The sequence below is a fragment of the Psittacula echo genome (assembly GCF_963264785.1).
Source record: "Psittacula echo genome assembly, chromosome: 7".
Taxonomy (NCBI): domain Eukaryota; kingdom Metazoa; phylum Chordata; class Aves; order Psittaciformes; family Psittacidae; genus Psittacula; species Psittacula echo.
This window is the reverse complement of record NC_137740.1, coordinates 40,860,930-41,005,108: the sequence shown is the minus strand read 5'-3', so window position 1 is coordinate 41,005,108 and position 144,179 is coordinate 40,860,930. Positions and strand designations below refer to the sequence as shown.

The 144,179-nt window shown below is 41.7% G+C and overlaps 1 protein-coding gene across 7 annotated transcripts; it reads right to left on the bottom strand.

The window, feature by feature from the left end:
* Positions 1 to 54,962: 54,962 nt before the first annotated feature.
* On the bottom strand, positions 54,963 to 115,766 carry OPA1 (OPA1 mitochondrial dynamin like GTPase). 7 transcript variants are annotated; one of them, XM_080624194.1, is made up of 31 exons: positions 115,577 to 115,766; positions 111,552 to 111,870; positions 111,118 to 111,214; positions 109,858 to 109,965; positions 108,696 to 108,749; positions 107,996 to 108,063; positions 102,988 to 103,098; positions 98,082 to 98,135; positions 96,498 to 96,602; positions 95,526 to 95,612; positions 94,520 to 94,633; positions 94,107 to 94,187; positions 93,626 to 93,700; positions 93,238 to 93,309; positions 93,002 to 93,101; positions 92,345 to 92,475; positions 91,724 to 91,796; positions 91,560 to 91,632; positions 90,163 to 90,278; positions 89,543 to 89,607; positions 88,888 to 88,964; positions 83,981 to 84,146; positions 83,287 to 83,439; positions 82,562 to 82,670; positions 81,935 to 82,014; positions 80,670 to 80,810; positions 79,653 to 79,769; positions 78,227 to 78,320; positions 76,972 to 77,082; positions 58,180 to 58,257; positions 54,963 to 57,654 (listed from the first exon to the last, which is right to left on the bottom strand). In XM_080624194.1, the coding sequence occupies exons 1-30, from the start codon at positions 115,603 to 115,605 to the stop codon at positions 58,193 to 58,195; spliced, it is 3,045 nt and encodes a 1,014-aa protein (XP_080480320.1). In that variant the 5' UTR covers positions 115,606 to 115,766; the 3' UTR covers positions 54,963 to 57,654; positions 58,180 to 58,192. The 7 variants fall into 7 exon arrangements, with proteins under 7 accessions (XP_080480320.1, XP_080480324.1, XP_080480322.1 ...); XM_080624198.1 differs by lacking the exon at positions 79,653 to 79,769; XM_080624196.1 differs by lacking the exon at positions 95,526 to 95,612.
* Between the last annotated feature and the right edge of the window lie 28,413 nt (positions 115,767 to 144,179).

Below are 144,179 nucleotides of genomic sequence, written 5' to 3'. Positions count from 1 at the left end.
GCTGCTTCCACAGCCATTTGCAACCTCACAAAGGACCTGGATGGGCCCCACTTAGTCTTTGGGACTTCATTTCATACTGCACAGGAGGAGGGAAGGATAGCTTTTATTCAGGCAGCTGGGCTGGCCAGGGATGCGGGTTTCATTGTGAGAACAATGGGTTGCTATGCCCACCCAGGTACCAGTCACCTCTCCCACATCAGCCTCCTTGCCACCTATGCAAAAAAAATAATCCACACGTAAAGAACATCATTTGCTACTTTAACAAGGCTATTACAGAATAGTTTACTCCATTACGCACTACTTGCCTTCTCCTTTGCTTTTGGGCTGCATTAGTAATTCTCTGAATTAAAAAGATTTTTTCTGGTAGATGCAGAAAAAAAAACACCTCATTTCCCTCCCAGTTCTATTATCTGGGCTTCCCATTTGCCATTAAGACTCTTTATCACTTTTAATGGCTATTCCTTTCTCTCTACAAAACAGAACAGATGAGGAGTGCTGCCATATCCTCAGCAATTCTGAAGACCAGCAGAGATCCTTCTCTCAGAGCTGCTCCCAGGCCAGATCTCATAAATAGCTGCCATACTGTGACTGCCGCTCTCTGTCAGCTCATTTACCCCCTCTTGTGTGCTCGGCCCCTTTCCTACAGCACAGCAGTGCCCTTGGCATTGCTCTCTAATAATATAACCGGGGCTAAAAATGTTGGTTTTTTTTTTTTTTTGCCTCAAACTGGTATTACACAAAGCTGATTTCATGTTCAAAGGCAAAACTTATATTCTTCTCCTCGTATTTAAGCTCAGCTGTGAGAAAAGCCCCATAGAAGATGAATGGAAAAATGTGACAACAGTCAGAGTTGCATCCTGGAAAACCTGGCTCCAGTGGGGTCTTAAGCAGGACTCAGTCCCCTGCAGCGAGTTGCTCTGCCAGGGCTGGCTTAAAGGATAGACCAAGCAGGCGTCTACCCACCCCCAGGAAAAGCCTGGACTGCTAAAAAGCAAGCTTGCTGAAGTAAAATATTTATTCTCAATTTCCTGTTAAATTTGGCAGAAACAATGAATTTTTTCTTGTAGTATTTTATTAGGAGATAGGGATTTAATGGGAAAACCCAGCAAAGCATAAATTGCTTCCCCTGGCAAACAGGGTAAGCCCAGGGCCATGTTTCCCTCTCCAAACTTTAGTAAAGACATAGCCATGGGCTTTACCCTTGGATAACACAGAGAAACCTCTGACCCAGTGGCTGGAGGCAAGACTTCCAGCCAGCAGGTCGTTAGCAACAAGCCCCTCAAAAATACCTTGAGGAATAGCATTTATAGAAATTAACTGCTTCTGGCAACAGCAGCACAGCCCTAAGGTCACCACACAAGCCAGCTTCCCTGGCACTGCTCTAGCCTTTGCCAAGCAAGCCAGACTCACAGCCAAGCTTTTTGACAGCAGTGTAAATGCAGTCCTGAAACAGCCTCTGGCAGCAGGCGAAGAGGGTAAAACACAGCAGCTTATTTTCTAGTTGTATAAAAGCTAAAGAGTAAAATATGTTTGTGCTGCTTTGACACAAGTGGTAAGTTACTTCTTTTTCCTACTCTCCTTTAAAGCACCAGGATCAAGTTAAAATAGGAATGCGCATCAGTGACCTGAGTGCAACAACAGACACTATGGACCTCTCCACTTAGGCTTGATTGTAAACCTAGTGCTTTGTATGAAATATTACAGTGATTCATCACAGGGTAATTAGGCTTTAATCCAACTGCAGATCTATCTACTCAATGATTAAACCTGTTCTGGTTGCTAAAGACCTTCTAATAACAGAGGCAATGGTATTTTCTTCTAATGTAGAACATTAAGTCCCACACCAAGCTATTAACATAAATATTGCTTTCCTATTTTTATAACATAAGAAAGCAATATAAGGCTATCAGCATTCATTTTGCATTGGGCAGCATGGAAACTATCACATTTCTCATACTACCATTTTGTAGGATAGATCCGATGAGCACAGAAACTGTGTGCACCCAGTAGAACACAGTTCATCACAAGGAAGCTCTTTATAACTCACTGCCTCTTTTCTTCTAAGCACATCCCCTTCCCCAAGCCTTTCTCCTCAGAGCCTTTTCTCTAGGAGCACAAGATGATTTGCAGTAGGGGAGGGCAGCAAGATAGAAGCTCTGCATCTCCAGAGATACCTATGAGTCAGTCCTAGGCCAGGTGCCACCCACGTAGGCTTATCTCTATATACTATTTGGAACCTCTCATTAGAGTCCATCATCTTTCTGCTACCCTAAATCTAATCTCAGAGACCATCTTCTCACCTTCCTTTCATCTCATCTCTAACACAGAAGCTCCTGGACGGCTACTAAAAACAGCAACCCCACCCTCCAAAACAACTTACCTCAGAACACCCCACATCTCTTTTGTAGCCAGGCTGCCCCCTGTTAGCTTTTATAGCCAGAACACCCGTGTGCCTCACCCATCTCAGGTGAGATCAATTACCCTTAACATACCACACCAACAGCCCTAATTTTCCAGGGCTGCAATCCCTCCTCTTGGTTTGAACATAGCCTTTCACATCAGGCACAGCCAAAAGCTAGCAAGATCCACACATCCTGTGCTTTCTCAACACTAAGGGAACAGAGAGCACGAGCAGCCTTCCAGTATCTGAAGGGGGGCTATAGGGATGCTGGGGAAGGACTATTTGTTAGGGACTGTAGTGATAAGACAAGGGGTAACAGGTTAAAACTTAAACAGGGGAGGTTAAGATTGGATATAAGGAAGAAATTCTTTACTGAGAGGGTGGTGAGGCACTGGAATGGGTTGCCCAGGGAGGTTGTGAGTGCTCCATCCTTGGCAGTGTTCAAGGCCAGGTTGGACAGAGCCTTGGGTTACATGGTTTAGTGTGAGGTGTCCCTGCCCATGGCAGGGGGGTTGGAACTAGATAATCTTAAGGTCTTTTCCAACCCTAACTATTCTGTGATTCTATGTCACCCTGCTTACACCATGCAAACACTTTTTCTGCATTAATGTAAGTTTGTTATTGCTTTCCTTGAAAGTTCCCACTTTTTAGTTAAGCATGCAGAGGTTAAATACAGTGAATACAGAGCCCTTTTAGGAAGCAGCCTTATGAATATTGTGGATCCTGCAGAAAAATTTGGGAAGCACTGGCAGAAGGGGGAGCTAAGAGACAGCATGGGGGAGAAAAGAGACTTGTGAGGAATCCGGATTCACTTGGGAAATAAGCACCCATCCCTCTGGCAACTCAAGGGTTGCCAAATACAAGCTCCCTCCATTACCAGGAACACAGCTGGCTTGTGCACAAAGTAGGAAAATCCTGCTACCTGTGAGCTTCCCCCTCCCTGCTGGGGAAAGCAGCCAGGGCTTTGCTCTCAGCAGGCCAGACCATCACTGGGCTCTCTCCTGAATTTGCAGTTGGCATGACCTGAGCCAACATAACCCTGCTCCTCAGAGCAGCTTGGCTCCCTGGGCATATTTGCAACGCTGGGCTTTCCCACCCCTTCCTGGCAGCACTCCTGCCCTGGAGCCTTGCTCTAGGGAGGGGTTGGGTTGGCTGTGAAGGGTGCCAGTGCCTGTGGACAGGACTTTTTCACCTTGAATTAGTTTGCCAAAACTGACTGTGAATACAATGGAAAGTTTCATGCCGTGCAAAAAGCTCCTTCCCATAAAGCAAACATCTACAGATGGAAAGTTTTCATCCCTGGGAAAGCAGGGCTGCACAGCTACACCAGGAAAGAAAACCCTGAAAGTTGCTGTGCCCAGAATTCAAGGGAGAGAAGGAGACAGTTATATTGGAAGCAAACAAGTGTGGTGGGCAGAGATCACCCTGCAGAAGTCTTATTCACAGCTGTGGGCCAGTACACGGTCCAAAGTGCAGGTCTTGGTCTGTGTAACCTGCATAGGGTGATAACATGCCTCCATTTGAAAGGATCCCCGTCCTTTTCAACTCCATTGATTTTGTGTATTTAATGGCTTCAAAGACGCTTGTGCTAATGGGGTTAATCTTACCTTGTGAACAAGATAACCATCGCTGTGCTCCAGAGCCTGCAGCAAAGTCAATATTGACAGAGCAGCCCTGGCTGCATCCTGCCTGGCTGGGGATCTCAGGTGTGCAGCGAGGTTCTCCCCAGGAACTGCTCAGGTGGGGACCAGCAGAGATTAAAACCAGGACCCACAGAAGGTGTCAGGCAGGAACAGTGACTGTAACATGGGGTTTTGCAGGTCCTCAGACACAAGTTCTGTTGGCTACCGATATATAGGAAAAGTTGTACGTGTAAATCACTGTCAGGCCAATGTATGCATTATTTGGCTTAATAATGAGATGCAAATGGAAAAAGCCATCCAGTAATTATTGCCATGTTATAAAAAACACACACAAGCCATAGGACATGAGCCCTCCGCTGATGGAAACAGGTTCATCCTCCCAAGTGCTCTGAGGCTTTCTTTGCACAACTCCCAGGCAGAAAGGGCAGTCCCCAGGAGCACAGATAGTCCCACTGGAGCTGGGATCAGCCCCTAACCTGAAAATCACACCTGGCTGTGGTTCATCTCCCACTTCTCATTCAGACTTTGCTTATGGTTTTGTGGTCCTGCGGCACACTGGAAATACTCACCCAGGATAGACATGAAACAAGAGGCAGGAGGTCTGGGGTCAGCCCCAGCTCTCCCAGAAGCATGTTGAGCAGTGCAGGAGTCTTGTGCCCAGTCAGAGAGGGAATGTCAGGCAGTTTAAGTGAGGGATCATACGCTGCAAATAGCAAACTTCCAAAAAAGCAGCTGCTACAAATAGTTTGTGAGCAGGTTCTGCACTGAAACAGCACTTGAGCAGTCCAGAATGATGAATGTTGAAAGGAAAAGTCATTTCAAAGAGAAACACTGATCCTCCCACAGGAAAAAAACCCTGGGGGGAAACAGAGATAAAGATCAGAAACAATTAAAGAGCAATGGTTATTGAATATACTACCTGTGTGATTAGGGCTTCTGAATCTGTTTATCAGGAGTAGAATGGGTGCAATGAATACTGCATAGCCAGAAGCACCCAAATTGTTGATGAATTTTGAAGGGCTGTGTCAAACCAGAGCTTGTCTACGAATGGAAATCCTGGCTGCTCCAAACAGGAAACCTTTAGTGTTAATTTCATAGTAAACATCTATCTCCAGCATTCAGTTCTGCCCTTCAGAGTTAAAACAGACGAGATTTTGTTCAGCCAGAGCCTTTTCCAAGTCCACCATGGAGAACAGGATTTGTGATGAGATCTGTTTTCAGGCTGGACTCAATGGTTAACCAGTCAGATTAATAAATGCCAGGAGGAGGAAATAGCAGGCAAGTTAAACAGAGGAGAAAAATGTCTCCCCACCTGGTTAGATAGCAAAAGTTTACAACAATTCTGTGCCTTGTGGATAATTCTCCCCATATCTTCTTTAATGTTTTAGAAGAGGTGATTGCAGCATCTTCCCAGTACAAAGGTGGTGGGGTTTTCAATGTCAACCAGTTCCTGGAGGACTCCATTTGAATGGACTCAAAGGAAGGAGTCATTTCCTTCTCTCTCCCTACTTACTGGTGGAAATGAAAGATGGTACACATGACAGCTGGCATGAGTTCTTACGTCAGTAGTATTATCTGATGAAGGATGGTTGGTTAGAAAACATTTCTTCTGTTTCGTTAGAAAGTACTATATTTGTATCCATTTATTATTAATATTTTTTAAATTATTTCACAACTTCTAATGGGAAGTGCCTGCCATTTTCCCAGCTGTTGTGGAACAGAGGTACCCAAGAACTCATCTGGGTTTGTAAGGAGCTGGAGAGCTGTGCACTGCAGAAAGGAGAGATGATTCTAGGTACATGCAAGTAAACCAGTGGAACATCCAGCAGATGGAGGTTTTGGGGAAGCTTTTCATTCCTGTGATCCACACTAGCCTGGCTGCTGTCCTTATGTGAGATCTATTTGAGTTTTTAGATAATAACACCTCTGTTCTTCATGCTTGGGAATGGTGTTCAAAATACTTACAAGGAATGTGTCTATAGTGAAGCTGACTACCATATGGAGATACAGGGGCATTCACAATGCTGTCAAACTCTCTAGCTCAGATATCATCAGGGACAGAGGAAGGTCCTCCTGGGCCATCTGACCTGGTAATGGCTTTGCATTTCGGGAGCACTGTGCTGTGCTCTGTACCACAGTGACAAGCCTACTGCCAACAGTTCCCAATTTCAAGCTGTTCAGTGTATCTACACACGCTGCCATCACAACACCGCCTACGATACAGAGCATAAAGATTTAGTGACACTGTTAATCAGGTTAAAGTCATATAGGTAAATAGCGATTTAGTTCTTATATATATATATGCCATCTTTCACTACTGTTGCAAGGGTTTCTGATAAAAAGCTGGAAAAGCAAGAGACTAATATAACTGAGCCTGTTCCTGCTAAAATTCCTGGTGAGTTTAGACTAGTGGAAATGTGAAAATATGCTCCATAAAAATAAAAAAAAAACCAACCAAAAAAAAAAAAAAAAACCAACACAAAAAACCCCTGCTAGTTTCTAGAAATTTTTCTCCCCATACTGACTACTAAATATTTCAATTTCCTTTCCCAGGCCAGACTAACAGATGGCTTCTAAGGCATGTTGCTGACTCTACACATTGAGATACTGAAACTGATGAACCAAAGGAAAGCCAGTGGGAAGTAATTCTGGGACTCTGTGGGCTATTTCTACTACACAATACCCTATTGCTCCAGCTCTGTCCTTAACACAAACTCAGCATGGCCCATCCCTGCATCCAGAAGCTGCCACGTGCTGTCCCCACACAGAGGATGATGGCTTGTGTCCGACAGGCACGGGGGGAACAGGCTCCTGGATGGGACAGGCTCAGTAATGCTCGTCTGATTCAGGCTTGTGCTTAATTGCATTCTGGAGCCCTCTGTCCATCCTGACACAAACCTGGGAATGAAAAAGATGACAAAAGGAAATTCTTCTGTATGAGCATAGAGGGTGTGGGGATTATACTGTGCCCGTCCAGCTCAGAGAAAGCTGCCAGAAAGGAAAGGATAGGAACTGTTTAATAACTGTTGTTTACTGAGCCCCCAAGTATCTAACAATAAACTTCACAGTAAAGTCAAAAAGGCAAAACTCAAGCTATTTTACCTCTTCTGCCAGCTGCTGCAGCACATGGAGAGACAAAGCTGGGTGTTTAATGGCGAAGATGGTGCTGACCTTTAATGCTGCTGAAGAAAGTGATAAATAAGTAAGCCCCTGAATGATATACTCACTGATTTTTTTTCTTCAGGTATGTGAACAGCTTTTGATTTTTCTTTTATTTTTTTATTTTTTTTAATCTATTTGAAATATTTCTGTAGTCTGACTGAGCCTTGGTTTGGAAACAGTTTTCCAAGTTCAGTGCAAACACTTGATATTCAAAATTGTAGCAGCCTGGTTATGTTGGAGTTGACACATAATTCAGGTGTCATGATTTCTTTGGCCAAATGAATCTTGGAAACACTTCAAATGGTCCTTTTTATAGGTTTCAAACTCACTTTAGGTAAACATTTGTTAATGACTTGAAATTGATGATGTCAGTAAGCTCATTTCCTAAAACTGCAGCAGAAAATGAATATAAAAGGGTTGCAAGTACTGAAATGCAGACCTGAGCAGACTTTGACACTGTGGAGAACCCTGTCTGGCTGCACAAATATTCAGAGTGTCCTTACAACAGCACTCATCATTTCCTTAGCCTGTCATTGCTACAGTGTGCTGGTATCTGCTGCACGTCTTCGAGTCACACAGCTCTGAGCACTGTGCAGCTCTATTATCACATACTGTTATCACATTGGATATATCAAGTAACAGTGAAAATGCATAGGGTCTGCAACAGGAAGGCAGTCCTGCATCAGAGCATGCTCATGAAGTCATCTGTTCTTTCAAAAAAATTAATCCAAAGTATTAGTCATTCTCACCAAAGGATTGGTCTGCCCTGCTACTGGTGACACACATGCTTGGGAAGTGGGAACTCCAGTTCTGCAGTAGTGCCTGGATGTCGCCTTGCAGGCTGCAGCTCTTCCATGTCATCCAGAAGTTCTGCTGACGGTAGCTATAGCCACCTTGCCTGCCTTTCACTGCACAGCACCCACCTCACTAATGCTCCACATTGCTATACTCTCGCCCCTGAGTTGTACGGCTGAACAGGACCTACATCAGAAATGAACCAGGTGAGCCAGGGGTTTCAGAGATACATATGCACTGAGTGAATACACATTTTACATTTTCAGTCTAAAAATATATTAGTGCCAAAGTCCTTTCGAGGTTTTTTCCATAAGCAGTGTTTGCTCCTAATTGCCTGGCTGCAAGGGAGGTGGGGAAGCTCACACAAACATGAGATGACAGGATCTATGATGCACTTAACAGTGCTGCAGCTCTTTCCATAAGCACCAAAACACCCACAAACGATCTATGTTCCAAAGACAGGAACTTTCCAGTGACAGAAAATAAAGGAGCAAAGCAACAAGAGCAATGAAAAGGTGTAAGATCTCTGAAGGAAAAAAGCCTGTCTTCCTCAGAGCCTCCATCCTAAACCGCCCATGCCCTCTGCACCCCCTCAGTCCTAGTCCCCAGCAGCTGAGCACATCACTGCAAGGGAGGACAGTCCTGCATAAGAACGGGGCTGTAGCCTGGCCCCTGGCTATCACCCGTCATCCAGAAAGGTGATGCTCAAAGCCCATATGTCTCCATTCATACAGCCTCTGGCTCACCCTTAGTGACACAGCGGGCCAGATGCATCAGGCAGAGGAGCTGTAGGTGCGGTAAAGGCCACGTTTGCAATAAAATCTTCCAAGCACACATTTTATCTCTCAGTCATAACAACAAGCTCCTTTCCTTTGATGCCTATATTTTTCTTCAGTCTATCTGTAAAACATGAAGTCTTTTTTGTGACATAGTGAAAACAAAAGCACACAGAGCCTGATATTTAAAGCTTAAGATATATTGGATTAATCCTGTCAGAACTTTAATGTAGATTATATAGGGACAGGCAATGACCAGCGGGAGGGAGAGAGGTGTAAATAATCCAGAGGAGTGTGGACTTGTTGGCAGGGTGGATTTATGCCCTGTCTTAATAAAGTGCCCTTTCATCTCTGTGACCTGGGCTCAGAAGCCAGTCTAGACAGGAATTAATGGGGCTCCTTCTCCACTTACAGTTCTCAAGGTTTCCCAGCACCCAGTGTTCTCAAATACAGCAGGGAAGTGCAGATTTACAGGATACACCATGAGCTCAATCAGCCATGGATAGTACTTTTTGCAGTGAGCTTTTAAATACAAGCTCTGACCATTCACCCAAGAAAATCTGCTGCTAGGCCGGGAGGCAAATTAAATCCATTTACTACAGCCTTTTTATGTTATTGCCACCCTAAGGTGAAGCTGAGCAATTGGGAGCCTGTTGTAAAGAGATGGACTAGGGCATGCCAGGAAAATACTGATGTGCATTGCTTTGGGCCAGGACTTGGTTTTGGCTGGACACCATGCGTAGGAACATGAGTTACTCAAGGCAATACAGCACTAGGGCCTGCAGATGCTGAATTCCATTGAGGTCTTCTGTGGTGAAGGAAAATTGCTGATTGCTTGCAGTGGACCTTCCCTTCTGTTTGCTTGTCGCCCTTAGGGGTCCAAAAGTATAGGTGGGGATGGAACATTCAAAAGCATTTCTCAGTGAAGGACCTGGAATTACACTGGAGTGTGCAGTCAAGAGAAGCAAAGAAAACTATGAGCAAAAATGAACACATCCCGTGTGATTTAAAGTATTTAAGCAAGATTCTTTGGAGAAAGATTTGTTAGGAATTGTCATTTCTTGCACTCTTAAATTGCTATTCCTGGGAAAAGGGCACATCTTAAAATCTCATCTTTAACTACGCACAAGGCCCCCAGATGCAGAGACATTCAGCTCCTAATTTTACATCTCTTTAATTTTCAGCAACAGGAGACAGGGAGAAGCTGCATGCTGCTGGCTATAAGGAATCTCTTTTATTATGCCAAGTATGTATCTTGTCTAAGTACAAGGGCTCCAATAAGTAAAGACAGACGCAGTTAAAGAAAAGGAATTGGAGAACAAAGTGGTTGCTAAAGGCACAGCAAGCGGTAAGAGCCCTGCATTCAGTGATGGACAGTGTGACAGGTTCTGCTCCCAGGGTATTTCTTCTAAAGACCTTTGGACAGTACAGATGCAGGTGGCCAAAGAACTTCCTTCTGGGAATTCAGTAGCTGTCCGCTTGGCGGAAAGGTTAGCCCAGGACTATGCAATTTGTAAACTCTAAATTTAAGACATGCAAAAGTCACAGGCCATATGTTAGCAGCCCTCTGCATGACATTTTATTCTGTCTATAAAGCCTAGCACTCAGAACAAGAAAACACTGACTTCTCATATAATAGGTGCCCTGGGCTGCCCAGCGTCATGCCCAGGGCACTAGGAGCCCTTTCCTTCTTCTCTTCTTCCCTACAGAGTCAGTTCTGTGCAAAAGCTCATGGGAGTGCTCCATGAGGCTCCTGTGCTGAGGGATGGAAGAGTGGCAGAAGCTTTGTGTTTGATGAATGATGGCTGTGGGAGCTTAAGTGATATGCACAGCTCCGCCAGTTAGATAGCAATTGCCTCTTGCCTAAACCCAGGAATCTCCTGGGGCTGCCTTGCAAAGAAGGGAGCTGCTACTAGGGAATATGGTTTAAATGAAAAATTTTAGGCCAAAATGCAAGCTAGCTCCTGGCATGGTAAAGAACAGTGTTTCCTCCCCATGCAAGAACCAACAGTGAGATCCTGGGAGAGGGTCTCACTTCAGGAGTATATCACAATTAGCTCACTTCAGGAGTATACACCTTTTGCCATCTGCCGAGTTGTGCTGTCTATCCCAGGCAGGACTACACGGCTACAGCAGGAAGTGTTACAGGGGTTAGAAGAAAGGGAGGGTGTGGAAGAAGAACGAGGGCTTCTTTGTCATGCTGGGTTTTGCGCATTAGTAGAATTCATTAGTGGAGCCTGGTAATAAAGAGCAGTAATAAAGTGCATTAGGCCACCTCTGTGTCTGTCTCCAGAGCCATGCAAAGCCAGCCAGCTGCACGGTGCAGCTTTAGGCTCGCTTAGCTCATATCTCAATCTGCAGTCAGATGACAGTGTTTGCCTGGTAGCAGGGGAGGCCCAGAGCAGAGGAAGCCTTTCTGCCCTAATCAGAGTTAATGTCAACCAGCACAACTCTGTTCTCCCAAGCCTGGGTCAGCCCTGGCTAAGCTGTAGCATAAAGTGCAGGCAATAATGCATGTGCAGGATGAACTTTACCTCTCACTGCTTCAGTTCCAAACCTTTGCCACTTCCATGGAGTCAGGCTGTGCTTTCTCCTGCCAGGTCCCACTCCACAGATCATTTATAAGCTGTCACATGCTCTTCTGAGATCATACCATGGATGCCCTGCTGTGTTTCGGGATCTGTGCTGGCCTGCTTTTGGTTCTCAGCTTCCTATTACACACCTTCTCCCCGCTGTGCTTACATGGCAATTTAAATCTTCTCATTCCCTGTAAGGCAAGGAAGATGCAGAGAAATGGATGGGAGGTGGATGGTGTTTCATGTAGTGGGACAGTAGGGAAAGCCAAAGGGCTGGACCTGGCCCAGCACTGCATGGGTGGTACAACCAACCATGCCTTGTGCAGCTGATGAGGGTCTTGCTGTTACTCCCACAATGCCTCACTGCTCTGCACGCATCATCCACCCAGGAAGACTCGATGCTGTTTTGGGGATATTTTAGTAAAGGACCAGCCTGCAAGGTCCCTATTTATAACCCTTTTGGCACCTGAAGCTTTTCTCTGCTGGGCAAGTGAAGGTACCAGGGACAAGACCTATGGCACTTTTTCACACCACCATCTCTGCAGTATTTGAGCCCAGGTGGCTGCCATTAGCATGTGCACACAAGGCAGCCTTTGCCCTGTCACTGCCGATGGGAAGCTGTCACCTGGTACTCAGCACCGCTGACACGGTGTTCCCATCTACCCTGTTCCTTGCAGCTCTGCCACCTGCTGGGCACAGGGCTGAGGGGTTGTGCTAGAGGGGGCAGAAGGGTCTGGACTTTCTAAGGAGCAATTTGGGCTTACGGCCACCGAGAGCTCAGGAGCAATTTGCACAACTGAGCAAGACTGTGTGGCAGAAGGGACTGGCTTGAGCTCTTCCTCCCACCTGCACTATCTCCTCCAACACCTTGCAGATGCAAATCAGCTGTGGGGGAGGCTGCCTCCAGACCCAGAGATGTGCTGCAGTGAATTTTCCTGGCTCCCTCAGCTCCAGAAAGCATCTATCAAGACTCAGGGATATGTGCCCCCAGCGATTGCAGGTGATTGGACCCCAGCTCCTCTGTTGGACCCAGTGCTGCTGGGTGCTTGGTATACTTGTAGGTAGGACAAGGGGAAGATGTGGAGTGAGGAAATGTGAAGATATCTAAAAAGTGTGATAAACCTGGGGCTGGATGGGATGGAACCTTCATCATAATAAGACAAATATGGCCTGTGTCCTGGTAGCAAACCCAGACCAGCAGAGGTGGCTGCTCTTCTCTGGACTGGCCAGGAGCAGAAGTGAGAGGTGCAGCAAAAGCCACAATGCTCTACAAATGCTGTACACAGCCCTCTACCCCATCAGACCGATGTAAAGGGACTTGGGAGCAGAGAAGTCCTATGTCAACTTTATGTACAACCCCTTAACAGCACTTCAGTCCTGCTGCTAACTGCCCATTTGTCTTTGATATCAGTGATCACTGACTCCCATTTCAAATCAAATGAAAGGTGTCAGAGTGTGCTAGGGAGGGGTGGGTGCTCTCTAGGGGGGTCTTTCAGGCTTCACAAGGTGCCATTCCAGTGCTGGCGTATTGCCTTGAGCACAGCATAATGGCAAAGCAGGATCCGAGCTCAGGGGAGGGTACCTGGGTTATATGGGGAGGGAGAGACATGGTTAATACCAGGGTTTGAAAAAGAAGCATGGAGTGAGGCATGCCAGGGCAGCAGCGGGGTCTCACCAGAGGGACCTGCCTTCAGCCAGTCGTCCCTTTGGTCCCAAAGGAACAACTGTTTCAGGAGCTCAAACCAACGTGAGTTAAAAATTGGTGTTAATCACTGACCCCTGTAATGCTGAAAGTGGTGCATAATGGAGGAGGTATGTGCATGAAACAAAACCCTACAATTAGATTCCAACAGTGATTAAATTGTCGGAGTTTGTGTCCTGTAATGCAGCATTATGGAGGACAAGGCAAACAAGATTAGCCCACATTGACAAGGTATTTATCCACAGCTAAGAAGAGACCCATGCCACAGCACCTCTGTACCACAAGTTTACACCAGCCCACAAGAGTCTAATCCCTCATGGCCCGTCAAGCTATTAGGCAAATCTCTGGCTCTCATTTGCCTAATCCAATAGCCCCTAGCTTCATAAGAAAGACCTCCCAGGGGGCCCTAACAACCATGTTTGTTAGGCCTTTTATGAGTAAACAAAGCTCTGAAAGCCAAACAACTTCTTCTTCCATCTGGGACATGAACATCCTCTTAACCTGGAGATAAAACCAACCACACTCAGGAAAAGAGGATGTGTTTATAACAGGTTGAGTTCTGCCCCCACAGTAAGCAGCATCTGAAGGATTTTGCCATTGCTGCAGAGGTACCAGGTGCCTGATTTCTTTCCAGAGCCTTCGTATAATCAGGGATTTATTGCACAGCTGATGGGATCATATTGCTCATTCCTCCTTCTGCCAGCTTCAGAGGAGGAATAAGCAGTGTTAAAGCATCCTTTCAAGACCAAGATGCTTTGTGCTGCATGTGTGAGCATTGCCAGGAGACCACTTTCACAGGCTTGTACACCCAGATCTACAAATGCTTTCTTGGAAGCACTCTAAATATTTTTTTGAATCTCACTACTGGCAGTGAAACCTCTGACATTAAGCAGAGTGCAGGTGTTTTCTAGTCCTTGCATTTTAGGGCACCGCCACCGCTGCTCTAGAGATATACACCTCTGGTGCTTTGGCCAAGGATCCGAACTGTCTCAAGGCTCTCTGGATCTCCCGGGGCTGAGAGCTACTCTTATCTCTGACACACCAATAACAATGCCCTTGAAAATGTGGTTTGTTCCACAGACAGGCAAATCTTCAGGGAGGGTTCAGGCAGATGAATAGTCACTCAAGGCTTGGCTGCCTCACAGTCTTAGCCAGGCCTCTGGGGATTTGGAAACTAAGCTGAAAATATCACAAAAAAGGGTTTTCTAAGAGGTCTTCCCATATAGCTCAAGGGAGGCTGGGGTTAGGACGTCATCATCCCGTTTTCTCCCACTTCCTCCACACAGTATATTTGCAAATGCAGCACAGATAAGAGCACACTTTAAGGAGAAACACATGACCAACAGCACAGAGAGGCACAGTGAACAGGAACACAAGGACAACCACTTTGATGGAAAATGACTCATGAACAGATGCAGGCAGGCACTGGAGTGACAGAAACCCCCCAGGCTCTCCTGGCTTCAAGCTGCCTCCCCCCAACCCTAGGCAATTTGGAGATGAGCAGGTTGTGGAGGTAGCAGAAAAACTCTCTGAGATGGCCCAGGCAACACCTTAAGATGCAGAATGAGCCTCTGCTATGCTGTCAGTGCTATCACTATGCGCTATCTCTGTCTGTGCAACCATCTTGGCACTGTACAGGCATAGAGGGTATGCACATACTGCCAGAGCCGTGTGTGGGCTGACAAATCCAAAGAGCCACAGAGTACTGGCAGTCAAAGCCTGGCTGCCCTGGTCTGGCGTCCTTACCTTTGTAGCTCGTATTTTACAAATAGGCACACACACAAGACTGTGCCACACATGGAGAATAAAAAAGCACTTCACTTTTCCACCATACAGAAGACAATTTTAAGGGAGAGGGCAAGTCTGAAAAGTGAGCATTTTAACTTTAAAATGTAAAATGGCTTCAAAACATTTTTGGCCATCTGAACCCCCAACCTCTGTCCCTGCCTAAGCTCCAGGTATGTAGGTATGAAAACATTACATGCTTTCCAGCAGCCTGGAGCAGAGTTCCATTGGAGACTGGTGGCAAACAGAGACCTGATCCAGAACTGTAAATCCTTCCTATCCACCAGTTGAGCAGCTGTTTAGGTTAGGTCTCATTTATATGCAAAGCAGTTCAGCCGTCAGCAAGGATCTCCAATGATGCAAATCAGTCGTGTGTCACCCTAGCAATGAAAGTCAAGGGAGCTGTTACTTGCCTGAATCCAGCACAAAAGTGCCATTTAGTAAAAGAAAGGGGATTTTTACAATGGAATATGGCCCACCACCCTCAGTCACTTTCCATCTGAGATCACAGCTAAATCGCTTATCTTTACATTTTCATACAAATCTGATTATCCTTGAACAGTTAATTGTTTCATAAGTGTCACTTGGAAGCTATCCATTTCCAGCACGAGTAAAGAAATTGCACTATAAAACTGTCTACCTTCGCCATGAGTCACTTTAGCACATAGGATGAATATTTGGCACTCTTCACTTTTTCAGATTAACTTGCATATTTATTTTGGAAGAAAAAAATAGATGGCTTTAATTCCTTCCCATCAGAATTCCTCATATTTGCTTAGCTTATTGAAACTTTTTAAATAGACCTTACAGTATGTATGTTATATAGTGACTGCTGATGAAGGAGACATTCACATCTTCTTTCATTTACAGAAAAAAAAGTAAGAAAAATATCAATGAAAGCATTTGATACTTTGCTAGAAGAGTGGGTAAACCCTACAGATTATGTCACTGGCTATGAAGAAAGGTTTCATCCCTTTGGCTGAGGCCATGGAAACATCAAGAGAGGACTTAAATTCAGTGTTCCCTGGATGGAGTGTGTGTTTCTCTTCCAAAGAGAAATTCTAACATCTTGCTATTAAGTTTCTTAAAGACCTGTTCTAGTCCCAGCCAGGCTGGGGAAACCCCTGATTAAAAAGAAATAAAAAGGTGGTTTTGATCTTCAGAAAGCAAGTCAGTTTTCCAAGGGCAGGAGACAGTAATAAAATTCTCGTAAATTACAATCAAAATGATCATTTCTATATTCCTCTATTACCACAAAATGTTTTTCCCTGTATAAAGCTGATATTTCTTCAGCTGTTCACTCAGTCTGATGAGAAAGGAGTTATACACCTTTGCAAAACGATATTGCTTAGCCTGTGGAAAAAAATTCTATGTATTCTCTCATGTGATCACGTACATTAGCTAAAGTCTAAAGAAACAACTGAGTTTAGTTTAGCATCAGTTAGAGTTTGGTAACATCTTTGGAGTGCTATCTAGAACAATAATATTATTCTAGGTGGGCCTGATCTAAATGTCATACCCAGGAGCTGAAACCAAGAGCTCTGATTTTAATTTCGATGTTTTCTAACTAAAATCCTGCAGGGTGGAGGGATTGCAGGAAGAAGAAACAACAAAAGTTGCAGCATCTCCAAATTGCGTTGGAGATCCAGATGAGAAACGTGACTTTTTCCTTTGTGCTAAGTATGCTTGGTCAAGTCACTTGTCCCTGTCTGCAAAATGTGGCATTAATTAATGAATGACCAGTGAAGAAATTGCAGAGCAATATAAGCAAGTGGTGTATCATTATGAGAAAGGCTTATATCAAAATTTAATGTTTTTGTAAATGTGGGCAAAATGGATCTATCCAGTGACCTAAGCTTGAAAGCTATAGCAAATGAGAGTGAGGATTCATCCGTGCTGAAAGACTTTGCCTCTGTAAGGAGCTATGTGCTTTCCATTCCTATCAGCCAAAATTAGGGCTGTGGGTACTCCTCCCTCTCTAAATCAAAGCCTAGAATTGTCAATTAGGAAAACAAATGTAGGTACTAGACATCCTTTTGTGAGCGTCAGTTCAGCAATCACTGTATTACATGTAATTTTAGTATTGAATGCAGTGCAATTTCAGTAATTTAGCAAAGTACAATGATGGATTAAAGTGCCTGGTGATAGACGCTTATTTCACCTCCTGAAACAGAATTATTACGCACTTTACTCAATAATAGTATCTTGTTCCAACTAAAATACACATTGTGTAATACTTTGAGCTGTAGAATCAAGCCAATTAGAAAGGGAAATGGCTGATTAAGTCACTGATTCCAGCCTGTTGCCAGCCCACAATTGCTCCCTGCCCCTTATCACAGAATCACAGAACATTAGGAATTGGAAGGGACCTCAAAAGATCATCTAGTCCAATCCCCCTGCCAGAGCAGGAACACCTAGATGAGGTTACACAGGAAGGCGTCCAGGCAAGTTTTGAATGTCTTCAGAGAAGGAGACTCCACAACCCCCCTGGGCAGCCCGTTCCAGTGTTCCGTCACCCTCACTGAGAAGAAGTTTCTTCTAAAGTTTAAGTGGAACCTCTTGTGTTCCAGTTTGAGCCCATTACCCCTTGTCTTACCATTGGTTGTCACCGAGAAGAGCCTGGCTCCATCCTCGTGACACTCCCCCTTTATATATTTATATACACTAATAAGGTCACCCCTCAGTCTCCTCTTCTCCAAACTAAAGAGACCCAGCTCCCTCAGCCTTTCCTCATAAGGGAGATGCTCCACTCCCTTAATCATCTTTGTCGCCCTGCGCTGGACTCTCTCCCTAGAGTTTCACCCAAAACTCTTCGTGTTTACATGTTTCACTGATGGGGATATCCATAAAAGAACCAGCAAAACAAAACAAAGGCTTCAACCACAGGTGAAAGATCCAGCCTTTTACTGCAGAAAATCCAGCATATTCACAGTGGGAAGGATCTGAGGGTTTTTCACCTCCTCCTTAAGGCAGATGGCTGAAATACTTTCTTTACTTTCCTTAACAACTTTTTTCCATGAAAGTAGTTTTGATGAAAAAATTTCCCAGTTTCCCTTCTAAATGAAAAATCCAAGTCCTGCTTTTCAGTCTGAAATTCCTCTTGCTACTTTTGACAAATAGCAGCTCAATATTTAGCGTTTTCTAGAACAGATATGAAAAGAAAATTAAGCTGACTGAAATTTACTCAAGAAACGGAACAGCTCCTGACCTGTGCTGGAAGAGGGATGATTGGGATGTGGTTTCAACTGCTCTTTTTTAAGGAGCTCAGCTGCCTAAGCTGTTTCACTGCTCCGGAGACCTGTTTGCTGCCAGATGCTGGGTGCTCCTCACCACATCCCAGAGCAGAGGAACAGAACAGACACCCAGAGCCCAGCATCTTATTATATGTACAGATATACCTGCCTGCATTTCCCATGGAAACTGCACTTGTGATGCTGGCTTTGTGCCTTCTCCATGTTTACCCTTGGGTGGTATCCTTGAGAGCAGATGCAACCTATGGAAACAGCACATTTTAAACAAATAGAAGCGAATGTCTTGAGAACGCAAGCTTTCAACATGAACTTATGCAAACAACAAGCCAGAAACATCTGCACTGTGGAGTTGCACTCAACCGAACATTGCGAAGACAGACCAGCAGGGAGCTGCACGCAGCTGACACCACAATGGTGTAGCCATCCCGTACGAGTATTGCTCTGCTGTGGACACACCAGCGAGGCACAGCCCAGGCTTGACAGTCCCAGCAGTGTGTTCAGGGTTTGTCACACAGCCAGCACTGGCAGCAGACATGATGTTCAGACATAGACTATGACAATCTCTCCTGTCATATTAATTGAGATAACCTCAATTAATGGAATTAAAGAAGAAAGAAATGTGTGATTCCACCAGACAACTCTAACAAGCAAGCAATGCCAAAGCATGTCATCCATCCATAAGCTCAGTCCCCACTCCATTGTCAAGATCAGGAAGCAGCTTATTACATGCTGTTGGAGTCAACAGCCTGCTCCTGGTATAAAATACTCTTCTGTGCTATCTGTTATTAAGCTCAGCCCTATGATGTGCTTTTCACCTGTATCTCACCAGCTCCCTCAGCCCTCCTGCCTGATTATCCTCCTCATTAAGGCTACCCTGCAACTGAGCCGCACACAGCAACAGGAATACAAAGACACATTGGTACTACAGGCTCAAAACTAAGCTCCTGTTGAATTTCAGAGGTTCTGAGGCTTTAGCCACAGTGCGAGCACTTGTGAATCTGGAGTCAGGGGAAAAAATTCCCCTGGTGCAACTGCTGGGTGCCATTGAGCTCCAGCCATGAAATCACAACATTTACTTTGCTGGGCTTTGCCTGTGTCTTGTCAGATGCACAGCCTCTCACAGCACAGGAACAGGCTCTGTTCCCAGCTCTACCACAGACTTCCCACGTGTGTCAGGAAAGAAATCACCAAGAAGCACATCTGAAAAAATGTTACACGCCTGGCTCCAGACATTTGATCTCACACCTGGCCCAGCTCTCAGCGGCACTGGACACTGCAAACACTGTTGGCTTCGACTGGGTCACTTCTGAAATCCAGACCTGATGGGCAACACGGATGGAAGGAACATCTGCTTCTTCACTGCGCTACACAGGCTGCACACTAAGGTACCTTTTCAACGGAGCTGTGTACAAGTCAAACCAGTTAAACCAGTGAACAGTTGCTCTTTGTTCTGCACACATGCCAGAGTGTAAAAAACTCTCACAGTTTGGCACCAAAAAGACAGAGACTCAGAGCTAGCGACTGCTTTTGAAAACAGAAAACTCTTTTACTTCTGTTTTCCCACGTGTAAACAATTCCTGCCTGCTACTTAGGACTCCCAAGCATTTGTAGAGCACTGAGAGCATCCCATAGATGACATAAAAGCAGCTTGCAGTACTTCTTGCTTCCTCTGCTTTTAGAAAGTTAGTAAGGTGCTGGCTGGACATTAGTAATATTTGCTATGTCAAGCACAAAATAAGATACTGTTGCGCATGCTGTGAAATAAATTACTGTTGAGCATGCCGAATACAGTGGCTGCTTTTTGACATTTCCTCCAGTGCATTATACTCTATCCTAGACAAGTAGTAAGTGTGTGGAAATAGTTGAACATCGGAGATAGCTTTAAAAGAAGAGAAATCCAAAGTTTCAAAAGTGTTTCTCTGCCTTGCCAGACTTTTTTGAGCATAGCTTTCCCTGTAGAAATTTTAAGGAGGAATTCGCCTGTGGTAGCATTTGCATTTGACAGGTGCCTTGGTGGAGCAGCATACCTGCGTTTCATGCACTGCTATACACAGCAGAGCTGAGCATGCTCTGTAAGAAATAAGCACCAGACCTTATGCTTCAGCCCGTATCAGTGGTCTGGATGTGTCGTCTTAGCCAAGTAGGCAGAAACATGCTGGTTATTCACTGCTGATCAGTTGTGATGCTGTGGTTTTGACGGCTTCCAAGTAGCCATATTTTCCCCTACAAGAAACCTGGGAATGGCCTTGATGAGTGATATCTGCTGCCATGGGGGGAAGAGCTATCTTGGAGTTCCTCCTGCACCAGAATGATTGCAGGCAGCAAGGATGTGGTAAGCAAGAGTGCCTGTTGCTCCCCACCTCCCCAGATGTGAGTCAGGCAGCACACGTCCTCAGTGTCGCGCTCTGGCGAGTCTGCTGGGACATGCCATGGGCAGGGATCACTCCTCACTGGGGCTTTTTCAAATTAGCGAAAAAAACCCAAACAGTGAAATGTCAAATAAAACAGAGTAAGAAAAGTGGCATCTTGTGTTCTTCTGTCTCCTTTATTCCCAGAAGCCTCTGATGCCTCAAAAGAGTGGCGGTATTTCTGAAAGCAAATTTTTTTGATAAATGATGCAGTTATTTATTTTGCAGAAAGCTGAGATTTGTCACCATGCTGCTTTCAAAGTAACACAGCATCTAACAATGAGAATCATAGGCAATTTAGTGCATGACACTCCATTTGTCTCAGAGGAAAAGACCTTGTTTGACCCTCTCAGGATCTGAACCTGTAATTCCACTGAACCAAGGGCTTTGAAACCTGAAGCTCAGCAGTTTTCTCCCTGAAGATAAGGCTAGGTTTTCCTGTTCCCCATGAATCACCACAGCCCTGCAGACTGCTTGGAACATGAATTCTCCATTACACAGGAAACACCAGCATCTGTATATCCCATCAGCAAAAGGTGATGAACATGGTTGTGCAGCCATCCGTGACACCATCCCCTCCTGCCATGCTACAAAGTTAGGTGCTGAGGATGGTGGGATGAGGTCTTGTGCATGGCATGCATGTTGTCTTCTCAGACACTTGCAAGCTGCTCCACTATTCATGTCCACTTCAGCTTCCCCTGAAGCATCTGACAGGCAAACAGAGGTTTTTGCCTTGCCCCAAAAACCCTAGCTTTGCCCCATGTGACCTGTGCTAGTGTGTGCTTTACTGATATACCAGGAGCAATGTGTGTGCATCCTGAAGCGAGTGCAGGGGTCGCCAGTGCCATCCCAGATTCGCTTTTTTTTAAATAGAAGATGACAAACTTGGAGCTGATCTGGGAGCCCTTCTCAGCTTAAATCCCCTCTGTCCACCCCAGAACCCTGGCACTTCTCCTCCGGCTGAAAATGCAAATGCAAACGGAGACAAATGCAAACTTTACAGCTTGTATCAGCACCTTGCCTCCTCCAGGGAGCATTACTCCATCAGTCTGAATGTTCTGATGTAACAGGCATTGCACCAGTGAGGACCTAAGAGACAAGCCCCAAGGCTACACTATCATTGTGAAATAAACACACTGAATTGCTCAAGAGATCCTATGATGGTCTGAAGGTGGAAGGACCTTGCTTTCGTCTGCTGCTCTGCTGAGCATCACACCTCAGACCAGCAAACACATGCTGATGTGGAAGGGTTGTAGCTGCTCAGGGCATGGTGGCCATCCTTGGAGGGAGCAACCCTGAGCCAATCTGTGTGCAGGCATCCCCATGCTGCAAGGGAGGGTTGGCTCTAGAAACCCAGCTACTCCCTCAGCCGCTGGCAGGGCTGAATTGTGGCAGGCAGCTGAGCCCAGAAAAGCACTCCAGGGTTTCCAAGGAGAGAAGCATGCAGTCATTGACAGCATTTCCCCCAAGGGTTACCCAAATCTCCAGCAAGTCAAAACAGGCTTGCAATAAATTTGCCCTATCAAACCCTCCCTGGAAGAGTCTCTCCCAACACTCAGGAGGGCAAACCTCCTGCCTTAGAGAGGAGGGAAGGAGGAGGCTGAGGTGGGTAACCAGACACTTCTTCACTGTCTCTTTCCTCTGCAGCGTGTTCAAAGCAGCCTGCCACAGGCATGTCCTCGGAGGTCGGACACCTTAGGAGGATGGCTGCTAGCCAGGCCAGCTGTGGGAGCTGGGCTCTCTGCCCGAGACAAGGCCATGGGGAAGGAGAGGCTGTCTCCTGCCCCGGGTGCTGAACCCCCCCAGCTCCCTTGGCCAGCAGCAGCCTTACCACCCCTGCTGTGATTCACAGGCCTCCTCTGCAGGCCCAGAGGCAGCAAATCCATTTTCCACACCCAGGGGGAAGCACTGCTATCTCACAGATCTGGGAGAGCAACTGTCTTTGTCCTGCCTGCAGGTTGTTTTAAAACCCCATGATCACACCAAACAGCCTTGGAAGTGGGGAAGGGAGACCTGGCAGGTTGTGTCATGCTTTACTCTGCAAGAGAAAGAGGGGGCTGCAGTTAGAGCACAGGACAGAGAATTAGGACATCCAAGGTGGCATCTCTGCTGACAGACCAGACAGCCCAGCAAGCATGGTGGCAACCCATGTCTTTGGGAACCTGATACTGTGTAGTTCAAAGCCTCTCTAGGTCTCCCATGCTGTGCAGATGTTATCACACTGGCACAATGTGTTCATGGGGGACGTGCAAAGGAGCTCTGAGAAAGACTCCTTTTCCCCACCAACCACCCTACTTTTTACAGCTAAGCAGAAATAAAATGTTTCCTGATGTTCTGTTGGGGGACAAATGATGTTCCCCTTCCCATTTTGGGGGTCAAAAGCAATGGAAAACAGAGGTAGCTCCCAGGAGATTTTCAGCTGGAGAAGTGGCAAGGTCCTGGGGCAAGCCAAGCAGGGCTCCCATTAGCTCCGTGTACTCCAGAGAAGAGCATCCAAACCAGACCTGAACTACAGTGTGAAAGCAAATTGCAAAACACAGAGACTAACTTCAGCATAGAGGTACCCAAGCACACAACCTCCCACGCGGGTGCAGGCAGCATCATCCCTCCTCTGTCCCTTTCCTCCCTCCATTAGCATCATCTCCTGCTCAAGCAGGTGAGCAAGAGCAGGGTGAATGCCTACACCTGCCAGCCTCTGAGCTGCTGTGAGATACCTGTCCTGCCCTGCCCCAGACTCCCAGCACTGCTGCCCAGAGCAGAGCCAAACCAGGGCACTCTGGATACAGCTTTAGCAGAGAATTTTTCATGGCATTGGATTTTAACAAGACTCATTTCCAAAAAGGTCCAGAGTCTCATCACAGTTCCCAAGCAGAAAGGGATCACCTGAGGATTTTGAAAGGGAAAGAAGAGGCACTTCATTAACACTACAAGAGCAGAACTCAGCAGGAAGGGAGAGCAGTGACTTGAGGCCAGGCCACGCACATGGCAGGCAGCTGCTCCATCAGTAGTATGGGCGTTCAAATATGCTGGGTTCCAGGTTAAAGGAATACGTACTTGTGCATATTATTCTATAAGCAAGTGAGATGTCACTTAAAGGCCACACTGAAATTGGTCTCTCTGTGAATCCTAGGAGTAAAATAGGATTTGTGGCTATAGGAATTCAAGAAAAAAAAACCAGAATTGTTGTTTTGGCTGCACATAGCCAAGGATCTGGTTTCAAGGGCTTTGCAAGGACATTCCATGCTACTTCCAAGGACTTGTTAAAAAATATTTCATACCAGCAGAGTTCTGTGGTATTTTTTTCCTGCTAGTCCTGCAGGCTACCAGGGGGAAAATCACTAGCAGGGTTTCTGTAGGACTCTGACTCACACAGGAACTTTTATTACTGCTTTTAAATATTTGACTGCCTTTTGGCTGCTGGCAGAAAAGTTATTAAATGTTTTACCAGACATGGCCAGAAATTCTTTATAAAAACATCTTGGCCTGGCATAAAGCATATGTCTCTACTTATCTCCATAGCATGTGCTTAAAGATTTCACATGTCCCCTGCCAGTGAAAGAAACTTGGGACCTGCACATTTGTAGGCTGTGGATAAACAGATCGTTCAATGTCTTGTGCTCACGTGAGTAAATCTTCTGGTATGCAAATAGTCCTGCTGCAATAATCAAGATATATCACATTTGCATGATTGAAGAGACCAGGGCCCTAGTACAAACTCTAGGTTATCGTTCATATCCACAGCTCTTCGGCTGATCCTGCCAGGTTCCATCTACTCAGCCACTCAACCTTTACTCAAAGGATTAAACTGAGTGAGGAGCTCTTTTTCTTGCATGTAGTCCTGTTAATGTCACCACATTGGGTGACATTTTCAGTACTGCATGACACATTGTTTCTTTGCTCACAGCCCTTTCCCTTCCATCATTGTTTTTTTTCCCTTCATCTTTCTCACACAAAGTAAGATGAAACAAAGAAAACACATCCCACAAACCAGAGCAGAGATGAACTCCATCCCAGCGCTGCATGGAAGAAAGCAGGAATAAAATCACAGGCTGTTTCCACTTTCACAACAGCAGTAAATCAACACATTCTGCTAAAGGGGCTGCTCATCAGAAGTGCTTGGGCCTGTATTTTGTTATTCTATCCCCTGATTATTTTGCTGTATGATACAGTGATCAAAAGCAGTAGGTTATCACTGAAAGTGCCTGCTGCTTACCTGCTTACCTTAGCTGTGCTTCAGGAAAGTAGCAAATACAGCTTCAAATTCTCTGCATCCCTCCACCAGCATCCTGGAGATGAATGCACCTGCAGGTTTTATCACTGCAGTTTAGTGATAAACTTAAGTGGGTAAGGGGAAGGAGTAAGGATCTGTACATCAGGGGCAAAGTAGACTGGAAGCAGCCCTGTTACTATTGCATGGAGCAGGTGTATGCCCAGACTGCTCCTCACTTTACAGGGGTTCCCTCTAAAAGTACCAGCTCTGGTACTGCGAACTACATAACCTCAGCACCTCAGATTTGCTGGAGATTTCATGCTCAAGCAGCCTGCCTGCTCTAAGCTACTTCCTACTCTGGCATCAGTGCTGAAGTGAAGCAGCTTGGAGCTGGCTCGGGGCTGTCCCCGTGGGCTTCACTGTAGGCAAATCTTGTGTGTTACACAGCTGTCAGTAAGGCTGAACTCTGGTGTAATACAGGCAAGATTGAGGCCCAGCCTCTGATATGCACCATTTAATTGCAGATTTACATAAAATTCCCACATTTCAGTGGCTTCTGCTTGGGTGCAGATTAACCACCTGAGGTCTCAGAAAGGCTCAGAGGTGCCCTCCTGAGTGCGAGCCCTCCCTGCTCCAAGCCACGTGTGTGCAGCGTGCGCACTGTGCCGACACACACCATCCATCACCAGCAGCTGCACTTGCTCGTTATTACTGACTCCAGCGCAGGCCCCGAGGAAGCCCCGCCGCATCCACCTACTGAAACCTGAGGAGCAGGATGCGTTTGGTTTGCAAGCTGCTTCCTCCCACAGGTCCGACGGGGCTCCGAGCAGCTCTGCATGTTCCGAGGAGCCAGGCAGGGCAGAGCGCGGTATTAGCAAGGGCCGCTGGTGCCCTCTGTTGTCACGAATACATATAGGAGCTGCCGAGAGCACGAGTGGGACATGCCACCCAGGATGGGCTGCAGCCCACACAGGGCAAGAACGGCTGCTTCTCACTCAACTCCATCTCCTAAGGGATCTGCTGCATCAGCCAGGGATTCTCAGAGCACCCTAGGAGATTGTTTCTACCTTCTCAAATAATTACTGGGATGCATTTGAAACACTCCATGGAAATCACATCCAGGTTTCCCAAATAACAGCAAATGTGCAAAAGTATCCACTTTTTCTTTGAAAAAACAAAGGAGTATAGCATTGTAGTGGGTGAGGGCTGATGCCTCAGTACATGCAGTGGGCCTGAGTAATCTCTGCTGAGAACAGGGTTCAGCCCTGGCTTCCCGGCTCAATGAAAAGCTGCCAGTTCACACATTGTTTTTCACAATGCAAAATACTGGCATGTTCCAGCACCATCTGCTCAGTATTTCCCTGCGCTGGGCCCAGGATCACGCAGAGTACTTGCAGAGCTGTAAGTGCTGCTAGCAAGGAGCCTCACCCACAGCCCTGGTGCTGCTCTGCTCCCTCCCACCTTCACCCACCAAGCCAAGCCACCAGCTATAGGGACAGACAGCACTTTCTTGGGCTAGCTGTGGCATTTCAGAGTGCCTTCATGATCACCCACATCTCAGTGAACTTGTTCACCATCAGCTGAAGCTGGTCCTTTGCTGGGTGAGGCTGCAGTAGGGAGAGGACTGGCAGGCAAATCAGGTTTGACTTAGGGTGATGGGGCCAAGTCTGAGTCCAGCTACTAAAAGAGCAGAGCCTATTTTTGTTAAAGGTATTGAAATCTCCAGCATAGGGTGTACAAGGTTGAGAACATGCTTGGAAAACCTCATCCTAAATCCATGGCTTGTGATTTTCTCACGGTCCTGGCCCCAGAGACCCACAGTTTGGGCTCTGCAGCCTGTGGCTCTAAAAGGCACATCTGACAATCCAGTTTTCAGAACAACTTCCCTCATCCTCTTGAGAGGGCACCAGTCTTCGAGCAACAGCAGAGCCCTGGACATCACTCAAGCACAACGCTTTGGGCTCCATGAAGCTGGGTTGCAGCCTCTCACCCCATTCCCAGGTACAGCAGGGAGTTTGTGTTTCCTACTCATCTACTGACTGGAGCCCAGCCCTGCTGAGCAGACACCCATGTGTCTCGGAGAGTCCTCAGGGTCAGATGCATTTCAAGGCTTTCACACAATGTGATGATACCATCATCACCTTAAAAACTGATACACAAAACTGGGGTTTTAATGGAAGTAGATACATCTGACTCTGTCCAGAGCAGAACAGATATCAGTAAGAAGCAGCTGGTTTCCACCTCCACAGCAATGGTCAGCTGCAATTTGTGTATGCATTGCAAGGCAGCATCAGTTATTTATTATTCTAATGCTAATTTATTTAGCACATATCACAAAAAACCTCCGTATGATCTATAAGTGTTTGTGTAATTAAGGCTTAACATTAATTATTGTTGGAGATGAAAAAAAAATTCTACCTTGTCAACTCAATGTACATTTTATTCTTTGTGAATTATCTCTGGAAAGATGCAATTTCTCCATCTTGGTAATTAAAAATAGCTGTAACAATTGTGACCTCTGACTGCTTGTTAACATCTTGCTAATAATGCAGCTCAGGAGTTTCAGATGCAGCAATTATATCTCATATTTCTGCAGCTTGGGAATATCATTAACAACATACAGGAAATCTCTCTTAAAAATTGCCCTGATTCCTTCAAACACCACAAAGCCCAGAGACCTCATCCGGAATATCTGTGGGAATTCCAGTCTAGGGAGCAGCAGACACAGCTGGCACAACTCACCAAGCCCTGAGAATGACTATCAATCAAATAGTGCACTGTGCTGTGCCTTGAGCACAGATGATCCCCCCTAGAAGTCAGAGTTTTATCTGAGAGGGCAGCAGGACTCAGTTTTTCACCAAATGCAAGGTTTTCACACAGGCCGTCTTGAACTTCAGCCCAGGAAGCCACCCCTATCCTGGGCTGCATCAAAAGGAGCGTGACCAGCAGGTCGAAGGAGGTGATCTTGCCCCTCTACTCTGCTCTTGTGAGAGCTCACTTGGAGTATTGTGTGCAGTTCTGGTGTCCTCAACATAAAAAGGACATGGAACTGTTGGAACAAGTCCAGAGGAGGGCCACGAGGATGATCAGGGGACTGGAGCACCTCCCGTATGAAGACAGGACGAGAAAGTTGGGGCTGTTCAGCCTGGAGAAGAGAAGGCTGAGCAGTGACCTCATAGCAGCCTTCCAGTATCTGAAGGGGGCCTATAAGGATGCTGGGGAGGGACTCTTCATTAGGGACTGTAGTGATAGGACAGGGGGTAATGGGTTAAAACTTAAACAGGGGAAGTTTAGATTGGATATAAAGAAGAAGTTCTTTACTGTGAGGGTGGTGAGGCACTGGAATGGGTTGCCCAGGGAGGTTGTGAATGCTCCATCCCTGGCAGTGCTCAAGGCCAGGCTGGACAGAGCTTTGGGCAACATGGTTTAGTGTGAGGTGTCCCTGCCCATGGCAGGGGGGCTGGAACTTGATGATCTTAGGGTCCTTTCCACCCCTAACTATTCTGTGATTCAATGATCATTGCTTGAGCATTCAGTTGTGAAGTGGAAATGCAAGGTAATACAGTGATCTGGCCTGTTCTCCGAGTTCTCCCAGGAATAACCAAAAGCAGACCTTACACTTGTCATGCCAGCTGCTTGATTGGACCCTAGTCCTACAAGGTGCTCCCTGCAGACAGAGCCTCTCTGCGTGGGGGACATTGCTCACAGTGGAGACAAGCACTGTGAGCCTGTACAGTCTGCCCTAGGAACTCCTAGATCAGCACAGTCTATTTGATTTAACAATCCCATTTCCTTTTCCTGAATTTCCGGAAAGAGCCTGGCATGGCTCCAGATTTTTCTCTCTAAAGCACAGCCTACACATGGAAATGAAAACATTTAGAAAGGGATTTGCCATGCTAATTGGCCAAACACCTTCAGCAGCCCTGAGACACTCAAGGAGTGGAAAGAGGTGTGGAGCTTCACACCTTCTCCTGTAACTGCAATACAGTGTGTTACCAGTGCAAGGTATGTTTGCTTGTGTGTTGTCTCCCCCAAATGCCTCTATGGGTCTACATTGATCCCATGTGGGGCTACCTGAGCTCCTAGGCCAGAAAAAGCTGCACTTATACAAAGGGATAATGAGGTTTAGGAAGGATCGATTTCATGACAAACCCTGTGTAGGGGCACAGCACGTGCAGTGCTCTTCCAGCTGTAGACCACACAGATATGCAGAACTCCTTGCAGTGGGCCCAATATCATTTAGATCAAATAAAAGCTAATATAAATAACAAGTAGCTTAGATGCATTGTGGAAATGGGGGGCCCGATATTGTAACAAAATCCCTGGGGCAGCCCCAAGCCACAGGCATTTACCCCTGTGTAAATCAGGCAGGACCAGGCAAATTCTACAAGGATCCTGTTGTAGTGTTACAATAACATCTTCAAGATGTTTGTGGCTCCTTCTGGGTCCATGTTCTCCAAAAATGCATTGGAAATGTCACCTACAAAGGGCTCATCCATTGCAATAATTTACAGAGGGAAGATGACAGAGAAAGGCAAAACCCTGGTTAGAACAATGCAAAGAATGACCCAGTCTTACTCTCTATGATTCATTTGAATGTTCAGGGTCTGAGGGAGTTGGGACTGCTCAGCCTGGAACAGGCAAGACTCAGGGGGATCTTATTGATGGGTACAGATATCTGCTGTGAGGGTGTAAAGATGATGGAGCCAGGCTCTTCTCAGTGATGCCCAGTGAAAGGACAAGAGGCAATTGCACAAACTGAAATATAGGTTCCACTTAAACATAAGAAAATATGTTTTACTGTGAGGCTGGCCAGACACTGGAAGAGGTTGCCCAGAGAGGTTGTGGAGTCTCCATCCTTGGAGATATTAAAAACCCAGCTGGACACAGTACTGGACTACCTGCCTTAGCTGGCCGAGCTTTGATCAGGGTGTTGGAATAGGCAATCCCCAGAACTATCTCCAATCTCAACTATTCCATGATTCCATGTGTAGAGATTAAAATTAGAATAAAAAATAAAAAAATCACAAAAATTTGGAAGAAGCTTTTGAACAAGGCATTCCACAGATACTTCAAAGGATGCTTATGTGGAATGTTCTTGACTTACAGGTGCTACAAGATAACTGTGCTATGTTTTTCTGTGTCCCAAAATCCTGAGGGACCAAAGGAAAGCCAAAACCAGGAGGCCGGTAGTTACCAAGCAGAGCGCTTTCACCTCTCAGACTGCTTTCCTTCTGAAGTGGCCAGTCAAGCCAAGCTATCACTAAACATCTATTTTTAGGATGATGATCCTGAAAATTTTATTTTTCAAAATAAAATTTCATTTTACCAGAACTATTATTTGTGTGCTTCTTTCAAAGTAATATGCTAAATGCAGCCTTCAGTCAGTGCAGTTTGTTCTGTGCTTCTGTTGGAAAGTAGGATTTACACCCAAACTCACTGGTTTTTGTGGGCTTCTGGATCCACAGGTTAAACACACAGTAAAGCCAGATATTTCCCCATTGCAGGTAGAGAAAAGCACAGAATTCTTGGTGTTTTAATCACCCCATGAATATCAGTGGATGATTTTAGGCTTTTTTGTAGAAGGACAGGACAGGTTAAAAAATCACATATATTGATTCCTAGGCATCAGTGAAATGAATAATAGGGTGAAATGTCCTACGTAAGTTCTTTGCAGGTCCTGTGAAAGCTGCTTGCCAAGGAAATGTAGCTGCACATGTAGGTTGTGATTATGCTAAAGAAGCACTAAATTAGTACATTACATGCCCCATTTAGCACTACTGTGCAAAATCTGAGAGTGCTAATACATTTTGTTTCTAGGGTCAAGAATCATTAAAGAATGGATCCATGGTCATTCATTAGCCAGGAAATTAAAGTGTGACAGCTGCTCTTCAGTTCTGATTTCTCTTAAATGGCAGTATTATATTAGAAGGATTTTTTTTTTATTTTTTTTTTTTTTTTTTTTAAATCTTGCAGACTGTAAAATGGTGTCATCCCTGAAGCACAGTACCCCCGAGCCATCCAGTCAGACTTATTTCATAAGAGTGCTGTGTGGCTTTGGGGATTATTTACAGGGGTAAAAAAATATTGCTAAGTGCTACTGAGAGCAGTTTCTTGCTTAGCTGTATGGTTGTAAATGATCTGGATTTGGAGCTGTAACTCTGCTTCTGCTAGGTTTGCATCACAAAGGAATCATACATTGTGCAAGCAAAAACAAGGTCTCCCCATCATCTGTGGGCCACCAGTCCCAGGAGAGCAAACAGCGAGTGATGTGTGTATATTTGGAGAGAATGAACCCTTTCATTAAAACAAAAGGAGCAAGCAAACCAACATTTCTTTCAATTCTCAGTGGAATCAAGGTAGGAGAAACGCTACTTGCCCACTAAGGTAGGCACGTAACATGGGACTCAGGGGAAGTCCTTAGTAACCCCAACAAAATTCCTTGGATTAGGGTCTCCATTCCACAAAAGCCTCTGCATGTGAAAAGTCTTGCTGAGGTCAGTGGTACAACTCATGTGAATACATGCCACATCACAGACACAAGTGTTTGTCAAACCACTGTCCGGCTGACAAAAACCATAATCCAAGAAAGAGATTAGCTGACACTTGAGATGGCTTTGTTCCCCACTCTGTGTCAGCAGGCACTGCAAAACATAAGCAGAGGCATTCCTCTTTTCTGTTTTCCAGTTTGCTTCTACTACATTTGTATCAACAATAGGGTCTTGCTTGTCCCACACATCATCATTCCTAATGATAGCCATGTTTTATACCTCTATAGCATTGTTATTCCTGGCATACCTCAAAGCATTTCATGCACTATAGCAAATGTCTGAACATCCTAACTGTCCTATGAAGTGTCGTGGTTTAAGCCCAGGCTGTAAATCAGAACCATGCAGTCCACTACCCCCCCCACCTTTCTTCCCTCCGCTTCTGGAGGGACGGGGAGGAGAATTAAAAGAATGCAACTCCCACGGGTTGAGATAAGAACAGTTTAATAACTAAGGTATAACACAAATCACTACTGCTACCACTAATAGTAATAATGATAAAGGAAATAACAAGGAAGAGAATACAACCGCTCACCAACCGGTACCTCACCCCCACCCTGCAGTGATCTAGCCCTTCCGGGAACTCTCAGTTCTACATCCTGGGCATGACGTGCTGTGGTATGGAATACCTCTTTGGCTAGTTTGGGTCAGGTGTCCTGTCCCTGCTTCCTCCCGGCCCCTCCTCCTCCCTGGCAGAGCATGAGACTCACAAAGTCCTTGGTCAGTCTAAACATCAGTGTTATCAGCTCTTCCCAGGCCAAAAGTCAAAAACACAGTGCTGCAACAGCTACTAAGAAGGAGAAAAACTGACTGCTACTGCTGAACCCAGGACAGAAGCTAACCCTGATTTCCTGTATGAATATGACTAGTTACATGCTGATCTCTCTGAAGAACTGCTACTTCTGTCTGTAAAAGAGCAGCACTGGAACGGCAGCTTTGCATGGAAGAAAAGGAGAAGAAAGGGAGAGGAGGAAAAAGCAGAGGAGGGAGAAAAGAGGGAAAGGATAGAGGAAAAGAAAAAGAAGAAGAAATAAAAAAAGAGAAAGCCCAGCAGCCTGGAGCCTTCTATTGATCAAGGCCCATGGGCTGCCTTTGATTAATAATCTCTGCCTCAATACCACAACTGATGTAATACCCAAATATGTTGCATTAAAAATGCCAACATCCGACTGGATTGATCTGATTATTTGTACTGCAAGAGACACTCAGTCCCAGTCAGAACAGTGATACGACTGACTATTGTTAAATAGAAAAAAGTTACTTCACATTCCAGTCACCACAAAACACTGTCCCTCCCAGGCAGGCTAGCAAATAGCCCACGAAACTTACAAAGTACACCTAAAAAACCTAGGATGTTTACAGACCAGAAACAAATTAAATCTAATAATTGATTCATTAGAAATTATTTCCTCTCTTATAAATCTGTAGAATTGAAAGGCCATATTTTTAGTGATAAAGCATTGCTCAGTTCTAAAGATCCTGTGCTGTTTGATAAATTTGTGCTGAAATAATTTCCCTTTTTCTGTAATATTGCTGTCCCCAGAAAGTAGAGCATCAGATATGGAGCACTACGAACCCGACTTCAGGTTTAAATGATTTACTCAGTCTTGTCTTGCTCAGTCAGGTCTTCTGCATCAGAACAACCTGGCTCTGCCCTCAAGGATTTTTCTGCTGCCCTGAAAGACCTTTGCTGTTCCTGTGCTCACAGCCCCAAGGGTGATGAGATGCAGAAGCTGGGCCTTGAGCATGGTGTGGTTAGAAGGAGCTTAGTGAGGATCCTGCTCCTCTGTGATGTCATCCCAGGGTACCTTCAGTGGGCACCTTCATGGTGTTTGGTTTCTTGGACCACATTTCTTGGACCCCATGAATAAATATGTTTCCACAAATGCCGCAGATGGTCTGTCTTAACCAAGTGACTCCAGGAGCTGCAGCCCTCCTGAGAGTACCCACAAAACACATAAATATCCAGAATCTCAAACAAAACCTTAGAGAGCTGCTGACATGCAGCCTTGGTGCTGTCTTTTCAGTTCCTGCTCAACTCCCAGTTGTACTTGCTGGTAAAATCGTAACTGAGCAGACAGCCCTGCTGTGCTGGGATGAGTTTGCACAGCCCCACAGTCAGGTACAAGCATGTTGTGTCCTCTTCTGTTGCTACTTTCTGCTGCTAGCTCCATCACAGCCATCCCTCTCTGACAGCATCACTGGACCATGCCTCACAATGCCGGCAATTACTCTCTTGCCAGGCTGTGAAATAAACAACTATAATTAATGTCTTCTGGAGAAATCCCATCCCTGCCACCCTGGAAAAGATGCTGTAAGAGGCAGGTGTGCAAGCCCAAGGCAGAGGGGCAGACCAGAGGGTGCTTGAAAATGCTGTATGTGTCTCCTGGGCTGAGTGTTATCTCCCATTTCCTTTGAGAGTCCACAAGAGACGGCCTTCCCAAAGCAACCTCTGAGGTGGCCCGTTCGGCTTTTGTCTCCCTCAGCAAAAAAAATTTCTGCCCCAGCGGCTCTGAACAAGGCTTCCATTAACTCCTTCCCCGCGAGGGCAGCACGTGGGACAAAAAGCCCAACACTGCGTCCCAGCCCTCAGACAAGCCTGGAAACAAATGTTGCAGGAATTTGTTAGAATAAAATCACCCGCTTGGTGTCACCGCATAAATTTACCTACCTCAGCGCCTATTCAGGGCCCTTCCAAAAGGGCAATATTAACAGAAAGAGATAGAACACTATCTCTATAGCAACATCACCTCAGAAAAATTATGGTTGCGTCTGCAAGGGGAATCCCTGTATTAGGAGCCTCACCAACTCTAGGGGTTAGTCCTGATTTTAAAAATAATTCCCCTTTGACTTACTTTTGTTCCTTGTGATAAAAACGTTTAAGAAACAAGAAAGCAGCAACCTGAGTGGAAGGAGGGTGATGGGAGGATGCCTGGTGTGGAAGGGATGTAACAGAGCTATGGAGTGCAGTGCTGTAGCACTCACGCCTGTCAACAAAGTAAATCACCAGCCCGCTTCTGCAGCGACCTTGCAGACAGGCAGAGCTTTTTTTATCTGCTATTAGACTCGCAGACCAGGGCACAAAAGTTGTCTGAATGCCACACCTGAAAAATAGGATTAAAAGCATAGGTAAGAGCTCCAGTTTTCACTGAATCAATAATCACGTCTTACCCCTCAAAAAAAAAAAAAAAAAAAAAAAAAAAAAAAAAAAATTGAAATTAAATAAGGAGCCTTTAAATCTTGGGGTAAAGAAAGGCAAGAAGAGCAAAGAAAGCTGTTAGAGAGCATGAACTGCGAGAGGAAAGTGGGACTTACTGAAATGAGATCTTGATACTGCAGAGGTTATTAAAGCCAATTTAGCCAAAGATCCTTTCGTTCTTTTAATCAAGGAGGCAGATGTACTGTATATGGGGTAGAAATGAATGACAGTTTAATTATGCCCCAAACCAGATGAATACAATGCCCCACTTTGTGCATAGAGATGTGAGCCTGAGAGCAGTGACTGGGTGACTAATGGGAACAGACATGAGAAACACTGTTACTCCGGAAATCAGCAGACGCAGCTTGCATGCAGGGTTTATACATTGCAAAGTCAGCAGCAACTCCATCTGTATTCTTTTGATGCTAGTGTCATGATCCAAACTTTATCCTCTGCTTTAAGTGTTGGAAAGCATTCCAAACACCTGGAATATTGAGTCTCAGATGATGAATTTCTAAATTTAGTATGCAACAAGCAGTTCTGGAAGACAGGTGGCCCAGCAGCCTCACAGACACTTTCACTTCATGATTCTTGACAATTTATGACACTGATCTGCATTAAAACCAAACGAGAAAGCTTGAAATAACTCCATAATTATGCTACAGAGAAGCCTTAGATGACCTTCCATTAACACCCGCTCTGCACTAAATGCTGAGCATCATTTCACACTAAGATGAAAACTGTTCTTGTAGCCGTGTTTAATGTGCCATAGTGCTCAGCACCCCACTGCTACCCTGGCTGCAGATTTGACCACCTGCACACCAATATCCTAGTGAAGGTATCCTGAATAATGGGAAAGCCTCAACAAGCTCTGCTAGAAGGGTGTTAGGGTGGATGTCCAGAGGAAAGACCCTGAAGTACGTATCTGAGCTGTGGCTTCACACAATGACTTTCTCCCACTGAAGAGAAGACTTTCAGATCTGGAACTATCATAACCTACCTGGGGATAATGTGCCTGTCAAAGCTGCAGCTGGAAAGTGAACTCGTTCAGCTGAAATACTACTGGAAAGATTAGTGCTTAGCAAATCTGTTTAAGTCCTCCCTCTGCTTCCTCATCCACCTTTCCACCACAGAGCTCCATAGCATTGTGCCCAGTTCTGTGCTTGGAGCTCTGGGATCCCCACAGGAGAGAGAATGGAACAGGTGGAAAACCACTCCAGTAGAAAACCTCACTGCATGGCTCATAAGACCTCATATCCATGGCCAATGCACAATCAAAATTCATAACAGCAAACAGCACCCTCCAGATACCTGCCAAAAGTTTTTAGAGACCAGTACGATCCTAAGACATGTTCCCTTCTGGATGTTTGTTTCTGCCAAGCCAGATTTACTGAATAACCTTCTCTGCAAAGTGATTCTCTCAGTCCCAATGGTAGGAAATATTTAGAGGCTGATGCTGCGTGTGATAAACAGCAAAACCCTTGGCAGCAGTAAGTCAGACCCCTCCTCTCAGCTGCAACCACAGCTTCTCCTTATTAAGCTCTTTATGTCATTAAGTGGCCCCACTGGGAACAGCAGAAAGCACAACTGGGAACATTAATGAAGATCTACAGCATTACAAGAAAAAGCTCAATGAATCAATGCCTCATGCCTTATTCCCATTACTGTGACCTGTCCCCATTAGTAACAGGAGAGGGTTTGAAATGGGAGAGACGTCCCCTTCTCATCTTTCTTTTTGAGAGGTCTGTACTGCTCAGGACCAGTAGCTGCTTGCAGGCAACAAGGGTGACTCTGCCTGACTTGTTGCCCTCAAGTATCCCTCATGTCAGTCCTAACCCAGACGGTGCAGACACCAACAGCTGGGACCAATGCTGGTTTTCACACATCTCTCCTTTCAGCTGTCAGCAGCTACGTTCACTATAAAAGCAAACACCCACCTTTTCCTGAGACAAAAATGAGCCATCATTGGGCATCAGGACCCATTAGTGTGACCAGCAGGAAATATGAGGTAGAAAGGGAGGATTAGGAAATTTTAAGCTGCTTTAGGAAAACTCAAAAGACATATGTAAGATACCAGCTTGCACACATGAGAAGCAGCTCTTACCTCCTGAAATGAAGATCTGAGGCACATGTTCGAAGTGTACCATAGGAACCAAGGTGCATGACCGGGGGATTAGGAAAGGGCTTTACACCTGCCCACATTCACTCACAGCTGGGTTCATGCCCCGATCAAATAGCTCATAGCAGCAGGAGGGATTGGGTGAAGAAAGGGGTCAGAAGGATGAAGCTTTGTGACCATTGCAAAGTGGAAGACCCACATTGGACACAGTCACAAGCAGTCGTGCTTTACAGCTGCCAACAGCAGCACTCATCCAAGTCTCCTGTTCTGCTGCATAGCCCTGGGAAATGAGGACTACTTGAGAATATTCTTACCACTACTCTGGGATGAGGACTACACCAATACCCTGAAGAAAAGGACTGTTTATGGAAACAGAACTATGCTTTTCTGCACTGGGTCACACCATAGGGACGTATTGGTTTCTACCTGCAGGAATATAAAGATCAGCGAGAAGCTTGAAACTTTAATCACCTTTTGCAGATATTTCACATACATGGTTAGCAAATAAACCAGCAACCCTCAATTGCTCAATTAAGTTAAATTCTATACTTAGGGTCATTCAGCCACAGGGTAGGGAGGTACATTCATGTGCCTATCCATGGCACAAAAGCAGCTCCAAGGCTGACTACAGGGACTTACTCTGCTACACAGGCCCTGTTTTCCCCTTGTTTGTCTTTGTACCTAGTACCATATTTTTTTCCCTGAGAGTAGAGGTAAAGACTACATGAAATGAAATAATTCTGTGTTTCTTTGCAAGGGATTCTTCTGTAGGGGTAAGAGTCCCCTCTCCAGCAGTGGTGAGAGCTCAGTGTTCATGCAGAACAGCACTGAGGAGACACAGCAGTAATGAGGCTTATACAGAGGGTAGATCAAAGGGGTTGTGGACCTTTAGAGATTTCTAGTAGGCTTGGCAGGAATTTTTATGGCACACTTGACAAAAATGCTAAGACACTGATAATGACGCTCACACTGGTACCAATTAATCCTATCCAGCTATCCCCAAGATCCTGCTTTCTTGCAAAAAAGGATTACCAATAACAGTTGCTGTGGCAAGGAAGAAACAAAAGTTACGGATTTTCCTGAGCTTCCTGTGAATGTATGTCAGGCAGTCTCAGCCATTCCCTCCTAGGCCTGCTATGCTTTCTATAGCAGAAAAAAAGGGGAGTTGGGCTACGTGGCTGCCTTGTGAACCTGCTCACCCCTCCCACTCCCCCCCAGTACTCTGTGGCTCTCCAAATCCATCTCCTCCTTACCAGCGCATCAGTATCTCTTAGTCCTCCAGGCTTCTCCTCCTTGCCCCTATGGGTGACCAGCACCATGGAGTAAGCCTTGATGTGGGCAGGATGTGCTCCTGCCACTTGACACAATGTTACTGACATGTTGGCTATGTCTGTTCCTCACAAGAGAGCTTTCCCCAGGTAACCTCGCTGGTGACTTGCACAGCCAATATCAGGGACCTGCAGCTAGAGACTGTTTAGTACCACACAAGCATTTATCCAAGTGTCTGTGGTGGGCTTGTCCTGGCCTTGCCACCAGGCAATTTAACCTCAGGGATTTAAAACCTTAGAGAATGTTGGCCTGACAGTACTTTCCCCTCAGGTAGAAAACAAGACAGTGCAAAGCAACCTCCTTTGGCAGCCAACGGCTCCCAGCCCAGGAGAGCCACAAATCTCCCTTGAAGGAGAGGACATAGCAGGGACTTAATCTGTTTCGGCTTCTCTGATGAAAAGCACAATGAAAGAGCCCATTAGCAATAGCTCGTGCCAAAATCTGCCTTTTACAGCATTACAGTGACCAGAGCTGTTAACAGTAGTTCCCCTGCCCCTTCACAAACACCTCAAGAACAAAGTGCAATGCCAGGTCCAGGAGCACAGCTCCAGCTCATGCTGCCTCATTATCTTCTCAGCCTTGTTTAGCCTTTGTCTCCAATGTAGATGGTAAACTCTCAGTGGCAGTGACCATGAATTAGTTCACTGAATGCCAGACAACTGCTGGAGCTCAGTTAATGATGAGACAACTCCCATAGGCCCATTGTCTTAAGTGGGAGTTTTGGCTAAGTGAAGACTTCAGGGATTTGCCCAATAAGTCAGTAATTCAAGATGCACTTAAAGACACATTCAATGTCCCTTTACAGCAACATCCTTGGGAAGTGAGCATTTGTACTCCACAGCACAACTGCAAGGAAGTCTAATATTAATTAGGAAGCAAACTCAAGGGCCCTGAATAAGCCCTTATAACAAAAGATCTTTTATTGAATAACTGTAGAGGAGTGCAATGCCAAAGTTGTCATGCCAGAGTAACAATAAACTAACTGCAATTAATGCCTTTAAGACCAGTCTGTAAATTTAATCTTAGCTTAAACAAAACAAGGAGCTCCTAAAAACATCTCCTAGAAACTTTAAGAAGAAAAGAGAGTGAATATAAACTTAAATAAAATACACAGGTCGATTCAACCTGTTTCAGCTGATAAACGGCATGGTACTTGTTCTGTGCCAAAGTGACACTTGACCTCTATATATCTTCTTAATGAAGTCAGCAGAGAAAGACACCCAGTGAGCCTTTGTAACACTGCAAGCGAGTTGCAAGCTGGGCTTCACTAATGGGAGCTGTCACTTGGTTTTTTCCAGGTCACAAACTAAGAAAAGCAATTAAATCAAATTGGAGGCTGTACAGATTGGAGCAAGTCTCAATAGGCCAGGTACCTAAATCATTAAAGACATAGTTCTTTTCCATGATAAATTGTTGAGGAGAGTGAAACATGCTTCTGGTCATTAATCTAGGCTAATCAGCTTGAAAGCTGGGTTGTTTTATTTAGTAATTAACTGGTTATTTGAAAAAAAAAAAAAAAAAAAGATACATGGCCTATAGAGCTGCCATCCAGCAGATAATAATGCAGAACAGTGGGGAATCTCTTGAGGGCAATTCATGCCTTTTCAATTATAGCCATTGGCAAACTCTGAAAAATGGCTCTAGGTTTGCATTGACATGTAGTAAAGAAACACACGCCAATGAACATAGCAGGCATCTTGTTGCATGCTGGTAATTGCTCTGGCCTGCCCCTTACGTAAACTGCACTAGAGCAAACCAAACACTTTGGAGGCATACTTATTCCCATCTCCTGGATTTAGAGTTAGTGTTTGTCAGACCCTTCTTTTGGAATTGAGTGAAAAGAGCTGCTGTGTGCCAATGGTGAGGTCTGCAACAAGAGGGGCTCCAGCATACCCCTTCACAGGTAGGGATTGCATCTTCCCACACTGATGCCCAGTAACCAGTCTGGACTTCTCCAGACGTGTTCAGTGGGATTCCCAACGGGCTGAGACCAAATGCAGTGACCAAAGAAGCTGAAGCCTATTTCCTGGGGAACTGACTGAGCCAGTCTATCAATCCCTGCTGTCCTACATGTTTATTGATGGCCAAAATACACAGAACTGACTGTCTATCTTTGTGCTGCAGCAAAGTCAGAGTGAGAAAGTCTCTTTGCAAGAACATACCGTAGGAACAGTGTGGTAATTTTCTGGTAATTTTCTAGCCAGTACTACTTGCCATGTCAGAGAAAGGTCAGTGTCTCCCACACCCAGCCATAGCTATGACAGGCTTTTTTCACACTCAGCCCTTCCAGTCACATTGCACAGGAGCATCTAACTCCTTTGCTCTAGACATAAACAGGTAGCTTTCCTTTGGTGGCTGAGACAGATCTTTTAGCATCACTAAAAATTGCTTCCAGGTGTCCACAAAAAGCCTCTCAAATGTAGAGATCATTTAAGTGAACCACATGTCCCCAGAATGGACTTTTGTCATTTGTTAAATACAAAGGACAGGAGCAAGCTTAAAATTCTGCTGGAAAAAGGCCTCTGGACATGGAAGAGAACTCCATATTGAATATAGAGACTACAGCTCTGACTCAAAAAGCTCCCAAACCATGAGCTGCTGGCAGACCACAGAGGATCATGCGAACTTGTCCTGTTTTTCAGCCTACGCTATGCATGTGCCACTAGCAAATGTTGGAGACAGGATACTGGGCTGCCAGGACCAGGAGTATGATACAGCATGACTGCTCTTTTGTTAGGTATGTCCTCTCTCTTAAGGTTCAGAGGAAAAGAAATCTACAGCTGACACAGCAGCGACAGGAATCCAGGCTGGAGGGAAGGGCAGTGCCATTAGCAGGCAGGTAAGCACTGTGAAGATGGATGAGCTTGTTGCTCAGTCACTGTATTTAGCCAACTGTACTTCAAAAAACATTCCCTCTTTTAAAAACCTTTGATGGAGATTTTGAAGGCAGGAGGAGAAAAGAGTGAGCCTGTTCAATGGGGCAGGAAGCATCCACCATGCAGAAGCAGCATCCACCGTGCAAACAAAGCTTCCAAATACAGCCCGTGCAGGTTTAATAAAACCTGTTCACAGGGGTTAGGAGAGCTCCAGAGCCAGCAGCATCTCACAGAGCCTAGCAAAGCAAACTCCAGCCAGCTTAAAAAAAGCACCCATTAATGAAAAACTTTACCAAGAAAGCAGATCACATCAAGGCCACACAGAAGCCTCAGATCCTTTAAGCTGCACTTTGAAGACCAGTGGTGACAGACTGACAGATAAAGGCAAGGTCACAGGCCATCAAGACCCCTCCAACATACTGTGCAGCTGAGTTGAAAAAAAGAGAAAAATCATTGTTGCTATTTGATTAAACATTATAAACTAAAAATAGCTGAATATCTCTGATTAGGAGAATTCCAAGGGCTTACAATCCTTGCCACTTGGGGTCCAATTTTTCTCTCTTTTATTATGGGCATTACATTTTGGACAATATCAGGGCTACAGAGGGCATATGTTAAGTTAGTCTAAGCCTGCACTGTGCGAACCTTTGCACCCCATAGGCTACTTTGTTGAATATTTCTGTCTCCAAATGAGCTGTAAAGGTTGCAGTTTTTCTGGCAGCAGCCAGCACAGTTCCCATTAGCACACATTTCATGAGTATAATTTTCAACAGTATTAATAACTGTCCTCATAAAAGTCCATGAGAGGAACTTAATGGACTAGATTGGTTTTATTTCCATGAAATTCCTCCTCTTTTAAAAGCTCTCCATGCCTGGATTTAATATTTTCTACTTTCAGACTCTGACCAACTGTTTCCAGGCATAAACTTTCTTACTTCATGTGTGCTAATGCCAAATGAAAAGTAAAATGATCTAAAGTTCTGCCAGACCCCGCAAGCTGGGTTGAAAAAGTCAGAGATGAAATGAGCGCACCTGATAGTCACCCTCAGGTGACCATGGTGGGACTCTGGGGAATCATTAGCTCTAAGCAAGGATTTCTTGACTGCACAAAGAACTCACCAGCCTTCAGGAATGCCTGCCACAAGGTCTATCCCACAAGGGATGGCAACCAGCAGGATATCGCCACAACAGATGGAAACCCAGGATCCAGTTTCAGATCAGGATTTTGGGCCTGGGGTCAGGCAGTGAAGGGGCAGCAGCCGGTATGGCTGAGCTGCATTCAGCCAGCCTTAGTTTCCATCAGCAAAGTGGGCACAGAAAAATCTATCACTGAAAAGCAAGAGCATGAAGTGTTCTGGCTGAAGCTGGGAGAGTGACCTTAGAAACCCAGATTCAATAGGCAAGGAGGGAACAGAATTACTGAACTCCAAGTTCAACATTTAATCATAATTAATACTTTGGGGAAAAAACATCCATTTCAAGACAGCTCCTGATTCAGCAGATACAAGGCAATATGAGATCTCACTGCTACAGCACAAACTTAGTCAAAGTAGGGTGGTAATGTTTGCCAGTCATAGCAGTAAGCTTAGCAAACTTACCTGGTGAAAGAATCCACCACAGAGAACTGTTAAAGTAGCCCTCAATGTTTCTTTATTGCAGATCTCTTTTAGGCCACCCAGCAGTTAGAAGTTTGGTCCAGGTGATCACAGTGACCCATTCTGGTCTTACTACCTAGAAATACAAATCAGCAGGGACAGAAGCACTTGCAAAGGGCTTACAAGCAGTTAATAGATTTTTATTTGTTCTCTGATATCTCTAGGTTCCCCAAGAAAATAACGAAGACTAAGATGTAAATACTTTTCTTTATGAAGTGCTCATACTGCATTGGAAATTGACCTTGAAAACACAATCAAACAAGACAAAGCACATAATCTGAGACTGGCTCAAAAACTTCACAAGGATCACTGAACTCCTTTGATTTCCAGCATCAGTGGAAACAAAAAGCTAGAAAAACACCATTTAAGTCAGAGCACCCCCACCCAAGCAATATCAACCTTGAAAATCCAAAATTAATGTTGATAAAACACCCAAGATGATAATTTGTATGCATTATATCGCAGAATCTCTCTCCTGCTGGCCAAGCAAACACTTCATCTCAGGTGTATCTTAGGATAAGATACAGGTCTGTTTTCAGCTTATTATATATGATACCAACATGTGTTATCTTGAAAATGTTTGCTTGCAAAGTCATACAGCTAGCTGGCCAAGCCTTTTCTCTTTATTATCAGCTAAACCCCTTAGTTTTGCACATGGGTGTTTGACTGGCACAATATTTTCCAAGTTAACTCTGCCCTTGTTTTCCATTAGAGTAGCTGCAAGCAAACTTCACAGCACTGTCACACTGATAACCAAGTGAAACATACCTGACAGGAACGACATTCTGAGGGACATGAAAATCCGAATACTGGCAAAGCTACTGAAAAGAAGAGGAATTTTATAAACACTTGGGAATTTATCCCATAGTTCTGCCAAAAGGCTTTTGACTTAGATTTTGCACACCCCCTCAGTCCTCTAACATCACGCAATTTCAAGGGGATCCTTTTGTCTCTTGACTCTAAATTAAGCCTTACATACAGGAAAGCTATTTCCAGAAGGTCTCAGAGAAAGGGGATTTCAAACACAGCATATTTCAACAGTAAGGCATTTCCAGAGAAACAGGCCATACCAAAACACTGGTTTTAGAATTCCAATAAGCAAAAAAGCCACCCTTGTATTTCTCCTCAGCCACATGGGTTTGCACAATTAAAACACAACAGTTTCTTCCAGGGCTTTGTTGAGGTCCAAAATAGCCCTCTGTAAGTGTGCAGCGTGGCATACCATGCCTATTCTCTTTGCAGATCGGTCTGCCCAGAGCAGCTCCTCTGCTCCACACAAACCTGTTTCTCCTTGGCTGTTGGAAAGGAGCTATGGTTTTACTTTGCTGCGCTTGAGCAGTGTTTCCGATAATGTCTAGGATCAGGTGTTGGTAAACTCCAGGAAATACTTACTTCAGGTCACACTGAACGTTTTGTTCAGTGGCTGCTTCTGTAAAGCAGAAGGCAATTTTCACATTAGCACTTACTGTAAAATTATCAGGCCTAAGGAACCTGGCAAATTCTGGAAAAACCCTCCTGCCGTATATTTTGGAGGTACATGAATGAACATCTTTAATAGAGAAAAGGTCTTATTTCTAGCTACTTCTCATCCTAAAAATCAACTGTGCAGGTAAAAACCGGTGCAGCCAACAGTTCCAAGCTGAATGCTTACCATACACTCTGAATACGGCTTAATGTACATACCCACTTTCTCTGAGGTAGAACTGACGGAAGCTATTTAAAGACTACTTGATTCTTTTCCATTATATCTCCATGTATCTCCTGATTACCAGTGGCTGAAAAATCATTACCAACATAATAAAATTCCTTATGCTAGTTGGCTGACCTCAGATGACTTCATTGCTGCTGCTGAATACAGAGTGAAAATGCCAAATCTCTAGAGCTTCTTTACTTATGAACTGGACTTCAGATTTATCAGGAGAAAAGTCTAGTTCTCAAGTATATTCTTAGCAAAAAAATTGGCTTTTTTGGGGCTAAGATTCAGTTTTGTATTATTTTGAAGAATACACTTGAAGCCAACAGTTTCTGAAGGACCAGATATAATGAACTGATGCTAGTCAATACAGGTATCACAAGTTGTCATATACATTTCTGCAATGCCCAGGGGCCACACAACAAACCTTTTAAATAAATAGACTAGTATTTTAAATGGCAATATACAATGTTCTTGACTGTTTTTACAACAGCCAGCGTTCCATCTGTATAGTAGTTTGTTACCATGCAAAAAGTCCGACTCCAAAGCCTCAATAGGGTGCAGGGGTGCTGCCAGCTATGTTTGGCCTCATGAGCTCCTGCTAGCAGGGAAGCTAGAAGATGCTGCCTCACATGAAGTCTAACTTGTTCATTAGGAGGCAGTTATTCCCTAGCCCATAGGAACTCGCTGCTGTCTTCTACTGAAGCGCCAGACTGTCATTTCCCCCTCTGCTTCCTTCACCTGAATAGCCCACAAGCTCTGGCTAAGCCTTTCTACAAACTGCTTCCTTCAGAAGGGAAGCCAGGATACGTAAGTTACTTGCAAGCCTCATATGCACAGACTGCATAGGGATGTATGTTACCTGAAAGCAAAACATCAGATGACCTAAGCCTATTGTATAAAAAGGGATAGCATCAGCTTTGAACATGTGAAAAAACCAGACACCTGAACTGGGTAGTGGCCAGGAAATCAGCTTCTGCTGTACACAACTTCGGCTCGGCCAGAACAACAGCCACTTCTGCCATCTACATTTGCAGGTGGATGCAAAAATACTACAGCTTTACAGGACAGACAGGCTCTTCTCTAAGGGCTGGTGGCTGCTAATTTTGTCTATTTCACAGCTATCGCTAAGGAAATAACAAAACAAAATGAAAAACACCTGCTGTTGCAAAAGTAAGAAACAGGTCTGACTTCCTCCTGGCTGGCATCTCAGTCAAGACCAGCACAGTGAAGGCCTTGTTCTCCCCTGGAAGCTCAAGACAGTTTTGTTTAGGGGAAACAGAGGCTTCAGCAGCTGCTTTTTAGTAAAAGGAACCTTACAGACAATAGGTGAATCATCCCCAAAAGCAGTGACTTGACATCTGCTACAAAGGGTTCCAGCCTCGTGATCAATGAGTCCCTCTGAACTAATATAGGAAGAATTATGGTAGTATTTTCCTGACGCATGGAGCTTCGCCGCCTCCTCTTTGCTGGGAGCACAATTACAACCCACTCCCCTCAGCTTTGAATTACCCAAGACATGTCTGCAAGGTGGCAAAATGTGAACAGTGTATCATAGGACTTGTCCCATTTCAGCACCTGGTGGTGAAATCCATGCTGGCCTCTTCCTTCTTCTTTGAACTTAGACTTCTTTTTAGCATGTGACTGCATTAACCCCAAAGGCAAAGCTGTTTTGGTTTCGTTGTTTTTCTTCTCTGAGGCACTAAGGAAACACCATTAGCTCAATCCGAAAAGGCCATAAATGGCACATGCTATACCTATTTGTGTGTTCACAGAAATTAATCCACTGTGTATAAAAAGCTGTGGATTAATTTCTGAATACATGTGTGGAGAGTACCAATCCTGCAACTGATGGGCACCAGTCTAGAGAAGCAGGGTCCAGCTGTCTGTAAAAGCTCTTTCTTGCAGATTCACCTCCTAACAGCATTTGGGTTAACATTTCACATGTAATACTGTAACTGCAAATGTGTAGTTAGACACTTTTCAAACAGATTCACTGTGATTTAGGTTCTCTAACATTTTAACTGCAAACTGGCCTAAATAAAGATTCCTTGCAGTTCACATGCAAGATGAACCATAGAAGAAAGCAGAGATGTGAAGCAAAGGAAAGGCAGATCTGCTTGCATCTTCACCCTTGACCTAAATATGAAATAAATGACAAAGTGAACAAAGACCAAATGTAGCATGGAAAAAAAATCTTTGTTAATGACACCATTCTTCTGGGGCATGTCACTACTGAATCGCACAAGGCTGAATTACTCCAGTCTGACTCAGGGTAATGGCTCACATTAGCAAACGAGCAAGCAAGAGATGCTAGGGAAACAGAAGGGAGAGACTATGAACTGAAACTATGGAGGCTGGGACTGAAGTGACCCTGGAACTCACATAAGTCGTGGGGATGTTTCATTTTGGAGAGGACAAGGAAGAGGTCAGGAGCAGTGCTCTGTTCAGGTAACAGGACGCGTGCAGTAGAACTGTCAGTTGTGTTTTGGCTCACAGCCATTTTGTCTCTTCTTACATGCTGTCGTAGAAAAGAAAGAACCGATAGGCTTGCAACATAGCATTTCCTTTCCAGAGGGACTAGCGTTAACTGCAGTAATCCACAGTGATTTTTTTTCTTCCAAGTATTATTCTTCACTTTCAGTCTCTTGAAGCCTCATCTGGACTCCTCAACATAGACTGACAGCATAATAAAGGAGGGTGGTAGAGATAGATTTCAAAAAGAGAAAAGAGCTCCTTTAACAGCAGCTATGCCATTGCACTCCAGTGTTTTCAGGAAGAGCGTGGCTTGTTTCAATATCAGTTTGAAGTAACCATGGCAGAGACAGGATGTTTGGTTTCAGAGAGCAGGCAGTAAGTTTATACTGTCAAAGCAAACACTTGGGACTCCAGATCACAACATCCCTTGTTGTTTACAGAGTGTGTTATGCCAGAATCGGACTCAAAGATGCACTTCATGGTAACAAAAGAGGACAATGCCATTATCCTGCAATTGTCAACAGTGTTACAGTGCTGAAGACTTTAGTTCAATATTTGCCAAGCAGTAAAATGAGCAGCGCCTGTCAGTTTGTTGACCTCGATGCATCAGTTACTAGAAAAACTGTATTGAGCAGACAGCAGTTCAGTTTCAATTGTTGGGGACGAAATTCCAGCCACAGAACTAAGTGCTGTCGAGTCGCTGAAATCAAACTGTTGAAATCTTGTTTGGATGCTGCCACCAGGATACAACAAACAAGCATCCCTATGTTGAGACACTTTCAAACCAAGTGTAGCAACAGTTTTGTAGGATCCAGGCACTATAACTCTTGCAGACTGAAATTCCAAGGGGGATTTAAAATGCTGTAAACATTCCTCCTCGAAAGGCTGAAAACATTAAATAAAAAAGGTTACCTTCATTTAACTCAGAATGACTGCTGTGTCTTAATTAAAAGATGTTCTGCAAGCTTCAGACTACAGCAAATTTTGGCGAAGTGGTACATTTGTACCAAAACACACTTTTGTTCAGTCACCTGTGTCTCAGTGCAGGCAGAAAGGCTTCAGCTGGCTATCTCTGCTGGGAACCCTGATGGAGCTGGGGAAGCACCCATCCTTGCCTTACACCAGAACAGATACAGGGAGGATTAGTGCTCCAGTTGCACCCAGCCCTGGGTAAGTGGCACAAGCTGTGGACTGAGAGCAGCCTAAATGCCCTTCGCTTGCATTCATTGTGACACCTCCCACTGACAATTTTATTACTGATCTGCAGCTGCAATTCATATACAGGAGAATGACAAACCAGTAGAATGGACTTGTGCTAGATCATATGACAGAGCCCGGAGTACTAACATATTTCTGCAGAGAAAAAGCATACAACAACACTGAGTTAAAGCAAAAATCAAGTATGTCCTCTTCTCTTCTGTTTACTGCAGGCACTGTTTCAGGCCCCAAAGAGCTACCACCACTCAGGCTTCACTGAAAGAGCTAACCATTGTTCCTACTCCATGACACTGAGCATACAACTTCATGCCTGCAGGTAAAGTCTGTCAGTCAGGACAGCAGCAGCATTGATCAGAATCCCTCGCTGCCCATACTACAGTGAAAGAGTGAGACAGTTTTGCAAAAGCTTGACTGGTGAAACCTGCTATAGACCATGCCTTTGCTCTTCACTTGGGAAAAGCTGACAAAATACTCTTTACCCACCCCCTGCCACTCACTCTCCTGTAACAGTGTCCTGTAGCAGTCACATACTGCAACTGCTTCTAACTGCATGGACTCTACATACTGGGTGTTTACTAAATAGCAAGCACACCGAAACAGGCATGACAAATGCCTAGTATATTAAACTAGAGGCCCACCACTTAGCTTCAACCCATGCTTTCCTAAGACAATGCACATATGTCACTGAGATTCCTCTCCAGCTTATCTAAGCTCTCAGAAAGGCTTTTCTTAACATTTTAAAAGAGGCCTTGGATGCTAAGATACCATTCTACTTTCTTAAGTTATGTCACAAGACTTCTGGTTCGGCCACACAGTTGCTCTTTAGAAATGAAAAACGGAGTCCGTGCTTCTGCTTGGGACAAGTGGCAGAAACACTGCAATCCTTTTTATAAAGAATGGAGGGGGAAAAAAGAGGAGAAAAAAAAAGATCAGGAACTGAGTTCAGTCACTCTGGGAACCCAGCCTTTATGAACTGTTTACCAAAAGGATGAGCTGGGGAAAGTGGGGAGGAGCAAATGTGTGCATTATGTCTCACCTGCTGATTCTCGGGAGTCATGAATATTCTTATAATCCCTGTCTCTTGGCCCAACAGGCTACAAGCCTTTTCAGCACAAAGCTTGATTTCAGTGAGGACCCGGGAGCTGCTCTAAGCTTCAGCAAGTGGTATAATATTCCCTTGTTTCCACATCAAAATACCCTCTAGCCACAAACCACTCTCCAATGTTTCTTCTCTGTTACCTATCTCTTAATAAATAGCATTTTCTCTCAGACCAGATACTTAAATAAATTCTATTTTGGGCTATGCAGAAACCAGTCAGCAAGTCACGATTTCTGAAGTAGTATGTTTTTTCATTTGCATACATAGTATGTATGTTGAGATAAAACGTGCTACACACTTGTAGCTAAAACCAAGACACCGAGAACTAAACTGAAAAGGGATGTGAACTGTAGTGTGAATTACACTATATATCTTTCAAGCCAGACAGCACCATAATAAAGCACCTAATCTGAACTTCAGCACAGCACAGGCCAGAGAATGTCACCTGGTGTGTGTGTAATTTGCATGCCACCAGGGCAGGGACAGGGAAGGAGGTTGTCCTGACAGGAAAAGCAAAGGACAAGCAAACAGGGTGTGTAAAAACATGCAACAAAGCAGTGTACAGAGATAAACCTTCATGAGATAACCTATGGCTAGCTGTACTTCCATAAGCCTTGTTGAATCCTAACTTTCAGACACTAGGCAATGGAAAATTATTTTCTTTTACTGAAAAAGGAAGCGTTATCCCCTCCAGCTGAAGGGACGAACTATGCAGAAATTGACAGGAGGCAAAAAGGCCTTTTTAAAAAAGAAACTATTTTAATTATGGCAACAATATCCAGTGGCAACCAACCTTAAGCCATAAAATAAACATTTAATAGCTTAAAAAAAAGCTTCCTTGCAAAAAGATCTAATTGATTGAAGCTGGCAGATAAAAGCCGTGATAAAAAAATGAATCTTTTGTCTGCTGCTTAAAACAGAAGTGCTACATGATAATAACAAAAGGGACAGCATTACCTTTCAGGTTATTGGTGGAGGAATTTTTAATTTTTTAGTTACTTATGTATTCTTTAAAGGGCCTTGTACAGTTAATATTCATGCTGGTCTTGCTTGTGAGAAAGTAGGCAAGGCCTCACACAAGGCTATACGTATATCAGTACTGGAACCTTGTGAAACTGTCAAGTGTCTTAGCAGGAAACCGGGGTGGTTTGGGCACAGAAGCTATTCTATCTGGATAAAATATTTAGTCCATAATTAGTCCTAAACTACAAAATAATTTGCACACGTAAATAGTTTTCAGATTAGGTGAGCTTGAGATTACAACTGTTGATGAACTCACCTCCCACCTGAGATATACACATACTACAGAGGAATCACAAATGAAGCATGATCAGAGTTTGTTTTGGGATGCCCTGAACCTGTGCAGGATGTGGAAGTTTGCTTTTTAAGCTTAATACTACTTATCATTTCATAAAATTAAAATGTATCTCTATACACCTATGCAGAAAATACGTTAGTATGCATAGGCATAAATATGAGACAATATCCCTTATGTCTGCACATTTAAGCTACAGTCCCACAACATAAAGTCATAAATGTATCTACATTTTTTTAAGGCAACACCCTTACCTGTGGCATGACCATTCTCTTTTCATCCCCTTTATATCTGTGTCTTTCATATCAGTTGAAGCCTGATGGTCTTGCAGATTCATCCCAGTGTCTGCTTTAGCTTATGGAAGTCTTCTGTGAAGTGTACACGCAACACAAAGCAATGAGCTCAAACAATAAACAGGCCTCTCACTACATTTCTACTGGGCTAAGTAGGTGGAGATTGTTGTACATCTCCCGTCTTCCTACAAGATGTATGCTGCTGTGCAGTTCAAGCTACCCAGAACATTTCAGCAGAACACCTTCATGAATACTGAGAGTGAAATAATGTTTAGTTCCTGTTGTGGTTTACTTATGACTTTACACTTTGGATACTGCAAACTTACTGTTATGTACAATTAAAACCTGGAAGAAGTAGTATTTCTCTGTTTTCTCTATTACTCAGGAGGTAAGAACAACCTACCAAACATCATGGCATTGACAGCACAGAGAGCAAATGCAGAGTATGACTATATACCTGCAGGGTATGACTATGGAGGGTAGCTATGGTGGTATTATACACCTCACATTTTGCTACTGGTCACATGCCTCCAGTCTTCCTTCTGCAAAAGTATCTTCAAGGATGCACAGCTCTGGAAACTAGTCTGAAAGATCTCATTGCTCCAAAGATTCAGTCCTGGTATATGAGAAACCATTGCTTTCCTTCCCATTAAACACATGATCCAAGATCAATTAATCCCTAACAAACAAGACTCAACTTTCTTTAAACCTAAGAAGTGCTCTGACAATTTCAGACATAGGTCTGAAATACCACTTTGCAATCCACTGGTTTTTAGCCTATGCTGTACTCGGCTTCAGCCTCAACTGAAAAACTAACACTGAGCTGTTCAAAGGTTGTTCTTTCTTTGCTTCTTGTCTGCTCTTAAGACAGATGTTACAAGGCATGAGGGAGGATACAAACACATGCACATGGGGGAAAAAAAAGTACCCAGTTGTTCAAGGAATGCCAAATGTGAAAGAATTCCAATTCACTGCTTTCTCCTTTAATCTGGCAATTCCAAGGGACCAAGCATGTCATGACTTGTACCCAGAACAGTTTCCGCTTGGGTGAGTTCAGACAAGGTCTGCATTAACTTCCCAACCTGCAAGAAAATTATTTGAAACAAAAGGTTCAGATACGTCCTTTCCCTCCAACAAGCCTGGAAACAAATGGTACAGGAATGAGGTCAGAAAGGAATCATCTGCCTACCATACCACTGAATCCATTTACCTACCTCAGAGCCCATTCAAGGAAAGGGGTGGGATGGAGAACAAGGGATGATATAAAGCAGAATGAAGCTCTGGGGTCGCTCGCTACATTAAAAGATTTGACAGGCCTTTGCCAGCCTTCAGCTTCTTTGTGTCTTTCACATAATAGAGAAACATAAACTGAGCAGCCTGTGATCTGGGGGTTGCACTATCAGACAGAGCAAACTCTTTGCAAATGCTAATAGTATTGTAGCATCCTGTCAGGCAGCAACACAAAAAAGGATGTGGATTTTCACATGATCCAGAACAGACTCATTGTAAGAAAGGTTGCAATGAATGTTCCATCTCTAAACATCAAAACCCACAGGCAATTGGCTTGTGGAGGTAAGGCAAAATAGTGTTTCAAATGTTATCATAGCATAGGGGGCATACTGTTACCTTAACACTTATTTCATGAGGCTAGATGGCAAGGCTGACTGTAATAGAGCACAACCAGAATGTGCTTGTCCCTTGCAGTTCTAAAGACATGGCAGCTGCCAGTCTTGCCCAGTGATGCTCAGCTGTTTCCTGGAAAAAAAAAAAAAGTCTCTAAAATGTTAAAAAGGATAGAACACTTATGTTATTTCTGTTACAAAACTTATTATAAAATACCCTTTAAATTCAAACTTCACATTTTCCCCTATATTAGAAATGTTATAATTCAAGATGTTAATAAATATACCACTGATTAACCTTCAAAGAGCTCATTGCTGTCCTTTAGGTGAAAAACTTGAACAAAGCTCATCTTGTGGGCTGCCACTGATTAAAGATAGTTCAGAAATAATTTTTGAAGTCAGAATGTGCAATCACCACACAGATTAGGACGCACTGCTCTGGAAGTGCTCTTAGACCCTATGGACTTCCAACAGCAGCAAATAAACACCTTTTTTATCAGTTCCATACAAACAAACATACAACCAGTTCTAGCCATGCGCAGTAATCAGCTTTTCAAGAGAAATGGCTAGAAATACTTCTGGAATTGCCTTTAGAACAGCACCTACAGCCAATTCCAGAAATCAGTCCCACAGTCAATGTCAGCTTTATTTCTGGATTCATCTCCAGAACCACGCCTAGAACCCAACTGAGAGTCAATGTGAGAATCACTACAATAGCTGCTAAACTAAGCACTCTGCTTTATTGCCACAATCACTTCTACAGCCACTTCTGGAAGAATTTCCCCACTGAGTGACAGCACCAACCCAGGAAACTTACCTAGATTCAATTTCAGAAATGTTTTAGAACAGTTCCCGAGGTCAGCTCTAGAGTTCTTTCACAAGCCATTCCAGCAGCACTTTCAGGACTATTTCCTGAATCACTCCTACAGTCAAAACTAGAATCATGTCTGTGATTTTTAGCATTTCTTACAGAACAAGTTTTGATAATTTCACCTTCTGATGTGCTAGAGCACTGAGGCGACAGCAGATGCAAGATTTGTGTACACAGAAATCTGCACAAGTTTTTCATTCCAGCACTGCAGCATGAAGAATCATTACAATCTCTATATCCTTTCAAGTTCTTCCCTTCCTGTGTAGTATTTTATACTGAAAAATCCTTGGTAACAGCCTTGTTCTGTAAAAAGTCTGCGATCACAGCCATACAGAACATACAGCAGTTTTGACAAACCTCAGCTTTCAGAGTTACATGACTACATATGACTTGTCTTGCAAAGGCTTTACAATGTATTTTACCTTACTGAATGAAAAGGAAGATGGCTTACTGAACTAATTAAAAAATAGGAGAGGATAAAATAGCTCTAAACTGACATAAACTAAACTAAACTAACATAAACAAGTAACTTGGAGACTGCAAGTCACTGCAAGGGCATCCTATGTAGTGAGGAAGTATGACTGGAACATTTTCCGAAATACCTCAAGACCTAGAATCACATTGCAAATAGTCAAAGAAAACTCATTCTGCAACTCCACAAAAACAGAGATATCATCACAGACTGAGTTCATATAGCAACACCTTACCTGACATAAAAATATCCTATAGACATCTCCAGGACCAAACTCCCACAAGAACAGAGCTCCTTAAGAAGCCCTAGGTCAGACCTAGACATGCCGTATTTCAGTGTTTCTCAACTGAAGTGATGAAACCTCTTGCATATTTTTTAATATGACTGTTCGGAGTTACTAAATTACATTTAAGGTATAAGAAAATTAAATTCACTAAACTTTAGCTTTGGAAATACATCATAACTCAGTTTAGATTCAAAACATACTCACTCAAAAAACCTGATTTATATATACTTGATGGTGAAATAGTGCATACCAGCACGTTTGGAATGACTAAGAATTTCACATTTTCACCCTCTAATTTAACTATGCTTGCTTTTGACACTTTTACAGATTTCCAAGTTTTTCATCTCTCTTCTGGTCTGATAACTTAGATAAACTTAACTGTTTACTAGTAGCTACTCATAAAGGATAATTTTCAACATTTGAAAAAGCACCACTTGTACCTTCTTCATGGAGAAGGGACAGAAAAATCCTTGGCCATTAATAATTAAACTTTGGCTCATTCACAACTCATTTCATGGACTCATTCACAACTCATTTCATTCCATATTGATTTTCACATGGATCATGTGAAAATCAACATCCTTTTTTGTGTTACTGCATGACAGGATGCTACAATACTATTACCATTTGCAAATACCATACCTACATGATAGTAAAGAACATGCTTTGGAAATGAAATATCCACTTATGGAATAATTACATTTGCATTTGCCGATCCCCTCCCTAATCTCAAAAAGCCACAGAAGTTATGGATTGGTCTTTGTTCCTTACAATAAATTGCTTAAGGCAGAATCTGAAGGTAGTATATGTAACGCAGAAAAATTATGCAAACTTATGCAAACCAGTTTGAAATGACATACTTTTCAGTATCACATAAATTTTAGAGACAGTTCAAGTAACTTTTTACCATCTAAAAATTACTGTAATAGTCAGCACATTCTTCTTATGCTGCTTAACCTAACTATATCTAACTAGTGAGAAACTCCTTACAATGACCAATTCTGAAGCTATCAGCTAATAGCACGCATTAAGCTCATTTTTACTTTTCTTAAGTGATGCTAACTTACTAGTGAGATAAGCACAGCTTCCTGTAACTCTTTCTTGTTCTAAGCTCAACATAAAATCCTGTAAAAAAAAAAAAAAAAAAGCATGAAATTACCTTACTTATTTGTCAAGACCATTTCTGGTTAGTTTAATCATGTTTAATGAAGTTAAAGTCGTTACAGCCCTTCACTGATTCTAACACATCCATGTCTGCATTTTAAGCTTTGTGGCGCACATATGCAGCATCTTCAACACCAGAGCTTTACAGAGAATTTTTTTTTAACTAATTTCGTAAAATTTTTCTTCAACTAAAAGAAAAGAAAAAGATACACTGAATTCATGTGTTGGTAAGCTGATTGCTCTATAGTTCTCAAACCCATGGTCCCAGTAAGCATCACAGTATGCTACAGATTGGAAGGGACCTCAAAAGATCATCTAGTCCAATTCCCCTGCCGGACCAGGAACACAGCATGTTTGTTTTAAATGCATCTGAAACTAACACTCCATAACCAGCCTTCATTTATACTTTTAATTCATTGTCTAAACTTCCAGAGACATGTCTGAACTTCCAGAGACATAGCTTTCAACATACTGATTTCCCTAAGACCCCTTTGCCTAAATGTATTACACAAATGGTAAGGCAATCATTAATTTATATAGTAAAAGATAACAGCAAAGTTACCACTAACTTGGTGCTGACACAGCATTTCTGAATCAGGCATTTTAATATCACTAATAGCATATTTTGTCACAATTTAACAAATGAGAAAAAGGCCAAAGTAATTTCTGAATCTGGTGCAATATCATTGTGTTCAAATCCCACATTTTTATTATTCCTTCAGTTACACTTTTATTTAATAAATACCTAGTTTTCATGGAATACATCATGCTAAGTCTTAGATGAGCAGCACAGAGAAGTCAGACGTAAAACTGTAGGAACATCACACTAAAAGAGATGAACAATGGGCCACTGTATGAGATATTCTGCAATATTTACATTACACAAGTTTCAAACAGTGATCTTTAGGCAAATACAATAGTTCTTCTTTGTTGGTTTTGGGTTGGGTGGCTTTTTGTTTTTGTTGGGTTGTGGGGTTTTTTTTGTATGTTTGGTTTTTTGGGGTTTTTTTTGGGTTTTTGTTTTCTTTTTTTTTAAACAAAGAATGATTTAACAGAAGTACAGATTTTTCCATTTGCTATATAACCTAAGAAGTCTGCCTTCATAATTATGCAAACTTACATTTCTGAAGTTATCTTCAGAGAATGATGATAATACAAGCCATTTTTTCATTTTTCTGTTCTCAAGCACTCATTTTCAGGAAGTAATTTTAAACAGAAAATCCCAAACGTTGTTAGATCACCTTGAAATATTTAACCTTTCAACAGCATTTTATGAATAGCTCTACACTGAATTTTTGTTCACTTGACTAAAGATTTTATTTCTGAACATTTGGGGAACATCTCACCAAATTTTGTATTGTCCCTTCTGAGAGCAAACGGAAAGAGGATCTGTTGGAAAATGTTCAGATTTCTCTCTTTTAATTGCACACATCAGAATCAATAGCTTTTTAAAAGAGAAAAAAACAACTAGGTACATTTTCTTATGTATATAATCAGACAACTGCAAAACAAACTGTTTCAGGCCTAGTATCTTCTTCCTCAGAAGTGTATCCAGATCATTTGTGGCAAAGTGTGGACAGAAAAAAAATGGTGCTGATTAATCATCACGCACCTATGATACAGAGCCTGTATCATGCTAAATTTGTCAGGAGTGACATTTCTACAGCAAAACTGAAAGGCAGTAAAAGGAAGCCTACTTACTGTTTTTTCTACATTGAATGATAGAAATCAAATTGGTGTGGAAGGACCTTGTGCGTAACATTCTTACAGAAGTGATTTTGGTCTTAGAGTAGCTATTACAAAAATGAGATTAACTGCATTCTTCCTTTTTGAGTTAAGAAGGTTGAATGACTTGGAATTCCACAGAGTATCTTTCTACATTTAACATGTACTCAATCAGGGTACTTTCTATCTATGGTGAAGGGAGGAGTTAACAAGGAAATTAGAGTCTACAATCCCAGAAATGAAATGTAATCAGCTATGATTCTAGAGTAACAACATAGATTGGGAAGGAAAGGGTAAAAGAAGCAGCTATTGACATTGTTTCCTGAGCCAAACCTTTTAAGGTGTCAGTGAAGAGCAGTCTGTACTTTCACTTGTAAGCACAAGTATTCCTTGGATGATGTGTCCCTCTCAAGAGTTTAGGAGTTCAACAAAATTCACAACTTCCTCTCAAGATTTCTATTTCATGCTTTTAAATCTGTACCAGGGTGATCAGCGAATGCTTCAACACAGAGCATACAACAAATACAAATGGCATTACTTAGAAGGGTGTTTTAATGTACATACAAATACTAAAACTTTATGTCAAACTCCCAGGATCATTTGCAGGCAAGAAAATGAAAACAGGTAAAATAATTTTATGAATCTGATCCACCTCAACCATACAAGACAGATGTCAAAAAGAAAAGCTTTTTTTCCTTTCAGGTCAAAACCCCCCTTCATTATACAACTTCAGCAAGCTCCCAAGCGATCTCATTGACACACAAGTCAGATTCCTCTGTCATGTGCACACAGCTTCAAAAATTAAAAGAGCGGGTGGATTTTCACTGAACTTCTCAATCCCATGAGACATTATTTTCTTTTTCCTTCAACATCTCATGATGCTCCCCAAAAGACAGGAAAGAGAATGGGACACAAAAGCCATTTCTATTCAGTCTTCTTTGTGCAAGATAACCTGGAAAAGGCTGCGTTCCTGTGTAAAGTGGCTGTTGAAACAGAAAGGAGATTATTTTAAAATGTGTGCAAATGTATGACAGCATTTAGGCTTATGTTTTGAAGAATTAATATAGAAGAAAGGGTGGGAAATAATGTACATATTTTTGCTAGTAATACACACTGCCTTTAAGGGAAAAAAAAAATCAAAACACTTTTACTGACAAGTGTTCCCTAATTTTTGATTCCAGCTAGTTATGCCTCTTTCTCTTAACACATTTAAAAATAATGAACTGAGAGTAATCAAATAGCTTATGGTGTTTCGCAATATCTGAATAACTAGACAGTATTTGTACTTCTATTAAGTGTAGAAAATCTGCTTATAGTGTATAAAAGATGAAAGTACAGATCTGCAGATAAAAAGTGAGAAGCAGCAGCAGTCAGGCACTGGAATAAGAAAAAATGAAATTTTCACGAAGTCTGTATGAAAACATGTTCACCTAACAGAAATGGATAATCATTTTATACTGAGCAATGAGAAAATTGTGGCAATCTTTTTATGATCAACACAGAATTACCTGCTTGAACAATCTACTTTTCTTGATGGAGGGCTTCTATGAAGGCTTCAAGCTTTTCCTGGATTTCCCGAACTTTTTCTGAAGGAATTAAAAAGGTCCTTTTTCAAATACCTATTACTTAATTGAGGACACGCCCAGAAAGAAAACCAAAACCAAACCAACCCAACCCCAAACAAAAATCCTCTAACAAACCAATACCCCCCCCCCAATAAAAACCCCTCAAACTTGCAAACATGAACAAACCTCAATGCTGTTTTCAATATTACCCTACGTATTTAGTTTCTGAATTACTAAGATTTAGAACATTTTTCTATACTAGAATGAAAAAAAAATCTTGTCCTGTTTGAAAAACATGATTACCACGCTAATTCAATAAATCAAAATTTACCAAAGCAATCCAATGCTAGAGACGTTCTATTTTGTAAACCTGTAATTTTCATTAGATCATGCACAGCAGAACTACTGTACACCTGCTACATGTAAGGAGTCGGTATCTTTTGAATAACGCCTAATAATCCCTTTCTCTTCTAACCAAATATCCTTATTCTCCACAGCAAGCATCACAAACACCACTAACCAATCTAAAAAGAGCTGAAAGCTAGTTCCCTTTGAGCAGAGAATTTCAGGGAACCAAATGTCATTATTCAAAAGACACCTATTCAAAAGGGCATGCACAACGTTAAGAATGTTTAAAACTTCCATTTTATTTTCTTGCATTTCAGTGGTAACCAGATAGATGTGGGCAGAATCTTATTTTATATAAATACTACAGCTGGGAGCTTATTTCTCTGCAAAAATACAATCTGAACACAATTACAAATAGTTATTAAGACTGAAAAGGCAACATTGACTGGGAAAACTTCAGAGGCTTAGGCATTTTTTCCACTCTTTTCTCAATTCCATGTAACACTTGTCATCATACAACCTATTTGATTTATTAAATTGCTTATGAAGCAAAATTTAGAACATAGCTGGAATCCAATGCCTGCAAGATTTCCTGCTTCTCTCTCACCACATCCTCATTTGAAGCTTCTTCTGCGTGTGGTTATAGCCATGGAAAACACACTTCAGAAATATGAAGGAACAGGGGGAGAGCAGCAGGACAGACAAAAATAAGCTAGATGAACATAAACACAGGTAATTTTTTTTCCCTCAGTTAAAAATACTATTGGATTAATGCCGTATGTTCCCTTGCATGCTATACAAGGTTTGAGGGGTTTTTTTTGTCTTTTATTAACGGTTTCTTCTCTTTAGAAATACCATGTGTTATAAACATGCTGTACTGAGCTGAAACAAGAGTAAAGCAGAAAGAAAAATAAAATAGCCTTAAATAGGATACATAAGCATGAGTGGAACAAAAAAATTACCTCCAAAGAGAATGCTAGCTAAGGGAACTAAAATCCATCTAGTAAAAAATTACTATCCCACAGTTTATGAAATCCTTCTATGAAATCATTTTAGAATAATTACAATAGTAATGATGATAATAATAATAACTCAACAAAACTCTGTAGCCCTGTTCTAACAAAAGTAGAGAATTTTAGCTAGCATGTGAAATAAAATATGGAAAACAGCCTGCATGAGGATGAAGAAATCTCAAGCTTCTTTATCATGCAATTCTCAGATGATGAAGGGCAAGCCCACTTATCCTTTCAACACTTCAGAGTCCCCTGAACAAACATAGACATACAGTGAGGTTGAATCACACTCTGGGTCCTAAAGAAAGCACCGAGGAACTTCCTTGAATTCCAGCTGATTTTGTGGGGTTTTCTTTAAGTACTTGGATATTCAATTACGATTACAGTCAGTGTGAGCACAAAAGCAGTATCTTGGAAGTTCAGAAACAGCAGTAGTTGCTCTTTACCAGAAAAAAATATTAAAATAGAAAGTCCTTGATTCAGTTGAGCAGACAGAATATTTGAAAGCTGCCAATGAAAAAAAAGTAGCCCCATGATCACTTCTCCTTACTAAGCACAATCAAAGTGTTTTCATTACTTTTTAAATGAATAAAAAAAAAGTATTGTTTGTGTGTCAGTACATAATTATCTTATGTAATGAAAACATTAATTACATGGCATTTATTTAGGCAACTACTTAGCTTGGCTTCCAATACCGATGCTCTATTTATGTTTACAAAATTAGCCTTTGAAATAACATCCTTGTATCTTAGAGAAACTTGACATTATTTTTGGAAATTATTAATCCTGGTCCTTGCTCTCCAAAATTGCCAGTAGTAACTGGCCAGTAGTAACTAGAGATTAGATCTCACGACCCAAAAGATCTCTTTATGTTGTCCTTTCAATAGCTTTATTTTTTACTTTCTTTTTTTTTGTAATTGCTACATGCTTTTCCCAAGTATGTTCTTTGTATTGATCAAGCCATTACTCAGTGAAAGCAGACAGCTTTAGCAGTGTTAAATGCAAATATTTTCCCTTCTCAACCTCTTGCTAATGAAATAATCCAGCCCTGAAAATTAAGAGCAAAAATCTGTAATTATTATTTCACCCTTAAAAAAAAAAAAGGGTCTGTGCCAACAAAATCTATTTTAATTTTCTGATTAGGGCATATTAAAATAACAGGATATCAAATATGTATTCCACCAGAATATACTGAATCAGCTGTGTTTGCTCAGAGAACAGACATACTAAAATTGACTCAATATTATGAGCATTTTATTAGTTTTTATACTTGGACTGAATGGAAATGAATGCTTAATTGTAATAATGAGATCTTGAGGTAATTTAATGCTTTGAAAAAACATGCTGGCTATTCTTAAAAAAGAAAAGTTACAATGACTGCCAAGTAGCTGCAATTATTCATGCTATGCCTTGTAGTCTTAGCAGGAGTAAAGCCTTTTGCAGCAGCAGACCCCAGTCAACCTGTTACATTTTCCTACAAGTCCATTCTGTAGCACAGACAAGTCTGATAAATTGGGTTTACTTTTTCAATAAGCTAATGGCAGAGTTATGCATTTACACAACACTAATCTTAATAAACCAGTAAATACAAATGTTTGTGCAGAACTTTTCTAATGAGTGGAAGTGCAGGGTCTGCAAATCTAGGATAACTGCTCATAGTTTCATTAGCATCGTGTGACACTGGATTTGGAACAACAATTGATTGTTACAATTGAAGAGTAAGATGTTACCCATCTTTATTTAGGCAAGTTCTCTGTGAAATGCATAAGCTGTGTCCCCGTATTTGCAGGGTTCTGCTTGACACCTAGACCAAAATATTAGTGACTTACACTTGTAAATTATAGCACCTTTTGTTTTGAGGAAGATTATCAACATGCCAAACCCAGAACATTATTTAGGTTTCAGATAATATACTTACATAGTAAGTATTCTTAAGGGATAGACAATGGTGACCTGTTGCTCTAAGTTTTGTGGTACTGTGTTTTCCCATGAATAAGCCAGCCACGGAATAAAAGCATTTAGCTTGCTGGCAAATTATTTTTGTAACAGGCTGAACTACCGCAGCACCATTCTACAATGTTCCAGTATCAAGGAAGGCTGTTGAAGTACTACGCTCTTTTTATACGGCACTGCATAAGTTTAAATATATACTCTGGCTTAACACACTGGATTCTAGAAAGATGATATGGTCTTTGGTAGTTTTAATGCAGACCTGAAGTCACAAATACGTAATTCTTCCAGCACCAGTTAGAACGTGATCAAAAATCAAATTAAATCAATGAAGAATAACTGTAACTAACCCCTTGTTTCCATCTTTAGAAGAGTAAAATTCACAGGCCTAGGGGCAATGAATGGCTATTCTACTTTCCATTTACCCCTTGTTTACCTAAGAGATAAGCTGGTTCATACATCAACTCATTATGCCTCTTGATCTGGTCATGAATATTCCTATAATCCTCCTTCCATATCCCCAGAAACTTCACTGACAGAACAAGAAAATTCTTTACTCAGATGTCTTGAGATCCTCATTCATGCTCAGTCTCTCTTTATCTCCATATGAAATGATATTGCTACCTGCTCATTTTCTTTTCATTAGTCCTATGGTCCTAAATCCAAAAGGCTCAAACCCAAACTAATTGATCTGTAATGAGAATTTTGATACAGTGTGAACACAGACAGATGCAGCTACAGATAAAATTCATTTTTCCTCATATCACAAGATGATCAGAAGGGAAATCCCGTAAATATTCAGTCTTACAATTGCTTAGGTTGTTGAGCTTATTTACTAACGAACAATGCAGAAGCTAGGGAATCACTGCTAAAACAAAACAGCTCAAGTAAGTTATCAAATGAACCTCCTGAGGTAAGGCCAAATAATCTTGAAACAGTACTGAACACAAAATAAATAATAATAAAAAAAACCCAACCAAACCCAAAAAACCCCAAAACAACCATGCTCTAAGTAGCAACAAAATATTGATAGATGTTTTCCAATTGCATTAATTGGTTTAATAAAAGGGGTGGTCCCTCCCCACAAACCCTGTCTTGCTTATGCTTCTGAAGGTAAGTGAATTTTGACACATTGAAATCATACATACTTACCTGTAAAAACCCAGTGGTTTTAGCACAGGATTTTAAAGATGTTCATGTCTATCTGTGCCAGAATAGGAAGAAAACTACATGGGTACTGTAAGCAAATGAAAAAGCTCTCCCTTTCCCTGCTTACAAGTTTGCCCATATGAAATCAAATTTCAGTTGCAGCATCAAGAAAAAATTAAGTCAAATCTTTCTGAACACAGATCTTCATTTTGTACTCTGATGAAACTTATAGCATAAAACCATCATTATAAGAATGTGTTAATACCTCATTATATATTCTCTTGTTCTATGTTAAAGTGATTTCTACCTCCAACTAATATTTACACAGCTTTGAAAGCTCATGGTTGTTACTTCTTTTAGTCTGGATTGTGTTTAGACTTTAGTCGTGGCCCCTTCCCGCCACCCCCCCCCCTTTTTTTTTTTTTTTTTGAGTCTTCCTTCCTTTCTTTAATCCCTTCTTTGCCTATAAACATTCTCACTGCTTGCTGTGCTATATCTATACTATGGTTAAGTAACCATAGAAGCAGAAATGCTGAATTTACTGCTCTGAATGCACCACCTTTCCCCTAGTAAAAAGAAAAGCCCGGTCTGTAGACAGATTTCATCAGAATGCCCAGAAGTAATTCATTAAAATGGGAAATGTTGATCCAAAGTTTCCTACAGGAAGTCGAATTTTAGCTTAGGGCTACCTAAGACACAAACTCTCCAGCTGTACACAACGCCTGTGAATAGCCAGGTGGAGATGGGAAGGAGGGGGAAATCATCTCTTCAGAGTTCAGCCTTTTGTACCACATTCCTGGATTTTCTAAGGGCCATGTAAAAGCCTTACCTCTTGTTGAAATAGTACACAGCAGCATGTTCACAGCTACTTCCAAATAACACCCCAGAAAGCAGACTTTCCACCCACAGTTACATGACCTGCATCAACATGCTTCCTCATGTCTCGCTCAACCACAGCCTCACAGCTACTATAATTTACTGATCATTGCAAGGCCATGTCCTGCTGAATTTTAGAAAATCCTTTGAAACTATCCATCACATTTTTTGTCAGTTTCCTCTTGTTCACATGCCATACTTTCCTCTGGATGAGGCAAAGAGGAAAGCTAAAGTTTTAAGGAGGGGTAGGAGGGTGCGCTGTGGCAAAACCACCCAGGTTGCCTTAAAGAGACAGAACATCATTTATCAGCTGCAAAGACAGATTTATAAGTAGAGGGCCCTTCTGTTCCTTTAAGACTGCAAAACAGATGGGAAGTGAATGGACAGTCAAAGGGTCAAGAAAACACATGGGAGGTGCTGCCTGTCTGCTGTATGTATGTTCCCAGCATAAGAAAGAGGTCAAGATTGTAACTGCATGGCTGGGTGCTGGAAAGGCCTTTTCTTTAAGCTTTTACAAAGACAAACGCTGTTCCTCATCCTGCTGTCAAATGGCTATAAATATTGGTTTGTCAAGAGAGTTTCAGCAGCTAAAAGTTTTTTAAAAAGGCTGAGCAGGAGGATGAATCATGTGAATGGTTCTTAATTAGCTCATTAGTGTAATAAAAGCACTGCAGAACCCTGAAAAGTTTAAATGGAATTTATAATAGTCCATGTAGTAAATCCATGAATCATTAAAAATATACAGCCTTTCAAATGCAAGCTTGCAGAAAACAGCTAGCACGCTCTGTAGTTACTACTAGTTAAGAATGAATGAAGATGCTAACTGAAGCTACATAGTAGTAGCTTTCCTGTATTGTTACAAAATGTTTCTTCTATGTACAGCAATCTGCAATTAGATTTGAATTTGCAGCCATTTAATGGAGTTGTTTCTATAAATCCTGGCTTCAAAGTATGTTCACTGGAATCCGATAATGATGATACAAAAATACTGTAAACAGACTTACAGGCTTCCCCTGTCTGACAGACAAAGCTAGACATCCACCATTAAATTACTGACTATTCTACTTGCTTTAAATCCCTTTGCCATCCTGAGATAAAAGGTATTTTAAACTGAGCAACATCTAGAATACCTGTACTCCAGTTGCCAGCTCCAAAAAGACAGTGAGAAGGGCAGGGACATGCTCTAACTATCCAAGTGCATCAGGTGAGATGCTTTCATTATTAAACAGATGGAGATAAGATTTCAGTGGCTTTTCAAAAATATTTTTTAAACCCTAGAACAAGACCTAGTGCTAAACATAGTATTTTAATATCACTATTAACATTTCCAAGAGCAGCCAACATACTGATTTCATGGACGTGAATATATCAACAACTGCCTGCTGGAGCTGGTGACCTGGTTGAAAAATCTCATTTTGCATGGCATTAACAGGAGACAAAAAACAAGGAGCCTGTTTTGTACAAAGACAGATACATAGCATACATTTCTCCTTTTTCCTGTTGTCGGTAAATCCACCACTAAAATAGGAAAATATGACCCCCAGATTCTATATTTAACCTGTCATAGAAAAATGTCAGTCTTCAGAAGTCATTTTAGACAAGGGGTATGGGGGGGAATATTACAGTTGACATCACTTTCATTGCAAGTATCAATATCATATTACTTAATCCCTGCATATCATATTTGAGCAAAGCTATCAGCCGCCTGTGCAAAACAGTACCACCTTTATTTCAGACTAAAGATAACTGAGCAGCAGAAGAGAGCTTGTTTGAAAGCACTTCAGCTATTTTTACAAGGTATTGAGCACCGGAATGTTATTCAGAATTATAATATGCTTTTTAGCACCAGAAATGGGAATTGGACATTGGGCTGATGAACCCGTAAATTAATAATCAATCAGTATATTAATCTATAGCTGCCCCAGATTCACAAGCAAGACCTCTGCATCTTAAGGAAAGGGCTTCCACAACACACTTCCCCCCTCCTCAGCCTAACAGAACAGAAGTGTTTATTGGAGCAGTCCTCAGGGCTCCTCAGGCTGGCAAGCATGAAGTCTTTCTGTCTCTGATCTATACTAAGATGAGAGTCATGATGAGAGTTTATGAGAGTCTCGATGTCTGCAATAGCAAGGCAGAACTTGGGCACCTTTCAGTCTTCTGTCTCTACCTTAGATTTTTAATTGAAACTGTTCTAATAACTCAATCTTTCAACAGAATTTAGCTGTGCTGTTTACTGGACAGCTAGAAGAAGCTTAGTAGTAGAATGACAAGGCAACCAATAATAAAACACACTCGCATCCTGAATCAGACTTATGGACACAGAAAGACTGAATTTCAAAACCAAAACTGTTAAGCTAGAATGAATCAGAACATGATGATGCTTGTTTTTTTGGGTGGAAGTAGTTAAAAGTATAAAAAACACACTAGAAATACTACCCAATGATTCATCCAGTGATTTAAAAAAAAAAAAAAAAAAAAAAAAGCAAACAAAACCCCCTAACTTTTTCTTATGCAGAAGGAACGTATACAGCTATAAAGGCAAATTACTTATGTAAAGGCCACTGTAACCTTAAGGCTATAAAATTGTAAACAGACTTTAACATAAGAAGTAACTGATATTTGTTGGTTCTCAACCCAAAATAAATCATACCTTTTTGGTTAACCAGATAATAAAATATTGGGACTATTTACATGAAAGTCTCTCTAAAATATGATGTTGGAAAATGAAATGGTGATAAGAAATTTTTGGATCATAATAATAAACTTAATTTTTCAGCAGTCAGAAACTTAAGCCATCATGCCCTGAAGAAAAACAGGTTGCTCTATGTTTTCTTTTCTTATTTGTAGCTAGTACTGATAATAAACTATTCCCTTCCCTTTCCCTTTTATATTGATTTCCAAATTACAAGCAAAGTGGGCTCCACTACAACGTTAATAACTGACTTCTCCAGCTTTTGGAAATGGGAAAGTTAAAACTCCACAGTTCCATATTAGCTCAAAACAAATACATACACTGGTCAGTTTAACAGTTTGTATTTATACAAACAGTAATCTCTCCATGATAAGTACATATTTAAATTTTGATTAACAGGTACTCTCATAAGCAACCAGTACTCAAAGGAAAATAGCATCCACCTAGATGTTTTGACCCTTGCATCATACAGGAAATTTTTGAACCCTTAAGTACAAGAGACATGGGTAAGATTAGCAGGCATTAAATACGTCATTACTCATGTAACAGTTTATCACTATTTTTCAATGTCAGCTTTAAGTGATAGGCTTCACTTAGACAGTGACAAATGTGCTGAACTTTGGAAGGATCCATTTTAGAACCTGCACATCACTGCCTAACTCTTCATCAATAACTTTAAGAAATCACAGCAGACAGACTTTGGTCATCTGGGATTCTTAAGTTAAGTAAACCATCACTCCATCACAGGAGGTTTACAAGTGATCTATGTTCTCCCTTGAGGATTACTTCCCTCTCTGAGAAGATGCAGCTTTTTAAAACACTTTCTGCCATGACACAAAGCAGGAACTACCCTATCTGCACTCTGACACAGACCGTCTTACACATTCTTCTGGTTTTAATTCATTAGTTTTTGCAGCTGCCCCAAAACTCAAAGGAGAAAAAGAAAAAAACCAAACCAAACCAAAAAACCAATGAGCTTAAACATTCAACCAGTATCCTTCATGTCATAGCACAGTTGCTTGGGTTAATTTAATAAATTATCTACATGGAATTAAAAATACAATAATCATGAAAAAACCCCTATTAATTTGCACTCTAACAGAGTACCAGAAAGTTAGCAAATAACTACAAATAATGGGATGCACTGCTGACTTGCTTATGCTCAAAGGCAGGGAAAACTGAAGACACAACTGCACAGACTGATTCCAAGCACATTGCCCCCTGACTTCGTGAACCACAGAGTACCAGGACATCTAGAGAGCTCAAAGGGAGCACAGGAGCCATATTGTCACCAGCACATTGTTGACACCAGCATAAGCTTGAACTCTTAGGCACAGACAGCCCACACTTTATTTGACTGGTTGTGATTTTCTCAAAAATCATAGAATCACAGAATGGTTTGAGTTGGAAGGGACATTAAAGCTCATCTAGTTCTAACCTTGTGCTATGGGCAGGGACACCTTCCACTAGACCAGGTTGCTCAAAGCCCCATCCAACCTGGCCTTGAATGCTGCCAGGGATGGGGCAGCCACAGCTTCTCTGGGCAACCTGTGCCAGCACCTCACCACCCTCATAGTGAAGGAGTTTTTTTCTGTATGAAAAATGAATGTGCTGTAACTGACAACCAGCCTCTGATAAGATGCAGGCCATATTAACATCCTGGGGGAAGCTGAGGGCAGAGGACTGTGAAGATAGTCACTGCCCTGCACATGCTTATCAGAAGTTAGATATCTGTTTGGTGATTCCCAGAGAGAAAAGGCCACTATGCATATGCCTGGTTAGAAGGCCACAACATCTCCTGGTGTAATGTTCTGCAGCTCAGGATCTGACTATAACTGAGTGCTCCTTACTGCTATGATCAGCTGAAAGGAGCAAAGCAAGACTGCTGCCACTTCTGCAAGGTGTCTCACAAATATGAAGTGACCATGTTTTTACCTATGTAGCTTCTGAAACTCCCAATATTTTGGCACTGTGAAAGAAATGAAAGCACAAAATAACTGTAGTTTTGCAGATTCTAATAAAATTACTCCTCCATTTGGATTTCTAGGATGCTTTCCTCTTTCCTGTGTCTGTTTTTGAGCACTGGGGGCAAAATCTAGGCTCTACATGAAAATATCTTCAAAATTATACCTTTTTTTTTTTCCTACATCTTGTAAACACTGATGCTCATGTTGGTTCTGTAAGGATTGATTTAAGGACTACTAACCACTGCCTTTCGAGCTGTTTTGTCTGCCTCTGGTTTCTAAGGGAAAATGACCCAAGATCTGCTTATTTGAGAAAGAATCTTTCCCCTTACAGCTGAGCTTTGCCCCCTATGAAATGCTGTGACCTTTCAAAAAAGTTGAAGCTCATAATACAAAATGGAAGCAAAGGCTTTACAAAGCCAATTCAGAGCATAATTTTAAGTAGCACATGTAATCAACAATGTCATGTAGGACAGAGGTCAAATCAAAATATTGCTCATCTCAAGGGACTGAAATTTAATGAGGCTACAGCAATGTATACTACACATAGGGTTAATTTCACACAACATTTTTATTCTGCAGCTAACAGTAATGAAAGAAAAAAATAACATAACCACAGAGCAAATCATTATCTGCAAAGTACTGCTCATAAATTTCATCCCCAACTTTGCACAAATGCATAACAAAAAAGGAGACTTGCTTGGATTTGTATCTATTTGTTACATACAACAGACACACTCAGCTTAGTCAAATACATCACAAGAATTCCAGATCCTGAGTCAGCAACTTGCATATATAAGTACCAACCTCATCTAACATTAGCTTTCTAACTCCATTAAAATGGCAAGTTTATTATATGCATATATGGGTATTAAATCATTCATGCTCAAAGTTTGCAAAAGGTTTACATTCACAATATCACAGTATGTTAGAGATTGGAAGGGACCTCAAAAGATCATCTAGTCCAATCCCCCTGCCAGAGCAGGAACACCTAGATAAGGTCACACAGGAATGTGTCCAGGCGGGCCTTGAATGTCTCCAGAGAAGGAGACTCCACAACCTCCCTGGGCAGCCTGTTCCAGTGTTCCGTCACCCTCACTGAGAAGAAGTTTCTTCTCAAGTTTAAGTGGAACCTCTTGTGTTCCAGTTTGTACCCATTACCCCTTGTCCTATCATTGTTTGCTACTGAGAAGAGCCTGGCTCCATCCTCGTGACACTCCCCCTTTATATATTTATATACACTAATAAGGTCACCCCTCAGTCTCCTCTTCTCCAAACTATAGAGACCCAGCTCCCTCAGCCTTTCCTCATAAGGGAGATGCTCCACTCCCTTAATCATCTTAGTTGCCCTGTGCTGGACTCTCTCCAGCAGGTCCCTGTCCTTCTTGAACTGAGGGGCCCAGAACTGGACACAATGTTCCAGATGCGGTCTCACCAGGGCAGAGTAGAGGGGAAGGAGGACCTCTCTCGACCTGCTGACCACCCCCCTTCTAATACACCCCAGGATGCCATTGGCCTTCTTGGCCACAAGGGCACAGTGTTGGCTCATGGTCATCCTGCCGTCCACTAGGACCCCCAGGTCCCTCTCCCCTACACTACTCTCTAACAGGTCGTTCCCCAACCTATATTGGAACCTGGGGTTGTTCCTGCCCAGATGCAGGACTCTACACTTTCCCTTGTTATATTTCATCAAGTTTCTCCCTGCCCAACTCTCCAGCCTGTCCAGGTCTTGCTGGATGGCAGCACAGCCTTCTGGCGTGTCAGCCACTCCTCCCAGCTTAGTGTCATCAGCAAACTTGCTCATAGTACACTCAATTCCCTCATCTAAATCGTTGATGAATATATTAAATAATACTGGTCCCAATACTGACCCTTGAGGCACTCCACTAGATACAGGCCTCCAACTAGACTCCGCCCCATAGACTACAACTCTCTGGCTTCTGTCCTTCAGCCAGTTCGCAGTCCACCTCACCACCTGATCATCCAGACCACACTTCCTCAGTTTAGCTATGAGGATGCTGTGGGAGACTGTGTCAAATGCTTTGCTGAAGTCAAGGTAGACCACATCCACCGCTCTGCCATCATCCATCCACCGTGTTATTTCCTCATAAAAGGCTATGAGATTGGTCAAGCATGACTTCCCCTTGGTAAAGCCATGTTGGCTGCCCCTCATAACCCTCTTATCCTTGACATGCCTTAAGATGGCATCAAGGATAAGGTGCTCCATCACTTTCCCAGGGATGGAGGTGAGGCTGACCGGTCTATAGTTACCCGGGTCCTCCTTCTTGCCCCTTTTGAAGACTGGAGTGACATTTGCTTTCCTCCAGTCCTCAGGCACCTCTCCCGTTTCCCAAGACTTGGTAAAGATGATGGAGAGTGGTCTAGCAATGACTTCCGCCAGTTCCCTCAGCACCCGCGGGTGCATCCCATCTGGACCCACGGATTTATGGATGTCCAGATTGCTCAACTGGTCTCTAACCCATTCCTCATCGACTAAGGCAAACTGCTCCAGTGACCTGGCTTCATCTGAGGTCTCAGGAGTACAGGGCTCTTCAGGACTGCCTCCGGCAGAGTAGACAGAGACAAAGAAGGCATTCAATAACTCTGCCATCTCTGTATCCTCTGTCACCAGGGCACCCATGCCGTTCACCAGTGGGCCAACCTTGCCTCTGGTGTTAGTTTTATCAGCTATGTATTTGAAAAAGCTCTTTCTGCTGTCCTTGACCCCTCTTGCCAGATTTAATTCTAAGGAGGCCTTAGCCATCCTAGCTGCCTTCCTACATCCTCTAGCAGCAGCCTTATATTCCTCCCGAGTGGCCAGCCCCTCCTTCCATGACCTGTAAACTCTGCTCTTCCACTTGAGCATACCCAGCAGTTCCTTATTTAGCCACATTCAACACTAATGGATTCAACACAAGAGAACAGTTAGGAATTTAATGCAGTGACTTGAAAGCAATGACTTTGGATATAAAACTTGAGAGTATTTTACTCTAACACTGGTTAAATTTTTATATGTTTTAGTCTTTACCAGAAAAAAAATAAAGTTCTGCTGTTACATTTCATACCTTACAAATGTATGATACGATTCAAAAAATGCCCCTAAGCTATCTTTTCTCCATGTGAGGGTTCACTTCTCAAAAGTTTCAAACAGCTTTTGTGCAGAATGAAGTCTCAGCTAGCCAATGACATCTGTACAGGTGTCAATATTCCTGACAGACAAATTTGGAGGCTGACCCCTTCACATTCATACCCAGTAATTTCAGGATCAAGTTTCCAAAAGCACCCTGCAAGTCCTTTCCCACTTCTTGCCAATGACTGTCCCTGCGTAAATGCACATTATTTTACTTACCATTTGGTGACGTTTTAGGTTTTCTTTTCCTTTTTTAACTTGTGAGGAAACAGCGTATTGTAGTAGTATGTTGACCTAAGAAAGATGCTTTGTATGTACTATCCTTATATGTGTTCTATGCGTTTATCATGTGCATATAAAAGATAACTTTGCAAAATTCATAGTTTAGCTGTTTAAAAGGAAGAAATGAGAAGAAACAACTGAAGATATAGCATGTGCATTTCTTTGGGGTCTGTGAAATTTCATCTCTAGTAAAGTCAATGGCAAAACTGTTGACTGCTGATTCCTCTTAGGTATTCAATGTACATGTGCACCACCTACCATGTTTTAAATGCTATTGCAATATGAATATATGTAGCCCAGGTTTAGGATATGACAATGGAAGAAACGATTAAAGCATTCAGTTCGTAACAGTTTTTGGTAACAAAGCTTAGTAAACTACTACTTTTCCTGTAGTTGCTAATGAGAAATGTGTAACAGGAAAAATGACCATACCTTGCTATCTTCATGAACTGTGTGCCATACAAACATCCCCAAAAAGTGGAAAACAAGAGTGACAAGATTCGGCAAGTGCGTCTTTCTCTCAGATAAAAAAACTTAACATCCAAGAAACCAATGCCAACTGCCTAAGCCATGGTCATGCTTCAAAATGCAACAAAAAATAACCAGAGATGGAAGGCTTGGCATCAGCTCTGCTGCATACTCATCCTCCCTCCTCCTCCTATAAAGGCCATTCATTGCCATCTTGTGTTGGAAAGTTGTACAGCAACTATTAAGTTCACACTATTACGGAAGTTTGCCCTTTATATAGAACAAGAAAGTCCAGCAGAGTGGAATTCTGGAAACAATTCAGTAGTTCCAGGAATCCTTTCACTGGGAGCTCAACATCCAACATTAAAAAGCCATGTTAAAAAATAGTCCACAGAAAGTTATCTGTAATGCTACCAATTTTGCATAGAACTATAGAGTAGCAATTTCAGCAGAAATACTCTATCATTTGTGTTAAAAATAAACCAGCAGAAAAAATATATTATTTATCTCAAAAACCACATTTTTTCACTTATGTTGTCATTTTTTCCCCCAGAAAAATATATTTATTACCCAATACTGAAAAATGTAACTAAAAATATTTAGTTCTAGGGAAGGTGTGATTTCAAAGAATTATCTTTTGCAAATAACCAACCCACTTCAGCAATGCCATCAAAAAGATCCTGAAACTAAGCAAATGCCAGAAGTTTTAATATTTTAACAAATTCTGCAGAAAAAAGTTCTGAAGTACATTTACAATTTAAACACTTTCATTAGCTTCAGAGGCAGCCCACATGAATGTTCTACATCAGTCACTTCAGAAAAGTTAAATACCGAATACAGGATAAACTAGTATGACTTAGTAAATACTATAAAAGATTACTGACAGAATTAAAGGATATGTTCTGACTAATCCATCTTCTAAGGTATCCTGGGCTCACTTAAACCACGACATAAGGTATTGTAGAAACAAACGGTAATTAATATTTAAAAAAAGAAAATGGGAAAGCTTTGCATAGAGCTACACACACTTGTGTATAACACAGCCACAGGCATTTGAAGGGACTGACTTGCCACCATTAGATACTATATTCTCGCTCCAGCCACAATCAGCGCCTTAAAGCCTGCAGTACAAACAGGGCAGTACTGACAAGAAAGTGGAAATATTTATGGGTGGAAATTCTCCTTTTAAAATAAAAACATTTACCATTGTACTTTTAGCTCCCTCTACCTCATTTTACTTCTTACAGTATCTAGCACATGGTGTATTTAAGATATTGATTTAACTAAGCATATAGTAAAATATAAGTTCTGTGTAATATGTTTCAAATAAAAAAATTTTGTTCTTCAGTTATGAACACAATCAAGATGCATGTGTGAATTGGAAAGTAAACGTAACTCTTCCTGTTGCTGATGATGCCATCCCAAGATAGGGTGAAAGACCTGGGTATGTTCTTCAACTGACAGACAACTTTTGTGAAGAACTTCAATATAAGTAATGCACCAGAGTTGTGAGGGAGGCTGTAAAAAACTGCATTAAACCAGTGTGGAAGGGAATGGACTACAAGGAATTACTGTAAAGAAAAAAAACCAGATTAAAAATCAGGAAGCATCACAATGCAACTGTACAAATTCATAATTCACGGCTACAGGTTGGGCAAAGAAGAGATTCAGAACAGCCTTGCGGAGAAGGACTTGGGGGTGTTGGTCGATGAGAAACTGAACATGAGCTGGCAGTGTGCGCTCGCAGCCCAGAAAGCCAACCGTATCCTGGCCTGCATCAAGAGGAGCGTGACCAGCAGGTCGAAGGAGGTGATCCTGCCCCTCTACTCAGCTCTTGTGAGACCTCACTGGGAGTATTGTGTGCAGTTCTGGTGTCCTCAACATAAAAAGGACATGGAACTGTTGGAACAAGTCCAGAGGAGGGCCATGGGGATGATCAGGGGACTGGAGCACCTCCCGTATGAAGACAGGATGAGAAAGTTGGGTTCAGCCTGGAGAAGAGAAGGCTGCTTGGAGACCTCACAGCAGCCTTCCAGTATCTGAAGGGGGCCTTATAAAGATGCTGGGGAGGGACTGTTCATTAGGGACTGTAGTGACAGGACAAGGGGTAATGGGTTTAAACCTAAACAGGAGAAGTTCAGGTTAGATATAAGGAAGAAGTTCTTTACTGTGAGGTGGTGAGGCACTGGAATGGGTTGCCCAGGGAGGTTGTGAATGCTCCATCCTTGGTGGTGTTCAAGGCCAGGTTGGATGAGGCCTTGGGTGACATGGTTTATGTGGGGTGTCCCTGCCCATGGCAGGGGGTTTGGAACTAGATGATCTCAAGGTCTTTTCCAACCCTAACTATTCTATGATTCTAGAATGCAGATACATTTTGAATACTGCGTGCAGTTCTGCTCTTTCAAAGAGTTTCGCAGAACTAAAACGGGAGAAAGAGTGGCAAGGCTGACTGAAGCTATGAAACAATGTCCATGCAAGGAAGCAACTACAGAGATGATAACTTTTCAAGTCAGGTAAAAGAAAGAGGGAGTGCAGGTAGCATAGACACCTATGAAGTCATGAGTGGCACAGAAAAACGAACAGAGAAAGATTACTGAGTATTTTTCACAGTGCAAGAACTGAGGAGAACCAAATGAAACTGGCAGGTGGCTCAAAAAACAAGCAAAAAAAAGTACTTTTTCACACAACGCGTAGTTAAACTCTGGAACTAATTGCCACAGGATGTTGCAGATGCCAAAGTTTACATGAGTTCAAAAAGCAATTAGAGAAATTCACTGGAGGGGAAAACACATCCATGAATGGCTGTTAATCACAAAGATATTACCGGAGGATTAGGAAATCTTGGAGCCACAGACTGTCAGATGCTGAAAGAGCACACCAGGCACGTACTACTGTATGCTTAACCTATTCTTATAGTGTTCTCTAAGTACTCACACCCGCTCATTGCCAGAGGCAGGACTAGGATACACCAATCACAAGCCTCTTTCAACACAGGAATTCTTACACGTTGATTATATTTTAGGACATTTTTAAGTAACTTTTTCCAACTCAGCTATTCATCTTCTGCTCTGCCCACTTTTGCATGCTATGATCCTGTCTTCCAGATGGTCTCTGGTCCTAGGGCTTCTTTATTTCCATAAACTTAGTCATTTTTCACTGGTAAAAGTATCATGATTATAAAGAGCACATTTATATCACATTTAAAGCCTTTTTTTGAAGAAAAAGTAACATTTAGTACATTATAAAATACATAATTTGTTAGAAACCATTCAAAAAATCTGTTTACACTCTTTAAGATATCTGTAATGAAACCTGGGAAGTATACACCAGGAAGCAGCCAGACTCAGAGCCTAAGGAACTATAATAGAAAATTTATATATAGGGTTAAAATACCAGTCAAGCCTATAGAACACAGACAACAAAACTTGTTCAAATAAGTTTTAAGTCTTATATGAGCTCTCATTAGGGGACTGGGCCACCCATGTTAGAAACCGCTTGATATTAACCAGTACCCTGAGCAAACAAAACACATTAGTCTTTTAATGCTGAAGCACTGAACAGAAGCAAGACAATGTTGCCATATCATCAGGAACAGGAGGAAGCTTCCTCCTATAAATAAATAATTTATATTTGCAAGTAGTTTCTAATCAGGAAGTGAATCCCAGCCTTATATTTACAAATTTAGGCTGGAAATGAAAAGACTGTTTGTAACCATCAGAGAAATGATATCCTGAAAGCTGTTTCCAGTACGAACAGTGAGTTCCAAGAAGTTACCTATTTAAAAATGGAGCTCAAGATAAATGAATGAGCTGAATAATATAAACACAGCTGCCTGAAACAGAGAGAGACTGGAATTCACGATTCAGGAGATCCCTTCCGTTCCACTCCTAATTAAAATACAAATACTTTCTGAATGCACGTTGTGGGAGTCGGGATTTTTTTTTTTTTTTTTTGCTTAATCACAGTCCTGATGACCACTAAATGCTGTAAGAAGGAAATTACTTGTACAGCCACCTGAGAGTTCAATGCTCTACACTATCAAAACCTGTCTCAGGAGTATAAGGAAAACACACTACAGAAAAGCACTCTATTCACTAAGGGAAAGGCAAAGAAATCCCTTCCATAAAAGTTATAACCATTTAGCAATGAAAGCATGCAGAAAGTAGAGAGAACATTGCTGATTTGACTACAAAGCTAAGCAGTGGCAGTTTAAAATATTCCCATAGGTACAATAAAACAGAACATATCATCACACACGGTTTTATGCTGCATAGTAATTATTTCCTTAGAATAATATGTGTGGTACGTATGACCTCCTGAATCTAAAGAAACATGGTGGAGTGATGGTGTTTTCTCTACACAGTGATTTATGAAATGAATACTACAAACTTGAAGCATATATGCTAATATGCAGGCACCTAGTGTTATAAATATACAGACAGGCTGCTCTTAGTTTACAAAATAAAAAAATAAAAAAAATTAGTTTACAAAATAATGACCCCAGATGTTAATGCTTTGAGATGGGAGGTTATTTCTGATGCTGGTGAGAAGCAAAATTGACAATGCAAAAAATCTAAGTTGATTTCAGTGCAAAATAATAAGAGATTAAGTTAAACATTATGTATTTGCTAGTGCTCCTTTACGTTGTATATTCAGTGTAAATTATGTTGATTTATTACATTATACTATCATCTCTACATCTGAATCAGTAAGATCTCACTGTACTTAAGAAAAATTCCATTTGTGATATCAATTAAATGCTTGCACATGAACAACCCATATCACAATAAATGTTCTAAGGACAGTGGTCAGAATTTGCTTCATTTCAAGCTAGTTCCAAAACACTATAGAGTAGGTACTTACTGAGATCCTCTGCAAGCTGGACCCTCTTGCCAGTTAAGAGCTTCACCTTTTTTTCATTATCCTCAGCAAAATCTTCAAGCACTTCTTTTACATTCTTCTCTAAGCGCCTTACTGTAAAAAGATCCCAAAATAACAAACCATCCAAAAAAAAGTGAGTGGTAACACTTGCACCTGTCATGACCTAAGGCCAAAATTTCTGCAAGGCCTATGGGAGAAGTAGTGTATGTTAGCAGAAAAGCTAATGTGATTAGAGAAAAGCCGTATTTCGGAATACACAAACCCCTTGTTTGGGCCATTAAGTTACATATTTGCTGTCAACATCACCCTCATCAGATGAACCAAGGCCAAGTCAATTAAAAGGTGGAAACATGGAAAAGTAAGTTTCTAATACTAGCAGAATGTGGTATTGAAGGATTGGTGACACACAGAGGGGTGCTGCTGTATATACAAGGCTAAGAGGAACCAAAAACTCTTTAAAGCAGCATTATCTCCATCGTAACATTCATATCCTTGCCTTTCATACTTTGAAGGAGTACCTCCTAATGAAACTTCCTAATTTCAGCTCAGCAGTTGTCAATGAGAGGGGTGATTCAAAGAGACAGAACCTAGCTTTCCACATTTAGGGTAACATGGAGGGTAACTTGCATCACATGACAAAGCTCAAACCTTGTACTTGTACTGTCTTCAAGAAGAGGCTGAAAACTATTTTACAGATCAAAGGTTGATTCAGTAGTTGTACCATAGGACTAGCCAATTGCTACATAAATGATGATTTATAAGGAAGCTGCTGTTGTATAAGCTTTTCTAGATATTAAATGGCAGATTTTGCATGGCTTTTAAAAAAAAAAAATCCATTAGAACTACTTCTTATAGCGAACATTTTTAAATTAAAAATCTACAGACAGACTGACCTGAGAGAGGAAAAAAAAAAAAAAAAAAAAAAAGAAAAGGAAAATAGTCACTATTTGTTGAAGTTCTTTCTGCCTGGAAAAAGATACTGACAACTGACACCACATAAGCTGAAAATATTTTAAACTGGCGAGTATCTTAATTATTTGACATTCTATTTACACTCAGTCCTTCAATGTAAACAGAATGTCAAAATCTATTTACTCTACATCTTTAAATTATCCTAGCCAGGACACAAAAATCAGCCAGCCATGCTAAGCATGGAAAGAACATATAGCTAGATGAACCCCCGAAATTTCTAACCATTTTTTTTGTTTTAAACACCTCAACTCACTATAAGCCTTACCTTCAGTGTTAGTAAGCTGCTGCCTCAGTGTATTTGCTGTAATTGCCAGCATTCGCTGTATTCGCCAGAAGAGGACAATATCATTACATTCAAGCTGAAACAAGGGAAGTTGCACTGTCAGACCTCTGATATCCAGTGAACATCCTACACTTAAAAGAATCTCTTGACATTTTTAAAGACAACTCTTAGCCCATGTATACATATCCCGATCTTGCACAAAAATACCACAGAATAACTGGTGCAGGGAACAAGGAAACACACCGAAACCACTTCTCAAGAGCCATGTCCCTTATTTAGTATACCCCATCACCTTCACATAGACTATTTTCAACAGAAGGAGCCACATCAAGGAATATCACAGAAAAACAATTTGCACACACCACATGCAAGCTGGTGAGTATAATCTAATGCTCACTGAAGCATCACACTTGTTCACAGCAAACACATTAAAAGACAAACAGCTGAACTCCGTCTGTTGTGACTCCCTGTCTGACAAACACTTCTGAATACACTGTTGTGTCAAGAGTGTATTTGTTAACAGAAGAGACAGTTTCTACATCTGCAAGGATGGCAGGTACTAACTTCCCATTACGACATCTTATAAAGACAGTAACAGATACAGGAGGTTAAGTGTCACAGAGAGGTAGCTCTCTGATCTCATTTTTTCAGCTCTTACAGGCAAAGGTATTCCTACAGTAGCAAAGATTTCTGGCTCCAAGGGGATCACTTTTTTTTCATTGAAAAGAAAAGCAAACTCCACAGAATATGAGCAGCTCTACCTTTCCAATAATTTTTTTGATTTAAAATATAGTTTTCTTTGTGCAACTTTGTGCATATTGTCATTTGGTGCATTTGGGTTTACAAAACTGGAAAGTCATTTAAAAGACCTGTCTGTAAGCTCCACAGTTGTTTGTTAGGGTGTTTTTTGTTTCGTTTGTGGGTTTTTGTTTGGTTTTGGTTTGGTTTATTTTTTCCCCATTGATCACATGTGGTTCTAAGTTATAAACACTTATTTATCATACTTACCTCATAAAACCCCCTTAGTTAATGTTTTTAATGTTTTCCGAATTTTTGGTATCAGTGAGGTAAATAATTATCAATGGGAAAATAGGAGAAAGGGATACCAACAGCTGTACAATACTTCTTTTAATAGTATATTTTCAATACACATCAGTAAGTAACAAATGTTTAGGTCATGGCTGATACCATGACCATGGCTGGTCATTTTATATAATTACCACCAGGATGGCATTTTATCAATTACAAGCCTCATGTAAAACATATCTAAGAACACCAGCTATCTTAAGTTAAAGGATATAAAAGAAAGGTCAGGCTAGTTTAAAGTATTTGTAGATTTTTTTTTTTTTTGCAACTGAGATGGAAATACTAAGCCAAACAACCAGGGTGTATCTGTACTTCAATTTACCTCCGAGTCCACAAAATGCCTCTGGTAATAATAAAAGCCCCTTCGACATAGATTGCAGTGGTTCAAAGCAGTCTTCAGAAAATATCTTCTATAAATTTGGTGCCATGTGTCTTTAATCTAGGAAAACAGTGCTTAATTTTTACTAAATAGATACATACATACACTATCGTGCATAGTTTAATGGTCACATTTAATTTCAAAATATAACTCCAATTTCCACTATTCCTGACATGTAGTATACATTTAAATATTTCTCAGCAATTTGTCTGCAACTGGGATATGATTAATGTCTTAGCTACATTTGGCAAACATTACAGTTGATTGTCAATTTTAAAATCTACTCTTCCATGCTTGTAACATAACTGAATGCTTAAAAATACTGTCTGCAGCTGAAATACATTTAAATTATATACTACAAAACAGGGCAAATTGTTCTGCTCTTGGTATGATGCAATCTTTAAGATGGAGAATACATTTCTGAGTACTACCCATTAGTTTATCAATTAAACCTGATTGAGCATAGAGAAACATTTAATGGCCTTATGTAAACAAGCATTTGTAATTTTTCTTGATTAGGCTAATTACGTTCCAGTTCTTCACAATCAAATATGCATGTAGATATGCCTCTTAAGAAAAAAAAAAATAAAAAATTTGCGCTCAGTCTCCTCATGTAGACGACGTGGATCATTACTCTGCCCTTTACAAAAAGGTATGGTAAGTGCTGTATAGGAAAGAGGCAGCAAGTATTTAAATAACTCTTCTACCTTGAATAAGTACATGTATTCATGTTAAAAAAAGGTAGCCAGTTACTGTAGAAAATAAATGTGTTGTACTGCATTTGTCTAGCAGCCAACAGAAGTGTGTGAATTGTGTGCAAGCAGTCATTTAGTAATTAATTTGGAAACATCTGGATTACAAATTCAGTATTTAGATGGAGTCTTTTGCATACTATCTAGAAAGAACATTCAAATGTTCACAGGGGGCTTCCATATGTTTTGTTACAAATGCGCATCTTACCAGACACGGATCCACTGTTACTCCTCTTGCTTCAAGATTCTTTCTGACAGTTGTCACTTCATCATTTGCCAGATAAGCTGCATGTTCTTCACTGCATTTGATTAATTTCTCAAGTTCATTTTTTGTTTCATTACGAATATTCTAGAATAAAAATGTTTAGTTAGAAGTAATCCTTACAGACTCAAAGATCATCAGCACCTCCTCAATAAACAGTCTACCTGCTTGATAAGCCAGAAGTGAAAGTAACCTTGACACTTTTAACTATTAAAGTGACTCAAAAGGGTACTTGCACAAAGACATCTAAAATACAGTGCTTTTAAATGGATAATTAAATCAGTTTTTCACATTTTTTTCTTCTCACTGTGCACAGAAATGCAGAAGAGGAAGAGATAGGTGAAAAAAAAAATAAATCAGAGGTGTTAGTCTCCTTTCTGTTCCACAAACATCTCCTAGAGGAGTTCACATTCACATAATCACCTGTGATACTCATGAGAATTGTCACTTTTCCCAGTAGCTAGCAAGAATTCTCCATGGATTCATCCCTTTAATTTGCTGTTCGTTATATTCAAATAAGATAGGTTGAAGTCACTGCCTTTCTCCCATACCTGGCTTCATACAGTTGACTGTAAAACTCCTTCTTCTGAAACAATTATTTTAAACTCTACTTACATCTTTTAAAGTATGATTGAATTTGAAAAATATCTAGAAAAAGTAACATTAAAAGTCCATAATCTCTGGGCACTGAGCAGAACATGGTATTTAAATTCAAAAGAAATTTCCAAAAGCTATAAGCAAACAAGAAGAGAGGTCATGGCGAAAAAACTTAATCAGAAGATACAACTGTGTGACTATGCCATTACATACTAATGAAATCCAAATGGAGCATGATAGAAAACTGTAGTGACTTCTGCTTAAAAGGCACCCTTGGAAAGTACAGAAAAGAACAGGACAGTTTCCACCCTGTTTCTTTCTAATGAAAGACTTTAATATTCATGTCAATGATAGAGTAGTAAAGATGTGATCCAGCTGAAGAATGGAGAACAGTTTACAAACCAGTATGTATCTGCAATATAAACAAAGTACATGGAATTCTCTGTGGTGTTCTATTTAAATAGATGAATACTAAAACTAATCGCAAAATATTTAAAAGTTATTTTAAACTTTTTTTAATCACCTAAATAGAGTGAAGAGGATCGGCATTTTTTAAAATTTGCTTACTAATAATCAAAGTTTTCAAAAGGTAGTGAACTATCTTTTCCTTTTACCTGTTCTTTGGTGCGGCCTATCCAGTATAACCACCTTTTCTTCCAGTCTGGACCCACCATATCTTCAATAACAGATTCAGCTAAAAAAGAAAACGTGATATTAAGTATCACTCAAAACACCTGTAACCAGACAAATTTATAGTTCTAAAATTAGGTAGATCAAGAATGGACATTTTATGTTTAAGAAACTAAGATATGCCATACTGAGCCAAGTCAGAGGTCTTTTGCTTAAAGCAAAAGTTGATGTCTTTTATTAAAATATAAAAATGACTGCAACCTGTAGTTAAAAAAAAAAAAAAAATCTTACCTCGTTACAACTTGCATCAAAAATAATTATGCTTGATAACCACAGATCGGCCAACTACTTTCCCTGAATTTGTCCTACTCTTCTACATGTGCATTCATACCTTTTCTGACTCTGCAGATCTCTATTACTTGCCATTCAGCTTCCTCATTGCAAAAGACCTACCTTTTGAGGCAGCATTTTGCTAAACATTTCTATCACTGTTGGTACCATTTTGAACTGTCATCACTATCTCAGTTGTGATAAAACAAAAGTTGCCCTGTAGTAAAGTGAACAAGATTTGAAAACTGGTATACAAGAGTGGAATACATCACACAACTCACTGTCTTTGAGACGACTTTGGAGTGTCTCTTCCATAAAATGGATAGCTGCATCCCACTGCTGTTTATCAGATATTGACCGATCTTCTAAGGCATTATGCTGGATCACTCGCTGAAACACAGAACATCTCTTTATCATAAAATAAATAATTTATCCAGAATTCAGTAAAATGAAGATTATTGACATTCTCCTCATTTTTTGATTTCCATAAAAACTAGCATGTATTTGGCACACAGGATTTATTGAGGAGGCTTCTCAAAGCAGTGCCAAAATTATTTTCTTGTGCCTTTAATTTGACTCTCTTCTATAGCCTAGCATAATTGATGTAAAAAAAGCGACAAACAATACGAAATCCCTCTGGATTACAGAATCTGTAAAGATGGTAATGAAATGCTGTTATTTTATATGGCTATACTTAGCAAATGAGCTGATGCTAAACAATTCTCACAAGATTGTCCTTGGGCAGCCAGAAGATTATGGAGGACTTTTTCCTGAACCAACCAAAATAATTTTATGAGCTGATATTTAGGGCAACAGTTAACATAAGGTAGCAGTAAAATGAATTGAGAAACACCAAATTAGAACATTATATAGAAAAGGAGAGATAGACATCTACCATTTAATGATTACATTAAAAGAATGCAAAAGTACTGAATATGCCACTTAAGTAAGAAAATTTCAACAGCACTTATCCAACAATGCAAAAAAAAATTCCACTACATTATACCAGGCTATCCTCCGCTCTCTCATTCCATTTATGTCGCTTAATACTTTCTTCTTTGACAGCTTGTTTCAGTTTATCAAAGATATCATCATGCTCTTTTCCTTTTGGTTCAGTCATGAAACGGGAAAATTCTTCTTGCAAAGTCTCCCATGCCACCTAGAAAGTTAGCAAACAATGCCTACTGATATGGATCATTATGCCATGCAACAGCTGATAATGGAACATTCATGACAATTCTTGCAAGTATGAAAATTTGCATACTTTCAAAAAATAATGTACAAGCAAAAGAGTAAGTCATTGACTTTTCTGTTGCTGCCTTACCTACCCATTACTAATGAACTCAAGACTAAATTTCACTTTGCTATGTTGCAGCAAGTGAAATTCTGTTAAACTTGCATAAATCTATTAAATAAATATACCTAGCTTGAAGGGTTTGTTTAACTGTTTAAGAAGGTTTGGTTGTTTTTTTTTTTTGATCTTTAATATGGAAAATTCACCACAAGACCAAAATACAATGTTCCTAATGTATATGCTTCTCAACATCAAGATCTTGTTAGCCTTCTTTTACATGTAAGCTAGTTAGAAGAACTGCAGTGAGCCCTTCAAACCATCACCTTCTCTGGAGGTATGCTTTCATTTAATCAGGCTTTGCACAGATTTTTAATTTTTTTCTTTATTTAAATAGATAAGTTCTCACCTCTACCGCTTTATTAGGTAGCTGCTTGTCAGTCCACTGCTTCAGTTTGATGTCCACAGTGGTGTTAAATGTCCCTGAGTTCATAGTCTGTGCTGCTGGAAGGTATATATTCTCAATCACATGAGTAGATACCCTTTCCCATAAAGTTTTCTGAAGAATCTCCTCCCTAAAATGCAAATTGTAACACATATAATAACTTCCAGTGCAAAAGTGTCTAACAAGCATGCACTCCATTTGTTAGAAACACTGAGGAAACAAGGCTACAGAACAATGAATTAATCCCTTAACATCAGGACACTACTTCAACTAAAACCTGCTTGGAACTAAGGACACAGATGCATAACGTTTTCAGCAGCAGAGACAACTTCACAAGTTAACCTCTACTACTCTTATGGTTGCCACTGCACTGCACAACAGTTCCTTGCAGTCCTTAATTATACCAGTATAACCATAGAGAGCTGTGTGTGCATATGCACAGCAGATGAGGGAAAGACAAGGGAGCAGATTGTAAAGCACTGAAATTATTTGACTGATATCTCACACATGGAGAAACAAACTCCATGGAGGTTTTGTTTCTGTACTACTCTTGATTTGTTTGTTGGAACATGCTGTAGTTTTCTATCCGCGATTTTCATTAATTGTTCCCAGATCTTATAAACAGTGAAGCAAGTTGAGAAGCCCAACCTTCTGCTAAAATGTATGTTGATATTCATTTACAAACGTATCACATGACACTGTAAAACTAAGCACCACTTTCCTATTTATGATGTGTTTCAAGAAGTAACAATGGAAACAATTTAACTTTAATCTTTTTAAACGACAATAAACTTTCTCAGGAAACTTCGCAGCTACAGCGAGAAAACCCATCTGAGCCAGTATACGTGCAGCTGGTACCCACAGAGGCAGTCATGCTCTTTCTGCTCCTCCCCCAGTCTCTAGTACAGGTTTTGGGTTTCCTGCAGGTTAATTTTATCCTAGCTAAATCAGCTTACCATCAGGTCATACGAATGCCAGATCTGGTAGAATGGCAAAAGCTAAGAGCTGAAGAATAAAAACTACCTTTTTTTGATGGTACAAGACTATCAGATTCACTCAAGTCACAGTATCACAGTATCACAGTATGTTAGAGATTGGAAGGGACCTCAAAAAGATCATCTAGTCCAATCCCCCTGCCAGAGCAGGAACACCTAGATAAGGTTACACAGAAATGTGTCCAGGCGGGCCTTGAATGTCTCCAGGGAAGGAGACTCCACAACCCCCCTGGGCAGCCTGTTCCAGTGTTCCGTCACCCTCACTGAGAAGAAGTTTCTTCTCAAGTTTAAGTGGAACCTCTTGTGTTCCAGTTTGTACCCATTACCCCTTGTCCTATCATTGTTTGCTACTGAGAAGAGCCTGGCTCCATTCTCGTGACACTCCCCCTTTATATATTTATATACACTAATAAGGTCACCCCTCAGTCTCCTCTTCTCCAAACTATAGAGACCCAGCTCCCTCAGCCTTTCCTCATAAGGGAGATGCTCCACTCCCTTAATCATCTTAGTTGCCCTGTGCTGGACTCTCTCCAGCAGGTCCCTGTCCTTCTTGAACTGAGGGGCCCAGAACTGGACACAATGTTCCAGATGCGGTCTCACCAGGGCAGAGTAGAGGGGAAGGAGGACCTCTCTCGACCTGCTGACCACCCCCCTTCTAATACACCCCAGGATGCCATTGGTCTTCTTGGCCACAAGGGCACAGTGTTGGCTCATGGTCATCCTGCCATCCACTAGGACCCCCAGGTCCCTCTCCCCTACACTGCTCTCTAACAGGTCGTTCCCCAACCTATATTGGAACTGGGGTTGTTCCTGCTCAGATGCAGGACTCTACACTTTCCCTTGTAATATTTCATCAAGTTACTCCCTGCCCAACTCTCCAGCCTGTCCAGGTCTTGCTGGATGGCAGCACAGCCTTCTGGCGTGTCAGCCACTCCTCCCAGCTTAGTGTCATCAGCAAACTTGCTCATAGTACACTCAATTCCCTCATCTAAATCGTTGATGAATATATTAAATAATACTGGTCCCAATACTGACCCTTGAGGCACTCCACTAGATACAGGCCTCCAACTAGACTCTGCCCCATAGACTACAACTCTCTGGCTTCTGTCCTTCAGCCAGTTTGCAGTCCACCTCACCACCTGATCATCCAGGCCACACTTCCTCAGTTTAGCTATGAGGATGCTGTGGGAGACTGTGTCAAATGCTTTGCTGAAGTCAAGGTAGACCACATCCACCGCTCTGCCATCATCCATCCACCGTGTTATTTCCTCATAAAAGGCTAGGAGGTTGGTCAAGCATGACTTCCCCTTGGTAAAGCCATGTTGACTGCCCCTCATAACCCTCTTATCCTTGATATGCCTTAAGATGGCATCAAGAATAAGGTGCTCCATCACTTTCCCAGGGATGGAGGTGAGGCTGACCGGTCTATAGTTACCCGGGTCCTCCTTCTTGCCCCTTTTGAAGACTGGAGTGACATTTGCTTTCCTCCAGTCCTCAGGCACCTCTCCCGTTTCCCAAGACTTGGTAAAGATGATGGAGAGTGGTCTAGCAATGACTTCCACCAGTTCCCTCAGCACCCGCGGGTGCATCCCATCTGGACCCATGGATTTATGGGTGTCCAGATTGCTCAACTGGTCTCTAACCCATTCCTCATCGACTAAGGCAAACTGCTCCAGTGACCTGGCTTCATCTGAGGTCTCAGGAGTACAGGGCTCTTCAGGACTGCCTCCGGCAGAGTAGACAGAGACAAAGAAGGCATTCAATAACTCTGCCATCTCTGTATCCTCTGTCACCAGGGCACCCACGCCATTCACCAGTGGGCCAACCTTGCCTCTGGTGTTAGTTTTATCAGCTATGTATTTGAAAAAGCTCTTTCTGCTGTCCTTGACCCCTCTTGCCAGATTTAATTCTAAGGAGGCCTTAGCCATCCTAGCTGCCTTCCTACATCCTCTAGCAGCAGCCTTATATTCCTCCCGAGTGGCCAGCCCCTCCTTCCATGACCTGTAAACTCTCCTCTTCCAATTGAGCATATCCAGCAGTTCTTTTCTTCCAAATGCTCCTAAGTTCAGGACACATGCTTCAACCCTGACAATGCCCCTACTCTAACCAGATTTGCAGACAATGACTGAAGAACTTGTCATAAATATCACTTCTACACCCCTTTCAACAATGGCATAATTGAAAATTTCTTTTGTGCTTAAAGTATCCTCCTTTTGAGATTAAAAAATTTTGAAGCTGTCCTTCTGACATACCAGCTTAAATGCGAATCAAAGCCAGTAGTTTTTCTACTGTTGGAACAGATTTTTGGCATATTTAGGACAGTAGAAGTATTTACACAAAATAAAAAGGAACTCAAATATTTAAATGTTGAAAGAATTCACTCTAAATAAAAATTAATACTGCCACCAGTGGAAAAAAACCCCAAAAATTCCTTAAAAAGCCTTGTTCAAAACAGGATGACTCGGGCAGTGTTCAAACAAAGATCAATTACTGATCATTTCTGATCGTCATTAGAACTGTGGACATGGCAAATTAATTTCACTTACAAGGTGTGCTGGAAACTGGCTGTTATAGATTTCACCACTTATAAATTCACTGTAGAAGGGCAGTCCTGCTATTAAGAACAAATGCAATCTCATTCCTTCTTTACTGACATGTCAATAAAAATACTTTTTTACTTTGCTTAATGCAATCAAACTTAATTGGAAGGAATGGAAATTTTAACAGGATAGAAACACTTGCATTCATCAAATGCACTGCTCATTTTAGGCTGCATATGACGGCTAATGGAAGCATTTTTGCATAACTTAGGTTTCCAGTTCTACTTTATAGTTTGTTAACTGCTGCAAAACTAGAATCATCACTACATTTTAACTTTCAGAAAGAAATGCACCCACCCCATCCACAACAAAATTAAGTAGACTAGACATGGACCAGGGTAGTTCAGCATCTATCATAAAGTAAACAGGAACAAGCACCAAAATGGCAAACCTGCATTATACTTGGACTAGAAAATAAATTCAGTCTAATACACTGCCTATAACACTTGCTCTGAACACAACCACATGCCCAGAATTATTCTAATGTCATTAAGACTCAGACATTTTATCTTGGTTTTTAATCTATGACCAAGTAACAGTTCAATTCAGGTGACTGAAGGTTCTTAGTTGTGGTACAGGCTACCATCAAAGTAATTCCTTATATTTTCCTTTCAGCATACAGTGGCTTTACTATGCAGTGATGCTACACTGTTAAAATACTTCAGCTAAGCTGGGTCTCTCTCACAGCTATGTCTGCCTTATAAAGAAGTGGGGCAGCACAGTATGGTGCTACTTGGTTGAGGCTACCAAAATCTACAAGTAGGGTAAAATTCTCAAGCATCTAGATCAACTTTCTTTATAACCAGGAATTACATAAATTTCCAAATCTCTGATTCACAGGGATACAAAACTTCTTTTTTCCAAGGTCATACATATTATTTTGATATACACAGTGATAAACCCCAAATATCAAGTTAAAGCGAATTACTGATTCATACTTCAAAAGAATATCTGAAAACAGCTTTATTATCACTGTTCCGTTTCATTTTTGAGGAATATCTATTGTTCATTATATTGGATAAAACCATAACAAAACACTGACATCATGTGTTTTTTGTCAAGGGATTATGCAAGTGTTTGCTGATTCAGAGCAACAGACTGCTTCCATAGGGATAAAAGACATAACACATTGATCTAAGAAAAACAGTTCCTTATTCATATTTGAGAGTTTTGTTTAGTAAAACTCTGTATTTTAAAGGTGAACTTTTGCTAGTTAATTAAAAAAATGGGGGGAGGGGGGGCAGAGAGAGACACAGGAAATAAAAAATTATCATACCAGTGCCTTGGTGTGACCTGAGTCAAGCTTATGACTTCATCAAGAATCTCATTCTTTGCTTTTTCAAACAGTTCATTCTGTGCAAAAGGAATAAAAAGTATAAACATAATTCAATCATGTTTCCATACAAAAAGTAAAAACCAAAACCTTACACCTTCCAGTCATGTTCTGGACAATTTATGTGTTTCTTGTACGGTAAACCAGGATAACTTACATCTTCCCACCCATCTCTTGCATGCCTTTGGCCAAGCATGGCATTTGAATATTCAGGGTCTCTATAAAGGAATTAGAGAATGGGATCATAATTGTTTTGATATTCTGTCTGACTGAAAGACCAGGAAATCTAACTGCTCTTTGCCAGTTCTGTCATGATCACAAAGAAACACTAACTTAATCCTGTGGGTAAGTTAGGTCAGTGAACAGCACACAGAAGCATAAAGGACTTCTAAGCATTGAAGTATCACAATTTTGAAGCACACTATTTCATAAAACAGAGAGCTCAGTATTTCTTTACCCTAGAACAATCTACATTGTCCTCACATTTTAAAATGTCAGTACTTTACATTTACTCTAAGAAACATTTACAAATGAGATTAAATGACAAATTTTAATCCATAATTTTCAACACTTTGTAGCACATAAAGCAGTAATTTACCCTGTCGAGCTCTCGCAACCGCGGATAATTGTTCTTCCATTCAGTCTCTAGATTGAAACGCGTGGCTGCAAAATCAGAAACAAGGCCTTAGTATTTTTCTTGTCTATATGCACTTCATGACTGTCTTAGAAGTTCAGCTCCTAAAACTGCCACAAATCTTGCCTATGACAAACCCTGCAAGAACATTAAGTGCCTCTGCAAATGAGCAAATTTTTTTGCTGTCTATGTTCAGATATTCTGCCTGGAAATTGCAGGATTCATGCACTGAAAAAATGTAGTGGAAATAGAACCGTGCAACTTACATCTCTGTACAAGGGAGTCCTGCTCTGGCTGATCAGATGATATCTTTATATGGGAAGCCATTTCTGAATCTAGTGGAAGAATTGTGTTTTGCCCAAAAAAAAACCACTGAATATTTTTCTTCACACTTAATTTAATCCTTTGGCTTTTAGAGCAAGTGGGTCCTCCATTCCACGAATTATTTTTTTTCTGTGTTTTTGTAAAGATTAACATATAAACCACAACTGCCCAAGCATGCTGGCAGAATAGTATAATATATACACGGAAGACCTGTTTAACAGCAAGCTGCTATTTCACTTGGGTTTTGAAAAGATGTTTACCTTTAAAAGCATCTGCTTGCTGCTCCACAGACTCTCTCACCATTTTCCAAAAGCAGTCTGATACAGCAAGACTTAAGTTCTTTGTTGTTACCTGGTGTGCCTTCAGCATACATGTCCTGTGAAGGAAGACAGCTAGAGGAAATTCTTCATTACCATGCTTTCTATCCCACATTTTCTCCTCACAAGAATAAAGCTTTGCTTTATACAGCAGTCAATAGTATGTCAGTGTGCACCTAACCCAAAAATCCAGTCTCTTCCTCCAAATTATTCAGTGAGTAAATGGGGGAGGAAAGGGAGGGAACAACACACAAGCAAACCCAAACCCCCAGAATCCCAAAACACCCACCACAAATTTTTATTCTAAAGGGTGTAGTGCAGGTACTGGAGTCCCAAAGACCATGCAGTTTACCTTCTGTCGTGGTTTAAGCCCCGGCTGTAAATTAGAACCACGCAGTCTACTTCCCCACTCCCACCCCCAGAGGGATGGGGAGGAGAATCGAAAGAATGTAACTCCCACGGGTTGAGATAAAAACAGTCCAGTAACTAAGGTATAACACAAACCACTACTGCTGCCACCAATAATAATAACGATAAGAGAAATAACAAGGGAAGAGAATACGATACCGCCCGCCGGAAAAGAGAGCCCGACCGAAAGAGGACGTGCCCTTCCGGGTAGCTTCCAGTTACATCCCCTGGCATGACGTGCTGTGGTATGGAATACCTCTCTGGCTAGCCTGGGTCAGGTGTCCTGTCCCCGCTTCCTCCCAGCCCCCCCTCCTCCCTGGCAGAGCATGAGACTCACAAAGTCCTTGGTCAGTCTAAACATGGGTGTGATCAGCTTTGTTCCCAGGCCAAAAGTCAAAAACACAGCGCTGCAACAGCTACTAAGAAGGAGAAAAACTGACTGCTACTGCTGAACCCAGGACACCTTCCTAAGAAATACAAGCCTGTGAAATCAAAACTTTGATCAACTGGCAGAACACACATGCTAACCCTTTGAATACAACATTGTTGTCAGACCAAGACGACTGATACTTAGAGGGACTACAACTAATTTTTGGGCTGGATTCACCCTTCCCAGCTGTATCAAGTGCCAAGACCTTGCTGGGAACTTAGTTCTTCTAGATCCAATGGAGAGATGCAGAAACCTCTGAGGAGCGGTGCAAAACTCCAGCAGAATCAATTGCTGCCTGAAAATGCCTGTGTCTCTCCATTGACTTACAGAAAGCATTAAGAAACCAGGCTCACCTGTTCACCTCAGCAAGATACTTCAATTCAAGCAGATTAAATCACAAATAGTGTCCACAATGCAGTCCTTTAATTTCAGGAAGAAAAACTGATGCTAGTTATTTACCAACACAGGCTTATTTTAGTAAAGGAAATAAATAGCAACATACTTCAACAGCTTTGAATTTTGAAAAAATTCCTCTTCATACTCTTTAATAGATTCAATGCTTTCACTGCTGTTTCCTGGAGAAAGAAAAGAGTGCTGCAAAAGTTCCATTTAGACAGTTTTCTCTGCTATCAAGGAGAAAATAAGGAGAGCCAGAGCTCTCTTTACCTTTTCCAGTAACAACTGCAAAATAACCCAAAGCTTTCATTGGGAAGAGTTTGCCTTCAATTATTTGCTGGATCTACAAAAATAAAGGATTAAAAAAATTGTGGTTAACTATGCACAAAGACATTCTTTCCTTAATCGTAGTTTCAAAGCCAGATCTAGTTTTATCTAAGCATAGAGTGCAGTAAGAGGCAGTTTGTCATGGGACTTTAGATTTCTACAGGTATTTAAAATAAAAATAAAAAATTAAGAAAAAAAAAAATCAGGGGTGTAAACCAAATAAAGCATAACACCGCAAAACACAAAATAAAGTGAAAAAGCCTATCCCAGAATACCCTAAAGCATATTCAGAAAATGGAACTTGCTCAGGTCACCTGCATGAAAGGAACCAGTATTATAGCAAGTTGTAGCCGAGCTGTGATTGAAATCACGTAACTGCTCATTAAAAGCAAAGCCTGAGATTAAAACAACCACCACAATAAATGAACAGGGCTGAACACAGAAATAAGCACTCAACACCATCCAGAACAGGCAGGCGAGGTCCAATATTTCTGACAGCATCTCAAGTACTTTTCCACGTGTGACTTAAGCCACCACAATATAAGAAAAATAGTTTCAACTCACCCTGCTGGGACTAGCCACATTTTTCTCAGCAAGATCAACTTTAGTCAACACAAAAATTGTCCTTTTTCCTTGAGGATCCATTTGGCTGACTAAGTCTGTGACAATACTGCGTTCTGCATCCACTGATCCATCTAAAACAAACACAACCAATGCTATATTTTAGGGACTACACAATCTAACACGCAGTACTAAATACATAGTATACATCAAGTAAGTTTCATGTTGCAACTTACAAACAGTAAAATTACACTTACATTCAATTTTTGGATATACAAAGTGAAAATCTGCTTTGTTCCCAGTATTATTAAAAAAAAATATTTGTAGTTGTACAAGTTTTGAACAAGTACCAGCTCACTCAAAATATTAAACTCTATTATTGTCTGCTGCCTCCAAAACACTTTTGAAGAAATACTGAATTTTATTATCACCACTGTTTTTTCAAACGATAAAAAGCTCTCTCATAAAGTTGCTTTTTGCAATGGATATCAAAGGTGCCTTAATTGATAAACATTCTGTTTTGTACACTACACAAATTAGCACAAATGGGAGGAAAAAAAAAAAATTAAATCAGGACAGTCCCCAGAGTAATCTAAGAATCACAATTAAAAAATAAAAAAAAAATCCATGTCAGTCCATAAGCATTTAGACTCTTATTACCTTGAATACAAAGGATGATGGCATTAGGATTCTGCATGTAGGCCTTGCTGATGCTAAAGATAGTTTCTTTAGTATCTGGAGCCATACCTGATGTCACAGTCTTTAATATGTATATGGAGACACATGTTTAAAGGAAAAAAGAAAACAGAAGTATGTAAAAAAAGAAAAGCAACAGTTAATGTTTTCACCTTGTCTTCAAGATTTATTTTTTTTTTTTACATCTATTGCATACTTACACTAATGACTCCAGGTAAATCAACCAATACCATTCTCTGCAAACCAGGACCTTTCACACTTAAGGAGATGGTCTGTGAAGTAAAATTGAAATTAAAGGTTCATACACTCACCTCCTTTGTATGTAATTACTTATACAAATATATAAAACTAAGTGTACATTTATATACATATGCTTTAAACCAGCAATATCCTCCCATTTTAAATAGGAAGTCCAATTTTATATGCACAGAACTGTGATACAAAATTGATTTTAACAGTCCAAATACACTTTGTATAGTGCAAAATATTATGTATACACAAACTGGATTCACCAGTGTTTTATTGGAAGAATACTTAAAAAAGATGCACATGTACAGGTATTCACCACTAAATATTCGCAAATCTTACCTCAGTGCTAACAGTGCATCCTTCCTTCACGCTGTTTCTCATTCTGATTTCTATTTCATTTCTCAAAGCTGCAAGCTGTTTTAAGAAAAATATCAAATATAGAAGTCCTTGCAATCGTGACAGAAGAAAAATAAACATAATTTAACAAGTTTACTTTGAATTAAGATCTCTCTTTATAAATACCATCTCAAATGCATGTTGAATAACTAAGTCAGGTAAATGGGTTGCTAAATGAGAGATTATCTGCAGACTATCACATAATCCAAAAATGTCTTGGCACAAGAGCTCCTTCTGTATTTTATCCACTTTACTGCCAGCCAAAAACCACACTAAGAGATAATTTAATGATTAATATAATGCCTTGCCCCACTAAACATATTTCACTCTAATTAAACATGGGCTAACATCTCACAAGACACAACATTTTTTTCAGAAAATTAATAAAATTCACATTAACTTCCAGTCACTTCTTTATACTTACATCCTCTTCCTTGGTCAGATCAAATTCCCGAGAGCTGTCTTTGAATAAAGCCACATGGTGGGGACCTTCACTAAGTGTTACCTAAATGGTAAAAGCCTTATATGAGAAAGTATGGCAAATCTAACACAGAGAAACATGAGACATAGATAGCATATGCACACTCCCCACTGGAGACAGACTACTATATATAATGTTTATTCAGCACGGTACTACTTACAGCAGAAACTATTACTCAGATAGTATATATGGGTCTGATAGTATATATAGGTCTGAAGCAGATTTGTCATTGACTGCATCAACTCGCTTGCTTAGAAGCCATTTTATAAATTAATGGTTACATATACTTCAGTTAATGGCTTAATCAGAGGGACAACAATATCAGCAAATACTGATTCAGAGATCATATTTCTTACCTTAACAGGGGAACGTGTCATCATCTCTCCAGACCCTCGAGGGAATATGCGGGCTTGGGCAATCATTTCTAACACACTGGTTTTTCCTGCACTTTGATCTCCAACCACCACCACCTTAAGTGAAAGTTTAAACAGCCATTGACTTTCAGCAGGACAATTCAGAAGCTTAGACAAAAGCTGACTAAAAAGATGTTAATCTGTAGCAACACTGGCTGTACGATGTTTGACAATAAATGTACTGGTTTAAACACTGAATCCTTAAAAAAATACTTTTAGTCATGCAAAAAAATTGACTTGCTCTTAAGACAGCAGTCTACTGCCCTACAGACCTAACCTGCCAGGCCACCTAATGAAGAGAGGAAGGGCTTGCTGTTCTCTTGGCAGGCATTTCTTCTCTTCTTGTACAAAATCCTTTCAGCAGGTGAAACGCTGAAGACCACTCATGTACTTTTACCTGGAGAAGTCCAAATTCTGATGTAGTTGCTGTGACTTAACCATCATATTGGCCTTCTATAGAAGCCACCAGTGCTACAGGTAGTTGTGCAAGCAGGAAGCATTCCTGGCTCTCCCTTATACCAGCAATGAGGCTAGCCAAACCCCTTTTCACGCTCACCCCTCCAACAGCAGCACTACTGTGGGGAGGTTAGCCAGGCACCTTGCCTCCGCCACTCCACGTGTGGGAAACAAGTGTCATTTTACAATGCTGAGAAGGGCTGGGGTACCTGGTCCGAAACCGTTTAAAAATAAAAGCTAAGCACAGCAGCAATATCCATAACTAGACAGGTTTTTATCTATGAGCCAAGACACACTAAAAATAATTACATTGCTTATTCTCAAAATCCTCTTGCTGCATTTAAAATTGAGAGTCTATCTTATGCAAAAACTCTGGAGTTACAAGAAAATAGCCTAGAACTAGCTCTGGATTACTCTGGAATATAATTGTTATACTCAATTATAAGACTGGTGTTTCACTAAAAAAAACTCTGAATTTTTTTTATCTGCTTACTCGAGGTAGGTGATCTTGAGTGTTGTAACTGGCATCGTAATCAGACAGGATGTCGAGTACCTCAGAATACATATCAATTAAGGATTTCTAGGAAAAAAAATGTACAGAGAGAAAACACAGCCAATTAACAGAAAAAAGACTGGTTTTCAGTCTACTTCATGTGTATATTCTATAAACTCATCTGTAAAAATTTATTTATTTTCTCCTGATGGCTTGAAACCTAAACTGTCTATACTGCAGCAGAGATCTCTCTTTTATGAAGTACAATACCAAGCAAAGCCACCCCTTCTCTTCTCTGGATGAAAATACTGCAGATGCATCTTGCTGAATAAGCAAAATGAGAGGTCTTATGTACAGTGTAACAGAACAAAAACACTCAGACTTCAGTTTCCAAGTTAAGAAGCTAAATTGAGTTTCTTACATTAAACATCTACACTTGCATTTTCAGCTTGAACACCTTATCTTCCAGTTCCCAGAGGAAAGAGGAAGATCCATATTGGTCAGTGACGCACATTAAGGCAAAAAGCATCCATTTTTAAAATGCTCAAGATGTTGGCAGACAAAAGCAAAAGAATACGTAGTTCAATCTCCCTGGATTTATATAGGGCTGTTAAAAGATGTTTCCTAACCCTGTAACTATATTTCTACTGAACTCAGCAAGACCTATGACAAAACACTGCATGTGTGAGAAGAGTTGGAAGTATATCTATTAGAAAATACAGTGAAGCTACATCAAAAATCTAATCCACATTTCCCACTCACTTAGGTAAGTTACTTACTTAGACATGGTAACCTCATTGTGCTCTTCAACTGAAGCCATTTCCAATAGTTAAAAAAAAGTATAAAAGTCTTAACATGTCAAAGATAGAACAAATGTTAAAAGTTAATCTATGAATTAACTACAATTCAGAATATCATCATGAAAAATGTGGCATAATTATATTTCAGTGGTGATCTGTGACTCATAAGTACCTTTAACTTCCTCTGATGAATTCCCTTGTCATCTCTTTGCAGTACCAATTTTCTTAGTTCTTTGTTCTCCTTCTCTAATCGCTCAAGCATTCTTTGATATTTGAGCTACAAAACAATGGTACAAATATACTCTTGTAATTACAGAAACAGTATACTCACATGAGCAAGTTCTTCAGGCAAGTCTTTCAAAAATATAAAAACCTTTGCCACCACTACAGTTTATTAAAAAACCAAGATCATTAAGAGAAGAATGTTGGGCTTCTTTCCAGCAACACAACACCTTTGCTTAAAAAGTTTTAATAAGATCACAATGCTCAAATCTAAGCATACATAAATCAATCTTTAACCATCTTAAACAAGCACCATTTTCAAAGGAGCTACAGATCTGCACTCAGACAGAAATTAGTGTCAGTGGAAACTGGCTGTTCAACCAAAAAGATCTGAATTTGCAAGCTTAGTTTAGACCCTTTCTTTACTACGTATATATCTCTCTCTCTCTCTCTGAAGATGAGACATTAATACAGTTCCCATATCTACTCTGAAAACTGATTTCTATGATGTAATGATGTATTTGGCATGAGTGTACTTTTTAAAACACATCAACTTTCAAGCTGTTACAAAAAAAAATAAATGCCTTAAAAAACAATAAATATATAAAAATGTTACAACGGTATTAAAAAAATCCTACCAATAGCTGTCATTGCTGTTCAAATTTTCTAGGTTTTGATTTACTTAAAAGGACATCACTTTGAACAGCACCATCCTCTTCAGCTTCTTAAAGGGATTAAATGTTCTCTTAAATATCAAACAGAGGGCAGAGAAAAAGCTTTCAAATTATCCACATCAATTTTCATGCTAAATAGTTCAATCATAGAAACAGCTGTAATTGAAAGAACTGCTTGCTGCTTCACAATAGAGATATTCATTAGATTTTCATGGAAGAAAACAAAAACAGTACTTCGCTACCCCTGAATGTCTCAACCCACATATCCTATATGATGTCTATTTTTCCATCTGGACCTCTGATGAGTCAGCAAATGCACTTAAAAGCTTCTTTACTAGAAATCACATTTCCTAGATTAAAGGGCTAAAATATAACTCCTTAATAAGTCAACTAATTTCCTTTCTGCAACAAATGTGCCATTTAAACATATAAGCTATCACAGATATATTTAGTAGCACTGAAGTTATGAAAAAGAGAGTAGTAGAATGTTACGAATAAAATTAACATGCATAACTTAAGAACTGGAGTCTCACCACTGTATTTATGTAACACTCTTGGGCTAACTTTACATTTCAGGAATATATAGCACTGAAGGTAAGGAAGGTATTTAGAGAAAGTAAGATTACACATTTGGCCTATTCTTACGCTCCCTCCTTGCATTCTGACAGTCACTGTCAGAGAAAGAACAGACTGCACTGACCTTTGGTTTGTGCCAGCAGTCAACTCCATATTGATAAGCTCAAAGTCTGAAAAAAGCACTGCATTTTAACCAAATCTCTTCAGGTGTCCTTTTGTCTAGTAAATATCAGTCTGCTGCACATAAATCTCTTCTTAAGACATCAGTAACTCAGAAAAATTACCTGAGTACGTAAAAGTTCTTCTTGAAGTTGATCAATCTTCTCTTTGTCAGAAACCTACAAAGAAAAATAACCATGTCTACTAACTCACTGTTTAGTTTATCCACTGCAAGAAAGCAAATCACAAACTGGAAGCTTAATTCCACGTAAGAAAATTGACCTTAAATGCAAGTAAAATTCTTCAATTAGCATTTGAGATTTAACTCTGATGGGAAGTTCCATCTGCAATAGGAGGCTCATATTAAGAAAAAGAAGTCTGAAACCAATACATGCAAATGCAAAAATTAACCCTTTAAGACTTAAAACTAGAAAAGCGAGCATAGGGAAAAGCAAACTCTACATGGTGCTCACAGTTTTTTGTTCACTGCCCTAAATTTAATTTTTGTTGTCAAACTCGGAGGACCTTGTATGTTCATTTCCTGAGTTAGCAAAATCTGAATAGGATATAATCACTAAAACACCTGCTTGCTACAGAATACTTCCAGGTAAGTATTCATTATTTCTGAATCTTCAAAGGATTCTTATATTTTTTTTCTGAATTATAATACTAAACAAGCATGCACAACTTCATAAACTGTAGTTAGGACAGTCTTCAAGGGTTATTTTAAAATATTTAAGTTATACTCAAAACTGGAAAAATCAGGATAATACAAACATTTTGAGGTTCAAGGCATAAGTGTAGTAAGGTAAGGCAATTAGAGCCATTCTTAGTCAAATATTCTCAAAAGAGGTTCATCAAGATGTAGTAAGTTGTTCAAAACTTCTTTTAATAACACAGAGGCAAAAGCATAAATGGTGCAATACAGTGTCATATGATGTAAATATTTACAAGCAACATAAAACCTGATGGTTGACTAATTAAATATTAAATTTTGAAAACTAATAATCTGAAAGAACACTATAGGTAAAAGCTTCAATATTTAAATAAAGCTCATGTAACATTTACAACTCAAGTTAGCTTCACATCAGAAAGCATATTATCTATCATGCAGAGGACAGCTGTCATTTAGACACAAATCAATTTAGATACTATAATTTCACACCAATTGTTACACATTAAACAAGAAAAAAAATCCACAGTTATTCACAGTGATTTATATTATTTAGCTATTAAATCTGTAATACACAGGATTGTGTATTCATGAATACACGAAGAATTCACTTCATAGAAAGCAAACCAAGCTGACGCTCCCATATATTTCAATTATTTTCTTATTCACAAACAACAAAGAGGAAGTGCCGTAAACTGACTTCCTGTCCATTTCTGTTAATTAGTTCAGTGATAGCAAAAGTGTATCAGAAACAGGGTTAGTTTAGCACACGGACAACTTGATGCATGCAGCCACAACGTGGTATATGTAAAGAAGTATTTACATATACACACACCTTAAACACCTCAGACAGATAAGGGGAAAATAAAAATAGAAGGGCAAAGAGGATGCAGTGGAGAGTCAGAAGCAAGAAAATAAAGGAAAAAACAGGATACAGATTTTCAAAAAAGTCAGCATTTTCCTGCTCTCTGCTCTTAAGCAAGCTGTTCCTCAAAGTACTTCTGTGGCCTTGATGCATCTTTGAAGTACAGATTACAGACACGTTACCTCAAACCACATGAGTGCTTTTATGTACAGTATACCTTTGTTAAATACAATAAGCAAAAATATTGCAGAGCTACATGTTGCAAGATCTGAAGTATTATCTAGAATTATTTAGCATTAGATGATTAATTCTAACAAGGACAATTAGGTAAGTTCTGTCAAAAATAACAAACAGCTCTAGAATTACGTATACGCTCCAGCATTTGGTTCAGGTGTGCTTTGCATGTTAGTACATGCAGTAATTTGAACATGTAACTCATATTACTGCTAAAAATTTTTACATTGGCAATAAAAGCTAAGCTATGGTAACAACCTGAAGTGCTAAATCATGATGATTAAGGGAGTGGAGCATCTCCCTTATGAGGAAAGGCTGAGGGAGCTGGGTCTCTATAGTTTGGAGAAGAGGAGACTGAGGGGTGACCTTATTAGTGTATATAAATATATAAAGGGGGAGTGTCACGAGGATGGAGCCAGGCTCTTCTCAGTGGCAAACAATGATAGGACAAGGAGTAATGGGTACAAACTGGAACACAAGAGGTTCCACTTAAACTTGAGAAGAAACTTCTTCTCAGTGGGGGTGACGGAACACTGGAACAGGCTGCCCAGGGGGGTTGTGGAGTCTCCTTCTCTGGAGACATTCAAGGCCCGCCTGGACACATTCCTGTGTGACCTTATCTAGGTGTTCCTGCTCTGGCAGGGGGATTGGACTAGATGATCTTTTGAGGTCCCTTCCAATCTCTAACATACTGTGATACTGTGATATGACTAATCTATAATTTCTATTCACAAAAAATAAAAAAATCAAATATTAAAATGTCTCTATATAAGCACATCAATATTTGTTTAATTCAATTGAGTTTGGTTTGTACATCAAGATTCCTCCTTTGTTCCCCATTGCCACCATAAAGACTTACAAGAAAGAAAACTCTAGGGCCCTTTATTAAGCAAGGGTTCCTGCAAAGATATGTAGGTACCTCTTTACTAAGGTTACCAGAAGGATCCTTATGCACATTTTGCAGTGGTTGCTTTCCAACAACCTTTATCACACATTGTATAAAATAACTATGTGCCTCTGAAAATTCAGTGCCTCTGATACCCCAGTTATTGGGTTTGTATATTTTCTAACCAGACTATAAAAATTCTAAATTGACCATCTACAAAAAACTACAATGATTTCCAGTAACACAAATTAAAGTATCTAGTCCCAGACAAAATGCATGTAGTAAATAGCCATGCACAGAGCAGCTATACAAGGCTAATCAATTATACTGCTAAATATTTATCAAAAGGTTGGGGAAAAAAAAAATAAAAAAATCAAAAGCAAACAGTTACATTTTTGTTTTTAATAACCCTTCCTGACTGTGAGGCTGTTCTTACCATTATTTAATTTACAACTGAAGTAGATTTAATTGAGTAAATTAAAAATGGAAAACATGCAAGTAAATCAGGCAACAGAACTTCCAAGAACAGAAATGAAATTATCATGTTCTCCAGCAGACAGGCAAGCAAGCCAACTCAGTTAAAAAATAAACAAGGTTAGTTTATGTCCTGTCAAAAGGGCATGCGATGACTTATTTCAACGACAGTAACAATTTCTTCCTCCATAGGCAATTTGGATCAATGACTGGAATCTTGAAGTTATATTCTCATATCAAGATATTAAACAAAATAGTTTTCAAACAAAATTGAAATCTCTTTCAATTTGTTTCAAGCAAAATTATTAATGTGACAAACAAGACACATTCCTTGTCATCAGACATGTATGCAAAACAGCACATTTGAATACTAAATTAAAACTTTCTATATACAAGGACAGTTAGACTTCCAACACCCAGAAAACAGAGTACCTGCCTTAGAGGACATTTACAAAGACAGCCCTTACAGTTATGTCACAGCTTAGGAATTGCAGAATTAGTTGCAAAAAAGCACTCACAAGGTAGAATTTCACTCAGAAACAAACATAATATCAAGCTCTTTTTTTTCCAGATTGCATTATTAGGCTGATACATTTTTATATATCGAATATTGTATTGCCTTTCCAGTAATTTTTACATCTCCACACATTTTATTACAAACTTTAAGCTACTATTCCATACTTCTGCTCCCTCAGTGAACTGCATACAATCTTTGTAATACAATGCCTCGATTCATAACTGAGGACAGAATACATCACTGCTCTTTTAAATCCAGATAGAATATTTATTAATAAATTTTACAAATGAGATATGAGAAAAAATTGCCTTTCACCTTTCTTCTTGTTTGTTTGTTCTAAATAAAAGGAAGATTAACAGATTATAGTGGCCAGGGTTTGTAACTCTAAACCATAAAAAAAATAACAGCAAGGAAGTAAAATACTTGAATTTATGAATGCTACTGTAGTTTCAGAGAACTGTGATTTCCTTTTTTGCTGGCAGACTACAAAGCATGACAATTGCAGCTATGCAACTATGTCTAAAAATTTAAGTCACATCTGTGTTCCTCTTTCTGTGGGAGTTATCTTAAGATGCACAGAAGATAAAGCTCTGTATGCAGTGTTTAATTCCAAAGCTGTTGAAAAATACGAGTAATCAAAAAGATTTTCTGGGGGCTCAGAAGCAGTGAAAGCAGCAATGTAGCTAAGAATTACAGGTTGTAACAGATTAGACAACTAAAATATCCCAATTCAGGAAGTTCTTCCAATTCATCTGAGTTGTATAATAATGAATAAACTGATCAGAGCTTAAACTAAGTAAAATTACATGCAGATGTTCAACAACTACAGCATATCAGTACAAACTGTCCTTTAAGAGGGAAAACAAACAGAGGAATACCTTCGATAAATATATAGTAAAGACTGTTAATGACAGCAGTATTTAACTGTCCCTGCAAAAGTGTTTCTAAGGAGCTGCTGTAATTTTCAGGTTGGTAACAGTACAAAGCAGGAAAAAACGTTTCCAGAAATATATTGTCTGTAAATAACTATACTCTTATAAACAGAGTAAACAACCAGTAAGTAAGCAACAGTAGAGAAGACACTTGACATTTATTCACATACTTTCCTTAAATGCATTTTTAATGCATGTACTTTAAATAGTTTTTATAGAGGCAGAGAACACACAAGTTCAAAGTGACACAAAGTACCTGTTCTGCTTTTAACACCTTGCTTTAAATACAACTTGGTTAAACTGAAACAGGACTATACATCTGTAGTGAAGTTGGCTGTAATAATTATTTGAGCCCATGATTTAATTAGTTAGATTTTTCTAGCTCAAATGCAGGAGGCTGAAGTATCTGATTAGTGTGAATACAGTACGCATTTTCCCTTAAGCCATCACCTTTCGCTTCTGCTGGGAAGAGCCCATGTTATATTGGCCACCGGCTCTGCGCGCTTCCTCTTCGTGCTGCTGGATTTGTTGTTGTAACAGTATGAGTTCACCAAGCAGGCCCTGCCATGAGTTTACAATAAAAAGGAGAGGGAAAATTTGGGGTGTAAGGAGAACAAAGTTAAACCAAAGGGCATGACAAAGACAAATGAAAACCAGGTATAAACGGGTCAGTTCAAACAAAAGTGAAATTTTGTTAGCAAGATCGCTTGCTAGCCAGCTGGGTGTGGATATAGTCAGCAAAACTATGCATTTTGCAAATCCAGGTAGAACAAAACAATAAACATTCAGCTACATTTTATAATTATATTCAAATTTAACTAAGCAGCTAAATCTTAAATTCAACTATCCTGGTTTTAAGCTATTCTCTGAGGTTTCAGAATTTCATTTCAATTATTCATGCCAAAATTCTCAGCAATTTTTCACAACTTAACCATGTATGTATATAAATAATGTGGTTTGGATATTCCACACAAAGCTGTGCACAACAGCTAACAGGCTCAACTTTGTCGGCGATATAAAAGTTCACACTTTATTCTTATTCCCAGCAACACAGGCAGTTTATAGAAAGATGATTTTGCCTCCTACTTCACTTTCTCAAACTAGAAAAGCAAAGTAGTTTCTAAAGCATAAAGAAAAAGCTCCCTCTCTACTTCTGTAACACTGCAGTTAAAATTCATGCTGTCATAGTACTTCTTGATCCTGTCAAAGTCCCTGAAACATAATGCTTACACATATACTTCAGCCTTTCTATCAAGCTTAGTTTTCTTCTCCATCCACACCAAATACTCTTGTAATGGTAAACTGCCTTTCAAAATTAGTTTAGAGATACTATGCCAGCAGCTACCAGAACTTCATGTACAATTTATATCAGAGAATGTAGACAAAAGTATTCACGAATTATTTAAATAAAGCTATTTAAAAAAATACTCAATCACATTCTAAGAAAACACTTGGGGAAATGCAAGGTTTCAAAAATGCACTTCAGGAATCAAAACAAACCCTGAAACAGAACTTTGGTGTAAGAATTCAAGACACCTGCCATCTGTTGCATGGAATACACAGGCATGTACACATAAGGATAAACAACAGAGAGAATGGATAAAAGAAGAGAGATAATCAAATGAACAAATATAAACACCTGTTAAATAGTGATTTTGTGTAATATTTCAAGAATAGAAAAATCTTCACATTTGTATTTCACTGAACCACTTTAAAATTTAATATATTTCTATACTGCCAGACTAGCAAATGCATTAGAGCTGTGCCAAGAACTCAGCCAAAAGATTTAATTCCTATACAACAGCAAGGAGAGCTCACTGTTACATTCAGTATTAGAGAAGGAATAATAATCTTCTGCCATTTTGCACACAAGGAAACTCTCAATATGACCTGAGAAGAGTCCCTTTAAAAATCATGTTATGGGTCAAGAAAATAGAAGAAAACACACTGAACAAAGCCTTCCATGAAGGCCTTTTAGCATTTAAACAGGAACTATAACAAATGCTTGAAGTCACCAAATCTAACTATCTAATGTGCAATTAATAAAATACTAAAGTAAGAAATACAGTAATTTAAGAGGCTTCTCAGTAACACTTTCTTCTTTGCATATATCAGTCAATCTTATTCACTCTGTTTTCTATTTCTTACTTTACAGGTTAGAATTAAAAAAAATAAATAAATAAAATTGAAGAAATATAAAGAACCTTAAATAACACAGAACTATACACACAACAACTAGGCTGGTATGAACCAGGACACAAACAAAAATGTTTTGGTTTTTTTTTTTTTTTTCTCTCTGTCTCTCACTGGACACTACCACTGTTTCCTCTCCCAGAAAAGTAATCACTCCAGTGTAAAATTGCATTTACTTTAAAGAATTTTATCTAGACAAATAAATTAATGTGATTTCAAAACCCCAGTTGTTTACAAACATATTATTATTTTTGTTACCAAAGAAACAATGTGAAGAGAGTAACACCAGCTGACAAACACAGTGGCATAAATCCTGAAAGTCATCAGAGAATCTGTGTGCACAATAAAGGCAAAATGAGTGCTAATATTGTTACTGCATATGCTTAAAAAAAAAAAAAAAACCAACCCAAAACAAAACAAAACCCAAAAACAAACCACACAAAAACAAACTGACCCATAAATCCCACAACACTCAAAATATTCTCTTACATTAAAAGTTAATAGGCTGTACTTCAGTTGAGTATGACTACCTCTTTAATTTAAAACTCTCAAGACTAAAGTTATTTGTGTTGCATTTTCACAAGCAACCAAAGCCCTCACTTTTTGCATATGCTGACTCTTTCCACTTTTTCCCCAGTAGCTGCAGTGTGACCGTTCATAAGAAAAGCTAAGCCACAATAAGTTCTTGCAGGAAAAATAATTAAATTTTGAGGGATGTAAAGGAGTGAAAATGATGAGGAAGGTAAAAAGATCAATTTCTAAGAATCTGAATAGATGTCACAATTTTATCCAGAGCATCTACAAAACTGGGAATTAAGTTAGGAATACAACAGTGCTATGAATAGAAAAAAAGAAACTTTATTGCATAAGATGCAAAAAGAATGAATCAAACGAGAATGCTAAAAAAAAAAAAAACAAAACCAAAACAAACCAAGTCAAGGAATTTTTCTTCAAAAAAAAAAAAAACAACCTTCAAAAGTTTCTTTTTCACCCTCTAGCAGTAGCTGTAATGAAGAACCGCAGAATTACTGTGCTGCTTACACTGAGTGAAGGTGACCCCATCCTGGCTGAGCAAGGCTTTCTACACACTGCCAAATCCTCAACAGTGGATTCAGGTTCAAGGCATGAAATTTTATCAAAGCACCAAAGGCAGAGAAAGGACTGTGTGGTTGGTTTTGAATTATTTATTTCTCTGACTTCTAATTCCCAAATCAGTATTCGAGTCATATTTTTCACACGCACTTCATCACAGATATAACCACTATTTTATAGATACATACATAAAAATATAAAATATGTATTTTAATTGGTCTAAACTTTGGAATTTGTTTGCTTTAATAGGAAGCTGAAATTGTTGAGGAAATTGTTTTGGAGACAGACAACATTGCAAGATAATTTTCTAAGAAGTTAACATTGCCATTTGAAGTGCAAGTCTGAACTAGTCCAATCCATACAATAAAATATTTTACAACACTATAGCTTTTATAACTAGCCATTTAAATTTAATTATTTTCAAAAAATTGTGTCTTTTTTATTAAATAAGAGATTATAAGATAAATATATTAGCTGGCAAGAAGCAGTACAGCCTGATTTGGGTCTGGGACAACATTCACTCTCTCAAAGTTATCCTCCCAACTTACTCATACTACAGGAAGTTTTTAGAGACCCATCTGAGGACCATGCCAAATAACAGTTCTACAGAACATTTCTCCAAAGAGGAATTCCTAGATTCCTTTACCAGTTACTCATCTTTTCCACAACTGAACAAAGAAAACCAGCTCATCAGACACATTTAATACCATGCTACAGCACTTTATATATCCATACAGTCACAACTCTCAAACTAGCATTAGTTGGCAGTGGAAAGCATTGAATGAAAAAAGGCCATCTAACTCATTGTCTTGAAAATAATAATTTTGCTTGCCAATAAACTAAGTGATTATGCTTTGTTAGGTACTCATATGTGCCTTGTGTGAAATGTTATGACCAAAATCAATCATTAATTAGCAAATCAACACTTCCAAGCATAACATATGGGATATAATTGGAATAGCAAAAATTAATACATCAGACTAAGTTTTCTAAATCATACTGCCTTATTGTGCTGATATTTTCCATACCACAGCCAAAGTTATGTTGGCAACATTCAAATGCAGTTGTCACTGCATCAAAACCAGCCCATAATAAGTAATAGTGATATTACCGATATTCAGTAAAAATCTCAGTTAATTTAGTTTTCAAAGACAATAAACTAAGATGGCCACTTCTTCACAAATCAACAGTAAAGTATTTTTTATGTTTTAAACTCTGAAACCCGTACTAAGCAATCACTCGGGAAAATAATATATGTATATTATTATATAGACAGTTTACTGACAAAAGGGAAACAAAAAGCCAAGTTAATTCTCATCACTGTTCTAAAGGTAAAAAAGCAGTTACTAGTGAGCACTATATAATGCCATGCAGAATTAATGTAGAATAAACGTATACATGCCTGCATATACAGAAATGTCTTTTATGGAAAAGCCTGAGTTATAGTTCAGACACTTTCAGTTGCAAAAATAATTACAAATTCCCCAGTATATATTTTCTTCAATTTGTAAAAAGAAATTTTAAAAATATACACAGGAAAAATGAAAGGCCTTTAAACAAAGAACAACATTACAATTTCGTAATTCAATAGAAATAGGATCAATTAAAAAATTAAACTTCACCTTCTTATCAAAATACAGTAGCATATTTTTCCAAAATATAGTAACAAAAATGTGATGTATGCTCTACCTAACTAAAGAAAGTAAAAAGACAAACTGCTTTAAGAAACCGAAATTCTTTATAAAGGCAGAAATCCTTAAGCAAGAATCACAACTGTGAAAATGTCAACAAGGCTGCAAGCAGAGATGCTTGAAAATAACTATAGAAGCCTATACCAACTTTGGTAGTAAGCTATAAGCTCAAGTGCCACTGAGAACATGCCCTGAAAAATTGCAGATGCACACAAAATACCCAAAATAACATTACAAACCAGTTTTCTTAAGAATGTAATTCCTACAGATTTTTATGACTGCTTTCTATTTTACTTACACCAGAACATTCATTATCATTGTACTCTTTGTATATTAAAACCAACAATGCATACTCAAGTCATTTTGAATGATAAATGCTATTCAAGCTGCTTCAAATAAACATCCACAACTAGCTATTGAAGCACTTTTAAAAAAAACTACCTTTAGTCAACACATTTTTAGTTTTGAAAGACAGTAATTACCTTCTTGAACTGTTTGTCATTGTCATATCCCTGGTCAGTAGCTCTGAATGCTGTTTCTCCTGGAGAACCTAGGACATAATTACAGAAACTCATTATAACACGCAAAAGGTACTTAAAAATTCTCAAACTACACCTACTATAATATTGAAGTCTCAACCTCTATGTATTATTAATTCAATAATCTTTGAAGTTTCTATTAAAAAAAAAAAAAAGGATTCATCTTAAAAAACTGCAAAAGAAATTCTGTTTAAAACTCGTGAAAATTTTATATCATGTTTGTGACTCAGATTAGTTACATCACAAGGCAGCTTCAGTTAGACTCTAAGTTCTGAAATAATTTCAAAATTAATTAGTTCTGATAAACATGAAAGGATAATACATATTCTCCTGGCATTACTGTAACGAGAAAAAAAATATTTTTATTGTAATGACACAAATTTTCAAAACAAGCTTCTGGAAAATGCCTGAAATAAAAAGCCTCTGCTAATGACTGTGACAGAGAACTAACAACTATTAATTTATTTATTCTCGCAGGGAAGGATCTAAGTATTTCTAAAATAGTTGGAAAGTATTTGTAAATCAATATTAAACTGCTGTAAATGTTTGTGTTTACATTGATATTCACTCCTCTTAGTATAGTAGGGTTTTAAGTTTGCTTTAGAGAGGCAGGTTAAGGGCAGTAAAAAGGGCTTTTACACACCTAACAACAGAAGTAGATCAGAAGCTCCTATGACTTCACTAACCAAATTGTAACCTGTGAAAAATCAGCAGAAGAGGGGAAATAAAAATTATAAATACAAAACAAAATGCAAACAAAGATGAGGGATCTTTGTTTCATTTGGAGGACCACACAATCATAAATGGCAACTATGCCTGTGGGAGAACAGTAACAAATAATAGGTGACATCTCACAACACCAGTCAGTAACACCATGATTTTAAACAGCCAAAATCCATAGAAGATTGTAACCTACTTGTCACTCTGTTGAATTTGATCCCTACTTAGGCGCTTGCTGAGTTTGTCAAATTAATAAAGTAGTTCCACCATTGACAGTATTTTTACAAAATGAAAATACACTTCTAATGTACATTGATAGAGAAATACTTTTGAAGACACTAAGAGCAGTGACTGCAACACCTCACACACATAATCTTTCACAAATACAGTAGCTCTTAATTATTAAGGTATATAGGAATATATATTAAGGAATAATCTTGCTTTTTATTACAAGATGACTGGGTGAAGTTTTGAGTTGGGGCCATTAGCAAGTCAGAGATGATGATTACATTTCTAAGGTACATTAGACACAGGTACAGACATTTCTAAAAACCCCACCAATCAGAAATGTCTTACTGAAGTCCTCCAAAACCTAGCAGCCATTAAGTCTGATGTAAAATACCATTCAATCCAAAAGAACACCTCTGTTACAGATCTGTTATTTTACATGCTTGTAACCTTAAGAACCATTATTCTTAATAATCTAGCTCTTTTCTCCTGTAACAGCTGTGGTAATCTTACCATCAGTGCCACTCTTACCTTTTCCAATTTCCATCTGGACATGCGCAGCTCATTTTTGTGACTCACTAAAGCAATCTAGCTTTCAATCCGTTTGTTTAGAGTTGTATAAGAATTTTACTTTTCTATTCAATTTTGCATTTTCGTTCTCTTTGCTACTAGAATTCTTGCTTTTAAAAATACATTGCACTTACCTGTGTCCATAACACTTTCACACAAGATATTCAATGAAAAGTCATGTATTTTCAGGATCCGCTTTCTTTTAGTGTCTAAGGACATATCTGTAACCTCATCTTGTAACAGCTTATGCTTCCAAAATTAAAACTAAGCTGAAAAAATGTTCTCACCAGGAGAAAAAAATCCTTTCAGTGAAGTGAAGCTCTCTCCAATCTTGTCAAAGTCAGGCAGAAGTTTGGCAAGGTCATCTGCATCAGGAAGGGCTTTGATAAGTTTTTCTAGGAAAACAGTACAACAGTTAATGAGTAAGGTTTCTTCCCCTACTACTTCTGTGAAGAAAAATGGCTTATGCTATAAAACCTAGCTGATTTTTAATTTATTTATTTTTTTAAGTAATGCACCTCCCCCCATTAGTGTTGGGAAAGAGTATCAGATCCAAAAAACCAATTGCTTTTTTAGACTTTGAACTTCCTGATAAGTTGGTTGCCTCAGGTAGTTTAAAATTGCCTAAAACTTATTGCTGCATTTCACCACCACATGCTGTGTTATTCTCTCACACATTTTGTAGAAGATGTTTTAAAATTACACAAAACTGTAACTAAGCTCACCGCTTATATATTTTAACAAAAGCTTATTTTTCAACTTCATAAATAAGTCAATTTTGTAATCTTTAAAAAAAACCCCAAAACTTATTAGCTTAAAAGTACTGTAAAAATGTAGTGTCCTCTAGCAATAAAAACAAGAAAATATTTGTCAGTTATTCAATCTCTGCACTTATCTATACAATGCTCATACACGAAGTAAAATCTTACGCTGCTTTTTTTTTTCTAAGACCACCACCTTACAACCCTGCATATATAAGTAACTCAGTCCTTGTTTTTCAGATTTCTATCTTTGACCTAAAAATATCAATAAACCTACTGTAGCCAGAAGGTTCAGAAAAAGTCTGTATTTACAGTTTTCTTTTCTCCTGCATCTTCAAGATAATTTTGGAGATAGACAGGTTCACTATTGTGCATTTTCAATTGATCTTTTACTCATCTTTTACTTATCTATTTATATTTAATACTTGTGTCATAGGTATAGGAAGAACAAACTTTATGCATACTACCGAAACCTGTGCAAGTCCCCTTGATCATGCTGCATCTCTTCTTTCAATAATGGGATTATATGGCCCTATGAGAGGACCAAGAACATTCTCAAATAAAAGGGCGAATTATGGATTATCAATGCTAAACAAAAATTAATTTCTTCCTACAAACACACTGATACAAATACCTCAGTAAAATATACACCAAACTCTAACAATACAAGTTCATTCAAATTAAAGCTATAAAGATAGCTACTGGAGAGAGGCACTGAAGACCTGCACCCTTAAGTTTTACATATGCTAGTCTTTACATAGGGTAACATTTTAGCTTTTCTGATACCAAAGTCAATATGTTCATCAAGCTCCCAAACGAAGTCAGGAACAATCCACTTATATTCATTGAGATCTGGCATCATGTCCTTCCACTGATCATATGTCTAATACAAAAAAGAAAAGAGAATATAGAAGAAATAGAAAAATAAATGTATAGAGAAGCATATAAGAAGTCTATTGAAAAGTAATACCTACATATAGAACATACTAACTCACCATCTTTCAGTTATGAGTAATGCTTCTTGGATCTTTTAAAATCTATACTAGTTCCCTATACAACCTTTAATATATTTACTATTCCCCAAATTCACTCATCTTTATTGTCATTAGTTAACCAAACAATGAGATCTTGTATTTCTGGGTATATACCAAGAACTATTGCTTTGAAGCATATAATAACAACAAAGATAAAACACATAAAATAGCGTAACAGGTAAATACCTTCTTAGCTGTATAACCACCACCTACAGCAGATCCTAATATAAGATAGCGAACTTTGAGAAGCCTTGATGCTAGTCTAGCTAGCCAAAAGTTCCTGTGGAACTGGTATCCATGTTTTACATTTAAAAGTTTTGTTTTGCATAGCGGAAGACGATTAAGAGAAGAGAACAGCTTAATGGATATCCTTAATGGAGCTCTTTGAAATTTTGAACTTGGATAGTAGGGATGATGTATACTTCGGGAAACAAGATGCAAGTTTTGAAGTGATGATTTTCTTTTTATTCCATAGCTGCTATTTGTAAGACTCCGGCAGATGACACTACAAGAAAGAAACAAAAACTCTAAGTAACAGATTTCCTCAAAACACCATTAACTTAATAACCTCTTTAGAAGCAATTCACATTACATTTTAGCTGGTTACAGATAAATTAGAACATCATTATGAATGTACAACTTCCAGCTACTACTGGCATGCTACCAGGAAAATAAAAAGCTGATGCTTACATCATAGAATCACAGAATAGTTATGGTTGGAAAGGACCTTAAGATCATCTAGTTCCAACCCCCCTGCCATGAGCAGGGACACCTCCCACTAAATCATGTCTCCCAAGGCTCTCTCTAACCTGGCCTTGAACACTGCTAGGGATGAAGCATTTACAACTTCTCTGGGCAACCCATTCCAGTGCCTCACCACCCTTACAGTAAAAAACTTCCTCCTTATATCCAATCTAAACTTTCCCTGCTTAAGTTTTAACCTGTTACCCCTTGTCCTATCGCTACAGTCCCTAATGAAGAGTCCCTCCCCAGCATCCTTACAGGCCCCCTTCAGATACTGGAAGGCTGCTATGAGGTCTCCACGCAGCCTTCTCTTCTCCAGGCTGAACAGCCCCAACTTTCTCAGCCTGTCTTCATAGGGGAGGTGCAAAAAAATTTGGGAGCAGGACATACTCAGAACTTCAAAGCAGCAACCTGCTATCTTATGATTACTGAATTACACAAGGAAGAAAAACTAAGCTTTCAAATTCCCATTCTGAGGTCTTTCTGAAGGCACTTCTGGTTCCAAGCAGCACCATGAGTCACAACACTTGGTGTGTGCTCCACGCACCCCTAAGTGTTGACACAAACCCTCCTCAGCCTCTCCCAGGAGGCTGCCCACAACTCCAGCCACCCAGCGCCAGCACCCCATCATAAACATTGTTAATGAGTACAGCATTTCTAGTGATTACAGAAATAAAGCCTGAAATATCACTTATAAAGTCTGTTATAAATTGAATTTAACTTCCACACTGGACTAAGGCAATTAACATGTCTTTGATAAAACACAGTTTAGACAAACAGCAGCTAAGAGTCCACAGAAGACTATGACCAACTTGAAACATAAAACAAAACTTGACAGTTTGGCCTATCTTGTTATCCAAACAAACTTCTAGAGAACATTAATTTTGTACAGAATTTTCAAACTTCAAAAAAAAACAATACACAGACAAAATTCCTTTGCAAAGTACATTTGTTCTTTTTTGACAAAGCAGATTCTCCTTTGGAGTTGAAGCATTTATTTAATGACATCTTTCAGTTCCTTTCACTATTGCCCAGAGACGTGGATGCTCCAGCTCTGGAAGTCTTGCAGGACAGGTCTGATGTGGCTTTGAGCAACCTGGTCTAGTGGAAGGCTGCTGGATGCAAAATATCAGTGAAGTTACACTTCCTGAAAACAATGCTTGTCCCTAGATGTTTTTTTCAGGGTTTTCAATATTATCAAGTGCATTTACTTACAAAGGGGTCAAATATAAAAGAAGAGTGCTTCACACCATTGAGAAGGCACATTATTTATTCAGGAATCCTAAATCATTTAAAATTAACAGATCTTAAAGAAAGTAAGAGAATCATATGAAATGAAAAAAATTACAGGATTTTCTAATAACATGCTCTATAACCTATATAGTTCTTTGCCTTGAGATTTTCTAGAGATGACATTGTCTGTGACAGGCATGTTCTTAATGTCCAAAGAAGTGGAAGACTCCTATAAAAGCAATTTTAAGCCAGAAATCGAGCTTTTGGAAGGTAAGTTAAAAACCAGAATTTTGTGAATTGAGATACTTTCCTCTCTTAAAAGACCAATTCTGCCAATGATCTATGTTTAGAAATTTCCCTTAGTGTAACTGAAAGCTTAAAAAAGGAAACTCCTCTGACTGTTATGGAAGTCCATGTTCATAAAAGTCACTCTGATTTTGAAGGGTATCCTCTTGCTGCTATACTAAACTATCTAGAAAGCTGTGCTCTAGCAATAATAAACTCAGTATCTAGGAAGAGGACAATAAAGAGGAACAGACTAATCCCTACAGTGGTAACAAGGTCCTCTTTTTTTTGACATGGAACAAGAGCCTGGGAAATTAACCACAGATAGTACCAATACCGAAGTGGCTACATAACAATAAAACGTAACAGTGCTTCCACACTGTTTTGTTTCCCACTTTTAAAAAGTGTTTTTAAAATCAGGGGATGGTAAGCCTGTAAGAAGAAAGCTGATGACTGGGATGTTATTTCTTTTCTTTTGCAGTCAGCACCATTACATAGATATTTAACCATTTACAGCAGAGACCAAGTAGTAGCATATACTATGGCAGCCACTTCTTATTGCTAGTCTTATCTAGGTTAAAAGCATTTGTACTATGGTGTAAGTTTCTTCTCTATGATTATTCTTTTAAAATAAACTGTTTTACAACATTCATTCTCCAAGTTTAAACTAAGGAAAAACTGAGTTCCATCACAAATTATTATTGCAAGAATTTGAACCCTGCTGAACTGCTGAACCCAGGACATCCACAAACGCCTTTTGAGTGCTATCACATATTTCAAACCCTACCTGCTTTTATTGCACATGTAAGACCATATCATTAATTAAGAAAACCCACTACATCATTATACCTTCTGTTGCTAAAAGCTGCTCATGAATACTGACCAAAAAACTCACATTCAGATCTTCACTGAAGAATGCACCTACATTGAAGAGGGTGTCAAACAACACTATTAAATATTTCATGAGTTCCAAATATAAAGCATCTGGAAAGCTGTTTTTAACAACTGTAACAAAACTGAGCCTTCCAGACATGAGAAGCTCTGCTGTCAGAATCTGCCTAATTTTACAGGCCTGCAACCTGACTACTCTTGCATTGCACTAAGATTACAGATATCTTGTAAAACAAGAAAAGGCAGCCTTTTACTACTGATATCCAAACATTCCACCTGTAGGTCATACCTAATATTTTACACATATTGCCCAAAAAATCCCCACCTCAGCTGTAACTTTTTTTTTTTTTTTTTTAAAGACAGGATATATACACTTTTAAAAGTCATGGCTATTAATTATGACTGCAAAGCGTCTTTCAAATGTAACCCCGCAAAAAGCACTGTGGTAGTTTCTTTCTCATTCAGTACCAGACAACACTTATTTTTGTACTGCTGCTCTTAAATCTGCCAGAACATTGTGAGATTACCAGCCATTCAGTTCCACTGCTCCTGTCTAGAATCGTGTGGAAGAATGAAGAGAAATAGGAAGAATGAAGAGTAGCTGCCGGGGAGGACCAACATCTGGACCTGGGGGTGACCCAAACTCCCTAGTGCAGGAATGTAGGAGACGCAGCTTCCTTCCACATCGCACCCCCCTTCCACATCGCACCCCCCGGGTCCCCTGGAGCTGAAGAATGTGGAATTTCCCCGCCCGGGGGCAGCAGGACTCAGGCTCACCCCTGCGACATAAACACACCCCACGATCACGATCACCACCACCACCACCACCACCTCGCACTCCGACCCGCTGTGCGGCTCCGGCCTTCCCCGCGGGCAGCCCCGTTCTCACAGGTGGCCAGGGCTCGCTTAATCGGGACGGGTGTCACAACAGAAAAAACACCTGGGGCAGAGGCCCCGCTGTCGGAAGAGGGTCACAGCTCTGGCTGACCGCCACCACCCAAAGACCAGGCAGGCCCGCCGCGCCCGCCCTGAGCCCTGCTACGGCCCGTCTCGCTCACCAAGCCGCTGCCGCCCGCGTCCGCCACATTCTAACAGCCGGAGGGGCCAGGAGGAGCCGGACGCCCCGCGGCGGCCTACCGGGACTCAGCCTTCTTGCCTGAGGCCCCGGGCTGCCGCAGGCAAGGGCAGGTGAAGCCGCCGCGGCCGCAGCCTGACAGAACTGCCGCCGCTTCCGGGCACCGGGGTCCTTGGCGGCCTCTCCGGCTGGAAATCGCTCCTCCCGGCACAAGAGTTCCGGGTGCGGCGGCGGTGAGGAAGGGTTTTGAGGCGGTACCGAGGGGGATTGCCTGATCAGAAGGAGCGGAGGAGCCGAGGCGTTGTGGTTTCTCCACACCCGGGTCCTGTGTTCTCTTTCACACCACAGCGACGGCAGGGGCAGGCCTGAGCGCCTCGACCCTGGGCTGGCCCCCCACCGAGCGGCCGTGTCTCGGCTCTGCCGCCTCGCCCGTGACGTCAGCGCTGAAGAGGGTAGTGAGGCCTGTGCTTGTACCAGTGTCTTCCACTGTGCCTAAATAAGATTCCCAGATGAGTTCCAGCTGGTGTTGCACTGAGGAAGTGCATGAAATGGGTGGCAGCGCTGCCCTGAAAGCTGGGAATGTAGGATTTGCATTTTCTTAAGGGAAAATACAAGGTGCGTCCAAATGGGGTTCCGTAAGTTGTTGCAAGGTTTTTGCAGACAGGACAACATCAAAGCCAGAGGCAGACGAGGAATCAAGAGAGTTCACCAGATCTGTCTGGCAGTCCTCGGACAGGATCACCTCTAGTTAACACCATTTCTGAGACGCATCTCAGTACATAAAACCCACAGGTGTTGGAATGTTCATCTGACAATGCAAGTGCTTGCAAACAGTAATACAAAAGTTTCCTTCGCGCCTGATTTGAATCTTTCTTGCAGTAAGTTAACTCTATCCACAGTGGACATGGAGAATACTATCTTCTGCATTTATGTGTTTGAAAACTGTTGTCATGACTCCTCTCACTCTCCTTTTCTTTAGATTAAATGACCTTAAGTCCTTCTTTATGTCCTGTGGACTGTCACCAGCTGGTTCACAGCTCCCTTTCTGTAATATGCCGAGAACTGGGTGTCACATGCTGAGCTGAACAGAAAAAGAGGTTTAGAGTGTGTCCTGGTTTAGCAGTAGCAGTCATTTTTTCTACGGGTGCAGTGCTGTGTTTTGACTTTTGGCCTGGGAATAATACTGATAAAGCCGATGTTTTCAGTTGGGGGTCAGAATGTTTACCCTGACCAAGGACTTTGTGAGTCTCATGCTCTGCCAGGGGGGAGGAGAAGCCGGGAGGAAGCAGGGACAGGACACCTGACCCAAACTAGCCAAAGAGGTATTCCATACCACAGCACGTCATGCCCAGGAGGTAGAACGGAGAGTTCCCGGAAGGGCTGGATCATGGCAGGGTGGGGGTGAGGTACCGGTTGGTGAGCGGTTGTATTCTCTTGCTTGTTATTTCCTTTATCATTATTATTATTGGTGGTAGCAGTAGTGATTTGTGTTATACCTTAGTTATTAAACTGTTCTTATCTCAACCCGTGGGAGTTGCATTCTTTTGATTCTCCTCCCCGTCCCTCCAGGAGCGGAGGGAAGAAAGGTGGGGGGAGAAGTGGACTTCGTGGTTCTGATTTACAGCCTGGGCTTAAACCACGACAGTTCTTTTTGGCGCCCAACGTGGGGCTTGAAGGGTTGAGATAACAACAGATCTGACCAAGGCACAATGCTGATTTATTGGCTCTCAAAGTTGTTTCTCTTGATGTCACAGTTTCAGTGTGCTGTAGCTTACTCAGAGCCGGTATTTGCTGTGTTAGTGTTTATCAAGTGTGGGCCTTGGGCTAAGGTTCTTGTTTCATTGTACTTTATGGTAATGGCTTGTAATGCGGCGGGGCTCCGGCAGCAGGGCAGGATGGACAAGGCTGCGGACTTGTACCTGCCCGTCCCGCTGCTCTTCCCCGTCCTGGCCCTCGTCCTTGCCTCTGTCTTCGTGAGGCTGCGAGGAGCCGAGGGGGAGCGGCCCCGGGAGTCGGCGGCGGCCGAAGCGGCCTGGGAGAGGGGCCCCGGGGACCAAGCGGCGGCGGGAGCGGGGCCGGAGGCCGGGAAGGAGGCGGCTGCCGAGGAGGGGAAGGAGGCGGCTGCCGAGCAGCGGGAGGAGGCGGCGGAGGAGCCGAGCCCCACGGCCGAGCCCAGCCCCGCGGCGGCCGAGAGCATCCCCCAGCAGCCATCTGCCGAGCCCCGTGAGCCTGAGCCGCAGGAGGATGCAGGAGACCCCGCAGCACTTTCCAGCAAGGCAGAGGAAGAAGATCTGGACTCAGAAAAAGAGAAGCTGGTGGTGAGAGAGCCTTCAAGTACAGTAGCATCATTTGAGAGTTCTGAAGGGTTTGAATGGCCTCTGGGTACCCTTGGAACCTGCCTGCTGATTGTGATGGGGATCACCATGTTGGCACACACACAGAGTGTGTTTTACCCACGGCCATTTTGTCTGATCTCGAGAGTTAAGCAAAGTCAGGTTTGGGTCTTGTCTGGGTTTAGACAATACAGGGGGACCGAGAGGTTTTCCCCAAGGCTGGACAGTCATGAGTGTCGCAGTGTGTGGGACAGTATGGGCGAGTATCTAATCCACTGGGCCCCTCCAGTGCTTTGGAAGCATCGGAGATGGAAGGCAGCTGTGTGGAGTCCCTGACGACAAGTTGCAGAGACTGCTGCAGGGGAGGGTGAATTATTTTGAGCCTGATGGGCCATGGCACTTCAGGCCATCAGGGCAGAGATGCAACATAGAGATGGACTCATGATCGAGGGGTGGACTTTGCAATGGGCCTCTCCTGCTCTGAAAGACTGTTACAAGAGATGGAGCCCACCATCATGGACCGAATGGACTCAGCAGCTTTATAGGGATTGGTCTGTGCACTAAGATAAGAGTGCACTGAGATGAGAGCGAGGGTATATGGAAAATGTGGGATCTGAGCATGACGTGAATGGTATGGAATAAGGGGTGGATACTGTCCTGGTTTAGCAGTAGCAGTCATTTTTTCTACGGGTGCAGTGCTGTGTTTTGACTTTTGGCCTGGGAATAATACTGATAAAGCCGATGTTTTCAGTTGGGGGTCAGAATGTTTACCCTGACCAAGGACTTTGTGAGTCTCATGCTCTGCCAGGGGGGAGGAGAAGCCGGGAGGAAGCAGGGACAGGACACCTGACCCAAACTAGCCAAAGAGGTATTCCATACCACAGCACGTCATGCCCAGGAGGTAGAACGGAGAGTTCCCGGAAGGGCTGGATCATGGCAGGGTGGGGGTGAGGTACCGGTTGGTGAGCGGTTGTATTCTCTTGCTTGTTATTTCCTTTATCATTATTATTATTGGTGGTAGCAGTAGTGATTTGTGTTATACCTTAGTTATTAAACTGTTCTTATCTCAACCCGTGGGAGTTGCATTCTTTTGATTCTCCTCCCCGTCCCTCCAGGAGCGGAGGGAAGAAAGGTGGGGGGAGAAGTGGACTGCATGGTTCTGATTTACAGCCTGGGCTTAAACCACGACAAGAGTGTTTTATAGGTCAGGCTTCTGCTTGTACAGTGAGCGTTTTTTAAAGAGCAAAATAAGTTACTCAAGGATGACGTAATGCATACATGTATATACAGAACTGAGCAAAAAGTTGGAGGGATGAGGTGAGGCACGTGTTTTTCTTACCTGCATTTAGAATATATATTTATAAGTTTAAGGGACTATTTTTGAAATCTTACCTTTATATTTTAACTTGAAAAGTTACTTTTGTGATTTATATCTATTTTTAAAGTCAATTTTCAATTTAAAAACAAGAGTGATGATACTCCATAGTACATGTAAGAGTACATAGTCCATACTACAAATAAATTTTTATTTATAAATTGATACGTAATTCTGAGTTTGAACAGTAGATGGCAGAATATAACTAAAGGTCCAATTTCAAATGCTTTAGCGGAATTTTCTCAAGGTGAAAGTGAAACTACTTAGAAAAAAAGAACAAATTCCACTGTCTTTATTGCTTTCAGATTACCATATTTTGCTAGAATATGATGACAGGTTGCCAAAATATGTAAATGATGAAAGTTTTACACCTTTCATCTGTTTTTAATTTCTTTTCAATTGTAAATGTATAAAACTCCCTAATAAAGGTACTCGGTAGGAGCAGAAATTGCCAATAAGAGCTAGACTAAGCCTATAAAGAGCATGATGGCTAGCCCAAATGCCAAGGTGTGAAAGGAGTAACGCTGATGCTGTACAATGCTCCTCTTGGCATGCCTTTTACAGCCATAGTGTCCCTGGAGCTGTAGTGTTTGTGGATGTCTGAACGATAACCCTAAGCCTCATTTAACCCGCCACCATAGAGATGAAGCCTAAATCGTCACCACCTTGGTTTGTCCAGTTGTGAAAGTTGTGGAAGGAGTAATGTTGCCGTGCCAAACACTCCTTGGCATGCCATTTAAAGCCCCAGTGTCCCTGGAGCTGTAGTCTTTGTGAGCCTCTGAATTCTAACGCTAACACTAACCGTAATTTAAGCCACCACCATAGTGATGAGGCATGCATCCCCAGCACCATAGCTGAGCCAGCAGGGAAAGTTACGGAAGGAGTAACGCTGGTACTGTGCCAAGCTCCCACTGGCATGCTTTTTACAGCCCCAGTGTCCATGGAGCTCTATTCTTTTTGGATATCTGAACGCTAACCCTAACACTAACCATACTTTACATTGGCAAAATAGAGTTCAGTCCTACTTCTCTAGGACCACGGCTGGCTGAAATGAGAAAGGTGTGTAAAGGAGTAAAATTGGTGGTGTGCTCGCTCCTATTGGCATACCTTTTACAGCCCCAGTATCCCTGGAGCTACAGTCTTTGTGGATCCCTAAAAGCTAACCCTATACCTAACCCTAATTAAAGCCGCCACTGTAGAAATGAGACCTACACCCTTGCACCATGGCAAGCCCAAATAAGAAAGGTTCGTAAGGAGTAATATTGGTGCTGTGGAATGCTCTTCTTGGCATGCCTTTTACAGCCCCAGTGTCCCTAGAGATATAGTCTTTTTGGATCTCTGAATGCTAACCCTAACCCTAATTTAAGCCACCATCCTAGAGATGGGGCCTACATCCCCAGCACCATAGCTGGCCCAAATAACAAACGTGTATAAGGAGTAATATTGGTTCTATGCCAGACTGCCCATGGCTCTGAAAGTCCTAGTGTCCCTGGAGCTGTAATTTTTTAGTATCTCTGAATGCTAACCCTAATACTAACCCTAATTTAAGCCGGCACCGTAGAGATGAGTCCTAAATCCCCAACACCATGGCTGGCCCAAATAAGAAAGCTGTGAAAGGAGTAATACTGGTGCTGTGCCATGCTCTTCTTGGCATGCCTTTTAAAGCCTCAGTGGCCCTGGCACTATAGTCTTTTTGGATCTCTGAACATTAAACCTAAACCTAATTTAATCAAAAAGATAGAGTTGAGTCCTACATCCTTTGCACCAAGGCTGGCCCAAATGAGAAACGTGTGTACGGAGTAATATTGGTGCTGTGCGATCCTCCTCTTGGCATACATTTTACAACCCCAGTCTAGTGGTACTATAGTGTTTTTAGATCTCTGAATGCTAACCTGAACCCTAACCCTGATATAAGCTGTGTCCCTAGACATGAGGCCTACATCCCCAGCACCATTGCTGGCTGAAATGAGAAAGGTGTGAAAGGAGTAATACTGGTGCTTTGCCATGCTCCTCTTGGCATGCCTCTTAAAGTCCTACTGTCGTTGGAGCTGTAGTCTTTGAGGATCTCTAAAAGCTAACCATAACCCTAATTTAAACCAGCACCCTAGATATGAGTCCTACATCCCCATCAGCATGGCTGACCCAAATGCGGAAGGTATGTAAGCAGTAATACTGCTGCTCTGCCACACTCCTCTTGGAATGCCTTTTACAGCCTCAGTGTCCCTGGAGCTATAGTCTTTTTGGATCCCTGAATGCTAACCCTAACACTAACCCTAAATTTAGCCATCTCCCTAGAGATGAGGCCTGCATCAATTGCACCATTGCTGGCCCAAATAAGAAAGGTGTGGAAGAAGTAATATTGGTGCTTTGCCAGGCTCTTCTTGTCATGCCTTTTACAGCCCAAGGTTCCCTGGAGCTATAGTCTTTTTGGATCTCAGAATGCTAACCCTAAACCTAAATCTAATTTTAGGAGGCTCACTAGAGATGAGGCCTACACCACCAGCAGCATGGCCGGCCCAAATAAGAAAAGTGTGTAAGGAGTAACATTGGTGCCATGCCACACTCCTTTTGGCATGCCTTTTAAAGCACCAGTGTCCCCGCAGCTATAGTCTTTTTAGATCTCTGAATGCTAACCCTAACCTTAACCCTAACCCTAAACCTAACTCTGACCCTAATTTAAGCTGTCACCCTAGAGTTGAGTCCTATATCCCTTGCACCATGGCTGGCCCAAATAAGAAAGGTGTGAAAGAAGAAATGTTGGTGCTTTGCCAGGCTCCTCTTGGCATGCCTCTTAAAGCCCTAACGTCCCTGGAGGAGTAGCCTTTGAGGATCTCTGAAAGCTAACCCTAACTCTAAGTTGCATCGGCAGCATAGAGCTGAGGCCTACATGCCTTGCACCGGGGCTGCCCCAAATAAGAAAAGTATGTAAGGAGTAATATTGGTGCTGTGCCACGCTCCTCTCGACATGCTTTGTACAGCCCAAGTGTTCATGGAGCTATAGTCTTTTATGATCTCTGAATGCTAACCCTAACCCTAACAATAATTTTTGCCAGCTCCCTAGAGATGAGGCCTATACCACCAGCACCATAGATGGCCCAAATAAGAAAGGTGTGGAAGGAGTAATAGTTTTACTTTGCCACACTCTTCTTGGCATGCCTTTTCCAGCCCAAGTGTCCCGGTAGCTATATTTTTTTGGATCTCTGAATGCTAACCCTAACTCTAATTTGCATTGGCAACATAGAGTTGAGTCCTATATCCCTTGCACCATGGCTGGCCCAAATAAGAAAGCTTTGTAAGGAGTAACAGTGGTGCTTTGTCACGCTCCTCTTGGCATGCCTATAACAGCCCAAGGTTCCCCGGACCTATAGTCTTTTTGGAACTCTGAATGCTAACCCTAACACTAATCCTAAATTTAGTTTGCTCCCTAGAGCTGAGCCCTACATTGCAGCACCATGGCTGGCCAAAATAACAAAGGTGTGTGGAAGGAGTAATATTGGTGCCTTGCCACGCTCCTCTTGGCATGCCTTTTACAGCAGCAGTGTCCCTGGAGCTATAGTCTTTTTAGATCTCTAAATGCTAACCCTAACTCTAACCCTAACCCTAATTTAAGCCAGCACCCCGGAGATGAGGCCTACATCCCTTGCACCATGGCTGGCCCAAATAACAAAGGTGTGTAAGGAGTAATATTGGTGCTTTGCCACACTCTTCTTGGCATGCTTTTTACAGCCCCAGTGTCCCTGAAGCTATAGTCTTTGTGAATCTCTGAATGGTAACTTTAATCCTAACCCTAAATTTAGCCGTCTCCCTAGAGATGAGGCCTACACCACCAGCACCAAGGCTATCCCGAATGAGAAAGGTGTGGAAGGAGTAATATTGGTGCTGTGCCACATTCCTCTTGGCATGCCTTTTACAGCACTAGTGCCCCTGGAGCTGTGGTCATTTTAGATCTCTGAATGCTAACCCTAACTTTAATCCTAACCCTAAACCTAACCCTAATTTAAGATGGCCCCTTAGAGATGAGTCCTACATCACTTGCACCGTGTCTGGCCCAAATAAGAACGATGTGATAGGACCAATATTGGTGCTTTACCATGCTTTTCTTGGCATGCCTTTTACAGCCCAAGTTTCCTTGGTGCTTGAGGGTTTTTGGATCTCTGAATATTTACCCTAACACTAACCCTAAATTTAGTCGGCTCCCTAGAGATGAGGCCTACACAACCAGCAGCATGGCTGGCCCAAATAAGAAAGGTGTGTAAGGAGTAATATTGGTGCTGTGCCACGCACTTCTTGGCGTGCTTTTTACTGCACAAGGACCCTTGGAGCTATAGGGCTTTTGGATCTCTGAATGCTAACCCTAACTCCAGTTTACATTGCAACATAGAGGTGAATCCTATTTCCCTTGCACCATGGCTGCCCCAAATAAAAAAGCTTTGTAAGGAGTAATACTGGTGCTTTGCCACCCTCCTCTTGCCATGCCTTTTACAGCCCAAGGTTCCCTGGAGCTATAGTCTTTTTGGAACTCTGAATGCTAACCCTAACCCTAACCCTAAACCTACATCTGATTTAAGCTGGCACTCTAGAAATGAGGCCTACATCCCTTGCACCATGGCTGCTCCAAATAATAAAGGTGTGGAAGGAGTAATATTGGTGCTTTGCCATGCTTCTCTTGGCATGTCTTTTACAGACACAGTATCCCAGGAGCTGTAGTCTTTTTGGATCTCTGAGTGCTAACCCTAACTCTAATTTACATCAGCAACATAGAGATGGGGCCTACATCCGTTGCACCATGGCTGGCCCAAACAAGAAAGGATCCTAAGGAGTAGTATTGGTGCTTTGCCACGCACCTCTTGGCAAGCCTTTTACAGCACCAGTGTCCCTGGAGCTATAGTCTTTTGGGATCTCTGAATGCTAACCCTAATCCTAACCCTAATTTTAGCCATCTCCCTAGAGATGAGGCCTACACCACCAGCACCAAGGCTTGCGCAGATAAGAAAGGTGTGGAAGGAGTAATATTGGTGCTGTGCCACGCTCCTCTTGGCATGCCTTTTACAGCACTGGTGCCCCTGGAGCTGTAGTCATTTTAGATCTCTAAGTGCTAACCCTAACCCTAACTTAAGCTGGCACCCTGGAGATTGGTCCTACATCCCCAGCACCATTGCTGGCTGAAATGAGAAAGGTGTGAAAGGAGTAATACTGGTGCTTTGCCATGCTCCTCTTGGCATGCTCTTAAAGTCCTACTGTCGTTGGAGCTGTAGTCTTTGAGGATCTCTAAAAGCTAACCATAACCCTAATTTAAACCAGCACCCTAGATATGAGTCCTACATCCCCATCAGCATGGCTGGCCCAAATGCGGAAGGTATGTAAGCAGTAATACTGCTGCTCTGCCACGCTCCTCTTGGAACGCCTTTTACAGCCTCAGTGTCCCCGCAGCTATAGTCTTATTGGATCCCTGAATGCTAACCCTAACACTAACCCTAAATTTAGCCATCTCCCTAGAGATGAGGCCTGCATCAATTGCCCCATTGCTGGCCCAAATAAGAAAGGTGTGAAAGAAGAAATGTTGGTGCTTTGCCAGGCTCCTCTTGGCATGCCTCTTAAAGCCCTAACGTCCCTGGAGGAGTAGCCTTTGAGGATCTCTGAAAGCTAACCCTAACTCTAAGTTGCATCGGCAGCATAGAGCTGAGGCCTACATGCCTTGCACCGGGGCTGCCCCAAATAAGAAAAGTATGTAAGGAGTAATATTGGTGCTGTGCCACGCTCCTCTCGACATGCTTTGTACAGCCCAAGTGTTCATGGAGCTATAGTCTTTTATGATCTCTGAATGCTAACCCTAACCCTAACAATAATTTTTGCCAGCTCCCTAGAGATGAGGCCTATACCACCAGCACCATAGATGGCCCAAATAAGAAAGGTGTGGAAGGAGTAATAGTTTTACTTTGCCACACTCTTCTTGGCATGCCTTTTCCAGCCCAAGTGTCCCGGTAGCTATATTTTTTTTGGATCTCTGAATGCTAACCCTAACTCTAATTTGCATCAGCAACATAGAGTTGAGTCCTATATCCCTTGCACCATGGCTGGCCCAAATAAGAAAGCTTTGTAAGGAGTAACAGTGGTGCTTTGTCACGCTCCTCTTGGCATGCCTATAACAGCCCAAGGTTCCCCGGACCTATAGTCTTTTTGGAACTCTGAATGCTAACCCTAACACTAATCCTAAATTTAGTTCGCTCCCTAGAGCTGAGCCCTACATTGCAGCACCATGGCTGGCCAAAATAACAAAGGTGTGTGGAAGGAGTAATATTGGTGCCTTGCCACGCTCCTCTTGGCATGCCTTTTACAGCAGCAGTGTCCCTGGAGCTATAGTCTTTTTAGATCTCTAAATGCTAACCCTAACTCTAACCCTAACCCTAATTTAAGCCAGCACCCCGGAGATGAGGCCTACATCCCTTGCACCATGGCTGGCCCAAATAACAAAGGTGTGTAAGGAGTAATATTGGTGCTTTGCCACACTCTTCTTGGCATGCTTTTTACAGCCCCAGTGTCCCTGAAGCTATAGTCTTTGTGAATCTCTGAATGGTAACTTTAATCCTAACCCTAAATTTAGCCGTCTCCCTAGAGATGAGGCCTACACCACCAGCACCAAGGCTATCCCGAATGAGAAAGGTGTGGAAGGAGTAATATTGGTGCTGTGCCACATTCCTCTTGGCATGCCTTTTACAGCACTAGTGCCCCTGGAGCTGTGGTCATTTTAGATCTCTGAATGCTAACCCTGACTTTAATCCTAACCCTAAACCTAACCCTAATTTAAGATGGCCCCTTAGAGATGAGTCCTACATCACTTGCACCGTGTCTGGCCCAAATAAGAACGATGTGATAGGACCAATATTGGTGCTTTACCATGCTTTTCTTGGCATGCCTTTTACAGCCCAAGTTTCCTTGGTGCTTGAGGGTTTTTGGATCTCTGAATATTTACCCTAACACTAACCCTAAATTTAGTCGGCTCCCTAGAGATGAGGCCTACACAACCAGCAGCATGGCTGGCCCAAATAAGAAAGGTGTGTAAGGAGTAATATTGGTGCTGTGCCACGCACTTCTTGGCGTGCTTTTTACTGCACAAGGACCCTTGGAGCTATAGGGCTTTTGGATCTCTGAATGCTAACCCTAACTCCAGTTTACATTGCAACATAGAGGTGAATCCTATTTCCCTTGCACCATGGCTGCCCCAAATAAAAAAGCTTTGTAAGGAGTAATACTGGTGCTTTGCCACCCTCCTCTTGCCATGCCTTTTACAGCCCAAGGTTCCCTGGAGCTATAGTCTTTTTGGAACTCTGAATGCTAACCCTAACCCTAACCCTAAACCTACATCTGATTTAAGCTGGCACTCTAGAAATGAGGCCTACATCCCTTGCACCATGGCTGCTCCAAATAATAAAGGTGTGGAAGGAGTAATATTGGTGCTTTGCCATGCTTCTCTTGGCATGTCTTTTACAGACACAGTATCCCAGGAGCTGTAGTCTTTTTGGATCTCTGAGTGCTAACCCTAACTCTAATTTACATCAGCAACATAGAGATGGGGCCTACATCCGTTGCACCATGGCTGGCCCAAACAAGAAAGGATCCTAAGGAGTAGTATTGGTGCTTTGCCACGCACCTCTTGGCAAGCCTTTTACAGCACCAGTGTCCCTGGAGCTATAGTCTTTTGGGATCTCTGAATGCTAACCCTAATCCTAACCCTAATTTTAGCCATCTCCCTAGAGATGAGGCCTACACCACCAGCACCAAGGCTTGCGCAGATAAGAAAGGTGTGGAAGGAGTAATATTGGTGCTGTGCCACGCTCCTCTTGGCATGCCTTTTACAGCACTGGTGCCCCTGGAGCTGTAGTCATTTTAGATCTCTAAGTGCTAACCCTAACCCTAACTTAAGCTGGCACCCTGGAGATTGGTCCTACATCCCCAGCACCATTGCTGGCTGAAATGAGAAAGGTGTGAAAGGAGTAATACTGGTGCTTTGCCATGCTCCTCTTGGCATGCTCTTAAAGTCCTACTGTCGTTGGAGCTGTAGTCTTTGAGGATCTCTAAAAGCTAACCATAACCCTAATTTAAACCAGCACCCTAGATATGAGTCCTACATCCCCATCAGCATGGCTGGCCCAAATGCGGAAGGTATGTAAGCAGTAATACTGCTGCTCTGCCACGCTCCTCTTGGAACGCCTTTTACAGCCTCAGTGTCCCCGCAGCTATAGTCTTATTGGATCCCTGAATGCTAACCCTAACACTAACCCTAAATTTAGCCATCTCCCTAGAGATGAGGCCTGCATCAATTGCCCCATTGCTGGCCCAAATAAGAAAGGTGTGAAAGAAGAAATGTTGGTGCTTTGCCAGGCTCCTCTTGGCATGCCTCTTAAAGCCCTAACGTCCCTGGAGGAGTAGCCTTTGAGGATCTCTGAAAGCTAACCCTAACTCTAAGTTGCATCGGCAGCATAGAGCTGAGGCCTACATGCCTTGCACCGGGGCTGCCCCAAATAAGAAAAGTATGTAAGGAGTAATATTGGTGCTGTGCCACGCTCCTCTCGACATGCTTTGTACAGCCCAAGTGTTCATGGAGCTATAGTCTTTTATGATCTCTGAATGCTAACCCTAACCCTAACAATAATTTTTGCCAGCTCCCTAGAGATGAGGCCTATACCACCAGCACCATAGATGGCCCAAATAAGAAAGGTGTGGAAGGAGTAATAGTTTTACTTTGCCACACTCTTCTTGGCATGCCTTTTCCAGCCCAAGTGTCCCGGTAGCTATATTTTTTTTGGATCTCTGAATGCTAACCCTAACTCTAATTTGCATCAGCAACATAGAGTTGAGTCCTATATCCCTTGCACCATGGCTGGCCCAAATAAGAAAGCTTTGTAAGGAGTAACAGTGGTGCTTTGTCACGCTCCTCTTGGCATGCCTATAACAGCCCAAGGTTCCCCGGACCTATAGTCTTTTTGGAACTCTGAATGCTAACCCTAACACTAATCCTAAATTTAGTTCGCTCCCTAGAGCTGAGCCCTACATTGCAGCACCATGGCTGGCCAAAATAACAAAGGTGTGTGGAAGGAGTAATATTGGTGCCTTGCCACGCTCCTCTTGGCATGCCTTTTACAGCAGCAGTGTCCCTGGAGCTATAGTCTTTTTAGATCTCTAAATGCTAACCCTAACTCTAACCCTAACCCTAATTTAAGCCAGCACCCCGGAGATGAGGCCTACATCCCTTGCACCATGGCTGGCCCAAATAACAAAGGTGTGTAAGGAGTAATATTGGTGCTTTGCCACACTCTTCTTGGCATGCTTTTTACAGCCCCAGTGTCCCTGAAGCTATAGTCTTTGTGAATCTCTGAATGGTAACTTTAATCCTAACCCTAAATTTAGCCGTCTCCCTAGAGATGAGGCCTACACCACCAGCACCAAGGCTATCCCGAATGAGAAAGGTGTGGAAGGAGTAATATTGGTGCTGTGCCACATTCCTCTTGGCATGCCTTTTACAGCACTAGTGCCCCTGGAGCTGTGGTCATTTTAGATCTCTGAATGCTAACCCTGACTTTAATCCTAACCCTAAACCTAACCCTAATTTAAGATGGCCCCTTAGAGATGAGTCCTACATCACTTGCACCGTGTCTGGCCCAAATAAGAACGATGTGATAGGACCAATATTGGTGCTTTACCATGCTTTTCTTGGCATGCCTTTTACAGCCCAAGTTTCCTTGGTGCTTGAGGGTTTTTGGATCTCTGAATATTTACCCTAACACTAACCCTAAATTTAGTCGGCTCCCTAGAGATGAGGCCTACACAACCAGCAGCATGGCTGGCCCAAATAAGAAAGGTGTGTAAGGAGTAATATTGGTGCTGTGCCACGCACTTCTTGGCGTGCTTTTTACTGCACAAGGACCCTTGGAGCTATAGGGCTTTTGGATCTCTGAATGCTAACCCTAACTCCAGTTTACATTGCAACATAGAGGTGAATCCTATTTCCCTTGCACCATGGCTGCCCCAAATAAAAAAGCTTTGTAAGGAGTAATACTGGTGCTTTGCCACCCTCCTCTTGCCATGCCTTTTACAGCCCAAGGTTCCCTGGAGCTATAGTCTTTTTGGAACTCTGAATGCTAACCCTAACCCTAACCCTAAACCTACATCTGATTTAAGCTGGCACTCTAGAAATGAGGCCTACATCCCTTGCACCATGGCTGCTCCAAATAATAAAGGTGTGGAAGGAGTAATATTGGTGCTTTGCCATGCTTCTCTTGGCATGTCTTTTACAGACACAGTATCCCAGGAGCTGTAGTCTTTTTGGATCTCTGAGTGCTAACCCTAACTCTAATTTACATCAGCAACATAGAGATGGGGCCTACATCCGTTGCACCATGGCTGGCCCAAACAAGAAAGGATCCTAAGGAGTAGTATTGGTGCTTTGCCACGCACCTCTTGGCAAGCCTTTTACAGCACCAGTGTCCCTGGAGCTATAGTCTTTTGGGATCTCTGAATGCTAACCCTAATCCTAACCCTAATTTTAGCCATCTCCCTAGAGATGAGGCCTACACCACCAGCACCAAGGCTTGCGCAGATAAGAAAGGTGTGGAAGGAGTAATATTGGTGCTGTGCCACGCTCCTCTTGGCATGCCTTTTACAGCACTGGTGCCCCTGGAGCTGTAGTCATTTTAGATCTCTAAGTGCTAACCCTAACCCTAACTTAAGCTGGCACCCTGGAGATTGGTCCTACATCCCCAGCACCATTGCTGGCTGAAATGAGAAAGGTGTGAAAGGAGTAATACTGGTGCTTTGCCATGCTCCTCTTGGCATGCTCTTAAAGTCCTACTGTCGTTGGAGCTGTAGTCTTTGAGGATCTCTAAAAGCTAACCATAACCCTAATTTAAACCAGCACCCTAGATATGAGTCCTACATCCCCATCAGCATGGCTGGCCCAAATGCGGAAGGTATGTAAGCAGTAATACTGCTGCTCTGCCACGCTCCTCTTGGAACGCCTTTTACAGCCTCAGTGTCCCCGCAGCTATAGTCTTATTGGATCCCTGAATGCTAACCCTAACACTAACCCTAAATTTAGCCATCTCCCTAGAGATGAGGCCTGCATCAATTGCCCCATTGCTGGCCCAAATAAGAAAGGTGTGAAAGAAGAAATGTTGGTGCTTTGCCAGGCTCCTCTTGGCATGCCTCTTAAAGCCCTAACGTCCCTGGAGGAGTAGCCTTTGAGGATCTCTGAAAGCTAACCCTAACTCTAAGTTGCATCGGCAGCATAGAGCTGAGGCCTACATGCCTTGCACCGGGGCTGCCCCAAATAAGAAAAGTATGTAAGGAGTAATATTGGTGCTGTGCCACGCTCCTCTCGACATGCTTTGTACAGCCCAAGTGTTCATGGAGCTATAGTCTTTTATGATCTCTGAATGCTAACCCTAACCCTAACAACAATTTTTGCCAGCTCCCTAGAGATGAGGCCTATACCACCAGCACCATAGATGGCCCAAATAAGAAAGGTGTGGAAGGAGTAATAGTTTTACTTTGCCACACTCTTCTTGGCATGCCTTTTCCAGCCCAAGTGTCCCGGTAGCTATATTTTTTTTGGATCTCTGAATGCTAACCCTAACTCTAATTTGCATCAGCAACATAGAGTTGAGTCCTATATCCCTTGCACCATGGCTGGCCCAAATAAGAAAGCTTTGTAAGGAGTAACAGTGGTGCTTTGTCACGCTCCTCTTGGCATGCCTATAACAGCCCAAGGTTCCCCGGACCTATAGTCTTTTTGGAACTCTGAATGCTAACCCTAACACTAATCCTAAATTTAGTTCGCTCCCTAGAGCTGAGCCCTACATTGCAGCACCATGGCTGGCCAAAATAACAAAGGTGTGTGGAAGGAGTAATATTGGTGCCTTGCCACGCTCCTCTTGGCATGCCTTTTACAGCAGCAGTGTCCCTGGAGCTATAGTCTTTTTAGATCTCTAAATGCTAACCCTAACTCTAACCCTAACCCTAATTTAAGCCAGCACCCCGGAGATGAGGCCTACATCCCTTGCACCATGGCTGGCCCAAATAACAAAGGTGTGTAAGGAGTAATATTGGTGCTTTGCCACACTCTTCTTGGCATGCTTTTTACAGCCCCAGTGTCCCTGAAGCTATAGTCTTTGTGAATCTCTGAATGGTAACTTTAATCCTAACCCTAAATTTAGCCGTCTCCCTAGAGATGAGGCCTACACCACCAGCACCAAGGCTATCCCGAATGAGAAAGGTGTGGAAGGAGTAATATTGGTGCTGTGCCACATTCCTCTTGGCATGCCTTTTACAGCACTAGTGCCCCTGGAGCTGTGGTCATTTTAGATCTCTGAATGCTAACCCTAACTTTAATCCTAACCCTAAACCTAACCCTAATTTAAGATGGCCCCTTAGAGATGAGTCCTACATCACTTGCACCGTGTCTGGCCCAAATAAGAACGATGTGATAGGACCAATATTGGTGCTTTACCATGCTTTTCTTGGCATGCCTTTTACAGCCCAAGTTTCCTTGGTGCTTTAGGGTTTTTGGATCTCTGAATATTTACCCTAACACTAACCCTAAATTTAGTCGGCTCCCTAGAGATGAGGCCTACACAACCAGCAGCATGGCTGGCCCAAATAAGAAAGGTGTGTAAGGAGTAATATTGGTGCTGTGCCACGCACTTCTTGGCGTGCTTTTTACTGCACAAGGACCCTTGGAGCTATAGGGCTTTTGGATCTCTGAATGCTAACCCTAACTCCAGTTTACATTGCAACATAGAGGTGAATCCTATTTCCCTTGCACCATGGCTGCCCCAAATAAAAAAGCTTTGTAAGGAGTAATACTGGTGCTTTGCCACCCTCCTCTTGCCATGCCTTTTACAGCCCAAGGTTCCCTGGAGCTATAGTCTTTTTGGAACTCTGAATGCTAACCCTAACCCTAACCCTAAACCTACATCTGATTTAAGCTGGCACTCTAGAAATGAGGCCTACATCCCTTGCACCATGGCTGCTCCAAATAATAAAGGTGTGGAAGGAGTAATATTGGTGCTTTGCCATGCTTCTCTTGGCATGTCTTTTACAGACACAGTATCCCAGGAGCTATAGTCTTTTTGGATCTCTGAGTGCTAACCCTAACTCTAATTTACATCAGCAACATAGAGATGGGGCCTACATCCATTGCACCATGGCTGGCCCAAACAAGAAAGGATCCTAAGGAGTAGTATTGGTGCTTTGCCACGCACCTCTTGGCAAGCCTTTTACAGCACCAGTGTCCCTGGAGCTATAGTCTTTTGGGATCTCTGAATGCTAACCCTAATCCTAACCCTAATTTTAGCCATCTCCCTAGAGATGAGGCCTACACCACCAGCACCAAGGCTTGCGCAGATAAGAAAGGTGTGGAAGGAGTAATATTGGTGCTGTGCCACGCTCCTCTTGGCATGCCTTTTACAGCACTGGTGCCCCTGGAGCTGTAGTCATTTTAGATCTCTAAGTGCTAACCCTAACCCTAACTTAAGCTGGCACCCTGGAGATTGGTCCTACATCCCCAGCACCATTGCTGGCTGAAATGAGAAAGGTGTGAAAGGAGTAATACTGGTGCTTTGCCATGCTCCTCTTGGCATGCTCTTAAAGTCCTACTGTCGTTGGAGCTGTAGTCTTTGAGGATCTCTAAAAGCTAACCATAACCCTAATTTAAACCAGCACCCTAGATATGAGTCCTACATCCCCATCAGCATGGCTGGCCCAAATGCGGAAGGTATGTAAGCAGTAATACTGCTGCTCTGCCACGCTCCTCTTGGAATGCCTTTTACAGCCTCAGTGTCCCTGGAGCTATAGTCTTTTTGGATCCCTGAATGCTAACCCTAACACTAACCCTAAATTTAGCCATCTCCCTAGAGATGAGGCCTGCATCAATTGCACCATTGCTGGCCCAAATAAGAAAGGTGTGGAAGAAGTAATATTGGTGCTTTGCCAGGCTCTTCTTGTCATGCCTTTTACAGCTCAAGGTTCCCTGGAGCTATAGTCTTATTGGATCCCTGAATGCTAACCCTAACACTAACCCTAAATTTAGCCATCTCCCTAGAGATGAGGCCTGCATCAATTGCCCCATTGCTGGCCCAAATAAGAAAGGTGTGAAAGAAGAAATGTTGGTGCTTTGCCAGGCTCCTCTTGGCATGCCTCTTAAAGCCCTAACGTCCCTGGAGGAGTAGCCTTTGAGGATCTCTGAAAGCTAACCCTAACTCTAAGTTGCATCGGCAGCATAGAGCTGAGGCCTACATGCCTTGCACCGGGGCTGCCCCAAATAAGAAAAGTATGTAAGGAGTAATATTGGTGCTGTGCCACGCTCCTCTCGACATGCTTTGTACAGCCCAAGTGTTCATGGAGCTATAGTCTTTTATGATCTCTGAATGCTAACCCTAACCCTAACAATAATTTTTGCCAGCTCCCTAGAGATGAGGCCTATACCACCAGCACCATAGATGGCCCAAATAAGAAAGGTGTGGAAGGAGTAATAGTTTTACTTTGCCACACTCTTCTTGGCATGCCTTTTCCAGCCCAAGTGTCCCGGTAGCTATATTTTTTTTGGATCTCTGAATGCTAACCCTAACTCTAATTTGCATCAGCAACATAGAGTTGAGTCCTATATCCCTTGCACCATGGCTGGCCCAAATAAGAAAGCTTTGTAAGGAGTAACAGTGGTGCTTTGTCACGCTCCTCTTGGCATGCCTATAACAGCCCAAGGTTCCCCGGACCTATAGTCTTTTTGGAACTCTGAATGCTAACCCTAACACTAATCCTAAATTTAGTTCGCTCCCTAGAGCTGAGCCCTACATTGCAGCACCATGGCTGGCCAAAATAACAAAGGTGTGTGGAAGGAGTAATATTGGTGCCTTGCCACGCTCCTCTTGGCATGCCTTTTACAGCAGCAGTGTCCCTGGAGCTATAGTCTTTTTAGATCTCTAAATGCTAACCCTAACTCTAACCCTAACCCTAATTTAAGCCAGCACCCCGGAGATGAGGCCTACATCCCTTGCACCATGGCTGGCCCAAATAACAAAGGTGTGTAAGGAGTAATATTGGTGCTTTGCCACACTCTTCTTGGCATGCTTTTTACAGCCCCAGTGTCCCTGAAGCTATAGTCTTTGTGAATCTCTGAATGGTAACTTTAATCCTAACCCTAAATTTAGCCGTCTCCCTAGAGATGAGGCCTACACCACCAGCACCAAGGCTATCCCGAATGAGAAAGGTGTGGAAGGAGTAATATTGGTGCTGTGCCACATTCCTCTTGGCATGCCTTTTACAGCACTAGTGCCCCTGGAGCTGTGGTCATTTTAGATCTCTGAATGCTAACCCTAACTTTAATCCTAACCCTAAACCTAACCCTAATTTAAGATGGCCCCTTAGAGATGAGTCCTACATCACTTGCACCGTGTCTGGCCCAAATAATAACGATGTGATAGGACCAATATTGGTGCTTTACCATGCTTTTCTTGGCATGCCTTTTACAGCCCAAGTTTCCTTGGTGCTTTAGGGTTTTTGGATCTCTGAATATTTACCCTAACACTAACCCTAAATTTAGTCGGCTCCCTAGAGATGAGGCCTACACAACCAGCAGCATGGCTGGCCCAAATAAGAAAGGTGTGTAAGGAGTAATATTGGTGCTGTGCCACGCCCTTCTTGGCGTGCTTTTTACTGCACAAGGACCCTTGGAGCTATAGGGCTTTTGGATCTCTGAATGCTAACCCTAACTCCAGTTTACATTGCAACATAGAGGTGAATCCTATTTCCCTTGCACCATGGCTGCCCCAAATAAAAAAGCTTTGTAAGGAGTAATACTGGTGCTTTGCCACCCTCCTCTTGCCATGCCTTTTACAGCCCAAGGTTCCCTGGAGCTATAGTCTTTTTGGAACTCTGAATGCTAACCCTAACCCTAACCCTAAACCTACATCTGATTTAAGCTGGCACTCTAGAAATGAGGCCTACATCCCTTGCACCATGGCTGCTCCAAATAATAAAGGTGTGGAAGGAGTAATATTGGTGCTTTGCCATGCTTCTCTTGGCATGTCTTTTACAGACACAGTATCCCAGGAGCTATAGTCTTTTTGGATCTCTGAGTGCTAACCCTAACTCTAATTTACATCAGCAACATAGAGATGGGGCCTACATCCGTTGCACCATGGCTGGCCCAAACAAGAAAGGATCCTAAGGAGTAGTATTGGTGCTTTGCCACGCACCTCTTGGCAAGCCTTTTACAGCACCAGTGTCCCTGGAGCTATAGTCTTTTGGGATCTCTGAATGCTAACCCTAATCCTAACCCTAATTTTAGCCATCTCCCTAGAGATGAGGCCTACACCACCAGCACCAAGGCTTGCGCAGATAAGAAAGGTGTGGAAGGAGTAATATTGGTGCTGTGCCACGCTCCTCTTGGCATGCCTTTTACAGCACTGGTGCCCCTGGAGCTGTAGTCATTTGGGATCTCTAAGTGCTAACCCTAACCCTAACTTAAGCTGGCACCCTGGAGATTGGTCCTACATCCCCAGCACCATTGCTGGCTGAAATGAGAAAGGTGTGAAAGGAGTAATACTGGTGCTTTGCCATGCTCCTCTTGGCATGCTCTTAAAGTCCTACTGTCGTTGGAGCTGTAGTCTTTGAGGATCTCTAAAAGCTAACCATAACCCTAATTTAAACCAGCATCCTAGATATGAGTCCTACATCCCCATCAGCATGGCTGGCCCAAATGCGGAAGGTATGTAAGCAGTAATACTGCTGCTCTGCCACGCTCCTCTTGGAACGCCTTTTACAGCCTCAGTGTCCCCGCAGCTATAGTCTTATTGGATCCCTGAATGCTAACCCTAACACTAACCCTAAATTTAGCCATCTCCCTAGAGATGAGGCCTGCATCAATTGCCCCATTGCTGGCCCAAATAAGAAAGGTGTGAAAGAAGAAATGTTGGTGCTTTGCCAGGCTCCTCTTGGCATGCCTCTTAAAGCCCTAACGTCCCTGGAGGAGTAGCCTTTGAGGATCTCTGAAAGCTAACCCTAACTCTAAGTTGCATCGGCAGCATAGAGCTGAGGCCTACATGCCTTGCACCGGGGCTGCCCCAAATAAGAAAAGTATGTAAGGAGTAATATTGGTGCTGTGCCACGCTCCTCTCGACATGCTTTGTACAGCCCAAGTGTTCATGGAGCTATAGTCTTTTATGATCTCTGAATGCTAACCCTAACCCTAACAATAATTTTTGCCAGCTCCCTAGAGATGAGGCCTATACCACCAGCACCATAGATGGCCCAAATAAGAAAGGTGTGGAAGGAGTAATAGTTTTACTTTGCCACACTCTTCTTGGCATGCCTTTTCCAGCCCAAGTGTCCCGGTAGCTATATTTTTTTTGGATCTCTGAATGCTAACCCTAACTCTAATTTGCATCAGCAACATAGAGTTGAGTCCTATATCCCTTGCACCATGGCTGGCCCAAATAAGAAAGCTTTGTAAGGAGTAACAGTGGTGCTTTGTCACGCTCCTCTTGGCATGCCTATAACAGCCCAAGGTTCCCCGGACCTATAGTCTTTTTGGAACTCTGAATGCTAACCCTAACACTAATCCTAAATTTAGTTCGCTCCCTAGAGCTGAGCCCTACATTGCAGCACCATGGCTGGCCAAAATAACAAAGGTGTGTGGAAGGAGTAATATTGGTGCCTTGCCACGCTCCTCTTGGCATGCCTTTTACAGCAGCAGTGTCCCTGGAGCTATAGTCTTTTTAGATCTCTAAATGCTAACCCTAACTCTAACCCTAACCCTAATTTAAGCCAGCACCCCGGAGATGAGGCCTACATCCCTTGCACCATGGCTGGCCCAAATAACAAAGGTGTGTAAGGAGTAACATTGGTGCTTTGCCACACTCTTCTTGGCATGCTTTTTACAGCCCCAGTGTCCCTGAAGCTATAGTCTTTGTGAATCTCTGAATGGTAACTTTAATCCTAACCCTAAATTTAGCCGTCTCCCTAGAGATGAGGCCTACACCACCAGCACCAAGGCTATCCCGAATGAGAAAGGTGTGGAAGGAGTAATATTGGTGCTGTGCCACATTCCTCGTGGCATGCCTTTTACAGCACTAGTGCCCCTGGAGCTGTGGTCATTTTAGATCTCTGAATGCTAACCCTAACTTTAATCCTAACCCTAAACCTAACCCTAATTTAAGATGGCCCCTTAGAGATGAGTCCTACATCACTTGCACCGTGTCTGGCCCAAATAATAACGATGTGATAGGACCAATATTGGTGCTTTACCATGCTTTTCTTGGCATGCCTTTTACAGCCCAAGTTTCCTTGGTGCTTGAGGGTTTTTGGATCTCTGAATATTTACCCTAACACTAACCCTAAATTTAGTCGGCTCCCTAGAGATGAGGCCTACACAACCAGCAGCATGGCTGGCCCAAATAAGAAAGGTGTGTAAGGAGTAATATTGGTGCTGTGCCACGCCCTTCTTGGCGTGCTTTTTACTGCACAAGGACCCTTGGAGCTATAGGGCTTTTGGATCTCTGAATGCTAACCCTAACTCCAGTTTACATTGCAACATAGAGGTGAATCCTATTTCCCTTGCACCATGGCTGCCCCAAATAAAAAAGCTTTGTAAGGAGTAATACTGGTGCTTTGCCACCCTCCTCTTGCCATGCCTTTTACAGCCCAAGGTTCCCTGGAGCTATAGTCTTTTTGGAACTCTGAATGCTAACCCTAACCCTAACCCTAAACCTACATCTGATTTAAGCTGGCACTCTAGAAATGAGGCCTACATCCCTTGCACCATGGCTGCTCCAAATAATAAAGGTGTGGAAGGAGTAATATTGGTGCTTTGCCATGCTTCTCTTGGCATGTCTTTTACAGACACAGTATCCCAGGAGCTATAGTCTTTTTGGATCTCTGAGTGCTAACCCTAACTCTAATTTACATCAGCAACATAGAGATGGGGCCTACATCCGTTGCACCATGGCTGGCCCAAACAAGAAAGGATCCTAAGGAGTAGTATTGGTGCTTTGCCACGCACCTCTTGGCAAGCCTTTTACAGCACCAGTGTCCCTGGAGCTATAGTCTTTTGGGATCTCTGAATGCTAACCCTAATCCTAACCCTAATTTTAGCCATCTCCCTAGAGATGAGGCCTACACCACCAGCACCAAGGCTTGCGCAGATAAGAAAGGTGTGGAAGGAGTAATATTGGTGCTGTGCCACGCTCCTCTTGGCATGCCTTTTACAGCACTGGTGCCCCTGGAGCTGTAGTCATTTTAGATCTCTAAGTGCTAACCCTAACCCTAACTTAAGCTGGCACCCTGGAGATTGGTCCTACATCCCCAGCACCATTGCTGGCTGAAATGAGAAAGGTGTGAAAGGAGTAATACTGGTGCTTTGCCATGCTCCTCTTGGCATGCTCTTAAAGTCCTACTGTCGTTGGAGCTGTAGTCTTTGAGGATCTCTAAAAGCTAACCATAACCCTAATTTAAACCAGCACCCTAGATATGAGTCCTACATCCCCATCAGCATGGCTGGCCCAAATGCGGAAGGTATGTAAGCAGTAATACTGCTGCTCTGCCACGCTCCTCTTGGAACGCCTTTTACAGCCTCAGTGTCCCTGGAGCTATAGTCTTTTTGGATCCCTGAATGCTAACCCTAACACTAACCCTAAATTTAGCCATCTCCCTAGAGATGAGGCCTGCATCAATTGCACCATTGCTGGCCCAAATAAGAAAGGTGTGGAAGAAGTAATATTGGTGCTTTGCCAGGCTCTTCTTGTCATGCCTTTTACAGCCCAAGGTTCCCTGGAGCTATAGTCTTTTTGGATCTCAGAATGCTAACCCTAAACCTAAATCTAATTTTAGGAGGCTCACTAGAGATGAGGCCTACACCACCAGCAGCATGGCCGGCCCAAATAAGAAAAGTGTGTAAGGAGTAATATTGGTGCCATGCCACACTCCTTTTGGAATGCCTTTTAAAGCACCAGTGTCCCCACAGCTATAGTCTTTTTAGATCTCTGAATGCTAACCCTAACCCTAACCCTAAACCTAACTCTGACCCTAATTTAAGCTGTCACCCTAGAGATGAGTCCTACATCCCCAGCACCATTGCTGGCTGAAATGTGAAAGGTGTGAAAGGAGTAATACTGGTGCTTTGCCATGCTCCTCTTGGCATGCTCTTAAAGTCCTACTGTCGTTGGAGCTGTAGTCTTTGAGGATCTCTAAAAGCTAACCATAACCCTAATTTAAACCAGCACCCTAGATATGAGTCCTACATCCCCATCAGCATGGCTGGCCCAAATGCGGAAGGTATGTAAGCAGTAATACTGCTGCTCTGCCACGCTCCTCTTGGAACGCCTTTTACAGCCTCAGTGTCCCCGCAGCTATAGTCTTATTGGATCCCTGAATGCTAACCCTAACACTAACCCTAAATTTAGCCATCTCCCTAGAGATGAGGCCTGCATCAATTGCCCCATTGCTGGCCCAAATAAGAAAGGTGTGAAAGAAGAAATGTTGGTGCTTTGCCAGGCTCCTCTTGGCATGCCTCTTAAAGCCCTAACGTCCCTGGAGGAGTAGCCTTTGAGGATCTCTGAAAGCTAACCCTAACTCTAAGTTGCATCGGCAGCATAGAGCTGAGGCCTACATGCCTTGCACCGGGGCTGCCCCAAATAAGAAAAGTATGTAAGGAGTAATATTGGTGCTGTGCCACGCTCCTCTCGACATGCTTTGTACAGCCCAAGTGTTCATGGAGCTATAGTCTTTTATGATCTCTGAATGCTAACCCTAACCCTAACAATAATTTTTGCCAGCTCCCTAGAGATGAGGCCTATACCACCAGCACCATAGATGGCCCAAATAAGAAAGGTGTGGAAGGAGTAATAGTTTTACTTTGCCACACTCTTCTTGGCATGCCTTTTCCAGCCCAAGTGTCCCGGTAGCTATATTTTTTTTGGATCTCTGAATGCTAACCCTAACTCTAATTTGCATCAGCAACATAGAGTTGAGTCTTATATCCCTTGCACCATGGCTGGCCCAAATAAGAAAGCTTTGTAAGGAGTAACAGTGGTGCTTTGTCACGCTCCTCTTGGCATGCCTATAACAGCCCAAGGTTCCCCGGACCTATAGTCTTTTTGGAACTCTGAATGCTAACCCTAACACTAATCCTAAATTTAGTTCGCTCCCTAGAGCTGAGCCCTACATTGCAGCACCATGGCTGGCCAAAATAACAAAGGTGTGTGGAAGGAGTAATATTGGTGCCTTGCCACGCTCCTCTTGGCATGCCTTTTACAGCAGCAGTGTCCCTGGAGCTATAGTCTTTTTAGATCTCTAAATGCTAACCCTAACTCTAACCCTAACCCTAATTTAAGCCAGCACCCCGGAGATGAGGCCTACATCCCTTGCACCATGGCTGGCCCAAATAACAAAGGTGTGTAAGGAGTAATATTGGTGCTTTGCCACACTCTTCTTGGCATGCTTTTTACAGCCCCAGTGTCCCTGAAGCTATAGTCTTTGTGAATCTCTGAATGGTAACTTTAATCCTAACCCTAAATTTAGCCGTCTCCCTAGAGATGAGGCCTACACCACCAGCACCAAGGCTATCCCGAATGAGAAAGGTGTGGAAGGAGTAATATTGGTGCTGTGCCACATTCCTCGTGGCATGCCTTTTACAGCACTAGTGCCCCTGGAGCTGTGGTCATTTTAGATCTCTGAATGCTAACCCTAACTTTAATCCTAACCCTAAACCTAACCCTAATTTAAGATGGCCCCTTAGAGATGAGTCCTACATCACTTGCACCGTGTCTGGCCCAAATAATAACGATGTGATAGGACCAATATTGGTGCTTTACCATGCTTTTCTTGGCATGCCTTTTACAGCCCAAGTTTCCTTGGTGCTTGAGGGTTTTTGGATCTCTGAATATTTACCCTAACACTAACCCTAAATTTAGTCGGCTCCCTAGAGATGAGGCCTACACAACCAGCAGCATGGCTGGCCCAAATAAGAAAGGTGTGTAAGGAGTAATATTGGTGCTGTGCCACGCCCTTCTTGGCGTGCTTTTTACTGCACAAGGACCCTTGGAGCTATAGGGCTTTTGGATCTCTGAATGCTAACCCTAACTCCAGTTTACATTGCAACATAGAGGTGAATCCTATTTCCCTTGCACCATGGCTGCCCCAAATAAAAAAGCTTTGTAAGGAGTAATACTGGTGCTTTGCCACCCTCCTCTTGCCATGCCTTTTACAGCCCAAGGTTCCCTGGAGCTATAGTCTTTTTGGAACTCTGAATGCTAACCCTAACCCTAACCCTAAACCTACATCTGATTTAAGCTGGCACTCTAGAAATGAGGCCTACATCCCTTGCACCATGGCTGCTCCAAATAATAAAGGTGTGGAAGGAGTAATATTGGTGCTTTGCCATGCTTCTCTTGGCATGTCTTTTACAGACACAGTATCCCAGGAGCTATAGTCTTTTTGGATCTCTGAGTGCTAACCCTAACTCTAATTTACATCAGCAACATAGAGATGGGGCCTACATCCGTTGCACCATGGCTGGCCCAAACAAGAAAGGATCCTAAGGAGTAGTATTGGTGCTTTGCCACGCACCTCTTGGCAAGCCTTTTACAGCACCAGTGTCCCTGGAGCTATAGTCTTTTGGGATCTCTGAATGCTAACCCTAATCCTAACCCTAATTTTAGCCATCTCCCTAGAGATGAGGCCTACACCACCAGCACCAAGGCTTGCGCAGATAAGAAAGGTGTGGAAGGAGTAATATTGGTGCTGTGCCACGCTCCTCTTGGCATGCCTTTTACAGCACTGGTGCCCCTGGAGCTGTAGTCATTTTAGATCTCTAAGTGCTAACCCTAACCCTAACTTAAGCTGGCACCCTGGAGATTGGTCCTACATCCCCAGCACCATTGCTGGCTGAAATGAGAAAGGTGTGAAAGGAGTAATACTGGTGCTTTGCCATGCTCCTCTTGGCATGCTCTTAAAGTCCTACTGTCGTTGGAGCTGTAGTCTTTGAGGATCTCTAAAAGCTAACCATAACCCTAATTTAAACCAGCACCCTAGATATGAGTCCTACATCCCCATCAGCATGGCTGGCCCAAATGCGGAAGGTATGTAAGCAGTAATACTGCTGCTCTGCCACGCTCCTCTTGGAATGCCTTTTACAGCCTCAGTGTCCCTGGAGCTATAGTCTTTTTGGATCCCTGAATGCTAACCCTAACACTAACCCTAAATTTAGCCATCTCCCTAGAGATGAGGCCTGCATCAATTGCACCATTGCTGGCCCAAATAAGAAAGGTGTGGAAGAAGTAATATTGGTGCTTTGCCAGGCTCTTCTTGTCATGCCTTTTACAGCTCAAGGTTCCCTGGAGCTATAGTCTTTTTGGATCTCTGAATGCTAACCCTAAACCTAAATCTAATTTTAGGAGGCTCACTAGAGATGAGGCCTACACCACCAGCAGCATGGCCGGCCCAAATAAGAAAAGTGTGTAAGGAGTAATATTGGTGCCATGCCACACTCCTTTCGGCATGCCTTTTAAAGCACCAGTGTCCCCGCAGCTATAGTCTTTTTAGATCTCTGAATGCTAACCCTAACCCTAACCCTAAACCTAACTCTGACCCTAATTTAAGCTGTCACCCTAGAGATGAGTCCTACATCCCCAGCACCATTGCTGGCTGAAATGTGAAAGGTGTGAAAGGAGTAATACTGGTGCTTTGCCATGCTCCTCTTGGCATGCTCTTAAAGTCCTACTGTCGTTGGAGCTGTAGTCTTTGAGGATCTCTAAAAGCTAACCATAACCCTAATTTAAACCAGCACCCTAGATATGAGTCCTACATCCCCATCAGCATGGCTGGCCCAAATGCGGAAGGTATGTAAGCAGTAATACTGCTGCTCTGCCACGCTCCTCTTGGAACGCCTTTTACAGCCTCAGTGTCCCCGCAGCTATAGTCTTATTGGATCCCTGAATGCTAACCCTAACACTAACCCTAAATTTAGCCATCTCCCTAGAGATGAGGCCTGCATCAATTGCCCCATTGCTGGCCCAAATAAGAAAGGTGTGAAAGAAGAAATGTTGGTGCTTTGCCAGGCTCCTCTTGGCATGCCTCTTAAAGCCCTAACGTCCCTGGAGGAGTAGCCTTTGAGGATCTCTGAAAGCTAACCCTAACTCTAAGTTGCATCGGCAGCATAGAGCTGAGGCCTACATGCCTTGCACCGGGGCTGCCCCAAATAAGAAAAGTATGTAAGGAGTAATATTGGTGCTGTGCCACGCTCCTCTCGACATGCTTTGTACAGCCCAAGTGTTCATGGAGCTATAGTCTTTTATGATCTCTGAATGCTAACCCTAACCCTAACAATAATTTTTGCCAGCTCCCTAGAGATGAGGCCTATACCACCAGCACCATAGATGGCCCAAATAAGAAAGGTGTGGAAGGAGTAATAGTTTTACTTTGCCACACTCTTCTTGGCATGCCTTTTCCAGCCCAAGTGTCCCGGTAGCTATATTTTTTTTGGATCTCTGAATGCTAACCCTAACTCTAATTTGCATCAGCAACATAGAGTTGAGTCCTATATCCCTTGCACCATGGCTGGCCCAAATAAGAAAGCTTTGTAAGGAGTAACAGTGGTGCTTTGTCACGCTCCTCTTGGCATGCCTATAACAGCCCAAGGTTCCCCGGACCTATAGTCTTTTTGGAACTCTGAATGCTAACCCTAACACTAATCCTAAATTTAGTTTGCTCCCTAGAGCTGAGCCCTACATTGCAGCACCATGGCTGGCCAAAATAACAAAGGTGTGTGGAAGGAGTAATATTGGTGCCTTGCCACGCTCCTCTTGGCATGCCTTTTACAGCAGCAGTGTCCC

What these genes read in the sequence shown, in the direction of transcription:
- OPA1 (XM_080624194.1), bottom strand. Translation starts at nt 115,605, where the DNA reads ATGTGGCGGACGCGGGCGGCAGCGGCTTG. An exon ending in AGAGAGCGGAGGATAGCCTG is followed by an intron (nt 82,671 to 83,286) that starts GTATAATGTAGT and finishes TCTGTGTTTCAG; the next exon opens with CGAGTGATCCAGCATAATGC. An exon ending in GCAGCTTACTAACACTGAAG is followed by an intron (nt 77,083 to 78,226) that starts GTAAGGCTTATA and finishes ATCTTTTTACAG; the next exon opens with TAAGGCGCTTAGAGAAGAAT.